Source organism: Capricornis sumatraensis, chromosome 2 (genome assembly GCF_032405125.1).
Source record: "Capricornis sumatraensis isolate serow.1 chromosome 2, serow.2, whole genome shotgun sequence".
Taxonomy (NCBI): domain Eukaryota; kingdom Metazoa; phylum Chordata; class Mammalia; order Artiodactyla; family Bovidae; genus Capricornis; species Capricornis sumatraensis.
Window position 1 is genome coordinate 200,626,490 of NC_091070.1, and position 121,896 is coordinate 200,748,385.

General features: G+C 39.8%; 1 protein-coding gene across 4 annotated transcripts; it reads left to right on the plus strand.

Annotated features, from left to right (window-relative positions):
- Positions 1–9,426: 9,426 nt before the first annotated feature.
- On the plus strand, positions 9,427–119,699 carry PIK3R3 (phosphoinositide-3-kinase regulatory subunit 3). Of its 4 annotated transcripts, XM_068964360.1 has the most exons (11): positions 9,427–9,442; positions 10,200–10,307; positions 81,088–81,196; positions 83,289–83,387; positions 91,013–91,193; positions 91,971–92,096; positions 99,914–100,056; positions 104,195–104,371; positions 110,802–110,876; positions 111,332–111,502; positions 119,501–119,699. In XM_068964360.1, the coding sequence occupies exons 2-11, from the start codon at positions 10,202–10,204 to the stop codon at positions 119,697–119,699; spliced, it is 1,386 nt and encodes a 461-aa protein (XP_068820461.1). In that variant the 5' UTR covers positions 9,427–9,442; positions 10,200–10,201. The 4 variants fall into 4 exon arrangements, with proteins under 4 accessions (XP_068820461.1, XP_068820458.1, XP_068820459.1 ...); XM_068964357.1 differs by lacking the exon at positions 9,427–9,442 and having other exon boundaries at positions 10,202–10,307; XM_068964358.1 differs by lacking the exons at positions 9,427–9,442; positions 111,332–111,502 and having other exon boundaries at positions 10,202–10,307.
- The last annotated feature ends 2,197 nt before the right edge of the window (positions 119,700–121,896 follow it).

Below are 121,896 nucleotides of genomic sequence, written 5' to 3' on the forward strand. Positions count from 1 at the left end.
AGATGAATGGATAAGAAAGCTGTGGTGCAAACAAAACAAAACAAACAAACAAACAAAAGAAAGCTGTGGTACATATACACAATGGAGTATTACTCAGCCATTAAAAAGAATACATTTGAATCGGTTCTAATGAGGTGGGTGAAACTGGAGCCTATTATACAGTGTGAAGTAAGCCAGAAAGAAAAACACCAATACAGTATACTAACGCATATATATGGAATTTAGAAAGATGGTAATGATAACCTTGTATGTGAGACAGTGAAAGAGATACAGATGTATAGAACAGTCTTTTGGACGCTGTGGGAGAGAGAGAGGGTGGGATGATTTGGGAGAATGGCATTGAAACATGTATAATATCATATAAGAAACGAATTGCCAGTCCAGGTTCGATTCAGGATACAGGATGCTTGGGGCTGGTGCACTGGGATGACCCAGAGGGATGGTACAGGGAGGGAGGTGGGAGGGGGGTTCAGGATGGGGAACAAGTGTACACCCATGGAGGATTCATGTTGATGTATGGCAAAACCAATACAATATTGTAAAGTGATTAGCCTCCAATTAAAATAAATAAATTTAAATTAAAAAAAACTATAGCCCAGTAAGTTTTGGGGGCATGGCACCCCACTGCCTGCCTGCTTATAAGCCTCACAAGCATCCTGTTCTAATAAATCATTTCTTATCTGTCACTTTGCTTCTCTCTGACTTCTTTTCTGCACTGAACAATAAAGGACTATAGTCCTGGAGCTCTTCACAGCCTCTAAAACAACATCCAAATGGTTTCATGATTATATTTTCTTTTTTTCTCTTGCTCACTATATGAAAATATATTGCTTTTGAACTCCCAGTTCCTTATACTGGGAATATCTAAGGTGCTTTTACTTCTATTCCCAGGAACTTAGGTGCCTTTACTTCCCAGGTGGTCCTAGTGGTAAAGAATTCATCTGCCAATGCAAGAGTTGTAACAGATAGGGGTTCAATCCCTGAGTTGGGAAAATCCCTGGAGGAGGGCATGGCAACCACTATAGTATTCTTGCCTGAAGAATCCCATGGACAGAGAAGCCTGGTAGGCGCCAGTCCATAGGGTTGCAAAGAGTCAGAACATGACTGAAGTGACTTAGCCCACACACTTAGCTCTAAAATCTTAATGACCTGGATAACCATGATGGTGTGGTCACTAACCTAGAGCCAGACATCCTGGAGTGTGATGTCAGGTGGGCCTCAGGAAGCATTACTATTAACAAAGCTAGTGGAAGCAATGGAACTTCAGCTGAGCTATTTCAAATCCTGTGTGCTGCATTCAATATGCCAGCAAATTTGGAAAACTAAGCAGTGGCCACAGGACTGGAAAAGGTCAGTGTTCATTCCAATCCCAAAGAAGGACAATGCTAAAGAATGTTCAAACTCCCACACAATTGCAATCAGTTCACATGCTAGCAAGTTCACATGATCAAAATCCTTCAAGCTAGATTTCAACCATATGTGAACTGAGAACTTCCAGATGTACAAACTGGATTTAGAAAAGGCAGAGGAACCAGAGGTCAAATTGCCAACATCCATTAGATCACAGAATAAGCAAGAGAATTCCAGAAAAACATCTACTTCTGCTTCGTTGACTACACTTAAGCCTTTGACTGTGTGGATCACAATAAACTGGAACATTCTTAAGGAGATGGGAATACCAGACCACCTTACCTGTCTCCTATGAAACCTGTATGTAGGTCAGGAGGCAACAGTTAGAACTGGACATGGAACAGCAGACTGATTCAAAACTGGGTAAGAGTACCTCAAGGCTGTATATTGTAACCCAGCTTATTTAACTTATATGTCTACTACATCATGTGAAATGCTGGGCTGGATGAATCACAAGTTGGAATCAAGATTGCAGGGAGAAATATCAGTGACCTCAGATACACAGATGACACCACCCTTATGGCAGAAAGCAAAGAGGAATTAAAGAGCCTCTTTTTTTTTTTTTAAGAGCCTCTGATGAAGGTGAAAGAGGAGAGTGAAAAAGCTGGCTTAAAACTCAATATTCAGAAAAATCAGAATGGCATCCAGTCCCATTACTTCATGGCAAATAGATGGGGAAACAAAGAATCAGTGACAGACTTTTTTTCCCTGGACTCCAAAATCACTGCAGATGGTGATAGCAGCCATGAAATTAAAACATGTTTGCTCCTTGGAAGAAAAGCTATGACAAAACTAAACAGTATATGGAAAAGCAGAGACATCACTTTGGAAACAAAAGTCCCTCTAGTCAAAGCTATGGTTTTTCCAGTAGTCATGTAGGGATGTGAGAGTTGGACCATAAAGAAGGCTGAGGGCTAAAGAATTGATGCTTTTGAAGTGTGGTGCTGGAGAAGACCCTTGAGAGTCCCTTGGACAGCAAGGAAATCCAACCAGTCGATCTTAAAGGAGATCAGTCCTAAATATTCATTGGAAGGACTGATGCTGAAGCTGAAGCTGCAATATTTTGGCCACCTGATGCAAAGAACTGACTCATTGGAAAAGACCCTGATTCTAGGAAAGATTGAAGGCAGGAGGAGAAGGGGATGACAGAGGATGAGATGGTTGGATGGCATCACCAACTTAATGGACATGAGTTCAAGCAAACCTGGGCAAATGGTGAAGACAGGAAAGCCTGCCATGCTGCAGTTCATGGGGTCACAAAGAGTTGAACACAACTTAGTGACTGAACAAGACTGCATAATTTAGAATTTCACACATCGGTATTGAGAGAGGGAGAAACAGGATCCTGGATGAAGTCTGGGGAATAATAGTGATTTGTGTAGACTGATTCCTCTGCAAAAAGCATAAGATGAGCAGAATACAAGGTAGTTTCTACCCTCGAATTAAAAGAAAGTCCTTATATCATTTTTCAATCAAATTCTTAGATCTGAACACACACATGACCAGGCCTTTTACATTCCATGCTGGTATTTTTATTACTCAAATGGTGATCTTTAAGCTCTAGAGGTTGCATCATTTTCCCAGGTTTCCCAAGATGCCCATGCAGAAGTGTCTGTGTGTATGTGTGTGTTAGTTACTCAGTCATGTCCGACTCTTTGCAACCTCTGTCCGTGGGATTCTCCAGGCAAGAATACTGGAGTGGTTTGCCATTTCCTTCTCCAGGGTATCATCCCAACCCAGGGATCGAACCCAGGTCTCCCGCATTGTGGGAAGATTCTTAACCATCTGAGCCACCAGGGAAGCCTTAGAGGTGTCTGGGGAGGCTGCAAAAAGACTCTTTTTTTGAATATACATATTTTATAAAATATTTCTGAAGGCTGTTTGTGACTTTATTGTTCATAGAGGTGAGGTGATTCATAGAATCAATGAAAAATGCTATTAGTTTTTCGTTTTTTTTTTTTAAACCAAAATTGTCCAATATGGGAACTGGACTGATTTTGCCCTCTAACAGTGAAATATCTGACAGTTTTTAGATTGAGACCCTAGAATTACAGGGAGATTATTGCACATTCCAGAAAGCAGACATGAACTACAAATTGTTTCAAACTATTGAAATAATGACCACAGAAAGTGAGCGTACTTTGAAGCCCTATATGGTGTTACATTTCAGAAATGAGCTGGACTGGAAAATGAAACCAGCTTCTCTTCTTGCTGCTGAGTTTTTCTGAATTTCCTACAAGCTGCTTGGAATTTTGCAAACAATTCACAGCTGATAAAATAAAAGGGCAGTGGAACTGAGTGTCTCCAGTGAAGACCCTAGAAGCACCCAGCAGGGCGTCACCGTCTGCCCCTTGAACTTCTGTAACCAAGAACTGTACAATTAAAATTTTTCTTTTTGTCCTTTTATATAAATGAGAGTCAACTGAGGAACTACAGAAAAGATTATCAGGCTAACTTGAACTTAGACTGCCCCAGAACCTTCTTGGAGGGTTTTGATTCTTCTTGTGATTTTCGTTTATTCACTCAAAGAGCATTCACTGGTTGCCCACTGTGCACCAGGCCTGATGCAGGGCACTGATGGTTTGAGGACATGCTCTCCACTCCTGAGGAATTCCAAGAGCCGGAGGGGCGAGTTAGACTTGGAAACAGGCACTTTGAATGTGGTCTACTAAGGGCTGCACAGAGGCCAATGCAGGGGACTGAGTGAGCACAATCTTCAAGATCAGATGCACACAAGTGGGAGTTTGCCACTTTGAAGTGAAGGGTGTTGTATGCAGGAGAAATTTCCTACTGTTCTGAGAACTGCAGTATTTCAATATAGCTAGTTCTTAGGAGGGACGAGAAGAAATAAATGTGTGAGAAGACTGGAGAGGTAGGCAAGGGTTAGACCACCAAAGCCTTGAACGCCAGGCTAAGAGACTGAAACCGTACCCTGAGGGCACTGGGCAGTTTCTGCAAGGGAGTGACATGTCCAGATTTTTTATTTAGAGCCATCAATCTAACTTTGTAGAATATGAATCAGAAGAAGCAAGGCAGGGAGATTATGAGGGCTATTGCAGTCCGGTTAAAAATAATGAGACTGCTGATCTGATCTTTGGGTCAGTTTTCAGTGCAACTTTTTCAGGTTTTGAGCTAATCAAATGGATCTGACAAACTGAGAAGTAAAGAGACCATGTAAGTTTGCTGCTGCTGCTGCTGCTGCTAAGTCGCTTCAGTCATGTCCGACTCTGTGCGACCCCATAGACGGCAGCCCGCCAGGCTCCCCCGTCCCTGGAATTCTCCAGGCAAGAACGCTGGAGTGGGTTGCCATTTCCTTCTCCACCATGTAAGTTTAGGGCAGGCTAAATATCACCTCCTCTAGGAAGCCTTTACTCAGCTGCATGTGGGCAGAGATCATCATTGTTTGGGGGGCTCATAGAGTACTTTGTCAGTTTCTCTATTATAGTGTAATTCTATAATTACAGGTATATAATTGGACTCCTCCTCTGAGGAATCTGGAGGAATCAATGTTAGGCACTTTGTCTTACTCATTTTTTTATCCCCAGTGTTTAGAAGCGTCAGTAAATATTTGTTAAGTGAATGAAGGGGAGAAAGAAGCTGTGTGATGTAGTGGGAAAGGCATTGAGCTAGTTGTCGGGTCCTGGGGCTCTAATCCTGGGTCTGCTACTAAGTGGCTGTGTGACTCTGAACCAGTCTCCTTACTGCTCTGGGTCTCAATTTCCTCATCTGTAAAATGAGAATGGGGCTTCCCTGGTAGCACAGACGGTAAAGAATCCGCCTGCCATGGGGGAGACCCAGGTTCGATCCCTTGGTTGGGAAGATCCCCTGGAGAAGAGAATGGCAACCCACTCCAGTATTCCTGCCTAGAGAATCCCCATGGATAGAGAAGCCTGGCGGGCTATAGTCCATGGGGTCGCAAAGAGTCGGACACGACTGAGTGACTAACACAGACAGATACACACACGCACAATGAAAATAAAAATACAGCCCTTCTCAGGGTTATGGAGATTCAACGAGATAACAGAGCTCACCAGCTGCCTGCCCTGTTTGTGCCCTGCCCTCGTGAAACAGCCTGGACTATTGTTCCTGTCATCTGGATCTCATTTGCTCTCGTTCTCCTGGTGAGAATCGAACTGAAAGCTGTTGCCTTGATGGAGGGGAAGTTTGCAGCAGCAGCATAGCACATCATCCAGGTGGACATTGTGTTGCTAGTAGGGTAGACACCAAAAAGAGGCGAGCATGTTAGGCTAGAGAGAGACCTGCTGTTTTTGGTGATCCCCAAAGCTGAAAAAGAACCCAAAGTGGGAGATCTATATCCCGTGTTGAGTCTGAAGAAGCCCTAAAACAGAGCCCTATAAACTCAGGAATTGAGCAGCATCTGGAGAAATGCCACTTCTATGAAAATCACTCATTCATCTCATGTCATAATTTCTCACTGCTTTGGGTTGAAAGGATTAACCCTTTCCCCAAGTTTCAAGACAGATGTAGAGGAGAGATTAAAAAAAAACTACAAATGCCAAATAAAAGGAGTATCATTCTGAAAAAAAAAAAGAAAGGAAAGACAAGATGTTAGGCACTGTCATCTCAAGAGATTATGATCAATCCCTAGTGAAGATGTCCTTCTAGAAGATCCACTAGCACTGCTTTTTTTTTTTTACATTTTAAAGGCAAGCTTTTCCACAAAAACTTGATATATCCCTAACTTATAAGTCATGCAGTTGGGGAGGTCCTGAAATCTGCAACTGATAATTTGTAATTTTCTTGGAATTCCATTTATTGAGTTTATTTAGCTGCATGGACTTGGCCTTATCAGAAGACATGTGGTCAAGGGAAAATAATAAGAAAGGAAGAAAAAGAGGGGAATTGAGTCCAGTGATCCTTCCCCGAAGGCTAAAGCCAGTTTTGTGTTAAAGCCAGTGACCTTAAAAAAATAATAAAAGTATGTTTCCATTTTGCAAGACTTAAAAAAAAAATTGTGTGCTCAGATGGCACCTTTAATCACGAAGAACTTTTGGCTGAGTTCCAGGCTGATTCTGCTGGCACAGAGAGCTCTGAGATCATAGCCTATATTCAGTGCATAGAAGACATATTTCATCCATCTCTGAAATACAGAGGGGAAACGGAGCATATTAGAACTGTTTCACAGCAAGACCAGACCAGGGTGAAACGTGAAGGACACCTGGTCCATTTGGAATCACAGAAAGGTACTATTAATTCAAAGTACTTAAGTGGCTTTTTTTTTTTTTTTTCCATTTTCAGAGTGTTTCACAATAAACTAAGTAGCTTGCATAAATCTGAAGGTAATCTCCAAGGCAGATTTTGTGATTTACCTAACACTACTTTAAATTTAAAAGAGAAAGGAGGGCGGCAAATGGGAAAAAACCAGTTCTCAAAGTAGCCGGTGGTGACCCAGGAGTTTGAGCTCTTAGAGCTGAATTTAATCCACACCCAGGCCAAATATAATTCTCCAGGATGGAAATGGTCCAGGGCACCAGAGCTAACATTTGCCAAAAAGCCTGAGGCAGCTTGGTGACAAGTAGTCAGAACCTCACTTCTATTTCTCAACTGAAGGAAAGTAAAGCCAGCATCATATGACAGGCGCTTCCCACCATGGCAGGGCACTGGTTCAAGTCCATCTGAAAGAAGTGTGCTTCCCCTTGATTCATCCTTACCTCTTGCATCACTGTTATTCTTCAGAGGCCTCCTATTCAAAGGTTTATTTGTTGGGCAGCTGGGTCATATGATCTTAGGTGGCAAGGTTGAATCACACAGCTTTACTGTGTGTGTCAGTTTGGAGCACATATTATACACTTTCCTGCTTCTTTACTACATCTCCTGAAGGCTTAGTTGTGGGGAGGGCCTGGGTGATTGTTCTGTTTATTGAAAATTGAACCCCCACCACCAAACCATGAGAAGTGGTCCACACAAAAGCTATTATGGAAATCTCTGAGACATTATCTTTTCCACACTTCCTCTCTTCACCTTCATTTTGTTTGGGAATGCACAGGGACACCCGTGAACAAAAATAAAGCAACTTGCCCTGACTGATTGCTCTGCTTTTTGAGTTATCAAATGTGAGTGCTTCTGGCTCCCAGATAGCAAGAAGTAAAGAGTCTGCTGGGAAGCCAGCCACAAATTGGGAGTTGATCTTCCAGCATCTTCTATCTGATGAATGGTCCAGGACATTCAAATTAATGCGCCCTGTCCCAGATAGATTTGCCTTCTGAATCGCATTTGAATTTCAGAAATGTAAGAAAGTAAGTCTATTAAGAATCCTGATATGTATTTTCAGCACAGTCCGGTCCATTCATTCTTCCTGGCTCTTTTCAACCCCTGACTTTATACGCAGTCCATACACATTTTGACTGTCTGCTCCCAGAAACTGTCTCAACTCACAGTCAGAGCACTTTTAAGGAAGGCAGAACCACTTGAGGAGGTTGAGGGTGAAACGTGGCAACTTTCCCACAGGCATGTCAATATAGCAGAGCCACTCACGGTAGTTTTTGCTGGGGCTTAAATCAGGTTGTCAACCCAAACACAATGGGCTTTGTTATTCCTGTGTAAAGAGGAAATGGAGCAGTTTTTGGCCTCCTGACTGTATTGAAGAGTATGAAGAGCGGCAATTCCAGGCACAACCTTCAAGAGATGCTACTGTACCCCCCGACCCGCAGCAAGTTAATTAGCAGTTTCTGAAATGCGTCAAAGTATTTAGCATTTCATACTTTAAGAATGAGGGGAGGGACTGGGTATACGTGGAAGAGGGTCTGTCGGGGGGGGACAGAATAGAGCTCTTTTGGGGAGAGATTCCACCTGTGATTTATTTCGAAACTCACACACGCGCTGTAATTGCAAGGCTTTTCTGTTTTGTTTTTTTTTTTCCCCCTCCTGGCTAGAGCACTCGAGTTGAGGGGCCTGCTGCGGTGCTCCACCATTTATTTCAGGTGTGGCGAGTTCCCCCTGGGTTCGAAAGTCCCGATGTGGAAAGCACAGAGGAACTACGAAATGCCTCCTTAAGAAGTGCCTCACTGCTCACGGGAAGAAATCGAGGCCAGGCTCAGGTTAGCGGCCGGGACTGCTGCACGGGGCCCACGGGCATGTCCTCTCACTGAGCAATAACGGTCCAGCAGTTGGCTTTAGGGACCTTTGCTTTATCTGACAACTTATCACGGGGGGTGGGTGAGGTGGAGCGGGCTGTCCTAGCAAGGGGAAGAGGTCCGTGGGGGAAGAACTCTGCCCGGGGACATCCTAAGGGCCAGAAGACCGCGCGTCCCGCCAAGTGACAGCAGGCTCCCCTCTCGGTCCGCTCCCCTCCCCCGCGGCCAGTCTCCGGGCAGAGCTGTCTCGCGCCAGCCCGTCCTCCCCCTCTTCTACTCGTCCGAGCGGACCGAGCCTCAGCGGGAGCCCCGCCTGTCTCCGGGCAGCTTGAGCCCCCGAGCGCTCGCCCAGCCTGTCAGTAACCGCCGTTTGCGCTTTCTTTCTTTCTTTTTTTTTTTCCTCCTCTTCTTTTCTTTCCCCCTTCTGCCTTTGTCCCGCTTAGTAACTAGGCTCTGACCAATCGCCGCCACACCGGCCGGCGCCGGGTGGCTCCTGATTGGCCCGCTTGGGGCGCGCAGTCGTCTCCCGCTCCTTCGCTGGAGCAAGGCAGACAAAAGACGCAGGCTCCGGGCTCCGGCAACCCGGCTAAGCCAATCACCAGCCACTTCACTCTCTCTTCCCCCCTCCTCTCCTCCCTGCTCGCCTCTCCCTCCCGGCCCGGCTCGCGTGCTCCAGGCACTGACTCCTGGCGAGCAGCCAGCGCCCGGGCCCTACCATTCTGATTGAGGCTTGGGGGGGAAGAGGTTGGTGGGTTAAGGAGCCGAGGCCTAGGGAGCGATGGGGAGAATTGATAGCTGAGGCAGAGGACAGTTTTACTCACACTGTCTCAGGCACCTGACAGAAACCCCAACACTTCGAGGCGGGATAGAGTGGGAGGAGCACTGGCGATGCTGGCCGTCTCCCCTGCTCGTCCTGGTTGGGTGGCGCCTCAGCGGGGGAGCTTGGGGGCGGGGAAGGGTGTCCCCCTCCGCGCCGTTAAAATGAAACTCTAGTGGCTGGAGTCAGGGCAGAGCGTGAGGGAATCAGGCGCTGGCGGGCTCGCTTACAGCCCGGCGGCAGCGTCCGGCCAAGCAAAGATAACTGGACTCTGGAACAGGACCCCATCCCAAGGCTGCGGCAGCTTCGGTTCCGAGTCCGAACGGAACGAAGCTCGGGTCCCGGCCTCTGAGGGGATCTCTCCTCGCAGACCAGTGGGACCCCGAAACTTGAACGCAATACCCAACCCCCTTTTTATTCCTTCCTTTGTCACTTCCCCACCTTTCTTGCAACGCGTTCTTTTTCCCCCCTCTCCATTCTCCCTCTCGAAGGACACGAAAGTGGCTTCCGCGGAAAGATTTGAAGGCTATAGGAGCTTTTCTCTTTGCAGAACGACTGTGTAGAAGGGATTTTTGGAAAACCGCTTTTTAACACCTCTGCCCTCGCCCCCCATCCACCCCCAAGCCTCTCTGTATCCCTTCGAAGAGAAAAGCCCATAGATTGAACATTCCGGAGGCATTTTGTTTGATGCCGGAGGAGAGGGGAGAAGGACCCCGTCCTCGTCCTGTTAGTTGGCTGGACTTGTACCGGCCGTTGGAAACCCCGAAGTACATTTTCCAGTGGGACTTTTACAGATATATATTTTTAAATTTTTAAAATAGCAGATAAAGAATATATATGCTTTCTATATATTTTCTGACGACCTGCCCCTGACAGCACGATGTACAATACGGTGTGGAGTATGGACCGCGATGACGCAGACTGGAGGGAGGTGATGATGCCCTATTCGACAGAACTGATATTTTATATTGAAATGGATCCTCCAGGTACTTGGGAGAAAAAAAAGAATCTTGTGATGGGTCTGATTTGTGTTTAACAAGACCTTGGTGATGTTTTCCGGGCAGAAGTATTCTTGGGTGCTCTAGGTTCGGGATGAGGGGCAGATTTGCAGTTAGAGCTGCAGTAAAAACTGCTTCTGGTTTACACGTTTAAAGTTTGCAGTTAGGACCCCGATCCTATTGTCCTGTGAGAGTGGGGGTGGGGGCTGGGGTGGTGGGGGTGGGAGGAAGGACCCGTTTCTTTTACTTTGCCTTTGCTTCTCGTTCAGGTTTTCGTCGTACCCTCCACCTCCCCTTCCCCCCTCCCCGTTTCAGTTAAAGATTCTACCTGCAAAGGATGCTTTATATCCCAGTCTTAAAGTCAGTCTTTCCCTTTAGGGGAATTCTTTAAAGCTTGTCATTTCGTACGTTTGGCTCGCTGTGTTTTACCTTCGTTAACTTCTGAAACTGGGCTTGCCTATGTGATTATTCGTTTTAAAGACCCCCTTTTCTCTCGTGGAAACCGAGTGCCGGTTAGTGATTTTCAGGGGCTGGGCTTTTTTATTCAGTCATGGCCTTAGTCTGAGGTTTTTCTTTTCAGAATATAGTCACTCAGAGAGATCTGCGTGCACTGTTTTATTAATCTTTAATTTATGGTGATTTAACTTAATTTATGGGATAGTATTTAATGTAACTTCGATTCTTAGCGTAAAAAGAGGAAGAACCTTTTTTGTGTGAATATATGTGATGTGTACATATATGTGATAGGTTTGAGTCCCCATAATGTAAAGTATACACAGACTCTATTTTTACTTTAGAGCTTTGTCTGAGATCCTTACAGACATTTTGTGTATATGGTAGGAAAAGAAAAGGAAGGAAAATAGAAAAGTTGGGTAATTTTTTTTCTTTTAAGTCTATGTCCTGATTATCAGCTGTCAGATTTTCAAATCCTGTTTGCAATTACAGACAGTGCTTTATGTAATGATTTTGAATAAGTAGAGGGCCTTTGTGACTATTTTTGTTGAGGATGAATTCGTTATGTCTTTTAAAAATGTGTTATAGCCAAGCCTACAGAATAAATTGTGTCATTGGGGAATCTCGGTTATCATGAGACTGTATGTTTTTGGAAACCTTTGAAAAGATCTGAGCCCATGAAAGTGTAATGAAGTATAACTGTCTTACAGGATGTATGTAGAAATTATTTCCTGTGTCCTTGTGAACAGTGAATTCTCCTCTTTGTGTTTTTTTCAATTAGTCATCGAGTGATAGAGTGTTAAATGATGTTATATTAAGAGCCAGTACTAATATTGAATCAATCTTTTTCGCTCTCAATGATCACTTAGAATTTTTTTTCTTTCCCTTCATTTTGGAGCCTTCTTTATTTGCTTTTATAATTGTGACTGCAATCCAGATTCAGCTTTTTTTTTGTATTTTGCAAAGTTTTTAAGATTTGCCACCCATCTATTGTGTGTATTTCCCTCTTTGTTTCCCCTTAATGGTAAAGCATCATTTCTACTAGATGCATTTGTCATTCACATAAATGGAAATTTAGTACATCATTGGTTCCTCTCCTCTAAAAAGTAAGGTTAATAATTCTAGATATCTGTTACTGTGAGAATCATATATTCAGACTGCCTGAGAATGATACTATGTTCATTTAATATCTGGCCTTGCAGACATACAAAGGGAATTTGTTGGGCGGAGAGGTGAGTGGGGAGGAGGGGAGAAAATGAAGAAGGCACTAATATTTGAAAAACATGGGCCTAGTAGAAATATAAACTGAGTTGAGTTGACTTGTCCAAAAATGATTTTAAGAAAAGTCAGCTGTTTTCATTATACAGTGCTGTGGGTGTTAAAAGGTTGTTTAGAAAATTCTGATCCAAACTTTGTGTATTCCATGGAAATAAACTTTTGAGTTTAGAATGTTTATTCTTAAATGAAATTTTGCATACTGAGATTCTAGTCAGAATATTAGAAGTATGTGTATACTGTTCATTACTCATTTGTAGGCTTAATGTATTAATAGAATACAATTAGTTATTTCTAACAGCTTTTTGAAAAGGAAACATACTTGAGTATGCTAAAATATTGCCTATGAAATGAATGGTTTTTAATGTAAATAATGTGAACAGCCTTGTTTTGTGTGATAAATTAAGTTTTGAGATGTTTAAAACTAAGTAAATTTTTAGTGAAGAGGTTGCAACATGTCTTGTATCCATCCTTTCCCTAGTTCCTATCATAGGATCCTAGATCAAGCTCCTGGACTGGTGTGTGAGTGCACTAACTGTTCTCCCCCTGTTTCTACTCTGTCCAGTCCACAGTGTTCTTAAAGTATCATGTAGTGATTTATCTTCCAATGGTAAACCTTTCAATGACTTAAAAACCTTCCAGCGCTTTTCCTTTGCCTACTGAAAAAAGCCACATCTTGCTTATCCTTTAATATAAGTCCCTTTATTTTTGCTTCCAACCTAATTTTCCAGTCTTTTCTCCTCCTGGAGTCCATCACAAGTTCTGTGGAAGCTGTTTTATACTTGCTGTTCCTTGACTGTGTGCTGTTCCCTCTTCCTGGGTGCCTTTCACTTTGGGTTGAAATCTCATACATGTTAAGGGTCCTGGTTAGATGACTTCTTTGCCAGCATGTGTGTTCCCTGATCCCTACTGTTTGGAGACATCCTTCCTTTCTTTCCCTCCCTCTTCTAGCACTTCTCAGATAGAACTTTTTCCATTCTGCCTAGAGTAGCTTCTGCATTTATTTATGTATACTTCCCCCTTTGGAATTATGTTCCCACCAGTTTATGAGCTTCTTAGCTTGTCAAGGTCTTGCAAGTAGTAGACAATTTAATAAATATGTGTTGAATTAACGAATGCCTAAGGAGTGTTGTTTCTTTCTAGCCTTTACCTGCTTTTTTACTTAAGGTCTTCAGTCACTTCATTTCTTGGCTATTGCAGTAGCCTCTGTTTAAGTAACTTTCAAATTACACAGTTATTGACTTAGGGTCCTTAACTGTAATATTAATATTACAGTTTTTAAAATATGACTTTCATTTTAATTTTAGTCTGAAGTGTAAATGTGAAATTTTTGTCTATTTTTGCTGTCAGCAGCCTCAAAAACTATTTTTCGAAGGTCTTTCTTTCCAGCCTGTATTTTCAAAAACTACCATTACCATGTATCCTGAAGATTCTAATAACTGGCTGGATTGCTACATCTATTATAATTTACTGACAATGTAAGGGTTGGATCCAAATGAAACTTTGATGTCTTAATCTTTATATGTTTCCCAGAAATACTGGGAAATACCAAACTGTTTAGAGGGAGTATAAAATGTTTTAATTTCAGAAATGTTAAGATTATGGTACAGAGAATTGCTTATAAGCATCTTGGTTAGTCCTCTTGTGATTTGGAAATCAGGATTATTCCGTAACAGAACAGTTGGTGTCCTTTCCAAGAGCCCTGTTTTTTGGTTTTTTAGATTTATTTATTTATTTTTTGGCTGTGATGGGTCTTCGTTGCTGTGTGCAGGCTTTCTCTAGTTGCGGCAAGTGGAGGCTACTCTTTGTTGTGGTGCTCTGGCTTCTCGTTGCAGTGGCTTCTCTTGTTACTCTTCTAGGCGTGTGGGGCTTCAGTAGTTTTGATATCATGGCACTTGGGGGCTTGGGCTTAGTTGCTTAGCAACATGTGGGATCCTCCCGGACCAGGAATTGAACTGGTTGACCCCTGCATTGCAAGGCATATTCTTAACTAGTGGACCACCAGGGAAGCCCCAGAGAGCCCTGTTTTTGGGATAAGAGCTGTTGGAAGATTGCCAATATGCAGCTGATCATAAACTCATCCCCAAAGCTTGTAGGTAGTGGTCTGTAAGAGTGCACTTCAGTTTTGACATTGTGTTTATTTTGAGAAGATGTAATAAATCATTTCTTTTTTAGACTAACATACAGTTCTTTTTAAGATTGTAGATTTTTTTGTTCTTATTTTTTTCTTATTAAGAACAAATTTCTGAATCTGTAGGGCAGCAGCAATCTCTTCAGTGATAATTTGAAAAATTTAAAAATTTAATTGCTTGGCAAAACATAAATATAGGAAGGTCTGGAAAAGTGATTCTCATTTTTTTAAATCTCAGTACCCCTTTTATGGGCTTCCTGGGTGACTCGGTGGTAAAGGATCCACCTGCTAACGCACGAGACCCAGGTTTGATCCCTGGGTTGGGACAATCCCCTGAAGAAGGAAATGGCAACCCACTCCAGTGTTCTTGCCTGGGAAATCCCATGGACAGAGGAGCCTGGAGGGCTACAGTCCATGGGGTCTCAAAGAGTTGGACACGACTTAGTGATTAAACAACAACAGCCCCTTTTATACTCTTAAAATTATTGAGGATCCCAAAGAGTTTCTGTTTAAGTGGGTTGTTTCTGTTGAAATGTGCTCTATATTAGAATAAAACTGAGAAGTTAAAAAGTATTTAATTCATTTAGAAATAATAAAGCATTACATGTTAACATAACTTTAAAATGAGAAAATAGCTGTATTTCCCCAGAAACAAATGAAAAAAGTGAGAAGAATGGCATCATTTTATGTTTTTGCAAATAACTTAATGTCAGGCCTTTTAATCTTTAATGTATGGCTTAATAGAAGGCATATAAATTCCCATGTCTCCTCCTGCATTCAGTCTGTTGAGATATCGCAGGTCATAGCCTCTGGAAAACTCCACTACACGGTTGTGAAACAATGAGAGTAGAGAAAGCAAATAATGTCTTAGTAACACTTTGAAAAATTGTGTGAAAATTGGACCTTCTTGGGCCCTCTGAAAGGTCTTGGGGACCCTCAGTGGTCTCTGGATTACACTCAGAGAAATACTGGTTTAGTAGTTACTTGACTACATAGTTTGATGGCCAACCTAGTGAAGTATTTTTGGAGCCAGATGAAAGGTTGTTTCAGGAAACTTACTTTTTTGGGCATACTTGGTATTTTCATCCTGGTAAAATTCTAGATTAAGTAACATTCTGGTGGAGAACTAACATATTGGGCCTGTGATTGAAGAAAATGTCTGCTGAGAAACACACTGGAGAAATAGGTCACCTGCCACTGTGTGGTCCTTACCGTTAGCAAATTGGGCATCCTGCTTCTGTGGTTGAATTTTTCTTTATAACTCTGAACATTTGATGGATTCATCTTACATAAAATGCTTCTCCTGTATGTATTGTAAGATATTTCTTTTATGAGCTAGGTGTCACTTTTTAATGATATTGTAGTATGGAAGGAATGTTTATATAATCAAATGATGTAAAAAAGCCATGCCAACTTTTTCTGCATCTTCTTATTGAAAAAGATTAGTCATTGCTTTCATTTTAATATATTATAGTTTATAGTATATCCAAGTATGTTTCATTAGAAGTATGGTAAGTCTTTACTTGATAATACTTTTAAGGTTTATTCTCATTGTTTTTTTCATGCTTTATATTTTTCATAGAATATAGAAAATATTGGACGTCTTTATGGTCACCATATTTAACAAAGTATATAGAAAAATAATGACAAATATGTCTATGTGATATAATTTTTATTGATATTAAAGGAGGAGGCAGCCTGAATGTAGTAGAAAGAACACAGGCTTTGGAAACAGATGGTATGGGTCCCAAACCTAGCTTTGCTTCTTTCTTTGCTGTGAGCATCCATTTCTCTTCTGTAGGATTGGATTAATACATCCTGTTCGCAGTTGTTCTGCAGATTAGAAGTACGATATCAATATCTTGTACGGTGTTTGGCATATGTTGTGTGCTGCATGTGTGCCTGCTCAGTTGTGTCCGACACTTTGTGACCCCATGGACTATGGCCAGCTAGGCTCCTTTGTCCATGACTAGGCAAGAATACTGGAGTGGATTACCATTTCCTCCTCCAGGGAATCTTTCTGACCCAGGGATTGAACCCACATCTCCTGCAGCTCCTGCATTGGCAGGTAGATTCTTTACCACTGAGCCACCTGGAAGCCCTTTGGCACATGTAATGTACTCAATTCATTGTAGCTTATATCCTGGCATATTGCTAATATTCAGTTAACTCTATCTCTTTGCATATTCTTGCAGTCAAAACCTTTTGAGATATCTTGCTGCATGCTTTTCTTCATCCTTGACATTTAAACTGGAGCCATTTTGTTTTTGGAAGAATTCCCTAGGGTCTCTTCTAGACTCTCATGAGTCTATGGAAATATCACTCAAATCATCCTTTCTTTTTAGTTTCCATTGCCTTTGTTCCTCATCACCTCACGTTTGAAATGATTTGTAATAAGGTAACAGTTGCCAGCATTTGTTGATTAGTTATTGTAGACCTGGCACTATGTTAAATGCTTTCATATGTATTATTTCTTTTAGCCACACAACAACCTTATAAAATAGGCATGATTATCATCCCACTTTACAGATGGGGAAACTGAGACAAATGTGTATACTAACTTATTCAGTTCCTCATAGTCAGCAAGTAGCAGAGCAAGTCTGTCTGCCTAACCAACGCCCAGGTTCTTAACTGGTACCTCCTAACTGGTTCTTTGTTTCTAATTTATTTTTCCCCTCCCCTATAAATTCATCCTGAATTCATCAGCCAGATTAATCCTACTAAAATGTTATTTTCATTGTTTTACAGCTCTATTTAGAAACTGTTAGCAACTCTCCATTTATTTTAAGCAGAGGCCATACTCTTAAACTTGACATATGTAATCTTTAGTAATATGGTGCCAATTTACATTTCCATCTTAATTACTAATCCTCTATTCCCATTTTTTTTCTTGCCCAATTCCTTGCTTATCACTTCACTATACCTTGCTTATTTCCATCTCCAGCCTTTTGCTTATGCTGCTTCTTATGTTAGATTATGCCTATCCTACCCCATCTTTAAATCAGGATCCTTTGTAAGTCCTTCTTCCTCCTTTTCTTCCTCTAAAAATTCCAGCATTGAACCCCTTTAATTATCTAGGGCTGTGGTCTGTTATTTTGACACAAAATCACTTTCTGTTTTGGCATTAATTATTTTGCAAATGTAATTTATTTCCCCAACAAGATAAGCTTAAACACCCAGTGTCAAAATATTTTGTTAAATCTTAGGCCTGTGGACCCAACCAGCTTTATTTTGTGACTCATTTAAAAATGTTGGTATTATTTATTATCAACATGTGATCTTTAAACTTATAAAGATAATTTATTGTAACAAAAGGAATAATGAAAAAATGCAATACATAGTGTTATCAGCAAAATTTTATGGTTTTGCATAAAAGTCATATTTGAAATTTTGAAGTAGTAAAAATGAACAGTAAGTTTCTGAAAGTTTGGATTAAATATAGTTGTTTAATGTGTTACTATACCAATTAAATTTAGATTGTGTAGAACTTGACTTGGGATAACAAGGTAAGGTCAGCTGTAGAGCCTTATAAGATCAGTTTTCAAATTGTTCACCCATGGTATATTTTTTGATTCCTTGTGCATTATTTGTAAGTTCATATGAAGTGAGAGGGTTATCTTATTTTTTTAAATAAAAGGGGCAGTAGACTAGGTCTAGCCTGCTAGATCATACCATTTTGCATGTCCCATGTCAGTGTAAAAACTGCCCTGTGCCCTGGGACTATGAGCCAACACAGAGCCAAAGTCAACACTATGATGTCATACCATCCACCATTATCCTGCCTTGGATTTCTTGTCCGATGTTCTGTTTGTGGACCAGTTTAGTTGTCTACCTGTGTGTAAGAGTATAGGGCAACAAATCCAGGCTATGTGATCTTAGGTACTTATTGTTATAGTTTCTTTCTTTCTGGCTGTACCAGGTGGCTTGCAGATATTACTCAGTTCCCTGACCAGGGATTGAACCCAGGCCACAGAAGTGAAAGTGCTGAATCCTAACCACTGGACCAAGGAATTCCCTAGTTTCTTTCTTTTTTTTTTTAATTTAGGAAAATATAAATCATGAGTCAAAATTTAAAATTTGTGTATAAATTATTTTGGAGAAGGCCGTATCAAAATGTGTTACAGGAATACTGCTTTAGAGTTCATTCTTTCACATGTATCCTTCTTAGCTTTCTAACTGTACAGTAGAGTCACTCAGTATGGTATAATTCATATTGAACTTCTAACAAGGATTTGTGAAATGAACAACAGACTTCTTTTCCTGAGATTCGTCCTGATCGTCCTGGGATATGTTTCATAAAAAAGTATATAGTTAGTATATTTTCATCTGTAAGCAGCAGAACCTCATTCAACATGGCTTAAGAAATAAGAAGTTTTATCTTCTCATGTAATAAGCTTCAGCGTTGGTTGATTACAGAAATTCAACAATGTCAGTAAAAACCCATATTCTTTGCCTTGCCCAGTTCTGCTACTCTCCCTGGAACTGGCTCCTGTTTCCATACACAAAACTTCTGAAAGAAGGAAGAGGTCTCTCTCTCTTTTTTTTTTTTAATTTTAATTTTTACTTTATTTTGCTTTACAATACTGTATTGTTTTTGCCATACATTGGCATGAATCAGCCACGGGTGTACATGAGTTCCCAATCCTGAACTCCCCTCCCACAGGAAGAGGTCTCTTTCTGTGCCACTGTATTTAGAGAGAGGAAACTTTCTCCAAAAGCCTCTAGCAGGCTTCTTTCACAGCTTTTTGGCCAGAATTTGGTCATATGTCCATTCCTGAACCAGTCATGAGTGGTTGCAGTAGTGATTACTATCAAAATAACCGTGTTTGTGGAATCTGGAGTGGTGTTGACTTCCTCTGAGGCATTATCAGGGGAAGGATTCTGTTAGGAAGGAAGAGGAGGGGATGAATTCTAGGTTGGCAAACAACAGTGGCCACTCTAAAAAGTAATTTGGAGAACCATAGCTCTTTTCAAAGTTCTTGTCTCTGTGTTTGGAAATAAAGATAATTAGTGAGTTAATTTTTTTTTCTTTTTCAAAACTAAAATCTAGTTAGTACAGTGATGTATTATGAAGCCCATTTTTATTTTATAAATTGGAATTCACAGGGTTACATAGTATTGAGAGTTAAATATGACAGGCCATTTCCTGTCTTACCAGTTGCTTTCTAGAAGATGAGGAAGCTAACATCTCTGGTTGACAGTTTCCTTATCTGAGGCTTGTAGGTGTTGGAATAGAGTAAATTAGTACATCTGGTAAATGAATGTAAGAAAGCATTTATAAAATTATAAATTTCATATTTCAAAGTTTAGTAAATTAAGTTTGATAAATTAAGCCTAAGGCTTGATTTATGATTTGAATGACTGACCTTAAAAATTAGGACACTTAAAGTAACTCATAGATCATATCTTTTAATTAGATTGTATTAACTAGTTAGAAATTCAGAGGCAGTATAGTGGGGCTGTTAAGAGAGAGGGTTCTGGAATCAGATTGCCAGAGTTCATGTTGGCTTCTGCCACTTCCTAGCATATATCATTGGGCAATTTGCTTATGTTTTCTGTGTTTTGGTTTCCTTGCCTAAAAATGGCAATGATGGTTGTCCCTACTTCAATAAGATTGTTTTGAGAATCCAGTGAATTAACAACTGTAAAGCAGCTAACATGATGCCCAGACCATATTAAGCATCCAAAAATGTTTTTGTTCATGTGTATTAATTTAATTCATGTTTTTCAGCAAATATTTGATTGCCAGGCAGGCATAGCGTTCAATAGAACAGCAAAATTCCCTTTATTCATGGAGTATACATTTTTAAGGGAGGAGAGAGAACAAAGAATAGACAAAATCATAAGTGGAATACATAGTGATGGTGATAAATGTTATGAAGAAAAAGCAGAGCACAAAAATATGAGTGCTGGGTGAGGGAACTGCTGTTTTCAATATTATTTATTTATTTACTCATTCATTCAGGCCACGCAGCATGCGGGATCTTAGTTCCCCAACCAGGGATCAAATCCATGCTCTCTTGTGGTAGAAGAGTGGAGTTCTAACCACTGGGCCACCATGGATTTCCCCCGGAAGCTATTTTAGATACTAGGACAAGGAGGGCCTGATGTGAAGGAAGTGAGGGGGCTGGTCAGGTATATATATGGGAGGTAAGAGGGTAAGGGAGTATGCCTGGCAGAGGGAATACCAGGTGACATGCAGGAGCATGCGTGTCAGGCAGTCAGGGATCAGTTAGGAGGCCGGTGTGGCTGAAGTGGAGTGAGGGTAAACTATTATATAGCAAGATTTCAAAGGCAAGTAATGATGTAGATGGTGGGGAAGACTATATAGGACATTGTAAGAACTTGGGCTTTTAAAACTTGACTGAGAAATATACATGGAGCACAGCCTTTAAAAGCTGTGACTCACTCTTCTGTACATCTGTAACATATAATATTATATATCAAATATGCTTTAATGAAGAAAAAAGCTTGACTGTGATGAGAAGCCATCCAAGTGTGTTGAAGAAGGATGTGTAATGATTCCTGGCTTAAAAGGACAATTCTGGTTGCTGATGGGAGTGGAGAAACTGTTAGGAGGCCACGGCAATAAACAGGCTGAGGGGTGGTGGTAGCTTGGACAAGGGTGGATGCTGTGGAGACTGTGAAAAGTAGTTGGATTCTGAATATTATGACTAGTTATATAACTTGTCATTTCTAAACTGACTTATTTTCTATTTTTTAGCTTTAGGTATGCTTTAGTAATTAAAAGATTTAGCTTTTAAAATGATGTCAATCTATATATTTTTGGATGGGTTTTTCTATCTTTGAAGTGTTATGGTTTCTAATCTCTGACATGAGTGCAAAGCAGCATAATATGTGGCCTTAGTTATTTGATGAAGCCTTACTCATGAGTTGCCTTGATAAACATTACTGAATAAATCTAGACTGTACTATAATTTACTTTGAAAAGTAACTCTGAAAAGGAAATTATCTTGAAACTGTAAGTTTCTGTGGTGGGCTATGAAGGAGAGGAGAAATTAAAGAGAAGGAAGCCATGCCACATATGTATCATTTTACTTTATGTGCTAAAGTTGTTGGTGTTTTAGAATAATGAAAATATATTTGTGTGTTTACATATTAGTAGAATGATTAAGTGCCTGAACATAGACATTGCTGAAGCGTTGCTCAGTGTTTAGGGGTTCTGGATTCAGATTATTTTGATTTCCAGTTGTATCCCTGTCTACTTCTAGTTTGTGACCCCTGGAGAGCAACTTTGAACAGTCATTGTTTTTGCTTCTTTCCTGACTTTCTCAAACTTAATAGTTTCTCTTCCAGAAGGACCGGCCGTTTCAGTTCTCTCCTTTGCCTGTTTGCTTACTGTGATCTGTATAATAAGGGCCAGGAACCAAGGGAGTAAAGAAAAGAAGCTGTGAGTACTCATATAGGAACATATTTGATTTTGTCACACTTACCTGCCAGAGAGTTTGACATGTTTGACTTTTAGGAAGAAGTTTAAGACAGTCAGGTGATTCAGACCTATAGTAGGACGTAGTTCAGTACTTGGAGTTTACTCTTGTTCCTGAACTGTGTAAGAGCCGTTATCACTGCTGTCTGACTGAAATTGATCTGCACCTCTCTTTTGATTCTGAGGTATCAACAGTGGGCATTTAGGGTAGCATTGCCAGATAAAATATATGCAGTATGTCCCCATGAAATACTTGGGACATATTTCTACTAAAAAGTTATTCATTGTTTATCTGAAATTTGAATTTAACTGTGTGTCTTGTATTTTTATTTGCTAAATTTGCCAAGCCTAATTTAGAGAGAGGATAGACAGTTGAATAAACACTATTTCTTAGTACATTCTCCCCATGGAGATAGATGTGTAGAAATAGACGTGTAACTTGTAATTAATATCAGAATAGTTTTCAGATTGAGTAGCAAAAGTCCAACTCAAGTTGGTTTAAACAAAGAGAATTTATGGGTTTGTGTAATTGAAAAGTTCAAAGGGAGTGAGGGAATAAGCAAGGTCCTCCTGGATAGCACAGGGAACTATATCCGATCTCCCGGGATAAATGCCATGGAAAACTATATAAAAGAAGAATGTACAGATATGTATAACTGAGCCACTTTGCTGCCCAGCAGAAATTAGCACAACATTGTAAATCAACTATACTGCAGTTTAAAAAAGGGAATGAGAGCCCCTGGCTAAGTTTGATCAAGACTGTCAGACTTTGGCCCAGTTTTTCTGCTTTTGTTTTGGCTTTCCCCTGTATCAGCTTTTTCCTCAGGCTGGCTTCTCTGGTAGTGTAAGATGACTGCTTTGGCTCCTGGGATTGCATGTTTCCTCAGTTCTTGGAGTTGGGTCAGAGGTAGGGAGGATGCTTCCCACGAATATAACACAGTGATCCTGAGTTTGTCACTAATTGGACTGTCCTGTGTCCCAAAAGATCACTGTCTTAGAATCGGGATTCCTTGAGTTACTAATTGTAGCTTTCTCTGTCTCGTAAACTTGAGAGTGCATCAGAACCACCTGGAGGACTTGTGAACAACAAACAAACAAACAAACCAGAGGCCTTACCCGCAGAGTTTTTGATTCACTAGGTTTGGAGAAGGCAATGGCACCCCACTCCAGTACTCCTGCCTGGAAAATCCCATGGACGGAAAAGCCTGGAAGGCTGCAGTCCATGGGGTCGCTGAGGGTTGGACACGACTGAGCGACTTCACTTTCACTTTTCACTTTCATGCATTGGAGAAGGAAATGGCAACCCACTCCAGTGTTCTTGCCTGGAGAATCCCAGGGACGGGGGAGCCTGGTGGGCTGCCGTCTATGGGGTCACACAGAGTCGGACACGACTTAAGTGACTTAGCAGCAGCAGCAGCAGATTTGGGTTTGGGTTCTAAAAATTTGTAACAAGTTTCCAGATGTTACTGCTTTGATGGGTCTGCACACCACACTTTGAGAACCACTGCTGTGTGGAATCAGGGCCTACTCCTGGAGCTGGGGAAGGGGTCAGTCCCATATAAACTCCTTACCAGGGTGGGGAAGGAACAAGATATGTTTTGAGGTAATTACAGTGTCCGCTAAAGAGGACTGCTTGCTGTTTTTGCCTGTCCAACTAACCTTCCCTCTTATTTGGGTAACAAGCTTCCTGATTTTTGTTTTGGAACCAGTCCTCCCCCATTTGCAGTCAGTGTGGTTTATGTAGAGTTGATCTAATCCATTGGCTTTAAGGGTGGGCACATGACCCAGGTCTGGTCAATAAGAACACTGCATTCACCTGGCCAAAGGGATTAGTCTGAGAGTTAATAGGTCAGTGATCTTTGTAGTATACAATGCACATTACTATACATTACTATTTACTGTCCTAGCTAGTGATATAAAGATGGCATAATCCCTATCCTTAAGGAGCTCAGACTGTAATTAAGGAATACCCACCTGTAAACAAATGCATGTAGACTTCTTCTTATTACTTCCTCCATTTCTCATGGCTATCAGCTAACATACATTTCCATTATATACTGTATTACCCACTTTATAATCTTTAACCACACTTACTATTAATTGTTGAGTGTCTTTAGTCCTCATTAGATTATAAATTTCCTGAGGATAAGGGCTGAGTCCGTAATTAACTGCTGGGTCTCCCATACATAGCTCTGTCTCTGGTATATAGAGGCGCTCAGTAAATATTGGTTAAGTGAATATTTTAAGTATAGTAATCAAAAAGTATAAACAGAAGAGGGAGTGATTTACTGGTCAGGTAGTAGAGAGGTAACAGCCTGGATGAATGGACACAACTTGATATATTTGGGGAACTATAACTAATTTAGTTTTGCTGAAGCAAGTATGAGGTGGAAAGTGGTGGTAAATGCATCTGGAGATATAGGTGAGGGCCAATTCATGAAAGGCCCTGAATGCTATACTTAGAGGTTGGATCTTTTTCCTATGGGTAGTTGGGGAGCTACTGACTGACTGGTTTCAAGTAGGGAAAAGAATATATTGGCTGCAAAGTGAAAAATAGATGGGAGGAAAGCCAGATTGAAGAAGGTAAACTCTCTAGGAGGCTATTTCAGTACAGTTGAAAGATGTTATGAAAGCCTAAGGTAAAGGGGAGAAAAAAAAGAACAGCATGGAGGTGGGGAGATCTGTACACAGCAGTTCATGTGGGCTCATGCAGATAGCTAATCTTAACTACCAACCCATATAGTTCTTCATCTATGCCCGTGTTAGATTTATAACCAGAGATTGTACTTCTGTTTTATCTTCTAATTATTTAAAAACAAATAAGTGGAAATGACAATTCCTTTCCCCCCACCCCCCAAAAAAGCCTAAGGGAAGATAGTAGCAGAGAGAATGAAGAGGAAGAGTTGTTTAAGAAGTAGAATAATGGGACTTAGAGACGTCTCTATCTTGAGAAAAATCAAAGACTTAGTTTTCTGGCTTGGGAGATGGTGGTACCATAAACTAAGAGACCCAATTTAAAGAGGAAGGACAGGGACTTCCCTGGTGGTCCAGTGGTTAAGAATCCGCCTGCCGATTCAGGGGACGCGGGTTTGACCCCTGATCTAGGAAGATCTCACATGCTGTGGAGCAGTTAAACCTGGGTGCTGCAACTACAGAAGCCCAAGTGCCCTAGAGCCCATGCTCCCCAAGATAAACCATCTCCACGAGCAGTTCCTGTGCTGCCACAAAGAATAGCCCCGGTTCACTGCAACTGAAGGAAACCCGTGTAGCAGTGAAGACCCAGAGCAGCCAAAAATTTATTTAGTAAAATAAATAAAGATGAAGGTTAGGCTTGGATCATATGGATAAAAGTATAAAGGTGTATTTTATTCTTTCTCATGGCCAGGAGCATGTGTGAAAAATGGGCTTTACCCTAGTGAGTCAGATGTTAAAGAATCTGCCTGCAATGCAGGAGACCCAGATTCGATCCCTGGGTTGGGAAGATCCCCTGGAGAATGGAATGGCAACCCAGTGTAAAGGTGTATTTTTTTCTAGGTACTCTTCTAATGGCTGGGAGTATAGCAATGAACAAAATGAAGTCCTTGCTTTATGCAGGAGGAAATATGACAGTAAATTAAGTAGATACATAGATTATGTTAGGTGAAAACAAAGAAATAAGAAAAAGAAGAAAAAAATCTACTGGCTATAGAAGAAAAAAATCTACTGGCTCAGAAATTTCCTGGCGGTCCAGTGTTTAGGACTCTGCACTCTCACTGCAGAGGGCCTGGGTTCAGTCCCTGGTCAGGGAACTAAAATTCCATAAACAGCTCAGGGTAGCCAAAAAAATGAGAGAAACAAAACAAAATGGCTACTGGCTTATGGAAATCAGAGAAGGAATTACTGTTTTATTTTGGGTAGTCAAGAGAAGGCCTCACCAATATGGTGATTTAGCCTTTGTATTGTGAAGTAAAATACACAATCCCATATAAAAATGGGCAAAAGACATGAAAAGGTGTGTCTTTGAATAACTATATAAAATGTGTAAGTATATAAAACATAAATGTACAGGTTACTGACTTCGTATAGTGTGCAACTTTGTAACCATCACTTAAAGATGTTGATGATAACTTCCCAGAAGCCAAAAGCGTACCCCTTTCCACTTATATACCCCTTCTCTTCTCCCTACCAGAGGTAACCATTGACTTGACTTATTTATTTATTTATTTATTTATTTTTGTTGAAGGATAGTTGCTTTACAAAATTTTGTTGTTTTCTGTCAAACCTCAACATGAATCACCCATCAGTTCAGTTCAGTCCAGTCCAGTTCACTCAGTCATGTCCGACTCTTTGCGACCCCATGAATCACAGCACGCAGGCCTCCCTGTCCATGACCAACTCCCGGAGTTTACCCAGACTCATGTCCATCAGGTCAGTGATGCCATCCAGCCATCTCATCGTCTGTTGTCCCCTTCTCCTCCCGCCCCCAGTCCCTCCCAGCATCAGGGTCTTTTCCAGTGAGTCAACTCTTCGCATGAGGTGGCCAAAGTACTGGAGTTTCAGCTTCACCATCAGTCCTTCCAATGAACACCCAGGACTGATCTCCTTTAGGATGGACTGGTTGGATCTCCTTGCAGTCCAAGGGACTCTCAAGAATCTTCTCCAACACCACAGTTCAAAAGCATCGATTCTTCAGCCCTCAGCCTTCTTTACGGTCCAACTCTCACATCCATACATGACCACTGGAAAAACCATAGCCTTGACTAGACGGACCTTTGTTGGCAAAGTAATGTCTCTGCTTTTGAATATGCTATCTAGTTTGGTCATAAGTTTTCTTCCAAGGAGTAAGCGTCTTTTAATTTCATGGCTGCAATCACCATCTGCAGTGATTTTGGAGCCCCCCAAAATAAAGACTGACACTGTTTCCACCGTTCCCCCATCTATTTCCCATGAAGTGATGGGACCGGATGCCATGATCTTAGTTTTCTGAATGTTGAGCTTTAAGCCAACTTTTTCACTCTCCTCTTTCACTTTCATCAAGAGGCTTTTTAGTTCCTCTTCACTTTCTACCATAAGGGTGGTGTCATCTGCATATCTGAGGTTATTGATATTTCTCCCAGCAGTCTTGATTCCAGCTTGTGCTTCTTCCAGCCCAGCATTTCTCATATAAGTTAAATAAGCAGGGTGACAATATACAGCCTTGATGTACTCCTTTTTCTATTTGGAACCAGTCTGTTGTTCCATGTCCAGTTCTAACTGTTGCTTCCTGACCTGCATATAGGTTTCTCAAGAGGCAGGTCAGGTGGTCTGGTATTCCCATCTCTTTCAGAATTTTCCACAGTTTATTGTGACCCACACAATCAAAGGCTTTGGCATAGTCAATGAAGCAGAAATAGATGTTTTTCTGGAACTCTATTGCTTTTTTGATGATCCAGTGGATGTTGGCCATTTGATCTCTGGTTCCTCTGCCTTTTCTAAAACCAGCTTGAATGTCTGGAAGTTCACGGTTCATGTACTGCTGAAGCCTGGCTTGGAGAATTTTGAGCATTACTTTACTAACTTGTGAAATGAGTGCAATTGTGCAGTAGTTTGAGCATTCTTTGGCATTGCCTTTCTTTGGGATTGGAATGAAAACTGACCTTTTCCAGTCCTGTGGCCACTGCTGAGTTTTCCAGATTTGCTGATATATTGAGTGCAGCACTTTCACAGCATCATCTTTCAGGATTTGAAATAGCTCAACTGGAATTCCATCCCCTCCACTAGCTTTGTTCTTAGTGATACTTTCTAAGGCCCACTTGACTTCACATTCCAGGATGTCTGGCTCTATGTGAGTGATCATACCATCGTGATGATCTGGGTCCTGAAGATCTTTTTTGTACAGTTCTTCTGTGTATTCTTGCCACCTCTTCTTAATCTTCTGCTTCTGTTAGGTCCATACTATTTCTGTCCTTTATTGAAGCCATCTTTGCGTGAAATGTTCCCTTGCTGCTGCTGCTGCTAAGTCGCTTCAGTCGTGTCTGATCTGTGCGACCCCATAGACTGCAGCCCACCAGGCTCCCCTGTCCCTGGGATTCTCCAGGCAATAACACTGGAGTGGGTTACCATTTCCTTCTCCAATGCATGAAAGTGAAAAATAAAATTGAAGTCGCTCAGTCGTGTCCAACCCTCAGCGACCCCATGGACTGCAGCCTTCCAGGCTCCTCCATCCATGGGACTTTCCAGGCAAGAGTACTGGAGTGGGGTGCCATTGCCTTCTCCAGAAATGTTCCCTTGATATCTCTAATTTTCTTGAAGAGATCTCTAATCTTTCCCATTCTGTTGTTTTCCTCTATTTCCTTGCATTGATTGCTGAGGAAGACTTTCTTATCTCTCCTTGCTATTCTTTGGAACTCTGCATTCAGATGCTTATATCTTTCCTTTCCTCCTTCGCTTTTTGCTTCTCTCCTTTTCAGAGCTATTTGTAAGGCCTACTCAGACAGCCATTTTGCTTTTTCGCATTTCTTTTCTATGGGGACGCTCTTGATCCGTGTCTTCTCTACAATGTCACGAACCTCCGTCCATAGTTCATCAGGCACTCTATCAGATCATATTATCCCCTCTTTTGAACCTCCCTCCCATCTTCCTCCCCATCCCACACCTCTAGGTTGATACAGAGCCCCTGTTTTGAGTTTCCTGAGCCATACATTAAATTTCTGTTGGCTTGACTTGACTTTGTAATGCAATTGCTTCCTTGTTTTTCTTGGATTCAGAATTCTGGTTTATAGAATATATGTAGAGAATGCCAAATTATTGCCTTCTGTAACAGTATATGTTATTCGACATCTACAATAACCCTTGGTATTGTCTGACCCTTAAATTTTTGCAGATCTCATAAGTGTGTAGTGGTGTCTCATTGTAGTTCTTTTATTTTTAAAAGTATTTATTTATTTATTTATATTTGGTGGCACCAGCTGTTAGTTGTGGCGTGTGGGCTTCTCTCTAGCTGTGGCTCACAGCCTCACTAGTTGTGGTTCCCACGCTCTAGAGCACAGGCTAAATAGCTGTGGCCCGTGGGCTTAGTTGCTCCACGGCATGTGGGATCCATGATGCTGGGGGAACGTTAGTTCCCCTAGCCAGCATCAAGCCACATCTAAGCATTGGAAGGTGATTTCCTAACCACTGGACCACCAGGGAAATCCCTCCTTGTGGTTTAGATTCATTTGCATTTTCCTTATTCTTAATAACATTTATAATCTTTTATAGCTATTTGTTTATCCTCTTATAAAATACCTTTTCATGTCTTTTGCCCATTTTTCTATGGAATTGTTTAGTTTTTCTTAGGTTTGTAGAAATTATAAATATGAGTCTCAGTTCTTATTTATTACATGTATGCAAATATTTTAAGGTGACATTTTGGGCAGAGACCTAAAGGAAATGAAGGAGTGAGCCATGGGGATAGTTGAATGAAGGGTATTACAGGCCGAATGAACAGCAATAACACACAAAGACCTTGAGCTAGGCGTAGTTTTGAAATGTTGCAGGAGCAACAAAGGAAGCTTATGTGAGGTTGGAAAGGAGAGGAGTAGAAGGATCGCTGAAAAAAAAATGAAGCAAAATGAAAAAAAACAACTCATGGAATATTATTAAAGTGTAGGCTATAATATCCATTTCTTGCTATTGCTACCAATATGTAAAAATGGAATACAGTGAAGGAAAAGAACGAGAATATGATCAAATGAAAAGAGTAATAATAGGATTGTGGATGATTTTGTCCTAGATTCGTTATTATACATCAGAAGCAATGTTAAAAGTACATTTAATTTTATTCACTCATTTTTGGCTGTGCTGGGTCTTCTTTGCTGCACGGGCTTTTCTCTGCCTGTGGTGGGTGGGGGCTACTCTCTAGTTGCGGTTCTGAGGCTTTTCTTGTTGTGAAGCACGGGCTCGAGGGCACCTCAACTTCAGTAGTTGCGGCTCCTGGACCCTAGAGCACAGGCTCAGTAGTTGTTGCGCACAAGCTTAGCTGTTCCACGTCATGTGGGATCTTCCCACAGGGATTGAACCCGTGTCTTCTGGGTTGGCAGGCAGACTCTTTCTGAGCCACCTGGGAAGTCCCTAAAAGTATATTTAAAAAGAGAAAAGATTTACGAGTAGATACTACAGTTAAGTTAAAAAAGTTAATCTTCAGAAAGATAACCTTGAAGCTGGCTCTTACTCTCAGGCATTGTTATGTAGAAACTCTGTATTAGTTTCCTATTGCTACCATAACCAGTTACCTTAAAGTTTGTGGCTTAAAACATTGTTATCTTGCAGTTCTGGAGGTCAAAATTCTAAAATCAAGGTGTTGGTAGCGTATTCCTTTTGGAAGCACTGGAGAAGAAATCATTTTCTTGCTTTTCCCACTTTCTAGAAGACGTCTGTGTTCTTGGCTCCTGGTCCCTTATTCTGTTTCAAAGTCAGTAGCATTGCATCTTCAAAGCTTTCTCTCTCTCTGACCTCTGCCTCAGTTGTCATATCACCTTCTCTAACTCTGATATTCTTGCCTTCCTCTTATGAATACCTTTGTGATTTCTCTAGCCCACTTGGATAATCCAAGATGATCTTCCCATCTCAATATTCTTGACTTAATCACATCTACAAAAAGTCCCTTTTGGCATGTAATGTAACATATTCACAGGTTGCAGGGACATTTTAGGGATGTCGACATCCTCGGAGGGCCCTTATTCTATCTACTGTAGACTCGAAAGTTGAGAATAAAAAGTTCACTAATCCCTGTTTCTTAGGCTTTGATGAATGAGGAATTATAAGTACAGATAGAGAGAACCCTTATTAACAGAGAAGAAGTTTGGTGAATGTCTTATCTTAATTTTGAATATTCGACAACATCTGCCATAGAGGGACAGCTTAAAGGTAGCCCTAAACATGATATGAAAGATCACTGGAAACTTTTAAGTCATATTTCATGTAGTTGATGGCTTGAGAGAGAGGATTGTGCTTTTTTAGAAGACTGGTTTGAATTTTGTCTGCTTGACAACTGCATGACATTGAACAGTCTTCATCTATGAAATGGGAATTGTTCAGTCACTCAGTCGCGTCCCACTCTCTGTGACCCCACGGACTGCAGCACGCCAGGCTTCCCTGTCCTTCACCATCTCCCGGAGCTTGCTCAAACTCATGTCCATTGAGCTGGTGATGCCATCCAGCCATCTTGTTTTCTGTCGTCCCCTTCTCCTCCTGCCTTCAATCTTTCCCAGCGTCAGGGTCTTTAATGAGTTGGCTCTTTGTATCAGGTGACCAAAGTGTTGGAGCTTCAGCATCAGTCCTTCTAATGAATATTCAGGATTGATTTCCTTTAGGATTGACTGGTTTGATCTTCTTGCAGTCCAAGAGACTCTCAAGAGTCTTCTCCAACACCACAGCTCAAAAGCATCAATTCTTCGGTGTTCAGCCTTTCTTATGATCCAACTCTCACATCCATACATGACTACTGGAAAAACCATAAGTTTGACAGTATGGACCTTTGTTGGCAAAGTAATGTCTCTGCTTTTTAATATGCTATCTAGATTTGTCATAGCTTTTCTTCCAAGTAGCAGGCGTCTTTTAATTTCGTGGCTTGCAGTCACCATCTGCAGTGATTTTGGAGCCCCCAAAAATAAAGTCTGTCAGGAGTTCAGTTCAGTTCAGTTCAGTCGCTCAGTCGCGTTCGATTCTTTGTGACCCCATGAATTGCCAAGCCTCCCTGTCCATCACCAACTCTTGGAGTTCACTCAGACTCACATTCATCAAGTCAGTGATGCCATCCAACCATCTCATCCTTTGTTGTCCCCTTCTCCTCCTGCCCCCAATCCCTCCCAGCATCAAAGTCTTTTCCAGTGAGTCAACTCTTTGCATGAGGTGGCCAAAGTACTGGAGTTTCAGCTTTAGCATCATTCCTTCTGAAGAAATCCTAGGGCTGATCTCCTTCAGAATGGACTGGTTGGACCTCCTTGCAGTCCAAGGGACTCTCAAGAGTCTTCTCCAACACCACAGTTCAAAAGCATCAATTCTTTGGCGCTCAGCCTTCTTCACAGTCCAGCTCTCACATCCATACATGACTACTGGAAAAACCATAGCCTTCACTAGACAGACGTTAGTCGGCAAAGTCTGCTTTTGAATATGCTATCTAGGTTGGTCATAACTTTCCTTCCAAGGAGTAAGCGTCTTTTAATTTCATGGCTGCAATCACCATCTGCAGTGATTTTGGAGCTCCAAAAAATAAAGTCTGATACTGTTTCCACTGTCAGGAGTAGTAGTACTTAATTCATAAAGATTTTTATAAGAATTATAAAATATAAATACCCACACATATATACACATATAACAAACTGATGCTCAATATCTGGCATATAGCAGGTACTCTTCTTGCAGTTCAGTGCTTTTGTGACACAATGGTAGGGAAGTGTTAGCAAGGTTAAGGTGAGGGGCTTGTGCTGGAGGTTTTGCCAGAGGCAGCTGCACATCTTACTTGTTAGAAGCTGTCTAACTCTAGTGTGTGCTTGGCTCTACCAGACTGGCCTTTTCTTCTTTTTCTGCCTTAAGAAAAGTCTATTGCTGTTCTTTCAGCATAATTATTCTTGAATCTTCCCTTTTTCTTCATGGTTAACCTAAATGCTGACCATCTCATGCATTCATTCAACAAATATTTATTGAAGGCCTTGTATCAGTGGAGACTCGGCACTGGAGACACAGAGATAGAGAAAAGGTGTGTCCTCAAGCAGTTCCAGTTTCAGTGCAAAGACAGGTCAACAGCTGCACTGTAATGAATAAGGTTTATGTTAAAAGGTTCAGCAGAGCTCTATGGAATCAAAGAGGGGGTAAGTGCTTACCTAGGTCTAAAAGTGTAAGGGAAAGTTTCATTGATAAAATTGTATAAGACCTGAGTCTTAAAAATAGGTGGATAGGAGAGTGTGGTGGGAAATGGAAAGGAGAGGGAAAGAGAGGAGACAGAGGGAGAGAAAGGGTGAGGGAGAGAGAGGGAAGGGAGAGAAGCGGGAGAGAGGAAGAAAGAGGAGAAACAGATTCCCTATGGTACAGGGAACCGTATGTACAGAGGCGTGAGAGCGTGTTGGATGAGCTGTGGGTATTTAGGTGTGGCTAGGGTGAAAAGTGCCTGTGGGAAAGTCATAGGAAAATGAGCTTAGAAAAGTAAGCAGGGCCAGACTTTGAAGGCCCTTATATGGCACCCCACTCCAGTACTTTTGCCTGGAAAATCCCATGGACAGAGGAGCCTAGTAGGCTGCAGTCCATGGGGTCGCTGAGTCAGACACGACTGAGCGACTTCACTTTCACTTTTCACTTTTCATGCACTGGAGAAGGGAGTTGCAACCCACTCCAGTGTTCTTGCCTGGAGAATCCCAGGGACGGGGGAGCCTGGTGGGCTGCCGTCTGTGGGGTCACACAGAGTCGGACACGACTTAAGTGACTTAGCAGCAGCAGCAGCAGATTTGGGTTTGGGTTCTAAAAATTTGTAACAAGTTTCCAGATGTTACTGCTTTGACGGGTCTGCACACCACACTTTGAGAACCACTGCTGTGTGGAATCAGGGCCTACTCCTGGAGCTGGGGAAGGGGTCAGTCCCATATAAACTCCTTACCAGGGTGGGGAAGGAACAAGATATGTTTTGAGGTAATTACAGTGTCCGCTAAAGAGGACTGCTTGCTGTTTTTGCCTGTCCAACTAACCTTCCCTCTTATTTGGGTAACAAGCTTCCTGATTTTTGTTTTGGAACCAGTCCTCCCCCATTTGCAGTCAGTGTGGTTTATGTAGAGTTGATCTAATCCATTGGCTTTAAGGGTGGGCACATGACCCAGGTCTGGTCAATAAGAACACTGCATTCACCTGGCCAAAGGGATTAGTCTGAGAGTTAATAGGTCAGTGATCTTTGTAGTATACAATGCACATTACTATACATTACTATTTACTGTCCTAGCTAGTGATATAAAGATGGCATAATCCCTATCCTTAAGGAGCTCAGACTGTAATTAAGGAATACCCACCTGTAAACAAATGCATGTAGACTTCTTCTTATTACTTCCTCCATTTCTCATGGCTATCAGCTAACATACATTTCCATTATATACTGTATTACCCACTTTATAATCTTTAACCACACTTACTATTAATTGTTGAGTGTCTTTAGTCCTCATTAGATTATAAATTTCCTGAGGATAAGGGCTGAGTCCGTAATTAACTGCTGGGTCTCCCATACATAGCTCTGTCTCTGGTATATAGAGGCGCTCAGTAAATATTGGTTAAGTGAATATTTTAAGTATAGTAATCAAAAAGTATAAACAGAAGAGGGAGTGATTTACTGGTCAGGTAGTAGAGAGGTAACAGCCTGGATGAATGGACACAACTTGATATATTTGGGGAACTATAACTAATTTAGTTTTGCTGAAGCAAGTATGAGGTGGAAAGTGGTGGTAAATGCATCTGGAGATATAGGTGAGGGCCAATTCATGAAAGGCCCTGAATGCTATACTTAGAGGTTGGATCTTTTTCCTATGGGTAGTTGGGGAGCTACTGACTGACTGGTTTCAAGTAGGGAAAAGAATATATTGGCTGCAAAGTGAAAAATAGATGGGAGGAAAGCCAGATTGAAGAAGGTAAACTCTCTAGGAGGCTATTTCAGTACAGTTGAAAGATGTTATGAAAGCCTAAGGTAAAGGGGAGAAAAAAAAGAACAGCATGGAGGTGGGGAGATCTGTACACAGCAGTTCATGTGGGCTCATGCAGATAGCTAATCTTAACTACCAACCCATATAGTTCTTCATCTATGCCCGTGTTAGATTTATAACCAGAGATTGTACTTCTGTTTTATCTTCTAATTATTTAAAAACAAATAAGTGGAAATGACAATTCCTTTCCCCCCACCCCCCAAAAAAGCCTAAGGGAAGATAGTAGCAGAGAGAATGAAGAGGAAGAGTTGTTTAAGAAGTAGAATAATGGGACTTAGAGACGTCTCTATCTTGAGAAAAATCAAAGACTTAGTTTTCTGGCTTGGGAGATGGTGGTACCATAAACTAAGAGACCCAATTTAAAGAGGAAGGACAGGGACTTCCCTGGTGGTCCAGTGGTTAAGAATCCGCCTGCCGATTCAGGGGACGCGGGTTTGACCCCTGATCTAGGAAGATCTCACATGCTGTGGAGCAGTTAAACCTGGGTGCTGCAACTACAGAAGCCCAAGTGCCCTAGAGCCCATGCTCCCCAAGATAAACCATCTCCACGAGCAGTTCCTGTGCTGCCACAAAGAATAGCCCCGGTTCACTGCAACTGAAGGAAACCCGTGTAGCAGTGAAGACCCAGAGCAGCCAAAAATTTATTTAGTAAAATAAATAAAGATGAAGGTTAGGCTTGGATCATATGGATAAAAGTATAAAGGTGTATTTTATTCTTTCTCATGGCCAGGAGCATGTGTGAAAAATGGGCTTTACCCTAGTGAGTCAGATGTTAAAGAATCTGCCTGCAATGCAGGAGACCCAGATTCGATCCCTGGGTTGGGAAGATCCCCTGGAGAATGGAATGGCAACCCAGTGTAAAGGTGTATTTTTTTCTAGGTACTCTTCTAATGGCTGGGAGTATAGCAATGAACAAAATGAAGTCCTTGCTTTATGCAGGAGGAAATATGACAGTAAATTAAGTAGATACATAGATTATGTTAGGTGAAAACAAAGAAATAAGAAAAAGAAGAAAAAAATCTACTGGCTATAGAAGAAAAAAATCTACTGGCTCAGAAATTTCCTGGCGGTCCAGTGTTTAGGACTCTGCACTCTCACTGCAGAGGGCCTGGGTTCAGTCCCTGGTCAGGGAACTAAAATTCCATAAACAGCTCAGGGTAGCCAAAAAAATGAGAGAAACAAAACAAAATGGCTACTGGCTTATGGAAATCAGAGAAGGAATTACTGTTTTATTTTGGGTAGTCAAGAGAAGGCCTCACCAATATGGTGATTTAGCCTTTGTATTGTGAAGTAAAATACACAATCCCATATAAAAATGGGCAAAAGACATGAAAAGGTGTGTCTTTGAATAACTATATAAAATGTGTAAGTATATAAAACATAAATGTACAGGTTACTGACTTCGTATAGTGTGCAACTTTGTAACCATCACTTAAAGATGTTGATGATAACTTCCCAGAAGCCAAAAGCGTACCCCTTTCCACTTATATACCCCTTCTCTTCTCCCTACCAGAGGTAACCATTGACTTGACTTATTTATTTATTTATTTATTTATTTTTGTTGAAGGATAGTTGCTTTACAAAATTTTGTTGTTTTCTGTCAAACCTCAACATGAATCACCCATCAGTTCAGTTCAGTCCAGTCCAGTTCACTCAGTCATGTCCGACTCTTTGCGACCCCATGAATCACAGCACGCAGGCCTCCCTGTCCATGACCAACTCCCGGAGTTTACCCAGACTCATGTCCATCAGGTCAGTGATGCCATCCAGCCATCTCATCGTCTGTTGTCCCCTTCTCCTCCCGCCCCCAGTCCCTCCCAGCATCAGGGTCTTTTCCAGTGAGTCAACTCTTCGCATGAGGTGGCCAAAGTACTGGAGTTTCAGCTTCACCATCAGTCCTTCCAATGAACACCCAGGACTGATCTCCTTTAGGATGGACTGGTTGGATCTCCTTGCAGTCCAAGGGACTCTCAAGAATCTTCTCCAACACCACAGTTCAAAAGCATCGATTCTTCAGCCCTCAGCCTTCTTTACGGTCCAACTCTCACATCCATACATGACCACTGGAAAAACCATAGCCTTGACTAGACGGACCTTTGTTGGCAAAGTAATGTCTCTGCTTTTGAATATGCTATCTAGTTTGGTCATAAGTTTTCTTCCAAGGAGTAAGCGTCTTTTAATTTCATGGCTGCAATCACCATCTGCAGTGATTTTGGAGCCCCCCAAAATAAAGACTGACACTGTTTCCACCGTTCCCCCATCTATTTCCCATGAAGTGATGGGACCGGATGCCATGATCTTAGTTTTCTGAATGTTGAGCTTTAAGCCAACTTTTTCACTCTCCTCTTTCACTTTCATCAAGAGGCTTTTTAGTTCCTCTTCACTTTCTACCATAAGGGTGGTGTCATCTGCATATCTGAGGTTATTGATATTTCTCCCAGCAGTCTTGATTCCAGCTTGTGCTTCTTCCAGCCCAGCATTTCTCATATAAGTTAAATAAGCAGGGTGACAATATACAGCCTTGATGTACTCCTTTTTCTATTTGGAACCAGTCTGTTGTTCCATGTCCAGTTCTAACTGTTGCTTCCTGACCTGCATATAGGTTTCTCAAGAGGCAGGTCAGGTGGTCTGGTATTCCCATCTCTTTCAGAATTTTCCACAGTTTATTGTGACCCACACAATCAAAGGCTTTGGCATAGTCAATGAAGCAGAAATAGATGTTTTTCTGGAACTCTATTGCTTTTTTGATGATCCAGTGGATGTTGGCCATTTGATCTCTGGTTCCTCTGCCTTTTCTAAAACCAGCTTGAATGTCTGGAAGTTCACGGTTCATGTACTGCTGAAGCCTGGCTTGGAGAATTTTGAGCATTACTTTACTAACTTGTGAAATGAGTGCAATTGTGCAGTAGTTTGAGCATTCTTTGGCATTGCCTTTCTTTGGGATTGGAATGAAAACTGACCTTTTCCAGTCCTGTGGCCACTGCTGAGTTTTCCAGATTTGCTGATATATTGAGTGCAGCACTTTCACAGCATCATCTTTCAGGATTTGAAATAGCTCAACTGGAATTCCATCCCCTCCACTAGCTTTGTTCTTAGTGATACTTTCTAAGGCCCACTTGACTTCACATTCCAGGATGTCTGGCTCTATGTGAGTGATCATACCATCGTGATGATCTGGGTCCTGAAGATCTTTTTTGTACAGTTCTTCTGTGTATTCTTGCCACCTCTTCTTAATCTTCTGCTTCTGTTAGGTCCATACTATTTCTGTCCTTTATTGAAGCCATCTTTGCGTGAAATGTTCCCTTGCTGCTGCTGCTGCTAAGTCGCTTCAGTCGTGTCTGATCTGTGCGACCCCATAGACTGCAGCCCACCAGGCTCCCCTGTCCCTGGGATTCTCCAGGCAATAACACTGGAGTGGGTTACCATTTCCTTCTCCAATGCATGAAAGTGAAAAATAAAATTGAAGTCGCTCAGTCGTGTCCAACCCTCAGCGACCCCATGGACTGCAGCCTTCCAGGCTCCTCCATCCATGGGACTTTCCAGGCAAGAGTACTGGAGTGGGGTGCCATTGCCTTCTCCAGAAATGTTCCCTTGATATCTCTAATTTTCTTGAAGAGATCTCTAATCTTTCCCATTCTGTTGTTTTCCTCTATTTCCTTGCATTGATTGCTGAGGAAGACTTTCTTATCTCTCCTTGCTATTCTTTGGAACTCTGCATTCAGATGCTTATATCTTTCCTTTCCTCCTTCGCTTTTTGCTTCTCTCCTTTTCAGAGCTATTTGTAAGGCCTACTCAGACAGCCATTTTGCTTTTTCGCATTTCTTTTCTATGGGGACGCTCTTGATCCGTGTCTTCTCTACAATGTCACGAACCTCCGTCCATAGTTCATCAGGCACTCTATCAGATCATATTATCCCCTCTTTTGAACCTCCCTCCCATCTTCCTCCCCATCCCACACCTCTAGGTTGATACAGAGCCCCTGTTTTGAGTTTCCTGAGCCATACATTAAATTTCTGTTGGCTTGACTTGACTTTGTAATGCAATTGCTTCCTTGTTTTTCTTGGATTCAGAATTCTGGTTTATAGAATATATGTAGAGAATGCCAAATTATTGCCTTCTGTAACAGTATATGTTATTCGACATCTACAATAACCCTTGGTATTGTCTGACCCTTAAATTTTTGCAGATCTCATAAGTGTGTAGTGGTGTCTCATTGTAGTTCTTTTATTTTTAAAAGTATTTATTTATTTATTTATATTTGGTGGCACCAGCTGTTAGTTGTGGCGTGTGGGCTTCTCTCTAGCTGTGGCTCACAGCCTCACTAGTTGTGGTTCCCACGCTCTAGAGCACAGGCTAAATAGCTGTGGCCCGTGGGCTTAGTTGCTCCACGGCATGTGGGATCCATGATGCTGGGGGAACGTTAGTTCCCCTAGCCAGCATCAAGCCACATCTAAGCATTGGAAGGTGATTTCCTAACCACTGGACCACCAGGGAAATCCCTCCTTGTGGTTTAGATTCATTTGCATTTTCCTTATTCTTAATAACATTTATAATCTTTTATAGCTATTTGTTTATCCTCTTATAAAATACCTTTTCATGTCTTTTGCCCATTTTTCTATGGAATTGTTTAGTTTTTCTTAGGTTTGTAGAAATTATAAATATGAGTCTCAGTTCTTATTTATTACATGTATGCAAATATTTTAAGGTGACATTTTGGGCAGAGACCTAAAGGAAATGAAGGAGTGAGCCATGGGGATAGTTGAATGAAGGGTATTACAGGCCGAATGAACAGCAATAACACACAAAGACCTTGAGCTAGGCGTAGTTTTGAAATGTTGCAGGAGCAACAAAGGAAGCTTATGTGAGGTTGGAAAGGAGAGGAGTAGAAGGATCGCTGAAAAAAAAATGAAGCAAAATGAAAAAAAACAACTCATGGAATATTATTAAAGTGTAGGCTATAATATCCATTTCTTGCTATTGCTACCAATATGTAAAAATGGAATACAGTGAAGGAAAAGAACGAGAATATGATCAAATGAAAAGAGTAATAATAGGATTGTGGATGATTTTGTCCTAGATTCGTTATTATACATCAGAAGCAATGTTAAAAGTACATTTAATTTTATTCACTCATTTTTGGCTGTGCTGGGTCTTCTTTGCTGCACGGGCTTTTCTCTGCCTGTGGTGGGTGGGGGCTACTCTCTAGTTGCGGTTCTGAGGCTTTTCTTGTTGTGAAGCACGGGCTCGAGGGCACCTCAACTTCAGTAGTTGCGGCTCCTGGACCCTAGAGCACAGGCTCAGTAGTTGTTGCGCACAAGCTTAGCTGTTCCACGTCATGTGGGATCTTCCCACAGGGATTGAACCCGTGTCTTCTGGGTTGGCAGGCAGACTCTTTCTGAGCCACCTGGGAAGTCCCTAAAAGTATATTTAAAAAGAGAAAAGATTTACGAGTAGATACTACAGTTAAGTTAAAAAAGTTAATCTTCAGAAAGATAACCTTGAAGCTGGCTCTTACTCTCAGGCATTGTTATGTAGAAACTCTGTATTAGTTTCCTATTGCTACCATAACCAGTTACCTTAAAGTTTGTGGCTTAAAACATTGTTATCTTGCAGTTCTGGAGGTCAAAATTCTAAAATCAAGGTGTTGGTAGCGTATTCCTTTTGGAAGCACTGGAGAAGAAATCATTTTCTTGCTTTTCCCACTTTCTAGAAGACGTCTGTGTTCTTGGCTCCTGGTCCCTTATTCTGTTTCAAAGTCAGTAGCATTGCATCTTCAAAGCTTTCTCTCTCTCTGACCTCTGCCTCAGTTGTCATATCACCTTCTCTAACTCTGATATTCTTGCCTTCCTCTTATGAATACCTTTGTGATTTCTCTAGCCCACTTGGATAATCCAAGATGATCTTCCCATCTCAATATTCTTGACTTAATCACATCTACAAAAAGTCCCTTTTGGCATGTAATGTAACATATTCACAGGTTGCAGGGACATTTTAGGGATGTCGACATCCTCGGAGGGCCCTTATTCTATCTACTGTAGACTCGAAAGTTGAGAATAAAAAGTTCACTAATCCCTGTTTCTTAGGCTTTGATGAATGAGGAATTATAAGTACAGATAGAGAGAACCCTTATTAACAGAGAAGAAGTTTGGTGAATGTCTTATCTTAATTTTGAATATTCGACAACATCTGCCATAGAGGGACAGCTTAAAGGTAGCCCTAAACATGATATGAAAGATCACTGGAAACTTTTAAGTCATATTTCATGTAGTTGATGGCTTGAGAGAGAGGATTGTGCTTTTTTAGAAGACTGGTTTGAATTTTGTCTGCTTGACAACTGCATGACATTGAACAGTCTTCATCTATGAAATGGGAATTGTTCAGTCACTCAGTCGCGTCCCACTCTCTGTGACCCCACGGACTGCAGCACGCCAGGCTTCCCTGTCCTTCACCATCTCCCGGAGCTTGCTCAAACTCATGTCCATTGAGCTGGTGATGCCATCCAGCCATCTTGTTTTCTGTCGTCCCCTTCTCCTCCTGCCTTCAATCTTTCCCAGCGTCAGGGTCTTTAATGAGTTGGCTCTTTGTATCAGGTGACCAAAGTGTTGGAGCTTCAGCATCAGTCCTTCTAATGAATATTCAGGATTGATTTCCTTTAGGATTGACTGGTTTGATCTTCTTGCAGTCCAAGAGACTCTCAAGAGTCTTCTCCAACACCACAGCTCAAAAGCATCAATTCTTCGGTGTTCAGCCTTTCTTATGATCCAACTCTCACATCCATACATGACTACTGGAAAAACCATAAGTTTGACAGTATGGACCTTTGTTGGCAAAGTAATGTCTCTGCTTTTTAATATGCTATCTAGATTTGTCATAGCTTTTCTTCCAAGTAGCAGGCGTCTTTTAATTTCGTGGCTTGCAGTCACCATCTGCAGTGATTTTGGAGCCCCCAAAAATAAAGTCTGTCAGGAGTTCAGTTCAGTTCAGTTCAGTCGCTCAGTCGCGTTCGATTCTTTGTGACCCCATGAATTGCCAAGCCTCCCTGTCCATCACCAACTCTTGGAGTTCACTCAGACTCACATTCATCAAGTCAGTGATGCCATCCAACCATCTCATCCTTTGTTGTCCCCTTCTCCTCCTGCCCCCAATCCCTCCCAGCATCAAAGTCTTTTCCAGTGAGTCAACTCTTTGCATGAGGTGGCCAAAGTACTGGAGTTTCAGCTTTAGCATCATTCCTTCTGAAGAAATCCTAGGGCTGATCTCCTTCAGAATGGACTGGTTGGACCTCCTTGCAGTCCAAGGGACTCTCAAGAGTCTTCTCCAACACCACAGTTCAAAAGCATCAATTCTTTGGCGCTCAGCCTTCTTCACAGTCCAGCTCTCACATCCATACATGACTACTGGAAAAACCATAGCCTTCACTAGACAGACGTTAGTCGGCAAAGTCTGCTTTTGAATATGCTATCTAGGTTGGTCATAACTTTCCTTCCAAGGAGTAAGCGTCTTTTAATTTCATGGCTGCAATCACCATCTGCAGTGATTTTGGAGCTCCAAAAAATAAAGTCTGATACTGTTTCCACTGTCAGGAGTAGTAGTACTTAATTCATAAAGATTTTTATAAGAATTATAAAATATAAATACCCACACATATATACACATATAACAAACTGATGCTCAATATCTGGCATATAGCAGGTACTCTTCTTGCAGTTCAGTGCTTTTGTGACACAATGGTAGGGAAGTGTTAGCAAGGTTAAGGTGAGGGGCTTGTGCTGGAGGTTTTGCCAGAGGCAGCTGCACATCTTACTTGTTAGAAGCTGTCTAACTCTAGTGTGTGCTTGGCTCTACCAGACTGGCCTTTTCTTCTTTTTCTGCCTTAAGAAAAGTCTATTGCTGTTCTTTCAGCATAATTATTCTTGAATCTTCCCTTTTTCTTCATGGTTAACCTAAATGCTGACCATCTCATGCATTCATTCAACAAATATTTATTGAAGGCCTTGTATCAGTGGAGACTCGGCACTGGAGACACAGAGATAGAGAAAAGGTGTGTCCTCAAGCAGTTCCAGTTTCAGTGCAAAGACAGGTCAACAGCTGCACTGTAATGAATAAGGTTTATGTTAAAAGGTTCAGCAGAGCTCTATGGAATCAAAGAGGGGGTAAGTGCTTACCTAGGTCTAAAAGTGTAAGGGAAAGTTTCATTGATAAAATTGTATAAGACCTGAGTCTTAAAAATAGGTGGATAGGAGAGTGTGGTGGGAAATGGAAAGGAGAGGGAAAGAGAGGAGACAGAGGGAGAGAAAGGGTGAGGGAGAGAGAGGGAAGGGAGAGAAGCGGGAGAGAGGAAGAAAGAGGAGAAACAGATTCCCTATGGTACAGGGAACCGTATGTACAGAGGCGTGAGAGCGTGTTGGATGAGCTGTGGGTATTTAGGTGTGGCTAGGGTGAAAAGTGCCTGTGGGAAAGTCATAGGAAAATGAGCTTAGAAAAGTAAGCAGGGCCAGACTTTGAAGGCCCTTATATGGCACCCCACTCCAGTACTTTTGCCTGGAAAATCCCATGGACAGAGGAGCCTAGTAGGCTGCAGTCCATGGGGTCGCTGAGTCAGACACGACTGAGCGACTTCACTTTCACTTTTCACTTTTCATGCACTGGAGAAGGGAGTTGCAACCCACTCCAGTGTTCTTGCCTGGAGAATCCCAGGGACGGGGGAGCCTGGTGGGCTGCCGTCTGTGGGGTTGCACAGAGTCGGACATGACTGAAGCGACTTAGGAGCATATTCCATACCAAAGAATTTGGACTTGATCTTATAGGTAGTATAGAACTCCTGAAACATAGTATGCTAAAGCAGTATGATTAGATTAAAGACTCAAAGCAGCAGGAAAGGTAGAAAAAGAAGATGGATCTCTGGGGAAAGTTTTAGGAAGAAAAAAATGACTTAGCATGTAAAGCCTAAGGTGAGTTTGTGACATGAAGATAAAAACGTTTGTGCTGGATTTTGTTATTGAGAAGAGTTTAACAAGAAATATCTTTAGTGAATGGGTTGGAAATCATATTACAGTTGGTTGAAGAGTGGATGAGAGGTGAGAGTGTAGAGACTGCAAATATAGACCACTCTTAGAACATTTGCTGTGAGGGAGAAGTGAGAGGTGGCAAAAGAGAGGGACATAGATCTGAGAAACATGTATATATATATATATTTAAGACAAAGGAATCTGGGGCTTTCTTGGTGGTCCTGTGGCTAAGACTCTGTGCTTCCAGTGCAGGGGACCTACGTTTGATCCCTGATCAGGGAACTAGGTGCCCCAGCTAAAGATCCTGCATGCCACAACTAAGACCTGGCACAGCCAAATAAATAAGTAAATATTTTAAAAATCATAAAAGCAGAAGAGTTGAACATGTGATATTTTGGTGAAGATGGTAAAGCAGAGATGAGATTGAATATATGGGTGGGTGTGATTTGATAGAACAGGAAAGTAATGTGTTTGCAGGTGAGAGGAATTGTTAACCCAACCTTTGTCTAACACTTAGAAGAAAGAAGATGAGTTTGAAGAACAATGTAGGTTGGAAAATTGGGTGAGATCAGACTTCTTTTTCTCTGGTAGAAGGCAGTTGTAATAGAAGAGATGTATAGAGTAATCACTGTGTAGAATGGGAAGGGCCACTGATCAGAGGCATATAAATGATTTACTAATAAGATAGTTAATGTCAGTGAAGGTTAGAGACTTACAGATTTGCAGTGGCACAGATTCCCAGCTCGTTGTAATTTTCTTTAGCAGCACTCAGCAGTTGTGGTATGGGAACAGAGGAAGCAGATGGTTGGATGACTTTCCATGGTTGAAGAGATGTACTGAGCTGGTGTGGTAGAAGAAACAAACAGCAAGGAGCTGGGTAGAGATATTGTTAAGAAAGTGGTTGATGCTCAACACTGAGGACATAAGTGAATTATGACACATTCATATAAAAACTCTGACAGTTATTAAAATTTATGTTTATAAAGTGCTTATTTTATAGTATTAAAGTAATAAAAGTGCTATAGGTTGTACAAAGATTTGGTAATGATCAACTGTAGTACTTTAGGGGTTGTCTTAGGCATAATGATGAAAAAACTTCTCAAAGCCAAGAGTCTTGGTTGCCCCTGTTAACACATAGACAATGATTTGACAGGGATTATTATCTCTGCTTTACAGGTGAAGAAAATGAGATTTAGCAAAGGTGACTGTTCAGAGTTATAAATTTGGTGAATGGTAGAGTAATAACTATTATAGTACTTATTGAGTAGTTGCTGTGTCAGGCATTATTTTATTCAAATAGTCTTATTTAATATTTTCCTCACATATTGCTCGAATTTTCATTTCTCAGTTAAGAAAACAGACTCAGGAGAGTAATAATATAAGCAATAGATGACTATCAAAATATGATCCCAACAAGTGCTTTTAGAAGTTCAAGAGAAGAGGGAGATCGTGGGTGGATAAAGGACTTTGGAGATGATCTTTGAACTTAGACCATGAAGGATAGGTTGTTGTTGTTTTAGTTGCTAAACTGTGCCGACTCTTTTGCGATCCCATGGGCTGTGTAGCCCACCAGATTCCTCTGTTCATGGGGTTTCCCAGGCAAGTATTCTTGGAGTGAGTTGCCATTTCCTTCTGCAGGGGATTTTCCCAACCCAGGGACTGAACCCATGCCTCCTACATTGGCAGGCAGATTCTTTACCACTGAGCCACCTGGGAAGCCCATGAAGGATAGATAGGATAGTCTTTTTTTTGGGAAACTGGGGGAGTTTCTTTGATTTACATTTTCCACGTTAAGAAAAGGTTCTCTATAATAGTCTAGTATACCATGTTTCGGGAGAAGGCAATGGCAACCCACTCCAGTACTCTCGCCTGGAAAATCCCATGGACAGAGGAGCCTGGTAGGCTGCAGTCCATGGGGTTGCTAAGAGTCGGACATGACTGAGTGACTTCACTTTCACTTTTCACTTTCATGCATTGGAGAAGGAAATGGCAACCCACTCCAGTGTTCTTGCCTGGAGAATCTCAGGGACTGGGGAGCCTGATGGGCTGCCGTCTGTGGGGTCGCATAGTGTCGGACACAACTGAAGTGACTTAGCAGCAGCAGCAGCAGCAGCGGCGGCGGCATGTCGTGTTTCTGGGGGCCTTTTGCTCAGGTTAAAAAAAATTATTTTTGCTTATTTTTAGTGAAAAGACCAAGGCTATCTATAGATGTCATAAGGACTCAACATAATTTCCAGATCTTAAGTGTATTGTGTTCAAGAGTGCTTTAGAAGGAATGGAAGAAATTTGCTTCCAGTCAGCTTTGCTAGTTGACTCATGAACTCCTTAGTAGGTCTTCTAGGACAGGTTTCAAATATAAATATAAATCAGCCTATTTATCTACATATTAATCTTAGGTTATTTTTCTCCTTACACAATAATTTTTATCTGGGTATTATTTTTACCTTGGTTAGTAGAAAACAGTTTACTTAAAACAACAATGAAAAGGCCACCGAAAATTAGTTTTTTTCATGCTGAATTGAAATGGTGAAAAATAAGGACTTTTTAAGGTTTAAAATTCCGTAAACCTTGAAGTAGGTTTAAATTTCCTTTCCTCCAGTCTTGACACTTTCCTTTTATTGCTTTAGTGGAAGAAACATTTGAATATAGAATATTTTACATTAAGGAATCTTCAAGAACACATCAGAAAGGATTTAGTAAGTATGATCTCATATTACTCATAGTAGGAGTTGCTCTGTGTAGATTTATTATTTATCAGGTTTTATACTTGGAGATGTGAACTCTTCGCATGAGGTGGCCAAAGTACTGGAGTTTCAGCTTTAGCATCATTCCTTCCAAAGAAATCCCAGGGCTGATCCCCATATCACTGACTTGATGGACGTGAGTCTGAGTGAACTCCGGGAGATGGTGATGGACAGGGAGGCCTGGCATGCTGCGATTCATGGGGTCGCAAAGAGTCGGACATGACTGAACTGAACTGAATACTTGGAGATGCCTATAATTGCTGTCTGTAAATTTCTGCAAAGTAGTCACCATTGCAGTTTGTCTCATTTTTAGATGAAGTTAGTATGTAATAGATTGTGGCTTCAAATGAGTACTTGATGCTTTGTAATATAGGACTAGTAACTGCAAAGAAGTAAAGATAAAACAATTTAATGAGCTGTGTAAAGGTAGCTTCCATAGGGAAAGCACATTTTGAAAACAACTGTGAAAAACTTACTGATTTGAGAAGAAATTAAAAAATCTTTATAGTCTTTTAACCATAAAAGAAATTGATTTAGTGATTAAAGAAATATACCCTACTAAAAACAATTCCAGGTCCATATATTTTTTAAAATCATAATTAAAAGAAAACTTTAGAAATTTACCAGCTTAACCATTTTTAAGTGTGTAAATTCAGTAGAGTTAAGGATATTCACATTATTATAGAACATATCTCCAGCACTTTTTCATCTTGCAGATCTGAACAACAACATTAAACAACTCCCTTTTCTGCCTCACTTTGGCACCTGGTAACCATGATTCTACTTTGTGTTACTATGAATTTGACTACTTTAGATACCTCATATAAGAAGAATCATGCAGTGTTTGTCTATTTATGCGTGCTTATTCACTTCCTATAATATCCTTAAGATTCATCTATTTTGTAGACTGTCACATGTTTTCCTTCCTTTTTAAGGCTGATATTTCATTGTATGTTTATGCCACATTTTCTTCATCCATTCATCTCTCAGGGGACATTAGGGTTCTTTTCACTGGTGGCAATTGTGAATAGTGCTGTTGTGAAGGTAGGTATCCAGTATCTCTTTTGAGACCTTGCTTTCAATTCTTTTGAATATATACTCAGATTGGAATTGTTGGATCAAGTGGTATTTCTTTTTAAATTCTTTTTTACTTATATATTTTTTCCTTTTAATTTTTTAATTTTCGGGTGCTGTACTGCACATCATGTGGGATCTTGGTTCCCTGACCAGGGATTGACCTGTGACCCTGGCAGTGGATGTGCAGAGTCTTAACCACTGTATCTCCAGAGAAGTCCCTCAAATGGTATTTCTATTTTTAATTTTTTGAGGTACCTCCATATTGTTTTCCCTAGTCGTTGGACCATTTTACAGTCCTACCAACAGTGCACCAACAGAAGGGTTCCAGCTTCTCTAGATCCTCACCAACACTTGTGTTATTTTCTGTTTTGTTTGTTTTTAATAGTAGCCACCCTTATCAGACTTATGAGTTCAGACTTTACAAGTTAGTTCTATCAAACGTTCATGGATAATTATAACTTTAGATAAATTCTTCTAGAGTCTAGAAAAATAATTATGCATTTGAATGTTCTGGATATTTTGTATAAATGGAATCATAATTTTTTGTCCTTTTATGTCTGGTTTATTTCATTTGGCCTGATGTTTCCGAGATTTATCCATTTTGTAGTATGTATCAGAACTGCATTCCTTTTTGTGGCTGAATACTGTTCTTTTATATGTATATATTACTTTTTGTATATCAATCTGTTGATGGACACTTGTTTTCACAACAAATATAATTTTAAAAATATATAATTTACTATAGCAGCAACAGCAATTTAAAAAATACCTAGGAACAAAATCAGTACAAGATATTCATGCCCTTTTATGGAGAAGATTATAAAATTTCATTGAAAGACATTAGAGAAGATCTAAATAAATTGGGATACCATATTAATGAACAGGAAGACTCAATATCATAAAAAACATTAGTTCTTTCCAAATTAATTTATAAGTTCAGTACAGTTCTAGTTAATAATAGGATATTTCATTTAACTTGACAACCTCTGTCCAAAATTTACATAGGAGAGCAAATTGCCAATAAAAATTAGGAGAATTTTTTAGATAGTGTGACTTGAAAAACCATACTATTTGAACACTGTAATACTGGCACAGAATAGACCACAATGGAGCAGAATAGAGGCCAGAAACAGAACCTGTTCATGTAAGGAAATTTAATATATGACAGTGAGATTTTTGCAGATGAGTGAGGAAATAATGGACTGACTAAACAGTCTAAATGGTAATGAAACAATGGGATATCTATATGAAAATAATGGAATTTCTATTCACAGCATATATACAAGTAAGAAAGTGAAAGTGTTAGTTGCTCTGTAGTAAAGATGTAAATATGAAACTTTTAGAAATAAAAAAATGTACAGTTGTTAAAAGAAAACATGAAATGAAATATACGCTATCATCTAGGAGAAAATGTTTGTAAAATACTTAACTAAAATGAATAGGGACTTCCGTGGTGGTCCAGTGGTTAAGAATCTGCCTTGCAATGCAGGGAACGCAGATTCAATCCCTGTGGGGGAACTAAGATCCCAAATGCCTTGGGGCAACTACTGAGCCCTCTTGCCACAGTTAAGACCTGGCGCAGCCAAAAATAAATAAATATATATATTTTAAAGAATTGATATGCAGATACACAAAGAATATTTTATAAACCAGTAATGATAGTGGGCTGGAAATTCATAGAAGAAGAAATGCAAATGAAGTATAAACATGAAGAAGTCTTTAATCTTAGTCATGAAAATGCAAATTAAAACCTCAAATAATACATTATACTTGTCATTTTGGTAAGGAGGTGGAATAATGGAAACTCTCATGTACTGCTGTGGGGAATGGAGTATCACTTGAAACTCCACTTTAGAAGATAGTTTAGAAGTATCTGACATAGTGTATACCCTAGGGAAACTTGAGAAGGTGGGCAAGAGTTTGTATGTGTAACAATATGAGAAAATTCATAGCAATATTATTTATTAAAGCAAAAAACTGCCAACTGTTCAAAAGGCATCAGAAATAGAGTGAAGGAATTGTAGAATATGTAGTAGTAGGGAACAGTGAAAATAACCACAGCTACATGTAATTGGCAACATCCATTGGATCATAGAAAAAGCAAGAGAATTCCAGAAAAACATCTGCTTCATTGACTATGCTAAAGCCTTGACTATGTGGATCACAACAAACTCTGGAAAAAATTCTTAAAGAGATGGGTATACCAGACCACCTTACTGCCTCCTGAGAAACCTGTGTGCAGGTCAAGAAACAACTGTTAGAACCAGACATGGAACAATTGAACTGGTTCCAAATTGGAAAGGGAGTACGTTAAGGTTGTATATTGTTACCTGGCTTATTTAACTTATATGCCAAATACATTATGCAAAGTTCCAGGCTGGATGAATTACAAACTAGAATCAAGTTTGCTGGGAGAAATACCAATAACCTCAGAGTTGCAGATGAAACCGCCCTTATGGCAGAAAGCGAAGAGGAATTAAAGAGCCTTTTGATGAAAGTGAAAGAGGAGAGTAAAAAAGTTGGCTTAAAACTCAGCATTCGAAAAACCAAGATCATGGCATCCAGTCCCATCACTTCCTGGCAAGTAGATGGGGAAACAATGGAAACAGTGACAGACTTTATTTTCTTGGGCTCCAAAATCACTGCAGATGGTGACTGTAGCCATGAAATTAAAAGATGTTTGCTCCTTGGAAGAAAAGTTATGGCCAACCCAGACAGCATATTAAAAAGCAGAGACATTACTTTGCCAACAAAGGTCCATGTAGTCAAAGCTGTGGTTTTTCCAGTAGTCAGGTATGGATGTGAGAGTTGGACCAGTTGAGCGCTGAAGAATTGATGCTTTTGAACTGTGGTGTTGGAGAAGACTCTTGAGAGTCCCTTGGACTGCAAGGAGATCCAACCAGTCCATCCTAAAGCAAATCAGTCCTGAGTATTCATTGGAAGGAATGATGCTGAAGCTGAAGGTCCAATACTTCAGGGAAAACCTGATGCAAAGAGCTGACTCATTAGAAAAGACCATGTTGCTGAGAAAGACTGAAGGCAAGAGGAGAAGGGGATAGCAGAAGACAAGATGATTAGATGGCATCACTGACTCAATGGACGTGAGTTTGAACAAGCTCCAGGAGATGGTGAAGGACAGGGAAGCCTGGTATGCTGCAGTCCACGGGGTTGTAAAGAGTCAGACACAATTGAGCACCCGAACAACAACACATGTATTAATATAAATGAATCTTAAAGACATGTACAGAGTGAAATGCTGTGGAATGATTCTTCCTTCTGAAAGTTATAAAGAGACAAAATATTTTAGGAGATGGAGCCCCTGGGGAGAAATAATAAGGGAATTTGGGGGATTTAAAAAGCAGTGGCAGAGGAAGAAAAGTTTGGCAAGGAATCTGAAAAGCAACAGCCAGACATACAACTAAGTATAACTGAAAAGGATCATGACCAGGTAGTTTTTCTGTCATATATACAATTGTAGTACTGGGTTGAAGATAAGGCTTGAATTGAAACACATCACTCTTTCTGTGATTGGTCTTTATGTGTGTGTATTTTTATATTTTCTTTGTTATGAGGTTACAGAAGGTCTATTAAAAAGGCCTGATATAAGTCTGTTTTAAATTGGAATTTTAAAAGTAACTTTGTTTGCCTTCTTTTCTATTATTGAGATATAATTCACATGCTGTTATAGTCATCATTTTAAAATATACAATTCAGCAGCTTTTAGTATATTCATAAAGTTATGCAGCCAACTAATTCCAGAACACTAAAAAATGTAGGCATTTCCTTGGTGGTCCAGTAGTTAAGAATCTGCATTTCTACTGCAGGGGACATGGGAACTAAGATGCCACACACTGCATGTAGCACAGAGCAGCCCCCAAAATGTTGTAAACCTTGTAGCCTTAGCAGTCACTCCCTATTCTGCTTACCCAAGCCCATAGCAACCACTGACCTACTCCTGTCTCTATGGATTTGCCTGTTCTGGACATTTCATATAAATGGAATGATACAGTATATAGCCATTTGTGTTTGACTTCTTCAGATAGCAAAATGTTTTCAAGGTTCATCTATTTGTAGCATATATCAGTACTTCATTTCTTCTTATGGCTGAGTAATATTCCACTTTATGTATCTACCACATTTGTTTAAGTGGTAAAGAATCCGCCTGCCAATACAGGAGTCACAAGAGATACAGGTTCGATCACTGGGTAGGAAAGATCCTGGATAAGGAAGTGGCAACCTACTCCAGTATTCTTGCCTGGAAAATTCCGTGGACAGAGAATCCTGGTGGGCTACAGTTCATGGGATTGTAAAGAGTCAGACATGACTGAGTGACTGAACACACATTTGGTTTTCCTTCATCAGTTGATAGATATTTGGGTTGTTTCTGCTTTTCAGCTCTAATGAAGAATGCTGCTATGAACATTCATGTGCAGAATTTTTAATTTCCAGTTTTCTTGGGTAAATACCTTGGAGTAGAGTTGCTGAGTCATATGGTAACTTTATGTTTAAGTTTTTGAGGAACTGCCAAACTGTTTTCCACAGTGGCTGCTGCATGATCTTACATCCTTGCCAGCAACGTATGACGGTTCCATTTCTTCTGCATCCTCATCAACACTGTTATCTGTCATTTTTATTGTAGACATTCTAGCAGATGTGAAGTAGTATCTCATTGTAGTTTTGATTTACATTTCCTTGATGACTAGTGAAGTTGAGCATTTTTCATGTGCATATTGGACATTTGTATATCTTCTTTGCTGAAATGTCTGTTCAATATTTTATTCCCTGTGGGGGCTATTCTAGGTAGAATTGTTTTCTAAATTTTTTATCTATTTATTGACTTTTGACTGTGCTGGGTCTTCATTGCTACAGACTTTTTTCTAGTTGCAGTAAGCAGGGTCTACTCTCTAGTTGCGGTGAGTGGGGACTATTCTCTAGTTGCGGTGCACAGGCTTCTCATTGCAGTGGCTTCTCTTATTGTGGAGCACGGGCTCTGGGGCATGTGGGCGTTAGTAGCTGTGGCATGCGGGCTCAGTGGTATGGCTCCCTGACTGTAGAATACAGGCTCAGTTGTTGTAGCACACAGGCCTAGTTGCTCCGCAGTATGTGGGAGCTTCCCAGATCAGGGATTGAACCCATGTCAACTGCATTGGTAGGCAGACTGGTCACCACTGAGCCACCAGAGAATTGTTTTCTTAATTTCAGTTTTGATTGTTAATTGCTAGTGTATAGAAATTCAATTGACTTTTTTTTTTGCTAACTAAATTGTTAATAGTGGTTTCTTTGGGGTTATGATTATAGGAGGTTTACCGTTTTTTTTTTTAAGTTCCTGTTAGGAACTAGGCCACACAGCAGGAAGTGAGCAACAAATGAGCAAGCCAAGCTTTATCTGCTGCTGCTGCGTCGCTTCAGTCGTGTCTGACTCTGTGCGACCCCATAGACAGCAGCCCACCAGCAGCTCCCCTTAATTCCCCACTGCTTGTATTACTGCCTAAAACATATTTCCCTGCCCTCCCTCCCTTCCATAGAAAAATTGTCTTCCATGAAACTGGTCCCTGGTGCCAAAAATGTTGGGGACTGCTGCATTATCAGGTTGAGGAAAATCCCTTCTGCTCCTAGTTTGTTGAGTGTTTTTATGTTGAAAGATTGTTTGATTTTTGTCAAGTGCTTTTTCTGCATGCATTGTGATGACTAAACCTTTATTCTTTTATTTTGTTAATAAGGTATGATGTCATTGATTTCTGTTTGTTGAACACCTTGCATTCCTGGACCAAATCTCACCTAGTCATGGTGTATGATCCTTTTTATGTTTTGTTGGAGTTGGTTTGCTAGTATTTAGTTGAGGGTTTTTGTATTGTTGTTCATATTGGGATATTGGGTCCATAGTTTTTTTCTCTTTTGTTGTCTTTTTCTGGTCTTGGTGTCAGATGCAATGAGTTGGAAGGAGTTCCCTCCTCTGTTTTGCTAATTCCTCTTTCCCCCTAATGTCCAATCCTAGTTTTCTTCAGTTCTGTTGTTACTTCAAAAATTTTAGTGCTTTTTTTTGGTTCTGTTTTTTTTTTTAATAAACACCTAAAAATACTTTATAGTCTTCATAATTGCATTTAGTGTATCAATTGGGAGTATGATTCATGGTACACAGCAAACTTTAAATGAAATCTACTTAAGAAACTGTCTTTCTTGGACAGTCAAGTACAAGGACAGGAGGAACTATTTAGATGTAATAAAAAATTTTATAGGTAAGACAAGAGAGTTTAAGAGGATTGTTCAAGGTTACATTACTAGATTATGGCCAAGGTTGGAGATTTTATTTTAGACCTGTAGCTTTCTATGTGTTTGTGAGCAATAATACTAAGAAATAGTATTCTGTTTAGTTGAATGGACTATGTCTAAAATTTATCATGTTATAAGCATCATATTTTCCAATGGAGAAGTCCTTAGAAATATAATGAATTCATTGCTATCAGGAAGATATTATTGGAATCTTTAAAGCAGTTAATTTTAACTGAAGGAATTGCTGTTTACCTAAATTATATCATGTGAGTGGACAAAAAAATAAAGTCAGTGTCAAAATAAATTGAAATCTGAAGGAACTCTTGTCTCTAGGTTGGGGAAAGGAACAAAGGGAACAGAAATCACCTTACTATTTCAACCTAAATTTTTTTTTTTAATATTAAAAAAGTCTGAGGTTTATTTAGCATTTTATCTGAGGTGCTAATGAGAGTAAAAGAAGAACATGAAGATCCATCCCGCATTCAATTTTAAGGAGTTTTGCGATAGTGAAGGCACTCAGACTAACAATTTTGAAAGTATGAAATGCCTATGTTTACAACACACAGAAAATACTATAAGGATTTCCTGTCCAAAGGAGATAATCTGAATATCTGCAAAATCTTTCCAGTCTGAAGACTCCCAACACCCATGGTTCTGTTGTTTTTCCCAATTCTAACCTGGAACTCTGGACAAAACAAGTAGTACAGAAAGCTCTTCTAGGCAGAAGAGTCTCTGCTGCTGCTATTTAGTCACAAAGTCTGACTCTGCGACCCCATGGACTGTAGCCCACCAGGCTGCTTTGCGTCCATGGGATTTTCCAGGCAAGAATACTGGAGTGGATTGCCATTTCCTTCTCTACAACCTAGATATTTTAACTTTTAATTATTAATTAAATGTTACTTATATTAACTTAAAAAAATTTTTTTTGCTTATGAGACAGTCTTTCAGAAAAATACATTTTCAAAGAAAAAAATAAGTAATATAATTTTAAGAAAATAACATATATGTTTCTAAAGATAAAATCATAACTTCAATTTTACTGAGCCAAGAAGCTGAGCTAGAAGTACTTGCTGGAAATTGCAGTTTTCTGTCTCAATGTCAATAATGTATGAATGAAATTCTGTGTTGTGACTGGGTTATGTACTGTTTTCATTCAGAGATTAGTTTTGCCAGCAATATCTGATTTGGGATTGGAATTTATCTCACAAAGCAGGTTGGTTTTTGGGACATAGGAAAGGGTCAGTGTTACTAATGAGCATGCTACAGAGAGAAAATTTCAGTGGAGAAAAATAGCATTTGTTCATGCATGAACAAAATTGTGCTGTAATTCAGTGTTGTATGCCAAATAGCCTGTGAAGTCTGGATTGGAGTGTGGCAGCTGGGGGCGGGGGGTTGTATTTAACCATTATCTTTGAAAAAGAAGTTGGTTAAAGATGTCAATTGTTTTTCTTTTAGAAAGATGAAACGTTTTTGTTTTTTTTAATCTCCTGTTTTCATAATTTTATTTTTAGGTTTTCAAATAGCTGAAGATTTAAGTAAAATTTTTTTTCTTCCTTCTGTTTAGTTGTTTTTTTCCTCTGGATAGTCTGATCCACCAGTTATTCTTTTCTAAGCATTTTTCTATATCTAACATTATATCAGCATCCACAGTAGTTCTAGTTCTTTTAAAAAAGTTCTCTAAAATGAAATAGGTTCATAAGTTTTAGGAACTGTATTCTATTCATTATTTATTTATATTTATTTATATATTTTTGATTTCATTGGGTCTTAGTTGCGGCACACAGGATCTTTGTTGTGGTGCAAGGGCTTCATGGTAGTTGTCATTTGTGGACTCTAGTTTGTGGTGCGTGGGCTTAGTTGCCCTTTGGCATGTGGGATCTTAGTTCCCCGACCAGGGATTGAACCCATGTCCCCTGCATTGGAAGGTGGATTCTTAAACACTGGATCACCAGGGAAGTCCCTAGGAACTGAATTTTAATACAGTTATTTAGTTTTGTTACTTTTGTATTTCTTCTACCCTCCCTGGTGGCTCAGATGGTAAAGTGTCTGCTTACAATGCAGGAGACCCAGGTTTGATTCCTGGGTCAGGAAGATCCCCTGGAGAAGGAAATGGCAACCCACTCCAGTATTCTTGCCTGGAAGATCCCATGGACAGAGGAACCTGGTAGGCTACAGTCCATGGGGTTGCAAAGAGTCGGACACGACTGAGCAGCTTCACTCACTTTTGTATTTAAAACCTTGTATAATTTCAGATTATTCACAAACACATGTACTGGGAATTTTTCTCTTGTTCCCTGGTTCCTTAGCAGTGGTTAGTAACTGCTGTTTTCATGTTTCCAGAAATTCAGAGTAATTTTTTAATAAAATGGTCATCTAAAGTACCATGGTTAAGACTTTATTCAGGTAGTCAGAATTTATCATCTGATGAAATATTTCAGATCTGTTATGTGTACTTGATAACATCATTTGCCTTTGACAATGGAGGTGGTGGTTTAGTCGCTGAGTCGTGTCCGACTTTTGTGACCCCATGGACTGTAGCCTGCCGGGCTCCTCTGTCCATGAGATTTTCCAGGCAAGAATACTGAAGTGGGTTGCCATTTCCTTCTCCAGTGGATCTTCCCGACCCAGGAATTGAACCCGGGTCTCCTGCGTTGCAGGCAGATTCTTTCCCAACTGAGCTACAAGGGAAGCCTTTGACAATACTTCGCAAGATAATTTCTTTATTTACTTGGTTTTATTTACACAGTACTCTCAATAACATATGGCCAAGGTTTATATAAATGAAACATTTTTCTTAAACTGAGAATTTTTAGGTCAAGGATATTTGTAGAAGGTAGAATTAAAAAACAAATGTAAGAGGTTGATACAGAAAGATTTAAAGAAAGCATTGCAAGCTCCTTTTTGACTTTTAGGTGATTGATCAGAATCAATATCTAAATATTAGCTTAAATTAGTTAAATGTAAAGAGGAAACATGAATTAGTAGTAGTTTGTTTCTTCTTTGTCTTTATTAAGTTAAAAGTTTCTGATTTACTAGTTTGCCATCTCTAGTTATACTAAACTGCCAGTAACAGTTGACTAAGCTAGAGATCCTAGGGACTTTTTTCCAAATACAGAGATGACTGTTTTTATGTTTGCCTTTTGGTTCTGCATATGTTACTTAGGTCTGGTTTGGTGGTAACTTAAACATCCTGTTAATGCCTAATAAATGTTTTTGGTGTCCACTGTGTCACCTCTAGGTAAGAAAAAAACCTTTTTCTCTACCTTTATATGTTCAGTTACTGGGGATTTCAAATTAAATTCACAATTGCCAGATTAAGAAAGGAAAAGTTTTACCCCTCGTGCACAGGAGTGTCACAGGAAAAAGAAGTGAAAACCCAAAGAAGCAGTTAGGCCTAAGAGCTTCTATGCCATATTTTTTCTTTTAAATTGGACTATAATTGATATATAACATTATGTTAGTTTCAGGTATGCAGTATAATGATTTTATATATGTATATATTGTGACGTGATCACAGCAAGTCTAGTTAACATCTATCACCATGTATAGTTACAGATTTTTTTCTCATGATGATAACTTTTAAGACTTTTTCTCTTAGTAACTTTTGAATATACTATATAGAATTATTGACTGTGGTCATCAGGCTGTACATTACATTTCCAGGACTTATTTGTTTCATGCCTGGAAGTTTGTCTCTTTTCACTGCCTTCACCCATTTCACTTGTCTCTCATTGCTTGCCTCTGGCAGTCACCAATCTGTTCTATCTAGGAGTTATGTTTTTTTCTTTTTCTTTCAGATTCTACATACAAGTGAGATCATAGAGTATTTGTCTGTCTGTCTTATTTCACTAGCATAATGCTTTCAAGGTCCATCCATGTTGCCACAAATGGCATGATTATTTTCTTTTTAAGACTGAATAATATTCCATTATATATGTGATATATATATATATGGCTGTGCCATGTGGCTTGTGGGATTAACATCCCTGACCAGGGATCGAACCCAGGCCATAGCAGTGAAAGCCTGAAAGCACTGAGTCCTAACCACTGGACCTCCAGGGAATTCCCTCCATTGTATATGTTTTCTTATCTGTGCATCCATCTGTGCACATTTAGATTGTTTCTGTATCTTGGCTATTGTAAATAATGCTGCAGTGTACATGGGGCTCCTTCTGTCTTTTTGAATGAATGTTCTCTTTGTTTTTGGATAAATACCCAGAAGTAGAGATGCTGGTTTGTACATCAATTCCATTTTTCATTTTTTAAGGAATCTTCTTACTGTTTTATATAGTTGCTGTACCAGTTTACATTCCTTACTGACAGTTCATGAGGGCTTTCTTTTCTCCACATCCTTGCCAGCACTTGTTGTTTCTTGTCCTTTCGTTCATTTATTTTTGGCTGTTCTAGGTCTTTGTTGCTGCATGGGCTTCTTCTCTAGTTGCGGTGTGTGGGCTTCTTACTGTAGTTGCCTCTCTTGAGCATAGGTTCTGGGGCATTTGGGCCTCCGTAGCTGTGGCTCCTGGCTCTATAGCACAGGCTCAGTGGTGTGGCTCATGCGCTTAGTTGCTCTGTAGCATATGTGGGATCTTCCCAGATCAGGGATCAAACCCACGTCTAATGCATTGGCAAGTGGATTCTTTACCACTAAGCTACCAGGGAAGCTGCTTTGTCTTTTTCATAATAGCCATTTTAACAGGTGTGACATGATATCTATTGTAATTTTATGTGGATTTCCTTGATAATTAGTGATGTTGAGCACCTTTTCATGTAACAGCCATCTGTATGTCTTTTTGAAAAAGTGGCTGTGCAGATCCTCTGCCCATTTTTTATCAGATTTTTTGCTATTGAGTTGCATAACTTGTAAATATATTTTAGATATTAATCTCTTATCAGATATATGATTTGCAAATATTTTCTCCCATTCAGTTGGTTGCTTTTTCATTTTGTTGATGGGTTTCTTTGCTGTACAGAAGCTTTTTAGTTTTATGTAGTCCCAGTTGTTGATTTTTGCTTTTGTTGCCTTTGCTTTGGTGTCAAATCCAAAAAACCATTGCCAAGGTTTATGTCAAGGACCTTACCTTCTGTTTTCTTCTGGGAATTTTATGGTTTCAGCTCTTATGTGTGATTGTTTAATCCATTTAAAAAATGTTTATTTATTTGGCTGTACTGGGTCTTAGTTGCAGCATGCAGGATCTTTAGTTGTGGCATGTGAACTGTTAGTTGTAACATGTAGGCTCCAGTTCCCTGACCAGGGATTGAACCCAGGGCCCCTGCATTGGGAGCATGGCATGTTCTGTTGTATAACACATCTGGCCTTCTGAATGGGGTGTCAGATCAGAATCTGAGCCTCCTCTTTATCCTAGCTCTCTCTCTCTCTCTCTTTTTTTTTTGGTTTAACAATTCAGTTATATATAAACCTTTTGTACATGAACAAAAAGTGGTGATAAGAAAAAAAAAAATCCCTTTTTAAACACAGGCCTGATTAAATTAGCAGTTCTTAAGCTTTTTGGTTTGGGGCCTTTACACTCTTAAACATTTTTGAAGACCCTAAATAATTTTTGTTTATGGAAGTTATATCTATTGTTACTGTATTAGAAACTAAAACTGGGAAAATTTGAAAATGATTACTTTATTCATTTAAAAATAACAGTAACAAAACTATTGCATTAACATAAATGAAATATTTCAAATGAAAAATAATTTAATTTCTAAATCAAATTTAGTTAGAAGAATGGCATTGGTTTTCTTTTTTTTCAAATCTCTTTACTCTCTGGTTAATAAAGGGCAGATGGATTCTTATATCTACTTCTTTCATATGTTGTGATATGTTGTCTTGGTTGAAGTTTATGAAGAAAAATCTAGTCTTACACAGATACGTAGTTGCAAAAGGGAGGAATATTTTAACATAGTTAATATTAGTGTTTAAGCTCTTCCTTGACATTACAGCAAAACTTTAATAGTTTCTTAAAGGTTAGTTGAAATGTGGAATCAAAAACCATATCCGGCTTCCTTTGTGGTCCAGTGGTTAAGAATTCACCTTGCAGTGCAAGGGACACTAATTCCATCCCTGGTCCAGGAAGGCCCTTCATGCCATGGAGCAGCTAAGCCCATGTGCTGCAACTACTGAAGCCTTTGTGGCTAGAGCCCATGATCTGCAGTAAGAGAAGCCAGCACAATGAGAAGCCCGTGCACTGCGATGAAGAGCTGTCCTTGCTCACCACAAACAGAGAAAACCCATGTGCAGCAACGAAGGCCTACCACAGCCAAATAACTAAATAAATCTTAAAGGGAATTTCCGGGTGGTTCAGTGGTTAAGACTGCGCTTCCAGTGCAGGGGGAGTGGGTTTGATCCCTGGTCTGGGAATAAGATCCCGCATGCTGCACAGCACAGCTGAAAAATAAAAACTTATCAGACAACTTTTCAAACTCTTATTATATTATAGTCCATTGGTCTGCCTTGTACTTTAGTGGAATTCTTAGCCATACATGATTTTAAAACATCATAAATTGTTGTAGTCCATTTGGGTTACATTAACAAGAATATTTTAGACAAGGTAGCTTATCAACAGCAGAAATTTATTGTCCACAGTTCTGGAGGCTGAGAAATCTATAATCAAGGTGCCATCAGATTTGGTATCTGGTGAGAACTCAGTTTCACATTCATAGGTGGCTATGCTCTCTGAGTCCTTATGTGGTAGAAGGGGGGTCTAGACTGCTAAGGGAGGTCTCTGGGGTCTTCTTTTATAAGAATCCTGATCCCATTAATGAAGGCTACATCCTCATGACCTAATCACCTCCCAGAGACCCCCTCCTCCAAAAAACATCATATTGGGAGTTAGGGTTTAACATATGAAATTTGTGGGCATATGTTAGGCTGTACCCTGCAGGCCTGTAAGCCCTGCCTGTTCTTGCCCCACTTAAAGACTAAAGAAAGAGCTTGGAGTCAGCAACAGAGATATCAATAGTTTCATAGGTGGGTGAATCTTACATAGACAGCAGATGGCTACTGGAGGAAGGGGAGGTGGGTGATTCACATCATGTTGGCTCATTGGTTACCAGGGAAACCAACAGAGGGGGATAGGCCTTTGATAAGCTATCACAGTGGAGATAATTCTGCTTTAAAGATTGAAAAGATCACTTGCTGGTGTGGAGCAGGTGATTGATTAGATTCTATGAATAACATGAAATCATAAGTCATGTGAATAAAGTGCAGGTGAAGCAGGGACTGGATGGCCTGGTCGTACACAATACACACAGTCAGCCTGTAGCGGTCTTTTTGAGAATATTGGCTGACTTAATTATGTAGGTCTTCCAACATGTTTTCACATTTAATTCTGCAATATTAAGTAAACATATTAATACCACTGTTGACCTCACTAGTAAAGTTTTAAAGTATTGGGAAGCTTTCAAGTTTTTCAGAAGTTGTAATATTCTTTTGAAAGCTCAGTTTTGTTATAATGGCAGCAAATACTATCCATAGTTTTCTGTAAAGTGAGAGCCTTTATTTTTAAGAAAAATGTCTGCCAAATACCCATCTTAATAATTATAGTTTGTTAGCCATTTTTAAAGTTAAAAATAGAATTCTGTGGAGAAAATAGCTTTCAAGTCAATCACTTAAGTGTTTTTCTTCAACATAACTGTCATATAATGTTGTGCAGAACTGCTTTATATGTATTTTTCATTTTGTCACATAGAATATTAAAAAGATATTAAGGTCAAGGTTTATAAAATTTTAGGTATATATATTTTAATAATAAAATAAATATAGCAATGTAATAAAATATTTTACTACTTTATGTTGGACATTTTTGAGTCCAACTGACTTTTTTTTAAGACTCAGATGTGTGACAATAAAGAATTGAATGACTAGAATGATAAAATAGTACAGTTTAATTCCACTGCTTTTATTTATCTTTTATCCAGTATACTTATACACTCTCAGTGAACCATAACTAAGTAAAAAAGGAAATACTAACATGAAAATAGTTTTGATTTTTATTTTCCTTGAAAAAAGTCTCAGGGGCTCTTGGGGGTTTGTGGAACACACTTTGAAAACTGTTGCACTGTCATCAGGAGAAGAGTGCTTTTTCTATGTCATGATGATTTTAGTGGGAATCATCTTAGCCATTTATTTGGTCCTGTGTAGGAAAACGAAAGGAAATGATTATGATTGTGCAGGTAAAAAAATTGTTCTAATATATACAAAATATAAGATTTATAATTTTAACCATTTTAAGTATGCAGTTCAGTGGCATTAAGTAAATTCATGATGCTGTGCAACCAATACCACTGTGCATTTCCAGAATTTGTCATCATCCCTAACAGAAAGTCAGTACCTTTTAGACAGTAATTCCTCCATTCTCCCTATCCCACAGGTCCTCTACGTTTTGTCTCTATTAATTTGCCTCTGCTGGGAGCATCATTTAAGCTGCATTAACAGTGTTTATCTCTTTTTGTCTGGTTTATTTCACTTCGCGTTATGTGTTCAGGATTTGTTCATGTTGTTGCTTGCCTCAGAATTATGTTCTTTTTTAAGGCTGAATAATAGTCCCTTTATTTGTATACCACATGCTGTCGGTCTGTTCTTCTGTTGATGGAGTCAGCTTGTTTCTGTCTTCAGCTATTGTGAATAATGCTGCTATGAACATTGGTGTACAAGTATCTGAGCCCTTGCTTTGAATTCTTTTGAGTATATGCCTAGAAGTGAAATTGCTGGATAATCCGGTAATTTTATATGTTTAACTTTTTAAGGAACCACAGCATCTGTACCATTTTTACATTCCCATAGCAGTGTACCAGGGTTCCAATTTCTTCAGATTTTTGCCATCACTTGCTGTTTTGTTATTTTGATAATAGCCATCCTAATGGATATGAAGCAATAATTCATTGTGGTTTTGATTTGCAGTTCCCTAATAAATGATAATCTTTTCATGTGTTTATTGGTCTTTTGTGTATCTTCTTTGGAAAAATATCTATCATGTCCTTTGGCTATTTTTTAGATTGAGTTGTTTGTTTATTAGCTCTAGTAGTTTTTTGTTTTATTTTTGTTTGATATTTTCTATATTTAGAGTATGTCATCTGCAAATAGAGGTAGTTTTGCATTTTTTTTTTTCCATGCTGCCTGACTTGCAGGATCTTAGTTCCCTGATCAGGGATTGAACCCAGGCCATCTCAGTGAATGTACCGAATCTTAACCACTGGACCACCGTGGTATTCTCTTGCTTTTTTTTTTTTTTTAATTCCCTTTTTTTTTTTTTTAAATTTTTTACTTTATTTTACTTTACAATACTGTATTAGTTTTGCCATACATTGACATGAATCCGCCAGGGGTGTACATGAGTTCCCAATCTTGAACCCCCCTCCCACCTCCCACCCTATTCTCTTGCTTTTTAATTTCCAATTTGGATGCCTCTTATTTCTTTTTCTTTCCTAATTTCTGGCTAGAACCTCCAGTCCCATCCAACTTTTACATCATTTTACTCAGGTTTCAAAATCCTGTGAGAAGAGATTCAGTTTGTTTTATTCAAATTACGTGTCCATCCCTGGATCCCTTAGCCTTGGGGATAACAGGATACCTTGATTTACCAAGACATGTACAGGGAAGGAGTCATTCTACCAGGTGAAAGTGCAGTACTGTTATAAAGAAGGGCAGATGGCTGGGTCAACAACCAAAAACAAACAAACTGCCATTCACTCCAAGGCCCTTTTTGGTCACAGTTGATTGGGCAAATCCAGGATTAGAACCCAAGTCCTTTGATTCATAGGCCAGTAGCTTTGTTCTGTATTCTAGCAGTTCTTTATTATACATTAACCATGAATTAATTTTCTTAGAATGCTCAGTTCACTTTGTTTGAATGTTCTTTGTTACCAGTTGCCACAATTTAATAAGGCTTTCAAGCAGCGTTTTCTGTTACACAGAAAAAAATTTGTTGGATAATATTGAATTTTTTATAAGTCCTTATGTTAATCTAAAAATTTATGTTCAACATGTGTATATGGCATTTCATGTTAAGTTTTTATTCTCTGTCCAATAAGACTCATGGCATGTATCAAAACTTCATTTTGGCATTTGCATTTAAACATTTCTCTATTTTAATTTATTTAGGATGTTGACTTATAAAGGGATGACCAGCTTCATTCAAAAGCATCTCCCAAAACATGTTGTAGATTATTTTCTTAAGAAAGGATCATTCATTCCTGTATAAGAAAGAGGTTGTCTTTGAAGTGGTTAAAATGTGGCTCCAACCCTTATTAGGGCTTCCCTGGTGGCTCAGCTGGTACAGAATCCGCCTGCACTGTGGGAGACCTGGGTTCGATCCTTAGGTTGGAAAGATCCCCTGGAGAAGGAAAAGGCTACCCACTCCAGTATTCTGGCCTGGAGAATTCCATGGACTGTATATAGCCCATGGGATTGCAAAGAGTCAGACACGACTGAGTGACTTTCACTTCACTTCCAACCCTTATTAGTTGGGCATGGACTATATATCTTTTTGTGCTTCAGTTTTGTATTTGTAACATGGGTATAATAATAGTATCTCCTTTATAAGATTATTGTGAGGGTCAGATTAACTAATATGTATAAAGCACTTAGAACAATGCTTGTCAAATAGTAAGTAAACACTCAGTGAATATTAGCATATGTCCCCACTTGGAGAGGCATCTTGGTCCCAATATTTTTCAATAAGCTCCACACAGCAAGATTTGTAGTGTTTGTTTGCTTTGATAGATTTAGGGTAAATTAGTATACCAGGAGGGCTTCCCTGGTGGCTCAGATGGTAAGGAATTCACCTGCAATGTGGGAGTCCTGGGTTCAATCCCTGGGTTGGGAAGATCCCCTGGAGGAGGGCAGGGCAACCCACTCCAGTATTCTTGCCTGGAGAATCCTCATGGACAGAGGAGCCTGACGGGCTTCAGTCCATGGAGTCACAAAGAGTTGAACATGACTGAGCAACTAAGTATAGTATACCAGGAAATTTCATTACTAACTCAACAAAATACTCACGAGCTTCTGACATTTATTAGAAACTATATTAGGTACTGAGGTTACAATGATGACTAGTATATGCTCTTACTAGGAGCTTGTAGTCTACTGGGAATCACAAAAGAGCAAGATATTAATAGAGACTGACCAGTACTGTAATAAGAATAAGCAAGCAGGTTATCGAATAGAGGGACACTGAGTCTTGCCAGGAGAGAGAGAGGGCATTTGAGAAGTTTCCTTGAAGAGGTGTCGAAAATGAATTACATATAGGATTTACCAGGTAGAAATTGGGTGGCTGGAGATAAGATTTGGAGATCTACAACATGAAACTACCCCTGTAAAGTGTAGAGAACATAGTGTTGCAAACTTACTGTATACAGGTAGCTATGAGTGAAGCAGACTGTATATTTTAAACATGTGCTACACTAGCAAAATCAAAATGATAGCTGATACTTGGCCTTAGGTATCTTGGAAGACCCTAGGGAGTAGTTTTTGCTTTGTGGCAATATGGGTTTAGAATTTCCAGACCTTCAGTATTTTAAGAGAAGCCTGAAATTAAGATTTTGTGTCATTTCAGTTCAGTTCAGTCGCTCAGTCGTGTCCGACTCTTTGCTACCCATGGACTTCAGCACACCAGGCTTCCCTGTCCATCACCAACTCCCGGAGCTTGCTCGAATTCATGTCCATCAAATTGGTGATACCATCCAACCATCTAATTCTCTGTCATGCTGTTCTCTCGCTTTCAATCTTTCCCAGCATCAGGGTCTTTTCTAATGAGTCAGTTCTTCGCATCAGGTGGCCAATGTAGTGGAGCTTCAGCTTCAGCTTCAGCCTCAGTCCTTCCCATGAATATTCAGGACTGATTTCCTCTAGAATTGACTGGTTTGATCTCCTTGCAGTCCAAGGGACTCTCAAGAGTCTTCTCCAACACCACAGCTCAAAAGCATCAATTCTTTGATGCTCAGCTTTCTTTATAGTCCAACTCTCACATCCATACATGACCACTGGAAAAACTATAGCCTTGACTAATTGGACTTTAGTTGGCAAAGTAATGTCTCTGCTTTTGAATATGCTATCTAGGTTGGTCATAACTTTTCTTCCAAGGAGCAAGCGTCTTCTAATTTCATGGCTTTCAGTCACCATTTGCAGTGATTTTGGAGCCCCCAAAATAAAGTCTGTCACTGTTTCCACTGTTTCCTCATCTGTTTGCCATGAAATGATGGGACCAGATGCCATGATCTTAGTTTTCTGAATGTTGAACTTTAAGCCAACTTTTTCACTCTCCTCTTTCACCTTCATCAAGAGGCTATTTAGTTCTTCTTCACTTTCTGCCATGAGGTTGGTGTCATCTGCATATCTGAGGTTATTGATATTTCTCCCGGCAGTCTTGATTCCAGCTTGTGCTTCATCCAGCCCAGCATTTCTCATGATGTACTCTGCATAGAAGTTAAATAAACAGGGTGACAATATACAGCCTCGATGTACTCCTTTCCCAGTTCGTTGTTCCCTGTCCAGTTCTAACTGTTGGTTCTTGACCTTTATACAGATTTCTCAGGAGGCAGGTCAGGTGGTCTGGTATTCCCATCTCTTGAAAAATTTTCCATAGTTTTTGGTGCTCCACCCAGTGAAAGGATATGGCACAGTCAATAAAGCAGAAGTAGATGTTTTCCGGAATTCTCTTGCTTTTTCTATGAACCAGTGAATGTTGGCAATTTGATCTCTGGTTCCTCTGCCTTTTCTAAATCCAGCTTGAACATCTGGAAGTCACGGTTCATGTATTGTTGAAGCCTGCCTTGGAGAATTTTGAACATTACTAGCATGTGAGATGAGTGCAGTTGTGTGGTAGTATGAACATTCTTTGGCATTGCCTTTCTTTGGGATTGGAATGAAAGCTGACCTTTTCCAGTCCTGTGGCCACTGCCGAGTTTTCCAAATTTGCTGGCATATTGAGTGCAGCACTTTCACAGCATCATCTTTCAGGATTTGAAATAGCTCAACTGGAATTCCATCACCCTCACTAGCTTTGTTCGTAGTGATACTTCTTAAGGCCCACTTGACTTCACATTCCAGGATGTCTGCCTCTAGTCTGGTGATCACACCATCGTGATTATCTTGGTCGTGAAGATCTTTTTTGTACAGTTCTTCTGTGTATTCTTGCCACCTCTTCTTAATATCTTCTGCTTCTGTTAGGTCCATACCATTTCTGTCCTTTATTGAGCCCATCTTTGCATGAAATGTTCCCTTGGTATCTCTAATTTTCTTTAAGAGCTCTCTAATCTTTCCCATTCTATTGTTTTCTTCTATTTCTTTGCATCACCGGATATTCAGTACTGAAGTCAGATTGATTATGTTCTTTGCAGCCAAAGATGGAGAAGCTGTATACATTCAGCAGAAACAAGACTGGGAACTGACTGTGGCTTAGATTTTGATGTGGAATTCCCTAATTTTTAAGTGTTGGGAAACCAAAACACTCTGGGAGTAGAGTTTTGGGGAAAATACTAATTGTGTGGTCAAACAATACAGTTCTGACCACTAAAGTCAGCCTTGTGGATTGCCAGTTTGTGGTGTCTTGGTCTAGAGTGGTGGGATGGACGAGGCAGCTAGCCTGGGAAGAGGAGCCAGTAACAGGTTTAGAAAGAATGACCAGAGAGATAGAAAAAGCATGCAAAGGTATAGGGTCTCTGATGCTGAGTAAAGAGGGTATTTCAAAGAGGAGGGAATTAGTAGTAGTATCAGATGCTGCAGATAAGGAATGAAAACTGTCTTATCACGTTTAGCAGTTGGGTCACTGCCTTGGGCAAAAATGTTTCAGTGGCGTTGGGAGGCAGGATTGAAATGCATTCAAGAGGAAATTTAAATGGTGACACAGGTAGTATGCAGCTCTTTGATAAAAGTTGGGTAGAAAGAGAAGTTATAGGATGAGTCCTTAATTTGGGACTTATGGATCCTCCTCCATCAGTATTATATGCACACTGTGTATGTGTGTACATTTTCTTCTGGACAGAAGTCTTAAAGGTTTCATCAGCTTTTCAAAAGAGTTTATAACTCCAAAGAACCACTTGTGTCAGGAGGCCTGTAGCTGAGAGATTTGGGTGTATTTATGAGCTTGTAGTAAGGAGCCAGTAAAGCATGAGCGACTGGAGAGTAGGAATAGGGTGCTGGAGAACTGTTGCCCCTCTGGTGGTAAAAGGAGATGAGATCTGGAGTATTAGGTAGAAGGACTAATTTAGATAAAGAATGGGTACAGATGCATATATATTTATAGGTAAATGGCAGGAAACTGAAGTAGCTCAGTTCACAATGTTTATTTTTTCTGTTATATAGTATATTTTTAATATGTAACATTATTTTGTAATATACAAGTACAACGTATATAATATATAACATATATTTATAGTATATGTTTGTTGTTTCTGTTATATAGGTCTACCAAAAGATGAGTGAAGAGAGGTGGAATATGATGTTTGAGGAAGGTGGAGAAGGTTTAAAATACCCATAGTGAAGAGTGAGAAAGAGGCAAATATAGGGAAAGTCTTTTGGATTACATTGAGGGGTTCTGTGTGTGACTGGAGATCATTATTAGTAAAACCAAACTGAAACTGTGTCCGCATTTTCCCCATCTTGCAGCCTAAAGAGAGAGCAGAAAAAGCATGAAAATGGATTGAGCTGTGATAGGGGTCTTGCCAGCCAGGTGCATTTAGGAGAATAGGAGGAATAAAAGAGATGAGAGTATTAGTTGAGATCAGGAGGGAGTGAATACCAGCATTGTATCGAAAGTAATGAGTTCAAGGAATTGGAAATCTCATAGAAGTGGAAGAACAGGGGGAGAACTGGAGTAAGTGAGAAAACTGTAGAGATAGAAGTCAGAGTGCATTTATGAGATTAGGACTGGGGTTCTTTCCCTAGTTTGTTTTTGGGTTTTTTTGTTCTTTAATCAGAATTACCAGTTGTGTTTAAAAAATACAGATGCCCAGGTCTTATTCTGAATCAACAGATTCAGAATCTGTAGGGAGTTGGACCAAGGCATCTTCATTTAAAAAGTTTTACATGATTTAAATAAATTTTTTTAAAGTTTACATATAGTAAAATTTACTTTTTTTGGTGTACAGTTCTGAGTTTTGACAAATGCATAGAGTAGATAGGAGGAGCAGGCATGGTGAGGAAGGTACATTTGTTTTTGACCATCTGATTTCTTGTTACACTGAAGATGCAGCCCATGGAGTTAAGATTATTACACTGAATTAACATTTTTTGATCACTTTCTGAAGTCTGGATCAGGAATGGGCATACTTTTTCAAAGAGCCAGGTATTAAATACTTTAGGCATTGTGTATGCTTAGTTGCTCAGTCAGGTTTGATTCTTTGAGACCCTTTGGACTGTAACCTGCCAGGCTCCTCTGTCTATGGGATTCTGCAGGCACGTATACTGGAGTGGGTTGCTCCAGGGGATTTTTCTGACCCAGGGATTGAACCCATGGCTACTGTGTCTCCTGCCTTGCAGGTGGAATTTTTACCCACTGAGCTGTTGGAGAAGCCCTTAGGCATTGTAGGCCATTTATGGCCTCTATTGCCTGGTTTATGTGTGTGTGTGTTCCCAACTATTAAAAATATGTAAAAATACATTCTTTGCACTGTACAAAATAGGCAAAGGGCCATCATGTACTGACCCCTGGTACACAATCAGTACAACAGTAAGTCAAGCTCTGATTTGTAGTATTTGCTGATTCTAGACGTATAGAGACTCCTGGGGCTGATTTCAAGCTACCAGTGTGATATGCTGAATGCAGAGTTTGAAAGAGATGTGCAGTAGCACAAAGTATTTCTGCTGTATTAATAAACTAGATGTAAATTACTTTGAATGCATAGTTGATAAAATATTGTAGCTGAAGCTGCAACACTTTGGCCGCCTGATGCGAATACCTGACTCATTGGAAAAGACACTGATGCTGGGAAAGATTGAAGGCAGAAGGAGAAAGAGGGTGACAGAGGATGAGATGGTTGTATGGCATCATCAATACAATGGACATGAACTTGAGCAAACTCTGGGAGATGGTGAGGGACTGGGAAACCTGCTATGCTGCAGTCCATGGAGTTGCAAAGAGTCTAACATGACTGAGCAACTGAACAACCACAACAAATGCCATACACACATTTTCCCAGTATAGATATATCACAGTTACAATTGTTTCTTAAATTATCTTTTAGTGTTTACACTATTATAACTATGTAAGTAGCGTTCATGTCATTTGTATGTTATGATTATATTTTGTTTATTATATGTTTTTGGAATTAATTATTGCCTTAATTTTTAAACATTTGCTGAATTCTTTTTATGTGCTTATGACAGTGTTATTCTCATATTCCATGACAGAACTATAAAACTCATCACAGGGGGGTTAAACATGAGATAATCTATTATTTTAATTTTTTCCTTCAATACACCTCCTTAGTCCCCCATTGTTCTCTTGCTAGAATCCCAGTTATTGTTTCCAGCTATCCTCCTGATACTCTTGTTTTCCTAGTGATTACTTTTGCTTCTCTCCTGTGTTGGTGTCCATTTTCCTGAATCCTACACCATTTTCTTCTAGGTTTATTTCTTCATTTTGCTAGAGGACATTGTAAAGGAGCTTCTTAAGAAAGGTACTAAGAGAAGTTTCCTGAGACTTTGTATGTCTGAAAATGACAATTCTACGCTCATGTGTAATTGATAATTTGGCAGGATATATAATTCTTGGTTGAAAAGCCATTTTCCCTTAGAACTTGAAGGTTTTCCCTCCAGTATTGTTAATTTGCAGTACTGCTGTTGAGGAATCCAAAAACATTCCAGGCCTTAGTTCTTTGTGATCAGCCTTCCCCCGCTACCCCCACCCCATCCAGCTATGATAGATTTTAAGATCTTCTCTTTATTGCTTAAGTGAAATTCCACTGAGATGTACCTTGATGGGGATCTTTTTCATTCATTTTTTGGGATTCTTGGCACTTTCCTTTTGGAAATGTATGTCCTTCATTTCTAAGAATTTTTTTTTCTTATTGTAAATGTTTCTGTTTTTTGGAACTTCTTTTAATTCGGTTTTGGGTCTTCTTAGTTTATTCTCTAATTCTCTTGCCTTTTCTCCTATTTTTCATTACTTTCTCTTTCTGTTCTGCTTCTTGGGAGATTTTCTTAACTTTATTTGCTAGCTTGTCAATTAAAGTTTTTTTAAAAAAAACTCTTTTATAATTTCAGTATATCAGGGCTTTGTTCTTTAATGTTACTTTGTTATAGATCTTCTTTGTATTTCATAGATGCAGTATTTCCTTTTGTATTTCTGATATGCTTTTTTGGTCTGTAGAAATTTTCTTCTTGAATTTTGGTTTACGCTTAAGTTCCTTTTGTTTATTTATTTATTTATGGCCTTCTTTAATGTTATTGACTTTCCTTATATGTCTCATAGTTTTTTATTTTAAAAAAAACCCTGAGGTAAATATGCATAATGTAAAATTTATTATTTTAACAGTTTTTAAGTGTGCAATTCTGTGGCATTAAGTTCTTTGACACTGTTGTGCAGCCATCACTGTCATCCATCTCCAGCACTTTTTCGTCTTACCTGACTGAAATTTTGAACCCATTGAACACTGACTCTCCATTCCCCCACCCTATCAGCCTGCTGCTGCTGCTGCTAAGTCACTTCAGTCATGTCCGACTCTGTGTGACCCCATAGACGGCAGCCCACCAGGCTGCCCCGTCCTGGGATTCTCCAGGCAAGAACACTGGAGTGGGTTGCCATTTCCTTCTCCAGTGCATGAAAGTGAAAAGTGAAAGGGAAGTCGCCCAGTCATGTTTGACTCTTAGCGACACCATGGACTGCAGTCTACCAGGCTCCTCCGCCCATGGGATTTTCCAGGCAGGAGTTACTGGAGTGGGGTGCCGTTGCCTTCTCCCCCCATCAGCCTAGGCAAGCACTATTCTACTTTCTGTCTCTATGAATATGACAGGCACCACATATAAGAGGAATTATGCAGTGTTTGTGCTTTTGTGACTGGCTTATTTCTTCAAGGTTCTTCATATCTCCATGAAGACGTGTCTTTAAGATTTGTCCTTGTGTAGCATGTTAGATTTTTAAAGAGTTTGCTTTCTCTCTCTCTCTTTATTTTTTGGTTGTGCCATGCAGCATGTGGGATCTTAGTTCCTCTACCAGGGATTGAACTTGTGCAGTGGAAGTGTGGAGTCTTAACCACTGGTCCCCCAGGGAAGAGCCTAAAGATACTGAATAGCTGTATTGAAGCTCCATGTAAGTAGGAAGGACTTAGTAACTGGAGGCCTTCACTGAACGGTGTTAAGATGATGAATATCTTTTTTAAAAGAGCATCTTATTTTACTTACATATTTTTAAAATTTTATTTTATCTATATTATTTTTGGCTGCACTGGATCTTGCTGCATGGAGGCTATTCTCTAGTTGTGGTGAGAATAGTTGTGGTTATTCTCTTATTGTGGTGGCTTCTCTTGTTCTGGAGCATGAGGCCCTCGCATGGGCTTCACAGCTGAGATCTTATCAGTTTCTCCAGAGAAAAATCTCTCTAACTGATACCTTGGGGTAGAAGCTCTGTGGCTCATTGTTTAGAGAACTGAAATGGGGAAGGGGTTTGGGAAATCTACCTACTTTGTAGACTTTTCGTTAACTTTGCTGTTTTCAGTAAAGGATTTATCTCTTGACCCAGTTGCACTTGGTGTTCCCTGAGTCCAGAGCCTCTGTAACTGTTTCTGTGAACTGATGAGTTGACAGGTAGCCTTTGTGTAGGAAGAGGGAGAGGTAGCTGTTTGATGGCATGGGGGCTGGGGAGGAGAACTGGGGATCTTGCTGCTCTTTGTGTACACTTTCAGTCAGTTCTCCTATTTTTGGCCCCTTCCCTCAATTCTCCCTTTAGAGATACAGTGTGCCTCCAAGTCCTGGTCTTTACAGAGTACAGTGGTGTGATTCCTTTTTTATTGGATTTTCTCTCTTCAGGCTTAGGTTTCAATTTTTTGCAATCTACCAAGTCAAATTCATTTGGTTGCTCTTCGTGTGTTAAAAGTTTTGTTGCTACCATCTGATGTTGTTTCCTCTGATCGCTTTTGCTATTGAGTGCTTATACCTTTAAAATATGTATTTTATTGCCAATTTGGAATGATTAATAGAGGGACTGAAGAATCACATGTATTTAATCTACTGTGTTCTAGCTACTGTTCTATACTTGCCTAATTTTTTTTTTTTAGCTCCATAAAAACTTTTCAAAGAGAATCTGTAAGCTCCTTATTTCTGAAAAGCTTGGACTAGCAGCATTGGCATTACCTGGGAACTTGCTAGAAATGCAGAATTCCAGGCCCCAACCCATACCTAGCAATCAGGGTTCTATATTTTACAGCATCCCTGGGTGATTTATAAGTACACTAAAGTGTGAAAAGTACTGTTCTGATTCACTGTGCCTGCTACAACGCTTGACGCATGTTAGGTGTCTTCTATCGGATAATCAGAAATTTACAAAAGACGCTATAGTTAGAAATACTGTTTTGGGATCAGCATATAGGTATTATTTATAGAAGCTATGGGAGTAGGTGAGAATATAGTTTAAAAGAAGGTCAAGGAAATGTCAGTTGTATGGATGAAGGAAGAGAGGGCTTTCTGGGAAAACTGAGCGAGAAAGAACAGAGGCCTTGAGTATACAAGATGTAGGAAAATGAGCAACCTTCCACGAGAATGGGCTGCAAGGTTAGAAGTGTCTTTAGGGAGTGCAAAACTTCAGAAATGGCTAAGAAGTGGGAAAAAACACTTTCTGGGAAGACATTCAAGTTACAGAATAGTTTAATTAGAATATGGGGAGAATAATCTAGGCGGATGCTCCAGAAGACATAATGGAATGATCAGCAGTGAGAAGATGGTGTAGTGATGAATTATCTTGAAGTTTATCCTTTTGAATTACAAAGTCCATAAGTATAAAGACTGTGTCTATCTAGTTCATTGCCATATTCCCAGCTCTTAGAACATAGGAGGTATTCAATAAATACTTGTTACATACGTATGGAATGATGATAGATTGTAAAAATAGGCCAGCATTTCATTCCTTCTTATTGTGTTCTTTTAGCAACTTTATGTAGAAACAGCTTTGTAATCATTTCGTTCTACTTGTATTTCTGCAGATGAGAAAAAATACAAGGAGGCTGTGGGCAGCCCTCTGTAATAAAGGTGACATGTTCATTATCTGTTGGTAGTGGAGCTACCACAGAACTGTCATTATCCATAAATAGCAGCTTCCCTGTGCTGCTGGTCAACTCAGTTCTGTATAGAGCTGCCCCAGAGAAGGAATACAGACAGCAGCAAGTCTTTGTGGTTCCTTTCAGTGATTTGGTTCTTGTTGGGCCCTGCTGGTCATGGCATTCAGTTCAGTGAGGACTTGGTTTGACAAGCCCAGTGTCTGAACTTTTCCCAGGAGAGAATCGGTTGTTCTTTTTGCTGGGTTTCAGTTGCTCTTACTGGGTTTCCATTGCACCTTACTTTCACTTTTATTGCAGTATTCGCCTTGTTCTGCTGAGAATTATGGTCATGTGTTTCTAAGTGTCATTCCCTCTAGATTTCTTTTGAGTGTCTTGTCTTTGTACCTTTCATAGTAATAGCACAGTTCTTTTGTATAGCACAAGTTTAAACTATTAATCCTTATAAGTGGAAGAATTTTAAATTCTGTAAAATTATATTTCCAACTGTAGCTACTTTTATATGCCACATCCCTTTCAAAGAAGATAGGTATAAATAAGTAGCTACTTAGGAAAAAAGAATGGATTATAGCAAGCTCTCCCCATCTAGTCATTTTAGAAGTCTAATATTTGTTTTTTTTAAATAATAGCTTTTTTGAAATGTGATTCACATACCATTCAGTTCATCTACTTAACAAGTATATAATTCAGTAGTGTTTAGTATATTCACAGAGTTGTGCAGCCATCACCACAAGCAATCAGAACGTTTTCATTACCTCCCAAAGAAACCTGCATACATTAGCTGCCATTCCCTTTCCCCCTTTAGTCCAACCCTACACAACCATATACTTTGTTGCTGTAGATTTTCATGTTCTGGACAATGGAATTATACAATATGTGGCTTTCATGATTGCTTTTTGTTTCATTTAGTCTAATGTTTTCATGGTTCATCCATGTTACAACATGTTTTGATTCCTTCTTACTGCCTAATAATATTGTATATATATATTCACACATACATACACGCTACATTTTATATATTCATTTACCTTTGATGGATATTTGGGTTATTTCCAGTTTTTGGCTATAATACAGCTTTGAACATTTGTATCCCGTTTTTTGTATGGTTTTATGTTTTCTTTCTTTTAAAATATAGAGCTAGGATCCAAATTGCTAGGTTATGTGGTGACTCTTCATTTAACCTTTTCAGGACCTGCTAGGCTGTTTTCCAGCCAGTTGCATCATTTTACATGTCCATCAGCAGTGAATTGAGAGTTCCAATTTCTTTACATCCTCACCAACATTTGTTGTTATCTGTTTCTTTGATTATAATTATACAAGTAGGTCTTAGGTGGTATTTCATTGGTTTCATTTTCATTTCCCTGGTGGTTAATACTGTTGAATATATTTTCATGTGCTTGTGGGCCATTTGTGTATCTTCTTTGGAGAGATGTCTGTTCAGATGCTTTGCCCATGTTTAATTTTAGTCATTTTTTGTTATTAAGTTGCAAGGGTTCTTTATGTGTTCTAGATACAATTTTTTATCAGATATATAATTTATGAAGATTTTCTCCCATTCTGTGGGTTGTCTTTTCACTTTCTTGATGATGTCCCTTGAAGCACAGAATTTTAAATTTTGATGAAATTCAGTTTTCTATTTTTTCTTGTTTGTGCTTTTGATGTCATACCTAAGAAACTGTTGTCTAATCCAAGGTCATGAAGACTTAAGCTTATTTTCTTCTAAAAGTTTTATAGTTTTGGCTCTTAACATTTAGGTCTTTGATCCATTTTGAGTTAATTTTTAAATACATACAGTATGAGAAAGGGGACCAACTACATTCTTATATTTGTGTTGTTCCCTTTTTCCTACAATATTATCTTTAACTTTTCTGTTAATTAAAAAGTTTTTGAGCAATCTAAAACTTACAAAAAAGTTGAACGTATAGTAGAAATAACTTGGTTTCTAGAACCATTTAGAGTAGGCTGCCGACATGATAGTCCAACATGTCCATGTTTGTATTTCCCACAAATGAGAACTTTCTCCAACATAACCACAATACAGCTATCAAAATCAGAAAATGAACAATGATGCATTATTACCGTCTCATCCTCAGATTCCATTCAGGTTTTTCCATTGTCCCAGTAATGTCCTTTATAACAAAAAGATCCAGTCCAGACTCACACGCTGTGTTTAATTGGCATGATTCTCTAGTTTTTCTCAATCTAGAACAGTCCCTCAGTCTTTCTTGAGTTTCCCGACCTTGATGTTTTTGAAGATTCCAAGCCAGTTATTTTGTAGAATGTCTTTCACGTGTGGTTGGTTTGTCTCATGTTTCCTTATGACTAGATTCAGTTTATGTACATTTGTTGTGTCTTTGGTGCATCCTGTTGATGGCCCGTGATCTCACCATTACTGTTGGTAGTTACCTTGATTGCTTGAATAAGGTTTGTTTCCCTAGTTTCTCCACTATTATATTAATCTTTTTACTTTCCTGATTAATAAGCATTTGTGGGAAGGCCTTCAAAATTATATAAAGCTTCTGCGTTAATCTTTCTGTTTTTTCATTTATTTGTTTACATCTGTGTGGACACATGGATTCCTGTTTTGTTTACTGGTTCATATTCCCTTACTATTGTTATTTGTATTGATGCTCCAGTCATTCCAGATTGGGTAGTAGGAGCCCCTTCAAGCTGGCTACTTTGTTGTTTTGTCATGGCCCCTCATTCTTTGAATATTTGGTTATTTTTTGTCACAACATGATGTTCCTGGTTCATTTGGTACTTGGTTTACCCCACCCCAGCCGTTTCTCCACAGAGCCCTGGTTCCTTTTAGTAGAGAATGGCATTAGAAGCCAAGAACTGGGTGTTAGGTGTGCATATTAGGACTTTGCCAGTTCTAGGACATCTTAGAGGAAAGAGCTAGGAAATAGTTGTATTTTCTGTAAGCATAGACATTTACATGCATCTGTCTGTCTGTCTGTTGATTTCCATGAGTTCACATCAATAGCTGAAATTGCAGTCCAAACCAGAGAGTTCATTCTTTTTTTCTACCTTTATGTATTTGTAACTTCCTTTTTACACTATTATCTTTAGTAGTTTTGCTTACTAATATTTGGCCCATTTCTCTGTATTTAGAACTGGACATGGAACAACAGACTGGTTCCAAATAGGAAAAGGAGTACGTCAAGGCTGTATATTGTCACCCTGCTTATTTAACTTATATGCAGAGTACATCATGAGAAATGCTGGGCTGGATGAAGCATAAGCTGGAATCAAGATTGCCAGGAGAAATATCAATAACCTCAGATATGCAGATGACACCACCCTTATGGCAGAAAGCAAAGAAGAACTAAATAGCCTCTTGATGCAAGTGAAAGAGGAGAGTGAAAAAGTTGGCTTAAAGCTCAACATTCAGAAAACGAAGATCATTGGCATCTGGTCCCATCACTTCTTGGGAAATAGATGGAGAAACAGTGTCAGACTTTATTTTTTGGGGCTCCAAAATCACTGCAGATGATGATTGCAGCCATGAAATTAAAAGACACTTACTCCTTGGAAGGAAAGTTATGACCAACCTAGACAACATAGTAAAAAGCAGAGACATTACTTTGCCAACAAAGGTCCGTCTAGTCAAGGCTATGGTTTTTCCAGTAGTCATGTATGGATGTGAGAGTTGGACTGTGTAGAAAGCTGAGTGCCAAAGAATTGATGCTTTTGAACTGTGGTGTTGGAGAAGACTCTTGAGAGTCCCTTGGACTGCAAGGAGATCCAACCAGTCCATTCTAAAGGAGATCAGTCCTGGGATTTCTTTGGAAGGACTGATGCTGAAGCTGAAACACCAATACTTTGGCCACCTCATGCGAAGAGTTGACTCATTGGAAAAGACTCTGATGCTGGGAGGGATTGGGGGCAGGAGGAGAAGGGGACGACAGAGGATGAGATGGCTGGCATCACCAACGCGATGGACGAGAGTTTGAGTGAACTCCGGGAGTTGGTGATGGACAGGGAGGCCTGGCGTGCTGCGATTCATGGGGTTGCAGAGTCGGACACGACTGAGCGACTGAACTGAACTGACTCTGTATTTACCCAGTGTTGCATAGCTATTTCTGCATTCCCCCTGCTACCTCTCTTCCCCTGCCCAGTTAGAAACTCTTTTCCATCCTAATCTGGCTTTGGCTCACTGTGTTGGGATGCCTGACTCCTAGGTCTGTGTCCTTATTGGCTTGGTCTCCAACACTCTGTGCCTCCAGGCCCTGCTCACTGCCCGTCACTCAGCTTCAACACTCTGTGCCACGCTGCCCTTGTGAGGACTGCCTCCTCACCCGCCGGAGCTCCGAGGTCCTTGCTGTGCTGCTGCCCTCATGTGAGGACATAGTCCTCCCACGCCTGCTTTGGGCTCTGACACCAGCTCTTGGCTGTCATGACCAGTCCCCTTCTTAATGGCTTTTGGACTGAATTGTTTGGGAAGGGGCTTCATGTTGTCTTTTGAGAGCGAAGTTTCTTGTACATCTGTTAGAATTCAAAGTTAGTATTTTATTTTGTTTTTTTTTCTAATTTAGAACTATTTTATTTGAAGAGATTTTCTTCTGTAGTTCTAGTTGTAAACACAGAACAAATGCTGTTTGAGTGCTTCAGAGGCATCATTGTATTTAAATGAATCATGTGATATGTTTACATCTTAAGCCACACCTGAAATCAAAGACTCAATACAATGTTTTTCCCAAAGAAAGTATCAGTCATAACAAAACATAACTACTCATTCTGTAGATTATCATTTTTCCTAACATGACCACTAAATGTGAAAACGTTGTGGAGATACCTAAAGAGCCGCTATATATATATTTCTTTTTTAGAGAAAATGGCACCATAATGCAAAATACATTTTCTTTTTCTTTACTAGTAATAAACTGTGACATCCATTTGACAAAATACTGTCCAGCCCTACCAAAGTTATTTCAGCATCATTGCAAATCAAAACTGACCATTGTTCGTACTTACTCTGTATCCTGTAGGGAAAGGATAAAATAGTGTATCAAGTGCAGAAGTTAGCCTGTGTCAATTGGTGTGTATTTTACATTGTGTTAACACCAGAAATTGAAAAATAAGTACTCTTATGTGAATGAAACATATCCTTGATAATTATCACAAAGGCAAAATCAACTGACTTTCAGTCAGGACTAGTGTCTCACGTCCAGTTCAGTTTGGTTGCTCAGTTGTGTCCGACTCTTTGTGACCCCATGGACTACCAGGCCTCCCTGTCCATCGCCAACTCCCACAGTTTACTCAAATTCGTGTCCATTGAGTCGGTGATGCCATCCAACCATCTCATCCTCTTTCGTCCCCTTCTCCTCCCAACTTCAATCTTTCCCAGCATCAGGGTCTTTTCAAATGACTCAGTTCTTCACATCAGGTGGCCGAAGGATTGAAGTTTCAGCTTCCACATCAGTCCTTCCAGTGAATATTCAGGACTGATCTCCTTTAGGATGGACTGGTTGGATCTCCTTGCAGTCCAAGGGACTCTCAAGAGTCTTCTCCAGCACCACAGTTCAAAAGGATCAGTTCTTCGGTGCTCAGCTTTATAGTTCAACTCTCACATCCATACATGACCACTGGAAAAACCGTAGCTTGACTAGATGGACCTTTGTTGGCAAAGTAATGTCTCTGCTTTTTAATATACTGTCTCGGTTGGTCATAACTTTTCTTCCAAGGAGCAGGTGTCTTTTAATTTCATGGCTGCAGTCACCATCTGCAGTGATTTGGGAGCTCCCCAAAAGAAAGTCTGTCACTGTTTCTACTGTTTCCCCATCTATTTGCCGTGAAGTGATGGGACCAGATGCGTGATCTTAGTTTTCTGAATGTTGAGCTTTAAGCCAACTTCTTCATTCTCCTCTTTGACTTTCATCAAGAGGCTCTTTAGTTCTTCTTCACTTTCTGCCATAAGGGTGGTGTCATCTGCATATCTGAGGTTATTGATATTTCTCCCGGCAATCTTGATTCCAGCTTGTGCCTCATCCAGCCCAGCATTTTTCATGATGTACTCTGCATAGGAGTTAAATAAGCCGGGTGATAATATACAGCCTTGATGTACTCCTTTCCCAATTTGGAACCAGTCAGTTGTTCCATGTCCAGTTCTAACTGTTGCTTCTTGACCTGCATACAGATTTCTCAAAAAGACAGGTTAGGTGATCTGATATTCTCATCTCTTGAAGAATTTTCCACAGTTTGTTGTGATCCACACAGTCAAAGGCTTTGGCATAGTCAATAAAGCAGAAGTAGATGTTTTTCTGGAACTCTCTTGCTTTTTCAGTGTTCCAACGCATGTTGGCAATTTGATCTCTGGTTCCTCTGTCTTTTCTAAATCCAGCTTGAACATCTGGAAGTTCACAGTTCACACACTGTTGATTTATTTATTTTTATTTTAAAGACATAGGTATAAACACACCCTTGAATAGCTTGCTAAATACCTGCTTCCCTGGCCTTGCTGCTCCTTTTCCTGTTGACCAAGCTGCTGAGCCCTCAGCTACATAGGCTGTGGTGCCCAGCCAGTGTGTTTAAATAAAACACTGGAAATTGAAGTACAGAGAAGACTGGAAAGTAGTGAGAAAGAGCATACTGTGAAAAACAAAATCCACAGGATATGATGTTCAAATTTAGAGACGAGGTGGTTCATGATGATTATTGGGGACATAAAATAGTGGACAGATTGGCCAGGACTGAAGAAACAAGAGGGCCAGGGAGCCCCGTTGTGCCTGACAAAGGTGGGCATCCTCCAGATGGAGAGTCTTAATTACATCCGTTACAGTGAACATCTTCACAATGCTGTGAGCTCTTCAACGCCAGGTGCATGGCTTCCTTATGTCTGTGTCCCCACTATTTAACACTTTCATGCATATGGTGGATTTTTAATACATGTATTTGGGAACCAGGAAACTGAGCTGAATCAGCTCACTACTTTCAAAGCCATTTTGGGTGATGTCTGTTCATTCACTCCTCTACCTAAGGCAAGGGTGACAGACTCATCTCACTCTGATGAACTGATAATGGATACCTGGAAGCATTAATGATACAGATTTTGAGGGGACTCCCCTGGCAGTCCAGTCATTAAGATTCCATGTTTCCACTGCAGGGAGCATGGGTTCAATCAATGGCACAGAAGAAAGCAGTACCACTCATTCACAGTGCCACCTTGAAAGAAGGGTGGCACAGATGTTCTCTACTCCCCACCCTGGTCTAGAAGAAAGGCATCCAACAAGAAGTTAGTATTTTATAAGAAGGAAAAAAACGCAGATAGCCTGAATATTTCATTTTTTCAGGCAATTATTGGTAGAGTTCTAAAAGGATTCTTTCATTGGCTAATGTTTAACCTGTAACATAAAATAATCCTTATTTTGATTTATAATTAATCTGGAACCTTAATGTACATTGGTTAATGAACTGTATTTAAGGATATTAGAAAGCAAATATTAATTTACATTACAAAATAATAATATTAATTTCTCTTCTAGCTCTTCCACCAAAGCCTCCTAAGCCAATGACTTCAGCCATTACAAATGGAATAAAGGACAGTTCTGTTTCTCTTCAGGATGCAGAATGGTACTGGGGGGATATTTCAAGGTAATTAGACTAAGTATTATAGTTGAATGGAGTTTAAGAAATAATTCTTGAGATTAGTAGTTTAAAAAAATATTTTTAATGCCCCACAAGTTGTCATTTAAAGATTAGCATTTAAAAAACTGTGTAGGAGAACCTTTTAAATTTTCTAAATGGTTTTCTTCCCACACATACAAAAAGACAAAATAATCTTTAAATTGTAGGTATGGTTATTACTTTTAATACTGTATTGAGGATAGGGTTCTGAATAAGTGAAACTTATACATTTAGGATAGATGTATGTGTTTTGGGATAAAATATTTATCTGTGCTTAATTTTCCTTATGTTTCTGTTTCTAAGGTAATGGTTCCTCAGCTTTTGCACACATAAAAATCAATGGAGTAGGGTTCAGGAATCTGCATGTATAACCTCCCCAGTTGATTTTTATGTCTCTTCACCTCCTTTTGAGAAACAGGACTCTAGAACAGATTTGCCTTTTGGGTAAAATGTGGTTTTGGAAATCTCAGAAGGAAGAGAAAAAAAAGATATATCTATATTTTATAGATAAATACATATATATATTTTAAATTCCAACATTGTATTTTCTTGTTTTTAAAAAGTTATATCCACTTTTGCCAAATCAGATTTCAAATTGCTTCTGTATTCCTCAATATGCTTGTCCTTCTCTTTCTCTTGTCTGTTCTTTCCCATTGCCAAAGTAGCACTCATTTGTTTTTTTTCTATATCATTTTAATCATCTAAAGATGTACAGCTCAGTGGCATCAAGTACATTCACATTATTGTTCATCCATCGCCACCCTCCATCTCTGCAAGTGTCGTCTTCCCACAATGAAGCTCTGTACTCATTAAACACTAACTCACTTTTCCTTCTATTTTCCCCAGCACCTGCCTTTTCTTTCTGTGAATTTGACTTTTCTGGGTACCTCATATAAGTGGAATCATATAACATTTGTTCTTTGTGTTTGACTTGTTTTACTTAGCATAATGTCTTCAAGATTAATCCATGTTGTAGCATGTGTCAGAATTTCCTTTTTAAGGCTGAATAATATTCCATTATATATACCTACAACATTTTAATTTATTCATTCTTATGGACATTTGGCTTTGATGAACACTTGGGTTATTTCCAGCTTTTGGCTATTGTGAATAATGCTGCTATGAACATTGATGTATAAATGTTCAAGATTCTGCTTTCAGTTCTTTGGGCATGTACCCAGAAGTGGAATTTCTGGGTCATACAGTAATTCTGTATCTAATTTTTAAAAAAAGACTTAATATATTTGATATTAAACATAAAATTTAAATTTTAGCAACATACAAAAAAAGGATCTACTATATTTACATACTTCCCTGGTGGCTCAGAGGTGAAAGCGTCTGCCTGCAGTGTGGGAAACCCGAGTTCGATCCCTGGGTCAGGAAGATCCCCTGGAGAAGGAAATGGCAACCCACTCCAGTATGCTTGCCTGGAGAATCCCATGGACAAAGGAACCTGATGGGCTGCAGTCCATGGGGTCGCAAAGAGTGGGACGCGACTGAGCGACTTCACTTTCTTAATTTATGTTTTAAGACCATGTGGTTCTGTAACTCAGGATTCTTTGATGTCCTGCCATTTTCTTTGAGTCTTCTAGTGTTGTTCCTTAAAGTCCTAAATCATCTCTGCAGAAGAAATTTTTTGTCAATATAAATTCAAATTGGAGAGTATTATTGAAAGATTGTGAACTGAGTAAATTATCCCCACTCTGATATGACCCAGCTGCCACTGTTGGTTAAACTTAATCTTTCTAAACAGCTGCTGTTTTTTTCTGACACTCTACAAGTTCATACCTGCCTAAGGAAGCCCTAAAGGCTTAATGGAAACAGGTATTCCCTACAGACAGTTGACACCTGGAAGAGTTTAAAAATCAAATACTCATCCTGGGATTGCATAACACCGAAAATCAAAACAAAAGCATATCTGGGGGAGGAACTAAATGACCTCTGACAGCCCCATGATTCTGTAATCTTAGACCCCACCTCCCAATTAGTCTTAGTGATAATATGTGAAGAAAACAACCAACACTTAAAAAATTTTTTTTCCTATAATTCCTTTCTTCAGGGAGGAGGTAAATGACAAATTACGGGACATGCCAGATGGTACCTTCTTGGTCAGAGATGCCTCAACCAAAATGCAGGGAGATTACACTTTGACCTTGCGGTGAGTATTTTTTAGCATTTTGTCTAGTGTTCTACTAGCATGATTTATTTCTGGTATACAAAGATGCCTGCATTTTATTTAAATCTTTATATACAAATTTTTTCATATTTTTATTTAATTTATATACATAATTTTAGTTGTTTGGCTAACTATCTTTTTCCTACACATTTAAATATTTAATACTAAAAAGGCAACAATTTTTATTTTTATGTAGCAGTAAAACAAAAAGCTTTAAAATCCCTAAATATGATGAAGTAAGATGTATACTGTTGACCTTGAGTGAAGTAGAAGTCATGGGCACAGCCTAAAGTTATTGATGATATGCTGGGAATCCACCCCTCCAATAACTCTATTGTTTTCCTTAATCTAGACTTCAGAGAGTAAAACTCAACATAATTTAGGTTGATGAGGATGGGTAGCGGATAAGACAATTTTCATGCCCTCCGTGTGGACATATTAGAATCTCATAAGGTGGATGTATCAGTCTTTATATTTACAAAGATGGGACGTATACTTAAATAGATTAGGGAAACTGTATTAGATATTTCTACATTTAGTTTTAACATTTAACATAGCCTAAGGACAATAAAAGAAACTGCCTGCCAATATAGGAGATGTGGATTTGAGCCCTAGGCTGGGAAAACCCCCTGGAGAAGGAAATATCAACCCACTCCAGTATTCTTGCCTGGGAAATCCCATGGACAGAGCAGGCTAGCAGGCTACAGTCCATGGGGTCACAAAAGAGTTGGAAACCACTTAGCGACTAAACAGCAACAAGGACAATAAGGTCTTGCATTCTGTTTTGTTTTTTAAAAAGGGACTGTCTAAAGAATAATGGCAACAATAACAACTTCCTTGTACTAAGCATTTTACATGCAGTATCTATATCAAAACAACCTTATGAAGTAGGTATTGCTAATACTATTAATATTTCCATTTTATAGATGAAGCAACTGAAGCTTAACTTGGTTAAGAAACTTGTCCTAAAGACACTTAGCTCGTAAGTGTCAGAGGACAGGTTCAAACTCAGACTTATTTGTCTTTTTGCCGCCTTTCCAGCCTAGCATCTTTAGGAAAAATAATCCCACATTTTATCCTAGAAATTTGGGATTACTATGTATCAGCTTCTGGTAAAGAAATTAAGAAGTTAATGAAGCTAGGACTTCAGCTGTGCTGAGGAATAATCCGTGTTCTGTAGTGATTCATTCAACATAATTTTTTCCCATTCCAGTCAGGCTTCTGTCTCTACTGCTGTTCACCGACTGCTGGACCAATGGCCACTTCTCTCTTCTTACCTTTCTGACCTCTTAGCAGCATTAGTCATAGACGTGTCTTCTTAGAAACAGTTTATTGTCGTGGCTGTTCTGACATCACACTCTCCTAATGTTCTTCCTAACTTATTTGAGATTATTCCAGGGCTCAGAACTGGGCTTCATTCTCTTCTCCCAAGAGTGAGTATTCATTCTCCCAAGGTGAGCTTGTCCTGTCCCATGGCTTTAAAGTACATCTTCATAGTGATGATTCATGAGCCTTATCTTGTAGCTCTGACCTTCTGAACTCCAGATGCATATACCCAGCTGCCACTCATAGCTAGAGCACTTACTAACTTTAATATAGTCAAAGCAGAATTCTTGATTCCTAATGTGGCTCCCCCTACCCAAACTATTTCTCTTCTAGTGTCCCTTTTTTTTCAGAAGCAGAACCACCATCTCCATTACTACCACTGTTTTGTGCTACTCGAGTCACAAAATCTTTTTTTTCCTCACATCCAATCTGTCATTAAACAAGCCCTGCCAACTCTACCTCCAAATCTATATCTATAATCTCTTCACACTTGTCTACCATCCAAATCTAAGCCACCATTTTCTTGCTTGATATTTCATAGTTACCTCCTAACAGGTTTGGATATGCAGAAAGTTGGAGAGAGGTTGCAGGATTAGGTAGCAACAGAAACAAAGATATGGAGGTGAGAAACTGTAGAGTTCTGTTCTGTGAGATGCAATTCCATTTGGCTAGAGAGTAACATTTGAAGAGGGAAAAGTGGCAGGGGTTAGAAAGTTGGAAAGGGTCATGTTGAAGAGGGCCTTGAATTCTAAACTTAGGAATTTGTGTTTAATATTGTATGGAGGCAGGGGGAACCGTTTCATTTTTCAATGGAGATGTTTTACAGTTAGACTGTGTTTGAATAGAAAAAATAAAGGATGGAGTTAGATGGCTGTTATGAATTGAGAGGGAATGATGTTCTAGAATTAGGTTTATTCTTTAATCATTTAATATTGTTAAGTGCCCACAGTGTTCCAGGAAAAGAAAACACTGGACAAGCCAAAAATGGTTTCTTGTCTATAGTGTTTATATTTTGGGGTTGGTAATAGTCAGGGAGAGGGAGACAAAAGAAACACATTAAAAAAAAATGAAATAGTTCCCTGGTGGTCGAGTGGTTAGGACTCTAGCATTCACTGTGGGGTTGGGAAATAAGATGCTGCAAGCCATGTGACACAGCCAAAAAAGAAAAGAAATACCAAATCACTTTGTTGTACACCTGAAACTAACACAATATTGTAAATTGGCTATAGTTCAATTAAAAAAAAATGAAAAGAAGTAATTTCACAGTATATGAAGGGCTATGTAGGGAATACATAATGTATACATAACAGTTTTGAGGAGAGCCTGTCTGAGGATATGACCTCTGAAAACTGAAGTATTAGAAAGAGCTGGCCAGAAAAGTGTTCCAAGGAGAGGGAACAGAAAATGCAAAGACACTGATTTTGGAAAGATCTTGTGAATCCAATAAATGCAGATACCGATGTTCCTGGCTTTCAGTGTGAATCAGAGTAGTAGGAGATGAAGTTGAAAGTGTGAAAGAGCCAGATGCAAAGAGCCTAATGAGCCATGGTAAGAAATTTGAACTTTATTTCTAAGTGCAAAAAAAATAAAATAAAAGGTTTTAAGCAGGGCAGTAACGTGATCAAAAGATTGAATACACTATTACCTAGGATTGTGGCTCTAGGAAAGGAGTTGAGAATCAAAGTAAGAGGCAATGTTGAGCTGAGAGCTAAAGGGATTTGATAATAGAAAAGGTATGAGGTTAAGGAAGAGTTAAAAGTGACTGTGGTTTGAGCCTGCTGGGCTTAGAATGAATGTGCCATTTATAGAAATAGGAGAGTCAGGAGCAGTTGACTTTTAGCTTCAGAACTTCCAGGTAAAAATATATCTAGAGTACAGCTAGAAATTTAGGTTTAATGCTTAGGGGAGAATATAGGGCCAGAAAAAGATTCAGGTACATATCTACATAGAATAATTGGAATTTTAAGGAAAGAGTTTATATAGAAAAAAAAAGGGTGGAGGATTGAAGGCAAATTTTTTTTAGGGAATAAACTGTGTAGCAGCAGGATGAGAAAGAGCGATTAAGAGGTTGAGAGAAAAGAGCAAGCCACAGAAGCCAGAGAAGCATGGAAGACTGAGAAGAAGTGGGAGTAGAGGAAGGAAAGGGAACGTGGAAATTTCAGTCACTGCAAAGAATCTGAGCCTGGGACAGAGCGGGAGAGCAGAGTCCGAACTTGGTAAAAAGTCACTGGTGACCCTCAAATGAGAGAAAAGAGCATGAGATCAGACTGCAGACAATAGGTGAGAGGAAGTAGAGCTTTTTCAATTCAGTTACCATTTAAAATATCAACAAATGGTATTTATAGTAGAAAATCTGGATAGTTAACAAATCTTTAGGAATCTGATACATGCCGGCATTGGACCAGGTGCTAGGATGTAAGAAGGAGTAGCTATGTTCTTCTGTTAAGAAGGTTACAGCATGGGAGAGACATAATTAAAAACCCACTATTCCTCAGTTCCTTCATGTCTTTACTTCCTTCTCTCTTTAAAGTTCACAGTCTAATATTAAAATAACCTTGTTGAGTATATCCTTTCTCCAGACTTGTGCGTCTCTCCCTTATAGTAGTCGTCTAAATATTGATGTATTCCAACACTTGTTAAATTCAACTCTCCATCTGTTTTTTGCCTATACCCGGGCAGCTGAATGTGGAGAAAAATACATCATGCAGACTGTTGTGCAGCCACTAAGTCCTGTCCAACTCTTTATTGAGTGTGTGTGTGCTCAGTCATGTCCAACTCTTTGCGACCCTATGGACTGCAGCCCACCAGGCTCCTCTGTCCATGGAATTTTCCAGGCAAGAATACTGGAGTGGGTTGCCATTTACTACTCCAGGCGTCCAACTCTTTACCACCCTATGAACTGTAGCATGCCAGTCTCGTCTGTCCTCCACTGTCTCCCAGAGTTTGCGAAAATTCATATCCATTGAGTTGGTGATGCTGTGTAACCATCTCATCCTCTGCTGCTCTCTTCTCCTTTTGTCTTCAGTCTTTCCCAGCATCAGGGTCTTTTCCAATGAGTTGGCTTGTGACTAACAATCTTAAGTGGGCATTTAGTACTGCCCAGCTGAATTTACATTTTCACGATCCGTTTGCTCTCTTACTTTTCCTAGATGATAATTTCACATGTTCTTTTTTTCTCTTCAGATCAACAACCCGCATCTTCTTTAGTTAAACCCCCTTTTAACTAAAGAAGTTGCTTCCTGTTTCTCTGAGGATATGGAAGCAGTTAGAAGAGATCTAATTCCATCATGCTCCTGTTGCTACAGCCATCAACATGAATGTGAATACTCTGCCTTTCTCCTGTTCCAGTGATGACTGTTCATTTCCTTGTCCAGGACCCCGTTGTTGATGAGATCCCATCCCATCCCTCTAACCTACTCAAGGAATCACCCTAGGAATTACCTTGTTCTTTCTTTTGGGTCAACAGTTTTTGTCTCTACTGAGCCACTCGCATAAGTATATAAATTATATGCTTTACAATCTCTCACTTAAGAATAATAAATAAAGAAAATTCCTTTGACTCTTTTCAGCTGTTTCCCTATTTCTCTGCTTCCATTTACAGCAGTGTTCCTCAAGACAGTTGTCTGTAGGCATTTCTTCTTCCTCTTTTTTCATTCTCTTTAATCCATTCCAATTGGTCTTCCATCCTTACCATTCTATTGAAGCCATTTTGTCAAGACCCCTTAGTGATCTCTACTTTGCCAAACCCCCAAATCATTTACCCAGTTGATCATATACTCTTTGAAAAAATGTTTTTTTAAAAAACAGGTTTTTAAGATACTATTTACTTCAGTAATTGCTCAGTAATTCTCCTTTTACTTCATTAATTGCTCTATCTTGGTTTCCTTTCTTATCTCCCTGACCACTAAACATTGGTGTACCCCAGGACTTAGACCTCAGACCTTTTCTCTTATTCAGCTATGTTCATCTTCAAATAACATCTATAGGCTGACAACTCCTGATTTTATACATCTGGCCCAGAACTTGCTCCTGAACTTTAGATTCATTACATAGGCTGCGGGATCCTCTGCTCTTGGATATTCACTGGGCATTTCAAATGTTAACAAATCTAAAGTTAAAATGCTTTTTTTCCTCTTTAAACATGTTCCTTTTATATATATCCTTCTTCTTTCTGATAAATGACAATTCCATTCTGACTGCTTAAGATAAAAACCATGAGATCATCTTTACTTTTGTCTCCTTTCATGCCTATATCTAGGCCACAGTGCATCCTGTCAACTCTCTCCTCAGCATATATTCAGAATCCCACCATTTCTCAGTATCTCCATAGCTACAACCCTTGTCCAAGACGCCATCATGTCTTGCCTGGATTATTTTACAAGTCTCCCAGCTGATCTTTCTACTTCTACCCCTGCCCACTTTGAATGATCTTATCAACTTAGCAGCTAGAATGCGCCTTGTAAAACACAAAATAGATATCATTCTGCTCAGACTTTCTTGTGTTCCCCATCTTAGTCAGCAAAAGCCAAAGCCATTACAGTGATCTACAGGCGATTATATGATCCAGGTTCCTTTTACTTTGTCTCCTACCACTCTCCTGTTTGCTTTTTTTAGCTCCAGCATTGCTGACCTCATTGCTGTTCCTGGAACATGCCCAGCTTGCTTCTATCTCAGGGCTTTGTACTTGCTATTCCCTGTCTGGAAAACTTCTCCCCCAGATATCTGCTGTGCCAGACTGCTCACATCATTTAGGACTCCGCTAAATGTTGCCTGAACAGAGTGGTTTTCCTTGTACAACATATATGAAGTAGCCATTTCTCCACCCCCAGAATAATCTCTTTCCTTTGCTCTGCTTTTTTTTTTTCCAAAAAGACCAGTTAATATATCTAGTTGTTTATTTTTATGTTCTATCTTATTGAAAAATTCTTTATCCTCTTTAAAAAAATGGGGATATGTTCCACCTGCTCCTAAACTGGAAGTTCTGTGAGAGCATGAACTGTATCTGGCCTGTTTATCACTGTGTCCACTGTGCCTCATACAGTCTGGGCATATAATAGACGTGCAAAAAGTTTTTTTGAATGAATAAGTACCTTCTAGTTTTCCTCTAGCAGAAAGAGCAGCTTGCATTATCCATACCCTCTATGGGTATATGCATGGGAATACACACCTATAGAAACTGCTTATGATTAGGTGGTCCTTCTAAGGTAACCTTTTATAGGATAGTTCTTCATCCATCTAAACTGACCATCTAAGCATTAAATTTAAATCGTCCACAGATTCAAACCTATTGTGTTTGACCTTTTACAAATCCCAGTGCTTCATTTATCATGTGTAATGGCGTGGCATAAAGAGATAAAGAAGCATATTTTCCCCCCATTAAGTCTGTATGCTGCTATAAGAACAGTTGAGTGAGAATTGTGCAGTATTTTGCTATGATATAATGAATCAGTCTATTCTGCTTTTAGATTATACCTTAGGGGACTTGGAAAACATGGCCATTTTAAGCTTTGGTTATAAATTATCTTTTAAGGGACCATTGGATATGTCTCAGTAAACAAAAGTGGTCTAAACTATTCAAGCATCTGATATAAACAGCTCTTCAAAAGCTATACTTTGTAAAACAGTTGAATGACAGTTGAATCATTTACATATTGTGATGGCCTAAATAAATAGTCTTTCCAAGTATTATAAGCGAATCTAAAAGACAAAGTAATGTAGGGTGCTGGATTAACTACTCAGTTATAAATCATTCAAGGAGCTTAATTATGTGTGTGCATTAACTATGATGCACACACATAATTGAGTGCTTGAGTGTTATGTTGGTGTATGTGTGACAAATGGTTATCACCCTCTTCGTATAGAGATTGCTTCTGTGTCCCTCCAGAGACACACAACCACATATCTTTAGATCCTGAAGAGATTGTCTCTGTTCTTGATACAGAATTTACATTAAAAAAATTTGTTCAGAAAATAAACAAAAGATACAATTTACTTTTGTTTTAGTTTTTTTTAGTGATTATTTTTGTTAAATTGGTTGATACTGAAAGTTGTGTATGTTGACCTTTAGTAACCATGATACTTTACAGACAGAAGAAATAATTGTAAAAATAATATGTATGCTTCTACACATATAATATATGCCTTTTCACCCATTCCAGTCTTGTTAACATAGTAAAACTTGTTTATAATGTGACACCAAGCTTTCGTATCTCCAAGTGAAAGAGTACTTCAACAGAATTTTTTGGGAAAAAAAATCTACAGTTATGTCTTGTTGTTCACAGGAAGGGAGGCAATAATAAGCTAATAAAGATTTATCATCGAGATGGTAAATATGGCTTTTCTGATCCTCTGACATTTAATTCTGTGGTGGAGCTCATTAGCCACTATCATCATGAATCTCTTGCCCAGTACAATCCCAAACTTGATGTGAAACTGATGTACCCAGTGTCCAGATACCAACAGGTAGGTGTGATTACATAAGTTTGGGATTTTTTTTTTTGGCTGTGCTCTGTGGCATGTGGGATCTTATTTCCCTGACCATGAATCGAACCCATATTCCTGCAGTGAAAGTACAAAGTCAACTACTGGAGCACCAGGGAAGTCCTGTGGTTACACAGGCTCTTAATAGCTAATCAGCAAGTCATTTAACAAAATCATTTGATTCTAACTTACCAGGTTTATCAGGAAAAAAAAAGAAATGCTAGATGCTTAAATTTTCCCACTTAAGATTTAAGATATGTTTAGAACTTATTTTGTGACTACTATTCCTTAATATCTTGTTGCATGTGTTTGTTAACTTTATGATACAGGATGCTCGGGGCTGGTGCACTGGGGTGACCCAGAGGGATGGTACGGGGAGGGAGGTGGGAGGGGGGTTCAGGATGGGGAACGCAAGTACACCCGTGGCAGATTCATGTCTATGTACGGCAAAACCAATACAATATTGTAAAGTAATTAGCCTCCAATTAAAATAAATAAATTTATATTAAAAAAATAAAATCTTTGTGTTTGTGTTTCCTATTTATATGTCATTAAAAATTTTTTAAGTATTACCTATTTTGATGTGATCTAAAGAGGTTGATCTTAGTGTTAACAAAAGGATTTAGTGGTTTCCCATACTTGGTACTAATACAGTAGCTTAAACTTACAGCAGAAATACAATTTAAAAATAAATAGTTGTGGAAAAACCCATGTTTTAGAAATATTGACATTCTTCATTTCTTTTGTTTACCTATATAGGATCAGTTGGTAAAAGAAGATAATATTGATGCCGTCGGTAAAAAACTGCAGGAGTATCACTCTCAGTATCAGGAAAAGAGTAAAGAATATGACAGACTATATGAAGAATATACCAGAACATCCCAGGTTAGTATATTTTTGTTGTTTAGGCCAGTAAGTAGGCAGTAAGGCTTATAGTTATCTTGGATTTTCTATAATATTATTATTTTCCCTAATTCACTTGATAGTCTTTATCTGCCTTGATATCTTTTTTAAACTAAAAAAATTTATTGAAGCATAGCTGATTTACATATATAAATTCTTATGTATGAATTCTTTTTCAGACTCTTTTCCATTATAGGTTGTTTCAAGATATTGAATCTGTTTCCTTGTGTTATACAGTGAGGCCTTGTTTTAGGCTTCCTTGGTATCTCAGAAGGTAAAGCGTCTGCCTGCAATGTGGGAGACGTGGGCTCGACTCCTGGGTTGGGAAAATCCCCTGGAGAAGGAAATGGCAACCCACTCCAGGACTCTTGCTTGGAAAATCCCATGGACAGAGGAGCCACGGTAGACTACAGCCCATGGAGTCGTAAAGATTCGGACATGACTGAGCGACTTCACTTTCACTTTGTTGTTTAAGCTATCTTAGTATCTCTTTTTAAAAATTAAACTAAATTAAATTATTTATTGACTGTGCTGGGTCTTTATTGCTGCACTTGGGTTTTCTCTAACTGTGGTGAGCAGGACCATCTCTTGTTGCAGAATACAGACGCTAGGTGCGTGGACTTAACAGTTGTGGCTCATAGGCTTAGTTGCCCTGCGCCATGTGGAATCTTTCCAGACCAGGGATCAAATCTGTGTCCCCTGCATTGTCAGGTGGACTCCCAACCACTGGACCACCAGGGAAGTCCAGTACCAACATAGTGTTGAAAAAGTTTTCAGTAGGGCTTAAACACTCTGTATATGCTCCTTTATTCCTTTCCCCTTATATTGTTATCACTACTGATTACATTTTTATACATTGTCTGCCCATTAGCATAGATTTATAATTATAGTTTTATATATTTGTCCTTTAAAACATATAGAACATGGACAGAGGAGCCTGCAGGCTGTAGTCGTAGGGTCGCTAAGAGTCAGGCATGACCGAAGCTACTTAGCATGCATGCAACCAAAAGTACAAAACTACTGGCTCCTATATTTGCTTATGCAGTTGCTTTTACCAGTGTTCTTTATTTATTCATGTAGCTTTGAGTTACTGTCTAGTGTCCTTTCATTTCATCCCAAAGGAGTCTCTTGAGCATTTCTTGTAGGGCAAATCTTGGGGTAACAGACTCCTTTAACTTTTGTCTTTCTGGGCTTATCTTGTATGATTTCTCTTTCTTCGTTCTTGAAGGACAGTACTTCTAGTTACAGAATTCTTGGCTGACAGTTTTTTTTTCCCCAGGGCTTTAAATATTGCCCACCCGCTGCCTTATGGCCTGAATATTTTGGATGGCAAATTAGCTATTATTTTTTATTGAAGGCCATTTGTATATGACAAGTCACTTCTTTTTTGCTGCTTTCAAGATTCTCTCTTTGTGTTTTGACAATTCGATTACAGTTGTGAAATACTTAGTTTTTTAAAAAATATCTTTGTCTAATAGTTTGTTAACTGCTAAGGGTTAGTCAGCTGTGAGCTCTTCCAGTATTACTGTGCTTCATGGTGCCTTGTTTTGACCCTAGAATTAATGTTCTCAATTCTCAGCCCCAAAGCCCTTGATCTTGTTTCTAAGCTAGTGTCTGTGGTGTGCAGTGTAAATGCAGAGACTGCACCAGGAGCCTCTGGACTGGAGGAGCTTATTAGGAGATATTGGCCTGTGAGAATTGCAGGTTAGGTGTGTAATACAGTGCTGACTAGGGGAAGGTGTGGGATTACAGTGGTCAGAGTTACTGTGATGGTCCATTTTTCTTTGTGAAGTGTTTGGTTTCATTTTTTTTTCAGGTTTTCTTCTATTAGCTAAGTAGTTGTTCAGAATGACTGTAATAACCTTTTTGTCCCCTTCCTATCTGATACTTGTGCTGTGTCTGTGGTGTGACTGTGTGTGTCTGCTGTTTTTTACACTGCAGATTTCAGGTTTTCTGTGTTCCTTTGCCTCTTCTAAGTGAATTATCTGTGATGAGACTAGTATTTGATTTAGAATGGAGAAAAAGTTACTGAGGTTTCTTCAGATTGAATCAACATAAGTGGTCAATGTTAGGGGATGGTGAAATTATCATACATATACATATATATAGCTATTAGAAGAGTTTTCAGAAATTACTTTAAAACTTGATTTTTAAAACATACAAAAGTTATATATAAGTATGTATGTTAAATATAAATATTGCTGAATTCTATGAATTAGATCACACAGCATGGAAGTCCCCATTCCCCAGAGGCAACTACTGATATTAAATGCTTCTTAGGAATTCCTTATGGCCTCAGAAATGAAAACGATGTAGCCTCAGGTAAAGGGTGGGAACTTAAACATAGACAGACTCTCTCATAGGATATCGGTAGTTTCTAACATAGCCAGTTTTAGAAAATAATTCTCCTAAATTCCAGTTTAGTTCATTTTACATTTTTAAGAAAGGTAATCTCTGTGTGTATGAGTAAGGGGGGATGGGGAGAGAGGGAGAATCAGGTACAAAAGATTAGTGCAACCATCCAAAAATATGTATTGAATACCTAGTCTAGGTAGGAAACGATATTTGACTCCAGCTATACAGAGGGAGCCGTGAGGCCTTATTTTTCAGAAGTGCAAGGTGCTCTGACATATTTGTTAACTGTATTGTGCATTAGTCAAAATGGCATGCTTTAATTTTAATCCCTTTCCTCTGCATCAAATAAAGCAGTGATGGGTTACTATAATCGTGTGGGTGAATTTATTTAAAGGGCAATGTATAACACTATGTTTAATCTCACAGAAATACTAAGTAAAAGATTCAAAAGATATACGAGTGTATTCTATAAGGTACAAAACCAAGCAAATGTTAACATTTTCATTTTGACTAGGAATATAAAGTGGTAAGGTTCCAGAAGAACAGAAGTTTTCAAATTTGTTCACTTACGTATCCCAAGTGCTTCAAATAATGCCTGGCATATAGTTGTTGTTGTTTATTCGCTAAGTTGTTTCTGGCTCTTTGAGAACCCATGGACTGTAGCCCACCAGGCTCCTCTGTCCATGGGATTTTCTAGGCAAGAATTCCAGAGTGGGTTGCCATTTCTTTCTCCAGGGGATCTTCCCAACCTAGGGATCAAACTCACGTATCTTGCATTGGCAGGCAGATTCTTTACCACTGAGCCACCATTCAATTTTTTGTTGAATGAATTTATGCAAGATAATGAACCAATGCATTCCACCTTTGTCAAGAGCCTGAAATCAGATCTCAGTGTGGATTACAGTCTTGGGGAAGGTTAACACTTCTATGAATGGAGATTAGAAAAAAAATAGCCACCATTGCATATGGCTTTGGCTTGTGTAGAGTTGCATTTCTTTCTTATCATGACTGCAGAAAACAGAAAACTCCACATGTTGCACGCATGCCCAATAATATCCTCATATTTAACAGCAGAATATGAGTGCTGAGCAGCTGGTATGAGACTGGGTTCTGGAAGTGGAATCCCTGCTTAGGGAACTGGGAGTGGGGCTGGATGGAGGCAATCAAAAAAGCCAGAAGGCCAAAGCTAGAAGAGGGCTAATTTCTGTGAGAACTGAGAGCGTGACCTGAGATGGGCCACGCAGAGAAGAGCCTTGGAGGCTTAAAGCTTTGGGAGGTAGGAGAAGAGAGGGAGGGATCCAGAGGGATCCAGTGATTAGCAGTTTAGGAGAGACAATGAGTGTTAGAGGGAGCTTAAAGAACTGACCTCCTCCATTTGTGTTACAGTGTTTCTAAGTGTTGTAGACCTTCTCCATGTTTTCTTTTTCTATAAAAGGAAAGATTTTATTTTAGATAAAATCTAGTTTGCTGTGGTGTAATCAGATTCTTCCCAGAGAATGGGAAGAGATGGTATACCCAGAGTTAGAGTTGGCACAGAGTGAGAATAGGCTGCATGTGGGGACATTTACATCTGGATTACATATAATTATGAGGCAAAGTGATAGGATTTAGTGATGATTTGGGATTAGACACCGGAATTCAGCCGTGAGATCATTGGTGATCTGGGAAAGAGCAGTGTCTGTGGAATGGTGAGTGCAGAAGCCAGAATAGAGTTGGCTGGAGTATGAATGAGAGATGAGGAAAGAGAGAGGGCCCATATAAACAATTCTTTTAAGAAGCTGAAAAGAGAATTCAGGGTTAAGGAACTTTATTTTTTTTCAAAGTGGTGTTAAATTAGAACCTGTGTGAGAAGGAACCCTAGACTGGGAGATTGAATGTTGTGAGAGGGACTAGTTGATATGATATGAAGTACCAGAGGAAGGGACAGGAGGTAAGACCCAGAGAAGAGAAGAAGGGGTAGGATGGATTACAGTTTTGATGGTAGGCATAGTCGCATTGTTTATTGGGGAGCTGCTGCTTTGGCAGTGACACCAAATATTATTTCCTTTGCTGCTCTGCCTGCCAACACACACAACAGTCAGACTGTTGGTGTTTTCTTTGAGGGTCTAGGACCAGAATTTTAATTAGTTCAGTTCAGTTGTTCAGTCATGTCCAATTCTTTGCAACCCCATGGACTGCAGCACACCAGGCCTACCTGTCCATCACCAACTCCCAGAGTTTACTCAAACTTATGTCCATTGAGTTGGTGATGCCATCCAACCATCTCATCCTCTGTCGTCCCCTTCTCCTCCTGCCCTCAATCTTTCCCAGCATCAGGGTCTTTTCCAATGAGTCAGTTCTTCTCATCAGGTGGCCAAAGTATTGAACTTCAGCTTCAGCATCCATCCTTCCAATGAACAATCAGGACTTATTTCCTTTAGGATGGACTGGTTGGATCTCCTTGCAGTCCAAGGGACTCTCAAGAATCTTCTCCAGCACCACAGTTCAAAACCTTCAACTCTTCGGTGCTCAGATTTCTTTATAGTCCAGCTCTCACATCCATACGTGACTACTAGAAAAACCATAGCTTTGACTAGATGGACCTTTGTTGGCAAAGTAATGTCTCTGCTTTTTAATATGCTGTCTAGGTTGGTCATAACTTTTCTTCCAAGGAGCAAGTGTCTTTTAAATTCATGGCTGCAGTCACCATCTGCAGTGATTTTTGAGCCCCCCAAAATAAAGTCTGTCACTGTTTTCAGTTTCCCCATCTATTTGCCATGAAGTGATGGGACCAGAGGCCATGATCTTAGTTTTCTGAATGTTGAGTTTTAAGCCAACTTTTTCACACTCCTCTTTCACTTTCATCAAGAGGCTCTTTAGTTCTTCTTTGCTTTCTGCCATAAGGGTGATGCCATTTACATATCTGAGGTTATTGATATTTCTCCCAGCAATCTTGATCCTAGCTTGTGCTTCATCTGGTCCAGCATTTCTCATGATACACTCTGCATGTAAGTTAAATAAGCAGGCTGACAGTATACAGCCTCAACATACTTCTTCCCCTATTTGGAACCAGTCTGTTGTTGCATGTCCAGTTCTAACTGTTGCTTCTTGACCTGCATACAGATTTCTCAGGAGGCAGGTCAAGTGGTCTGATATTCCCATCTCTTGAAGAATTTTCCAGTTTGTTGTGATCCACACAGTCAAAGGCTTTGGCATAGTCAGTAAAGCAGAAGTAGATGTTTTTCTGGAATTCTCTTTTTCGATGATCCAGCAGATGTTGGCAATTTGATCTCTGGTTCCTCTGTCTTTTCTAAATCCAGCTTGAACATCTGGAAGTTCCCGGTTCATGTACTGTTGAAGCCTGCCTTGGAGAATTTTTAATATTACTTTCCTAGTGTGTGAGATGAGTGCAAATGTGTGGTAGTTTGAGCATTCTTTGGCATTGCCTTTCTTTGGGATTGGAATGAAAAACTGACCTTTTCCAGTCCTGTGGCCACTGCTGAGTTTTCCTACTTTGCTGGCATATTAAGTGCAGCACTTTCACAGTATCATCTTTTAGGATTTCCATCACCTCCACTAACTTTGTTCGTAGTGATGCTTCCTAATGCCCACTCTACTTTGCACTCCAGGATGTCTGGCTCTAGGTCAGTGATCACACCATCATGATTATCTGGGTCATGAAGATCTTTTTTGTATAGTTCTTCTGTGTAATTCTTGCCACCTTTTCTTAACCTGCAAGGGAGCCAAAACCCTCCACCATATATGAGAATTGTAGAATTTATAGCTAAATATTTAGATACAGGGATTCCAATAAGTTTACAGTACTACTTGAGATATATATATATATCTCCTCAGCTATATGAAGCATCACAAGGTTCTAGTGTCCCTCGTCAGCTAATTCCCTTATGTTCCAGCCCTACTGAGCAATTGCAGATCCCTAATATCCACTTTCACTTTGTATAAGTCATGCCATGCCATGTGTGTGCAATGCTGAATTTTCTTCTTCTACCCCAATTCTTTAAGACCTAACTCAGATGTCGCCTCCTCCATGAAGTCTCTGTAAAGCAATAAGTAACTAATTTACCCCACTTTATTTCCTCTATCATGACATGAAACAAAACCTTATTAGAGTTCAGAAATCTATTTTGCCTGTGTATTCTAAATCCTGGAGGGCAGGCCCCTTTTGTGACTCTGTTTAACACCAGATGGTACTTTCTGTGTAATGGATTCTCAGTGATCATTTGTTGAAATTAATCAGTCAAATTAATCAATTAATAATTTGTTGAAAATAATCAGTGAAATTAATCAGAGCTTTCCTGGTGGCTCAGTGGTAAAGAATCCTCCTGCCAATGCAGGACACATGGGTTTGATCCCTGGTCTGGGAAGATCCCACATGCCTCAGAGCAACTAAGCCCATGCACCCCAACTATTGAGCCTGTGCTCTAGAGCCCAGGAACTGCATCTACTGTGCCCATTTGCCACAGCTTCTGAAGCCTGCGTGCCCTAGAGCCTGTGGTCTGCAAGAAGAGAAGCCGCCATAATGAGAAGCCTGCACACTGCAACCAGAGAGTAGCCCACTCTTGCCACAAGCAGCAACGAAAGACCCAGCATAGCCAAAATTAACTACATAATAAGCAAAACATAGAATTATTAAAAAGGAATTAATCAGTGCTGAATAGTTGATGAATTGTCCCATAAGCATTGAAACTTTTAAACTTATAAACATTCAGGATTGCAGTCTTTCTAGACCTTTACACATATTTTCTTGACTTTCTAAAGTAAACAAAATTTAGCCCTCTTTGAAAGTTTTAGGGGAGTCATGATTCAGATGCTAAAGTGTACAGATACGCTCAGAGCTCATTGGAACATGGAGGACCACTTACCCTAGTGTGAGGGGCTTAGCCTCCTGGGCTTCTGTTTTGTGGTGTTTTTAGTTTTTCATCTTATTTTGCATCTGATTTTAGCAGCTTTCTTCCCCTTCCTCATTTTCTTCTTCTAATGAGATGAATCTACTAATGAGTCTATTTGGAAAATGACATGCTTTAGAAATGAAGTAAGACTAAATAGACTCTATAAGGCTTTTCTGGAAAATAAGGTTTTGCATGCTGGTGCACAAACTCTGTTCTGTCTCTTCACTCCATCAGCACTTTTTAGGGGTCAGTACTGCAGCAGTTAAAAAGGAGGAACTTGATCTTGTCTTCAGGGTATGCAGGGTTAATCTCTTAGCAGCTCAGAGGCCTTTCTGTGGTTCTCAGCTATATTTCAAGTAATAGTTATTTTTCTTTCATTTTAGGATTTTAATGATATATTTCATATATAAATAATGGTAGCAGGGTCTTGTTTTGGCCCCCTTAATTTGATCTCATATGGAATCATAACTAGAATTTTAAGATTTGTTTTAAGACTAAGGTTAGAAAAAGAAATACAAAGATAATGAAGTGTGTTTATCTTTTTTTATCCTATAGGAAATACAGATGAAGAGGACTGCAATTGAAGCTTTTAATGAAACAATTAAAATATTTGAAGAGCAGTGTCATACACAAGAACAACATAGCAAAGAATATATTGAGCGATTTCGAAAAGAAGGGAATGAAAAGGAAATTGAACGGTAAATCTACCTAATATCTCCAAGTGCATCAGTGAGCCAAGACTTTTTTCTTCTTTAATCATCTCTGTCATGTCTGCTTTTACCTCCTCAGACTTGACAGTCCTGCCATATGGAGTTACTTGGTGTTCACACTAATGGTACCAAGCTGAACCTTCTTTCTTCTGCATTCTTTCTCCATCCTCCTAAATTGTTGACCCCTTTAGCACTCAGCTTAGACATGACTTTCTAGAAAATTTTCTCTGATTCCCTAGATTGTTTTAGGGGCTTTTTGTCCCTATTTCTGTAGCATCTGATCCTGATCCTTACTGTAACATTTACTGAAAGTCACACTCACAGAATTGTGAGCTTGTTGAGTGAGGGTGGTGGCTTATTTTCCTTGATAGCTTCAGAATGTGTTACAGTGTCTGAGAGTACATAGTGGTGAATAGAGTTAATAGAAATGCTGAGGACTGTATGCCTGACCAGATATGGCAGGTGTGGGAGAAGCCAAAGATTATTCCTAGATTTCTGGTATTAGTGACTAAGGGATGGTGTAATTCACCAAAATGGGAAGTACATGAGGGGAGTTTGGAGTGGGAACCAGTGAGTTTTGAGGTTCTTATGAGAACCCAAATGGAATTGTCTGAGTGGTAGGCAGTTGATTATTTGGATTTGGAACTCTACAGAAAGGATTTGAGGGGTAAAAGTGTGTAGATTATAGTAGATGATAAGGATGAGATGACACAGAGAATGAGAAACATGAGAAGTATTGAATCTGGCAACTAAAAGAATACTGGGAACGTTTATCAAAGCAAATTTAGTGGAGTGTTAAAAAATGAGCCAAGTAACAGCAGGTTGAGAGGTGCAAAAGTAGATAATAAACCTGAATCATGAAGGGAAAGCAAAATTATTGCTCATATTAGCACCAAAGTGTTAGTGAACTTTTGTGCCTAAGAATAGTATTAAGTGCTGTGAGGCAGTATAGCTTAATAGCTTAAGTTCAGTTCAGTTTAGCCACTCAGTCCTGTCCAACTCTTTGCAACCCCATGGACTGCAGCACGCCAGGCCTACCTGTCCATCACCAACTCCCAGAGTTTACTCAAACCCATGTGCATAGAGTCGGTGATGCCATCCAAGCATCTCATCCTCTGTCGTCCCCTTCTCCTCCTGCCCTCAATCTTTCCAAATGTCAGGGTCTTTTCAAATGAGTCGGTTCTTTGCATCAGGTAGCCAAAGTATTGGAACTTCAGCTTCAGCATCCATCCTTCCAATGAGCAATCAGGACTGATTTCCTTTAAGATGGATTGGTTGAATCTCCTTGCAGTCCAAGGGACTCTCAAGAATCTTCTCCAGCACCACAGTTCAAAAGCATCAGTTCTTTCGGCGCTCAGCTTTCTTTATAGTCCAGCTCTCAACATCCATACGTGACTACTAGAAAAACCATAGCTTTGACTAGACGGACCTTTGTTGGCAAAGTGATGTCTCTGCTTTTTAATATGCTGTCTAGGTTGATCATAACTTTTCTTCCAAGGAGCAAGGGTCTTTTAATTTCATGGCTGCAGTCACCATCTGCAGTGATTTTCGAGCCCCCCAAAATAAAGTCAGCCACTGTTTCCACTGTTTCCCCATCTATTTGCCATGAAGTGATGGGACTGGATGCCATGATCTTCATTTCCTGAATGTTGAATTTTAAGCCAACTTTTTCACTCTCTTCTTTCACGTTCATCAAGAGGCTCTTTAGTTCTTTGCTTTCTGCTATAAGTGTGGTGTCATCTGCATATCTGAGGTTATTGATATTTCTCCAGCAATCTTGATCCCAACTTGTGCTTCATCCAGCCCAGCGTTTCTCATGATGTACTCTGCATGTAAGCTAAATAAGCAGGGTGACAATATACAGCCTTGACGTACTCCTTTTCCTATTTGGAACCAGTCTGTTGTTCCATGTCCAGTTCTACTTGTTGCTTCTTGACCTGCATACAGATTTCTCAAGAGGCAGGTCAGGTGATCTGATATTCCCATCTCTTGAAGAATTTTCCACAGTTTGTTGTGATCCACACAGTCAAAGGCTTTAGCATAGTCAATAAAGCAGAAATAGATGTTTTTGTGGAACTCCTGCTTTTTTGATGATCCAACCGATGTTGGCAATTTGATCTCTGGTTCCTCTGTCTTTTCTTGAACATCTGGAAGTTCATGGTTCACGTATTGCTGAAGCCTGGCTTGGAGAATTTCGAGCATTACTTTACCAGCATGTGAGATGAGTGCAATTGTGTGCTAGTTTGAGCATTCTTTGGCATTGCCTTTTTTGGGGACTGGAACGAAAACTGACCGTTTCTAGTTCTGTGGCCACTACTGAGTTTTCCAAATTTGCTGAGATATTGAGTGCAGCACTTTCACAGCATCATCTTTTAGGATTTGAAATAGCTCAACTGGAATTCCATCACCTCCACTAGCTTTGTCCGTAGTGATGCTTTCTAAGGCCTGCTCTGCTTTGCACTCCAGGATGTCTGGGTCTAGGTCAGTGATCACACCATCATGATTATCTGGGTCATGAAGATCTTTTTTGTATAGTTCTTCTGTGTATTTTTGCCACCTCTCTTAATATTTTCTGCTTCTGTTAGGTCCATACCATTTCTGTCCTTTATCAAGCCCATCTTTGCATAAAATGTTCCCTTGGTATCTCTAATTTTGAAGAGATCTCTAGTCTTTTCCATTCTTTTGTTTTCCTCTATTTCTTTGCATTGGTCACTGAGGAAGGCTTTCTTATCTCTCATTGCTGTGCTTTGGAACTCTGCATTCAAGTGGGTGTATCTTTTTCCTTTTCTTGTTTGCCTTTTGCTTCTCTTCTTTTCACAGCTATTTGTAAGACCTCCTCAGACAACCATTTTGCCTTTTTACATTTCTTTTTGTGTTTAATGGCTTAAACCATGGGCTTAAATTCTGTGCATGCATGCTAAGTCACTTCAGTTGTGTCCAACTCTGCGACCCCATGGACTGTAGCCCACTAGGCTCCTCTGTCCATGGGATTCTCCAGGCAAGAATACTGGAGTGGGTTGTCATGCCCTTCTTCCGGGGATCTTCCTGATCCAGAGATGGAACCCCTGTCTCCTGCATTAACAGGTGTGTTCTTTACCATTAGCGCCACCTGGCTGTGTTGCCTTCATTGAGTTACTAACTCTCTGGACTTGTTTCTTTCTCCGTAAAAGTGTGGATAAAATCTTGTTGAAATGCTCTGAGGACTAAGTAATACACACATACACTTTATGGTAGAGAAAGCTGTATATATGTGTGAGTGTGTGTGAGTATCTTGACATTACAGTACCAATAAGTGACCATTATTAATAGTGAAGAAATGGAAAAGAACTTGTAGTTTAGTTGCATAGAGAGTTAAAGTATCATGATGAAGTTTTAATGGTAATATGAAACTGTTTATTATTGAGTGACAAGTGAGTAACGGGCAGTTGTTGCCTTAGGGTTCAGAGGACGGCAAAACTTTGTGTGGTGGAAAAGCTTAGGGTCATCATCTACTGAGTGCTTACCAAGATGTCCCAGACACTGTTTGGTCCTTTCACATGTTATGAGCACATTTAGTTCACACAGTAACCCAGCTTTACTTGTTCATTCATGGCTGGGTCCAGGGCCCAAACAACATCATCAGGATTCTCCTTGTTCTCTGTCTGTTGGCTCAGTTTTCTTCTGTGTTGGCTTCATCCTCAGGCAGGCTTTCCCTTCAAGGCAGTAGTATAAACTGTTGGGAGGCCTAGAATCACATGTTAACAACTTAACAATCTTGGTGGAAAGAGAGAATCTGTCTACAATATTTCTAGCAAGAGCCCTAGATTTGACTGTCATTGGGTCAGTTTGGCCATTATTCTGCTTTCTGAACAAGTCACTGTGGCCTGAGGCAGGGGTAGGATGGAACAGAACAGTCTTCTTGGCCAGGAGGGGTTGTGTGGATCTTCACCAGTGAATCTGAGATGGGAACAGGAGCCCTTCCCTACAGGGAACATGACGGTGCTCTTCCCAGAGGGGTGAGAATAAATATGTGCCAGGCAAAAACAGCAGATGTCCACCGCATTGAGGGTGTTAGGACCGTGTGCACACTGTAGAACGCTTCTGCTTGGTTTCTGTTTTAGCCTTAATATGTCAAATATTTTCACAGAATTATGATGAATTATGACAAGTTGAAATCACGTCTGGGTGAGATTCATGATAGCAAAATGCGTCTCGAACAGGATTTGAAGAAACAAGCTTTGGATAACCGAGAAATAGACAAAAAAATGAATAGTATCAAACCTGACCTGATCCAGCTGCGCAAGATCAGAGATCAGCACCTTGTGTGAGTATTCTGGGCCTGTGGGGAGGACACCCCGGCAACACCTGATCCTGCTGCATGAGAGACATTAGAGGTAGAAGAAGAGATTTGTAATTGAGACCTGGCCAGTGGGACTGTAAGAATTTAGGAGAGTGGTCCTGTTAGTAGTAGGGTGTTACAGTCCACTAAAGTCAAGTGTGTGGGGATCAGGAGGTAGGGCTGTAATCCATACAAATGAACAGTGATGGAGCGTAAAAAGTGCAGATTAATTAAAGTTTGCCTAAAACATAAAACCCAGAATCTTTGGTTACCTAGAAAAACTGTAGAAATAGAAATTACCCCTGACAGGCAAGGAAACTAAAAGTGGGAACCTACAAGTAAGTATACAGAATGGTCCACTGAAGAGTTTTTATTTTTAAGGAAAAAATTCTATATTTAAGTAATAGAAATGTTTGAAAACACTTATGAAAAATGGCACACCTGAGGAGTGATGGAATATTATATGATTTAGCTATATATAGGGATATTATCTAAATATAGATGGAAAGATATATTATCAGAACAAGATATATGGATTAGATTTTTAGGCCAGATGACTGCTTCATAGAAGGAGATCATCAGTGAGAAAGAAATTGTATTAGGTTTAGTTCTAGGTAATGAACAGACTGTTTTGTAATATGTTTATGGGTGACTTTCGCGCATGTAACACGGTTCACACTCCTTGGCAGGAGGAGGCAAAGTAAAGACCTCTGACTGGGTTTTCTATAGACTTCAGGGTTTCTTTGTGTGAGAAGGAGGGAGGGGATAAAATACAAGTTTAAAGGTTGGAACATTGGCTGTTGAGTTTTAGGAGAGGAAAATTTAAGGTGATTGTTTCGGAAGCAAACAATTACTGAGTAGTTTTTAATAACACTCCTCTAGAGATCTTTCAGTTTGCTACTGTGGCCACTGAGAGTCAAGCAAGCACACATAGCATCAGAAGAGCTTGGGAAGCAAGGCCAGGAGGTGGCTTTGTGTACAAGTAGGGTGTGTCTACTCTTGGAATATTTATATGGTTCTGGTCACATGATGAAGCTAAAGAAAAGCCCCTGAAGGCTGTGCCATGGACCAGAGGAATGAATGGAAGCATTTCTTTGCCCTGGAAAGTGATGAGATACTGAGAAACCTACCATTTCTAGATGCATGACTAAGTATGGCAAACTAGACCTTGAAAATTCCTTTAACAAGTTCTGTAAGCTAAATATAAAATAGAATTTAGGTACCATCATGGGTGATAAGCCATGACCTATTTATATCCTGCTAGAATGTTTAGGGAGACACAGAAACCATTACCTCTTTTGGAACCATTGCTTCAGGGAGAACAGTCCAGTGTCCATACTCCATGCTTTGATGTTTCTACCAAAGACAGCACTAGGATTGATGGGCTTGATCTGCTCTAACACTGAAACTGTATAGTCAGTCCTGGAAGAGACTGGTTGTACTGCTACCTGATACTGAATATGACCTCTCTTTGGTCCTGTTTTGAAGTTGGAATAGGTTGGAATTCTGCCTCACGTAAGAAGAGATTGTCATTAGTTCATCAAGTCCTCTTTGCATGTAGCCATTTCTCTGATTTCTTGCTATATATATAGCCCATAAGGACTTTTTGAGATTTTTCTTCTGCTGAGATTCCAATGTACTGTTTCTAGAATATTCTTGAATGCTTAAATCAGGATTTCATTTCTTAAATATAAAATAAGTCAGTTCAGTTCAGTCACTCAGTCGTGTCCAACTCTTTGCAACCCCATTAACTGCAGCACACCAGGCCTCCCTTGTCCATCACCAACTCCCGGAGCCTATACAAACTCATGTCCATTGAGTCAGTGATGCCATCCAACCATCTCATCCTCTGTCGTCCCCTTCGCCTCCTGCCCTCAATCTTTCCCAGCATCAGGGTCTTTTCAAATGGGTTAGCTTTTCTCATCAGGTGGCCAAAGTTTGGAGTTTCAGCTTCAACATCAGTTTTTCCAGTGAACACCCAGGACTGATCTCCTTTAGGATGGACTGGTTGGACCTCCTTGCAGTCCAAGGGACCTTCAAGAGTCTTCTCCAACACCACAGCTCAAAAGCATCAATTCTTTGATGCTCAGCTTTCTTTATAGTCCAACTCTCACATCCATACATGACCACAGGAAAAACCATAGCCTTGACTAGATGGACTTTTGTTGGCAAAGTAATGTCTCTGCTTTTTAATATGATTGGTCATAACTCTAGGTTGGTCATAACTTTCCCTCCAAGGAATAAGTGTCTTTTAATTTCATGGCTGCAGTCACCATCTGCAGTGATTTTGGAGCCCCCAAAAATAAAGTCAGCCACTGTTTCCACTGTTTCCCCATCTATTTGCCATGAAGTGATGGGACTGGATGCCATGATTTTAGTTTTCTGAATGTTGAGTTTTAAGCCAACTTTTTCACTCTCCTCTTTCACTTTCATCAGGAGGCTCTTTAGTTCTTCACTTTCTGCCATAAGGGTGGTGTCATCTGCATATCTGAGGTTATTGATATTTCTCCCAGAAATCTTGATTCCACCTTGTGCTTCATCCAGCCCAACATTTCTCATGATGTACTCTACATGTAAGTTAAATAAGCAGGGTGACAATATACAGCCTTGACGTACTCCTTTTCCTATTTGGAACCAGTCTGTTGTTCCACGTCCAGTTCTAACTGTTGCTTCCTGACCTGCATACAGATTTCTCAAAAGGCAGGTCGGGTGGTCTGGTATTCCTATCTCTTGAAGAATTTTCCACAGTTTGTTGTGATCCACACAGTCAAAGGCTTTGGCATAGTCAATAAAGCAGAAATAGATGTTTTTCTGGAACTCGCTGGCTTTTTCAATGATCCAGTGGATGTTGGCAGTTCAATCTCTGGTTCCTCTGCCTTTTCTAAATCCAACTTGAACATCTGGAAGTTCACGGTTCATGTATTGCTGAAGCCTGGCTTGGAGAATTTTGAGCATTACTTTACTAGCGTGTGTGAGTGCAGTTGTGCAGTAGTTTGAGCATTCTTTGTCATTGCCCTTCTTTGGGATTGGAATGAAAACTGACCTTTTCCATCCTGTGGCCACTGCTGAGTTTTCCAAATTTGCTGAGATATTGAGCGCAGCACTTTCACAGCATCATCTTTTAGGATTTGAAATAGTTCAACTGGAATTCCATCCCCTCCACTAGCTTTGTTCTTAGTGATGGTTCCTGAGGCCCACTTGACTTCACATTCCAGGATCTGGCTCCAGGTGAGTGATCACACCATCGTGATTATCTGGGTCGTGAAGATCATTTTGTACAGTTCTTCTTTGTATTCTTGCCACCCCTTCTTAATATCTTCTACTTCTGTCAGGTCATATACTATTTCTGTCCTTTATCGAGCCCATCTTTGCATGAAATGTTCCCTTGGTATCTTTAAGTTTCTTGAAGAGATCTCTAGTCTTTCCCATTCTGTTGTTTTCCTCTATTTCTTTGCATTGATCGCTGAGGAAGGCTTTCTTATCTCTCCTTGCTATTCTTTAGAATAAAATATTTCTTAAATATAAAAGCCTTTATTTATTTTAATTTTATTTTTTGCTTGCCATCCGTGGCTTGCAGGATCTTGGTTCCCCAATCGGGGATTGAAGCCAGGCCCACGACAGTGAAAGTGCCAAGTCCTAACCACTGAACCACCAGGGAATTTCCTAAAATCCTTTAAAATTCCTTTTTTATAAAAGGGGTTCATTTGCAATTCTTTTCCATTAGGAGTTAGTTTTCATGATTATTGCTTCCTTTTCCTGGTTTTCATAAACCTAAATTCATAAATTCAAAATAAAGAATAACTTGCCATAATACAACTTAGTCTAACTTGACTGATAAACTATGACTTACTGCCATCCTAGAATAGGCTCTGTGTAGTGTGCATCAGTCCATCCACAGCAATGCCCTAAGTAACATTGTTATCAAAAATTAGATGGTCATTAGCAGTTGATCATATTTTTAAAAGCTGGGAGAAACAGCTGATCAGATAGATGATAAGATATTAGAGACTAGAAAGATTTCAGGAGATTGAAACTATGATCCACATTGAGTATCATAAAACTTAATTTGAATAAATATCATCTTACACATTCAACTTCCCAAATATAAAATTAGAGTGGCGAGATGTGGCAGCAGTGTGAAGGAATTCTGAAGGATATTACCATGCCAATAATTGTTCAGTTAAGATACAGATTGTGACTAGAAAAGTTAGTTTAATCTTACCTTAAAATGTATCCTAAATAAGCCATCCTCTTATGCTGTGCAAACAGTCCTTGAGTACAGGAAGCCATCTCTTTATCAGAGGATCATAGGTTCTGGGAAAAAAAAGTCCGCTTAAAGTTAATCCATTTCATTGGGTGTGCTGGAATTTTCCATTTGCCTTCACAATTTCTGTTCTTCTTTTTCTACCCTGCTCTGTGCATAAGAAAACGGATCTCTTTGCCCTCTGGCTTCTCATTAGCTTTGGCCATTTGAAGGCACAGGCAGGAGATGAGAGGGCAGAAGGAAAGGAAAGTAAGAATATTTTATATTCTAACTTCTTCCCCTTGTGATCCCTATGAGATGGCTGTGTCCTCATTTTCTACCAAAGGTGGCACTCCCCAAATGGTACTCTCTGGCTTCAAGTCACGGCTGTCTACAGCCGATTCTTCAATTCTAGGATACCTTGGCCTCACACTGTTGCTAGCCCCAGGGAGTTTCTCTAAAACATCTCCTGGCCTTTGTAAATAGTGAACTCTCCTCAGCTGCCAGTTTGACTGTGCCTTATCCTTCTAGCTAAGACCCTAACTGATACAAACTAAGTGAAATGTCATCAGTTCAGTTCAGTTCAGTCGCTCAGTCGTGGCTGACTCTTTGTGACCCCATGAATCGCAGCACTCCAGGCCTCCCTGTCTATCACCAACTCCCGGAGTTCGCTCAGACTCATGTCCATCGAGTCGGTGATGCCATCCAGCCATCTCATACTCTGTCATCCCCTTCTCCTCCTGCCCCCAATCCCTCCCAGCATCAGAGTCTTTTCCAATGAGTCAACTCTTCACATGAGGTGGCCAAAGTACTGGAGTTTCAGCTTTAGCATCATTCCTTCCAAAGAACACCCAGGGCTGATCTCCTTTAGAATGGACTGGTTGGATCTCCTTGCAGTCCAAGGGACTCTCAAGAGTCTTCTCCAACACCACAGTTCAAAAGCATCAGTTCTTCGGTGCTCAGCTTTCTTCACAGTCCAACTCTCACATCCATACCTGACCACTGGAAAAACCATAGCCTTGACTAGACGGACCTTTGTTGGCAAAGTAATGTCTCTGCTTTTGAATATGCTATCAAGGTTGGTCATAACTTTCCTTCTAAGGAATAAGCATCTTTTAATTTCATGGCTGCAGTCACCATCTGCAGTGATTTTGGAGCCCCCAAAAATAAAGTCTGACACTGTTTTCACTGGACATAGTAGATAGTAAACACAATTATAGTTTGATTAGAGATTTTAAGTTCAAAATGAAACTGAAGATAAAGAGAATAAGTTCATCGTATGTGCACTGAATTTATGTTATAACTTCAACTTTATATCTTTTTTAGCATAAGCAAACAAAAAAGGACCACATAATTAGTAATAGAATGCTAGTTGGATGATGCTTTGTTCAGGTTTTGTCTCTAGAATGTATTGTTTTATACATGATAAGGAAAATAAGGAAAAGTGTAGAGAGTGACTGGTGGACTGCCTTAGGTGGGACAATTAGGGTAGTCCTCCCCGAGGAGATGTTTATGATGAGATCTGAATGAACAGGGGCTTGGTTGGGGGATGGTGATGAATGAAAGAGTTTTTATACTCAAGTTTTAGGCCATCGTCCATCTCAGTGAAGCTAAATGAAATGGTTTATATCATTTTACATCTAAAATGTTGGTATATTTAAAAATACTGTGATTTTCCTGGTGATGAAATAAATTTGCATTAATTACTCAGATTGCTACCCTGAATTTCTCGTGGCTTGCTTTGCGTGTAAAAATAGACCTTGAAATTCTGTTTTAGAATTTTAAACTCAATGTATTAACAGTAGGTCATGGAGGAATTGCATCCTGTGGCTCAGTGGAGATTGCAAAGGTGACACACGCTCACCTAACTAACAATTTCAAAAACAACTGTCCCGTGGTGTTTGAGTGCAAGGATATGTGTGCTTGTGGTGATATAACCTCCTAGAAGAGGAAAGTGAAAAATGAGGGACGTGCCTAATTTCAAGTAGCTTTCTGTTTCTGCCTTTTTGCTGAAAGTTGAAGGAAAAGTAATAGAGAAACTATTAAATTTAGGGAAATCTCTGGCCATTCTTAGTGGCACTGGGGAAACCAAGCTCCTGCGCCTGGATGTTTGGTTGGCTTGGATGTGTCTACTTTGCACCTATGCTGACACTGGTGTCTTTCTTCTGGTAGGTGGCTCAATCACAAAGGAGTGAGACAGAAGCGCCTAAATGCCTGGCTGGGAATCAAGAATGAGGATGCTGATGAGTAAGTTCTCACTGTACCTTTCCGTCAGAGGGCTTTGTTCCCAGTGTAAGACATAAGGCCTGAGTTACTTGAGCAAATGTCCTCTCTGTTATTTGAGGACATTTGAATCAAGGCCTTTGCACCTCTTTAAATTGATTTGCTTCATGAGTATGCTATAGGCACTTGAGTTCACAGACCTGCCAAGCCATATGAAACCTGGATACTTAAGCATCGCTTATTTAGAAGTCAGGAGTCAGAGTCTTGGGTGAGACACATGAATCTTGTGCTTTCTGCATGATAGCAAATAATGAAATTTTTTTTATCTTATTTTTGGAAATTCTTTTTAAAAAATCCAACTACTTGCAATTCTACTTTGTCATTTTGTGGTTAAGATTTAGAAGAGTTTTATTCATGAATTTGCTTTTAGATAAAAGTAAACTGATTGTTAGAATAATATTTTAACATTTAATTTTTAGGACCTATTTTATCAATGAGGAAGATGAAAACCTGCCCCATTATGATGAGAAAACCTGGTTTGTTGAGGATATCAACCGAGTACAAGCAGAGGACTTGCTTTATGGGAAACCTGACGGTGCATTCTTAATCCGTGAGAGTAGCAAGAAAGGATGTTATGCTTGCTCTGTGGTGTAAGTCTTCTCTGGGGATATGACCTTTTGAAAACTTCTACATTGATTAATAGAAAATCAACCACTCATAAAGTTCAGATCAAATTAGTTGAAGTATGGTAAAATGAGTAACCATGGCTTAGACCTTTAATATTTGTATAAAGAAAAGTTAGTTGCTTTAGGAGATATATAACCTGAAATTATTTGGGGGATTTTAATTTAAATGGTAAGCAGGCTAGGCCCTGCAGTTGTTTGTTGTTGGATTTCAGGTTATCTGAAAAATAATTGGAGATTTTTCAATTGAAAAGATCATGTAATTCTTAATAGTCTCCTGCATGCCTAACTTGGCTTCCATTGTCAGATTATGAAGACTTGATTAAATAGAACTGTTTTTACTTCAGAAGAAAAACTATCTAAGTTTTGTACTTAAATAGTATTGTTTTGAGTTAGTGATAGAAAATGTTGGATGTTTTCTTATGACTGTTTGGAAAAGCTTATTTTCTTTTTAATGGAAAGTGAAATTCTAGGGACAACTAATTATGCCTCAGTCAGATTTTGCTGTTTCATATATATATATATATATATATATAATATAATTATATAGCATATATATATATAAAACAGTTGCCTTTTTAAAGAATATATGTATATATTTTTTGCTATTAATATGTTTTCATTGACAATGACCATACCTAGAGAGGAGGTATATATTGATGGTCATGAGAGAAGCTTTGGGATCAGATATATAGGATTCAAATCCTGATACTACTACTTAACCATACATGTGACCTAGGGCAAATTATTTAACTTTTCTTTTCCTAGTTTCTTTATCTATAAAAGAAGCATAATAATAATATCTACTTAATAGATATTAATAATCTTAATAATATTATTAAGTAGATTTCTAAACTATCACATGAGTTAATATATGTGATATAATATGCTTTGATCAGTGCTGGAACATAATAAGTAAATGTTGTTTACTAATATTATTATGATAATGATGCTTCTGCTGGACATGCCAGAGGCAAGCAAGGATCACAGATGATTTGAGGACAAAGTGGTGAGGCTAGACAAAAGACACTTGTATTAACAGAGTGCTTTACATGATCATCTTATCCTTAGCTATCTATCTCTGTCATGCAGAGTTTGAATCCAGCTTTACCTGGTTTCAAAACCCACATTGTTTTTTTTTTTTTGGCACCACGCTTTCTTCATTTCACAGTTAAATATCCAAGATAAATGAAATCACCGTGATATAGGTATCACCAGTAGGCTGTGTGCATGAAAAACTGAGTTTGCTGGAGAAAGGTTTGCGAGATTTTGTGGAAGAGATGGTGTTGAGCTGGACGTGGAAAGGATGAATAGTGGGGTGTCTGTGAGCAAAACGTAAGGGAGGTATTGGATTAGTGTTATTCCTGGATAGAGCTACTTGAAACGTTTCATTTTTTTGTGACCTGGGCTCAGATCCTCAAGTTATCTGGGTGGAAATGGCAGGAGAAGATGGCTCTTGTGGGATCTGAGATCTGTAAGAACGTTAAAAAGAAGACAGTAAGCCCAGTACATCAGCCCCTCACCCTTATCCAGGTCCCTGGGTGGCAGCCTTGTGGATTGTGGACTTGGCTGGTGGAAAGTGCTGCTCAGCAGCTCAGGTGATTCCTGAGAGACCAGAGAACAGCTTGAGTATCTTGGGGAGCTGTATTATTTTTCCCTTCCCTTTAGCCATAGACTTGACCAGTAGTGTGGATTTCTGTTGCCTATGAAACCAGCTTCAGTCATATATCATATTGGGGTTCACCTTGGGGGACATTGGAAGCAAAAGAGTCTGGCATCACAGACTTCCACTTGTTTGCCAGCCACTGCAGCTATAGAAAGCCTGCTTATAGTGATTTTTCAATTTACTTAGGACTAAGTTAAGGACTTGCTTAACTCCAGAGCCTTCTCAGGCTAGAGACCTGTAGCCAACAATGAATGTGTTAGGTAGTGAGCAGTTGTGATTCTTCCATTGTTATTGCCGTTTGGCGTAAGAAATTTGATTAGGGATAGAACATATAGATCAACAGAAGACTTGAAAACTCTATAGAACAACTAGACATAGGTGGTGCTAGTGGTGAGGAGCCAGTCTGCCGATGCAGGAGGTGTAAGAGATGCAGGTTTGATCCCTGGGTTGGGAGGATCCCCTGGAGAAAGAAATGGCAACCTGCTCTAGTATTCTTGCCTGGAAAATTCCATGGACAGAGGAGCCTGGTGGACTACAGTCCATGGGGTCACAAAGAGCTGGGCACAATTTAACTCACCCACATCCACACAGAGACATCTTTAGAACACTCCACCTAACAACAGCAGAACACACATTTTTCTCAAGTGCACATGAAACATTATCCAGGCTAGACCACACTTTAGGTCACAAGTCTCAATAAATAGGGTTGAGATCATATAAAATATGTTGTCTATAACCACAATGGAAAGAAATTAGAAATAAAAAATAAGGAAATTTGGGAAATTCACAGAGTGGACCATAAATAACATATTCCTAAATAACCAATAGATTAAAAAAGGAAAACAAGGGAAATTAGAAAATACTTTGGGTTAAAAGAGAAACACAGAATAGTGAAACTTACTTAATATAGCTAAAGCAGTGCTAAGAGGGAAATTTATAACTGAAGCTCTCAAATCAATAACCTACCTTCTTCCACCTTAAGAAACTGAAAAAAAGAAGAGCAAACTAAACCCAAACAAGCAGAAAGAAGGGAATAATAAAGATTAGAACAGAAGTAAATAAAATAGAGAATAGAAAATAATTGAGGAAATCAATGAAACTGGAAGATGGGATGATGGGATGAATAAAATTGATAACCTCTTTTCTAGTAGTCATGTACAGATGTGACAACTGGACTGTAAAGAAGGCTGAGCACCAAAGAATTGATGCTTTTGAATTGTGGTGCTGGAAAAGACTTTCTAGAGTCCCTTGGAGAGCAAGGAGATCAAACCAGTCAGTCCTAAAGGAAATCAATCCTCAATATTCAGTAGAAGGACTAATGCTGAAGCTGAAGCTCCAAGACTTTGGCTACCTGATGCAAAGAGCTGACTCATTGGAAAAGACTCTGATGCTGGGAAAGATTGAAGGCAAAAGAAGGGGGTGGCAGATGATGAGATGAACCGACTCAGTAGACACGAGTTTGAGCAAACCAACTCGATGCACGTGAATTTGAGCAAACTCCAGGAGATAGTGAAGGACATAGGAACCTGGCATGCTGCATTCCATAGGGTCGCAAAGAGTTGGACATTACTTAATGACTGAACAACAACAAAGCTAAACTCGTACACACACACACACATACACACACACGGGAGAGAGAGAAGACACAAATTAGTAAAATCAGGGTGAAAGAGGGGACACTCGTTGTAGTCCTTACAGAGATTTAAAAAAAATGATGGAATACTATAAATAATTATATGCTAACAAATTAAACAACCTAAATGAAATAGACAAATGCCTGGAAGCACACAAACTACCAAAACTGACTTAACAGGAAGTAGAAAATCTGAATAGAACTATAATAAGTAAAGAAATTGAATTACTAATTTAAAAAACTATCCACAAAGAAAACCCCAGGCCTAGTTAGTTTTACTGGTGAATTCTACCAAACATTATAAAAAGAATTAATACAATTCTTTCAGACTTTTCCAAAAAATTGGAGCAAATACATCGCAGTTTGTTTAATGAGGGCATATTCCTTATGAATATAGACATAAAAATCTTTAACAAAACACTAGCAAAGCAACTCCAGCAGCATATAAGAAGGATTATAAACCATGACCAAGTAGAATTCATCTTAGGAATGCCAGTTGATTCAACATTAAAAAAATCAGTGTAAATAAACCATATAACTAGATTAAGGGACAAAAATCTACTAATTATTTCAGTAGATTCAGAAGAAGTATTTTTACACTCCTATTTAAACACACTGAAAAAACTAGAGATAGGCAGGTATTTCTCAGCCTGATAAAGGACATGAAAAACCCACAGCGGACATCATACTTAGTGGTAAAAAACTGAGTACTTTTAAGAGCAGGAAGAGACTAAGGATGTCTTTTCTCACCACTTCTAATCATTGTACAGAAAATTCTAGCTGAGACATCTAGGCAAGAAAAAGAAAAGGCATCCAGATGAGAAAGGAAGAAGTAAACTATTAGAACTAATACATGCATTCACCAGGGTGCAGGTTAAAAGATTAGAAAACAAAAATTGGTCGTATTTCTGTATACTAGCAGTGAACAACCTGAAAACGAAATGAAAACGTACTATTTGTAATAGCATAAAAATGATAAAATGCCTAGGTTTAAAGTGTAAGAGCTGTACAGTGAAAACTATGAAACATCATTGGAACAACTTAAAAAAAATTCTAAGTAAGTGGGAAAACATCCCGTGTTCATAGATGGCAGTACTTTCCACATTGATCTGTGTGTTTGGTATAATCCCCATAAACAGTACCAGCTGGCTTTGTACAGAAATGACAAGCTGATCTTAAAATTGATATGATAATACGAGGGATCCAGAGCAGCTAAAATAATCTGAAGGAACAGGAAAGAGTTGAAGTACATCTCCCAATTTGAAAACTTACTACAGTTGTAGTAATTAAAATTGTGAAGTACTAAAATAAGATAAAAGTTATGACCAACCTAGACAGCATGTTAAAAAGCAGAGACATTACTTTGCCAACAAAGGTCCATCTAGTCAAGGCTATGGTTTTTCCAGTAGTCACGTATGGATGTGAGAGTTGGACTATAAAGAAAGCTGAGCACTGAAGAATTGATGCTTTTGAATTGTGGTGTTGGAGAAAACTCTTGAGAGTCCCTTGGACTGCTAGGAGATCCAACCAGTCTATCCTAAAGGAAATCAGTCCTGAATATTCATTAGAAAGACTGATGTTGAAGCTGAAACTCAATACTTTGGCCCCCTGATGCAAAGAACTGACTCATGATGAAAAGACCCTGATGTTGGGAAAGATTGAAGGCAGGAGAGGGGGATGACAGAGGATGAGATGGTTGGATGGCATCACTGACTCAATGGACATGAGTTTGAGTAAACTCCAGGAGTTGGTGATGGACAGGGAGGCCTGGCGTGGTGCAGTCCATGGGGTCGCAAAGAATTGGACAGGACTGAGCGGCATCCAGTCCCATCACTTCATGGGAAATAGGTGGGGAAACAGTGGCTGACTTTATCTTTCTGGGCTCCAAAATCACTGCAGATGGTGACTGCACCCATGAAATTAAAAGATGCTTACTCCTTGGAAGGCAAGTTATGACCAACCTAGACAGCATATTAAAAAGCAGAGACATTCCTTTGGCAACAAAGGTCCATCTAGTCAAGGCTATGGTTTTTTCCAGTGGTCATGTATGGATGTGAGAGTTGGACTATAAAGAAAGCTGAGCACCAAAGAACTGATGCTTTTGAACTGTGGTGTTGGAGAAGACTCTTGAGAGTCCCTTGGACTGCAAGGAGATCCAGCCTGTACATCCTAAAGGAGATCAGTCCTGGGTGTTCATTGGAAAGAGCAATGTTGAAGCTGAAACTCGAATACTTTGGCCACCTGATGGGAAGAGTTGACTCATTTGAAAAGACCTTGCTGCTGGGAAAGATTGAGGGCAGGAGAAGAAGGGGACGACAGAGGATGAGATGGTTGGATGACATCACCGACTCAATGGACATGGGTTCAGGTGGACTCTGGGAGTTGGTGATGGACAGGAAGGCCTGGCATGGTGTGGTTCATGGGGTTGCAGAGAGTTGGACACAACGGAGCGACTGAACTGAACTGAACTGAGGGCTTCCCTGATAGCTCTGCTGGTAAAGAATCCTGCAGTGCAGAAGATCCAGGTTCGATCCCTGAGTAGGGAAGATTACCTGGAGAAGAAAATGGCAACCCACTCCAGTATTCCTGCCTGGAGAATTTCGTGGACAGGGGAGCCTTGGCGGTCTACAGTCCATGGGGTTGCAAAGAGTCAGACACAACTGAGTAAGTAAGCACAGCACAACATAAGATTAAACATGTGAATCAATGAATAGAAATGACAGCCAAGAGATAATCCCCTACAGTTATGGTCAGTTTGTTTTCAACAAGGTTCTCAAGACCATTCAAAGGAGAAAAAATAGTCATTTCAACACATGGTGCTGAGACAGCTAGTGAGCCACATGCAAAAGAATGGATTTGGACCTCCAGTTCATGGCACATACAAGATCTGACTCAAAATGTGTCATATAACTAAATGTAAAGGCTAAAAGATACAACACTTAGAGACCATAGGCGGGAATCTTTGTCACTTTGGAATGGCCAGTGGTCTCTTACACATCAAAAGCACGAGTGACAAAAAGATGAGTTGGACTTCCCCACAATTAAAGACTGTGCATCAAAGGACACAGTTGGGAAAGTGGAAAGACAACCCACAGAATGGGAGAAAATATTTGCAAATCATACATCTAATCAACTAGTATCTATACATAAAGAACTCTTAATAAAAAGACAACTGCCCCAATTTAAAAATGGGCAACGGCAAATAGACATTTCTTTAAAGAAGATATAAAGATGGTTAATAAACATATGAAAAGATGCTCAACATTATTAGTCATTGCTGCTAAGCTGTTAAGTCGCTTCAGTCGTGTCCGACTCTGTGCGACCTCATAGACGGCAGCCCACCAGGCTCCCCCGTCCCTGGGATTCTCCAGGCAAGAATACTGGAATGGGTTGCCATTTCCTTCTCCAATGCATGAAAGTGAAAAATGAAAGGGAAGTCGCTCAGTCGTGTCCAACTCTTAGCGACCCCATGGACTGCAGCCTACCAGGCTCCTCCACCCATGGGATTTTCCAGCAAGAGTACTGGAGTGGGGTGCATTGCCTTCTCTGTTATTAGTCATTAGGGAGCTGTAAATCAAAACTATAATGAGATACCACAAGGATAACTGTAATCAAAAAGATGGACAATAACAAGTGTTGACAGGGATGTGGAGAAAGCTGCTGGCAGGAATTTAAAGTGGTGTAACACTTCAGAAAACAGTTTGGCAGTTCCTCAAAAGGTTTAACTTTCTTTGGCAGGCAGGGTGGGGGTACATGCCCATGTGGCTTGTGGGATCTTAGTTCCCCCACAAGGGATTGAACCCGGGGCCATAGCCGTGAAAGCAGAGTCCTTGCCACTGGACTACCAGGGATTTCCCAAAAAGTTTGTTTCACTTATGGCTCAACAGTTCCCCTCTTAGGTATACATCTAAGAGGACTGAAGACATGTGTCCATACAAAAACTTGTACATAAATATTCATTATAGCCAAAAAATGTTAACAACCCAAGTGACCCATAAATTGATGAATGGATAACCAAATTGTAGCATATCTATACAATAGAATATTACTCAACCCTGAGGAGAAATCAAGTCTCCATACATGATACCACATAAAAGAACTTTGAAAATGGTGTGCCAAGTGTAAGTAGCCAGACAAAAGATTGAGTAATACTGTGTGATTCTGTTTATATAAAATGTCCAGGATAGGCAAAGCCATAGTGACAGGAAGTAGACTGGTCACCAGGGTCTAAGGGGAGGGAGGAAAACAGTGAATGCTGATGGCTACGTGGTTTCTCTTTTGGGGTGATGAAAATATTCTGGAAGTAGTAGTGATTGTTGCACAATCTTGTGACTATTTTAAAAACAACTGATTTGTACATGAAATTTTTTTTTTTTGGTTTGGTTTGCCCTCTCCAGTGCATTCTTACCTAATTTAGGTCCAGAGCTGAGTGACTGAACGCAGCCAGCCACTTTAGCCCCACCAAGTCTTGAGAAGTGAAGGGTGTCTCTGTGACCAGTGTGGAAGGGGCCGGGGGGGACACAAGGGTGTGATATCATACAAGCTCTGATGGACGAAAGGCTGCTGCTGCTTTGCAGAGCAACTGCTCTCAGACTTCTGGTCTTTGGGGCCCTTTGTGTTGCCCTCTGCCTTCATTCCCCGTGGTGTCTGTGTTGTGTCGTTGCAGCGCCGACGGAGAGGTGAAGCACTGCGTCATCTACAGCACTGCTCGGGGCTACGGCTTCGCAGAGCCCTACAACCTGTACAGCTCCCTGAAGGAGCTGGTGCTCCACTACCAGCAGACGTCCCTCGTGCAGCACAACGACTCTCTCAACGTCAGGCTCGCCTACCCTGTCCACGCACAGATGCCCTCGCTCTGCAGATAAAGAGGGAGCAGCGGCTCTCTCGCAAAATTTTTCTACAGTTTTTATTAGACTATGAGGGCATTCTTTCTACGTAGACTGCTTGTTTTGCACAAGAAGTGATTCTGTGAATGTGAAGTGGAGAGGCCGAGCAGCAGCCGGCCAGGATGGGGACATACGGGGCCTGGGGTTCTCGGGGACTCAGCCGTGCCACTGCACTGACATAGGAAGCTGGGAGCAGATGCTGGTTTTTGGGAAAGTCTTTCATTGGGGTTTTTGTTTTACTTAGCCAGGCACCTTCAACAGAACATGTTAGGCCTGATTGGGGTGGGGGTTGTAGTGGGAAGCCTCTGAGTAGTCCCTGTCCTCTTCTGAGAGGCCAAGGTGCTTTTTAAGACTGTGGTGAGGCTTGGCCCTGTTGGGAGTCTGTTTTGGTCTGGCAGTCTCTCTTCCTCCCAAAAAGAAGGTGGTTTTGGTTCAGTGGTAGAATGGCATTGGGGTGAAAAAGACAACCAAAGGAAAATGGGGAGGCTTGGGATTTCATTTAAAGAATTGTAATCTGTAGGTAAAGAAACTTTTAACCGAAGGTACCTAACGAGTATAGTTTAGGTGTCAGCATCTCAGTAGCTCCTCTCTCTAAAGAAGCATTATGTTTAGAAACCATATTGGTCCCAGCAAAACAATGATTGCTGCCAGACCAAGGTGTGGTGGAAGATGGTGGCACTAGTGTCTGAACGCACACTTCTGAACCAAAACTTGAAAATAAAAGGAAAACCAGAGACTGTTAGTTTTAGCAGACACTAAAATTGGTCAGTGTAATTCCCTTTTGCCCTGCCCTTGTTTCTCAGAGATGAGGAATAGTGTTCTTTTTGTGGGCTGGTGAGCTTTGAATTATAAAATGAAGTTGGTGCTTGTGTGGTGGTGTTTTCTTAGCCTAAAGAATGATCTGTTGTTTGAAACCTTTGTAACTTGTGTGTATGAGTAAAGAAAAGGTGCAATCCAGTGCTTTTAGATGGCTTGATATACCAAATAATGATCTAGAGCAACATTCTTCTGTGTGCTTCCACAAGTTGAAAGGTCCTGCAGAAACAGTCAACGTGTTTAATTTCCCGTCATCTCCTGTCCTTTTCTGGGTAGGGCCAGGGGAGCCATAGGTGGGTAGGGCTGTGGCTAGAAGGGAGCCAGCTGTGGTCAGGGACTTTAGTCGGTCCCAGGCCCGGGGCTCTGGTGTCCCGAGCAAGGGCCTTATGCCACCCTTGTGCTTCCAGATAGTGGTTGCTGAAACTTCTGCAAGGAGAGGAAAGGATGGCTTGGCATTCAGACTGTTAGCTGAAGTCATCTGGAAGCTGTTCTTTGCCTTTTTTTGTGATCCTGCCATTAAGATGATGTACACAGACTGTCCTCATGCTCCAGTGGCCCTGACTTTGCAGGAACCTGCTGCTTCGTGTGGTCTGAGCCTTCCAGCTGAGTGAAGCTGGGGCAGGTGGAGTTGGGGCAGCATCTACTCCTACCTCCATCGTGCTCCACCCCCGTCAGTCAACACTCATTTGACAGACAAGAGGGTCCAGCTGCCTCTGAGCCAATCCTAGAGCCCTAATAGGCTTGAATGAGTCAGCTGTTTGAGCCCAAAGCTGTGCAGTCAGGCTTCCTGGTTGAGTAGGGAGGTCAGTATCTGAGTCTTATTGAATCAGGTTTACACCTGGGGAGCTCTAGTTTGGGGGATGAAAGAAAAATTTCGCTTTCCCTGAGCACTTATCTTGGTGACAGGATCTAGAATGTGCCACAATGTAGATAGAAATAGATTAAAATCTGGGGGAGAACCTCCCGTTACTAACAATGAAAACAGAAAGGCAAGGGGGCATATCTTTGGCTTTTCCTTGGTTACGTTGCAGTTTCAGGACTGGATGAGGCAGACAGATGAAACCTCCTGCAGTGGCGCTGTTCTAACCTGAGCCCTTAACTGATACCAGCCAGCTGGACATTCCTTCCCTAGATGGCCAGATTGAAATCTTGCTAAGAGTTTTACTGAGAAATAAGGCCAGACCAACCACTGTGAGGCATGCCTGATGGCTTTGTGGCTTAAGCAGTTAGATGCTCAAGATGGGGTGCCAGGAATGCCTTCTTTCTGGTATTAAAATTTAGTGTGTTCTGGTTATCTCTTAAATGAACACAAGAACCAGGATACACGCTGTAATGTTGAACCATGCTGTGTTGCTTGTCA

Coding starts and splice junctions, on each gene's coding strand:
- PIK3R3 (XM_068964360.1), top strand. CDS start 10,202: ATGTACAATACGGTGTGGAGTATGGACCGCGATGACGCAGACTGGAGG. Junction 91,194..91,970: donor CAGTGTCCAGATACCAACAG/GTAGGTGTGATT, acceptor TTACCTATATAG/GATCAGTTGGTAAAAGAAGA. Junction 104,372..110,801: donor ATCAGAGATCAGCACCTTGT/GTGAGTATTCTG, acceptor TTCTTCTGGTAG/GTGGCTCAATCACAAAGGAG.